This window comes from Sphaerodactylus townsendi, linkage group LG05 (genome assembly GCF_021028975.2).
Source record: "Sphaerodactylus townsendi isolate TG3544 linkage group LG05, MPM_Stown_v2.3, whole genome shotgun sequence".
NCBI lineage: Eukaryota > Metazoa > Chordata > Lepidosauria > Squamata > Sphaerodactylidae > Sphaerodactylus > Sphaerodactylus townsendi.
In genome coordinates, this window is record NC_059429.1 from 32,704,946 (window position 1) to 32,849,124 (window position 144,179).

A 144,179-nucleotide genomic window follows, 5' to 3' on the forward strand; every position below is an offset into this window, starting at 1 on the left:
TGCTCACAAGAAATAAAATATAAACATTGAGGGCATACATGCCGTTGAATCTCAAAGATGGTTATATATCAAAGGGTATTGTAGCACACATCTAACCTCATGTCTTAAAGCATGTCCACAATGTTGGCTGAATTGCAGCTGAGGGGAAAAGGAGGGAATGAAGGGGATGGCAAAATAATAAGACCATGTTATTTTGGTTAAAAAATCTCCACAGCCAATATTAAGTGTAATTGCAGGAGAACTGATGTAGCATCGCGCCAAATTCATAACTGGATGACCTTCCAGAAGACTGATAACACAATTCATCAAGCCATCCTGTCTGCTGGAGGAACATTGCCGGATGCAAGTCCAGGGGTCCCACATAGGCATCTTCCACCACTGTGTGTTTCCCATGCTACCTGAGGGCTGGATCTATGCACCAGCCCCCAAGCTGGACATAAGACAGACAGCTCCACCCACGAGACCCCTTATGGGGATCCCCATACCAAGACAGGCAGGCCCACCATCTCAGTCTCCCCCAATTTGGATCTAGACCAATGCCCCAAACTCCCATAAAGCATGCAACATAACCCACATACCAAAAACACCCACAACTACTAAACAAAGTGAGGGTGAGTAGGAAAAGTGTGGAACAACTTTTCCTCCCACAACCCATCAATCTAAGGAGGGTTACCACAGTATACCACTCTGGCCCCTCCCTTGCAAGGCCAAGTGCCTGATGTGCCATCGGGGCTGTGAGAAAACTGATGGCCCCCCCCCAGTTCTGAATGAGAAATCCTTCCCCTCCTCTTGCTCTTCAGCCCTGCAGCTGCAAAGGCAATCTCAGGAAAATCTGAGGTTGTTGGTTCTCGTTCCCTATGTGTATCAACAAGGGAGTCAGATGTGAACTTTGAGGCAGATGCAGAGGTGGGATCCAACCAGTTCTCATTACTTCTCTAGAAGTGGTTACTAATTTTTTCTGAGTGCCAAGAAGGGGTTACTAAAGCAACCTCCCTGCCCAATAGGAACTGGAGGTGCGTGTGTGCGGCGGCGCCACTGTTTGAATCCTACCACCATCGGAAACTGTTATTAAAATTTTTGGATCCCACCACTGGGCAGATGGTAAACTGATTAGCAAAGTTAAAGCACATCTTTAGTTTTATATGTATTTTTACCCCACTTTTCCCCCCTGGAGGACCCAAAGGTGCATACAAAATACAAATATTCAATTTAAATTAAATGACAGAAAAAGAAAGGAAAACCTTATAGTATAATGTGATTTAAAAACAGGAGCACACAATCCCCAACTTCCTTCCAGCAACTATATACAGCAGCTGCCCGTCATGACCAACCAGTAAGGAATATCTGAGGAAACCCTTTAGTTTGCAGAAAAATCCCAAAATGAAAAAAAGTTCCTGAGGGGACTTCAAAAAATACCCCAAACCCAACCTGTGAGGGAGGAGGGGAGTGTGATATTGTGATGCGACACTGCAAGATCCAGTTGCAATTCTGAGGGTTGCTGCGATTGTCCATAAGTCCATCCGTGTACAATGTTGTCATTTTGAAGTGCTTTGAAGCAGAGAGGAATGGTAGAAGCAGCGGTGATGGTAGAAGCTGCACAGAAGGAGGAGGAACAAGTCATGGAAGGAGACGAAAGGCAACAGGAGAAATGGAGACTAGAGGACAGATTGCACCGACCCTGCAACTACCTCAGGTCTCCACTCGTTAATGTTATAAGATTGGATCCAAATTAAATTGCCAATTTCCATCCCTTCTCACTGCAGGGGATCCAATACATCCCTTCTCATTGCAAACCCTCCATGTCTTTCCTCGTTTATCTGAAAAGCAGCATTTTATGGAGATCAGTCGGGTGTGAGGATGGAGGGAGCAGCGAAGTTCTGTAGCCTGGATACAACCCATAACATAAAATCCCCGAACCTCTAAAACTCTGTATAAATATTAAATACTGTTAATACACTTACCCAAGCCACCTGAGGATTGCAGAAATCACCCATTCAAGATTCATTGATTTATTTTAGCTGCCTCTTTGATTTCTTTTTACCTCTTCATAGGAGCATCCAAATTTCCTGAAACTTAAGACAAGTATATATGAACTCGAAGAAGACTTTAGATGATCATGCAGACAAATCCCCATAAGCTCCTTTCTGAACCCATTCCTCTTCCCAAGCTCAGCTCTAGAAACAAGACATACACTTTCTAAACTATCTGATATCACCATATGCCAGATATTCCAAACTGTGCCAAAGCCATAATTCTGTCCACTTTGACTTCTACATGATGACCCTGTAATCCTCTATTTGACTGCACAACTTGAATATGTGCTTAGGGACATATGTTATCTTTCTGATTTTCACTGTTTATTCCCAGATAAACATCCTCTATTTTACAAGATCAAATACTGCAAAAATGATGGTAATATATTTGGAAATAGCTTGCTCTCTGTACAGTGTTTGCAAAGTTTAGTTAGTTAAAATATTTATGTTCTATCATATCTCACTAATTCAAGGTGACCACAGAACAGCAGAGGCTGAAGGACACAAACATTATAAGCATCCAGAACTTAAAATCAGTACACAAATAAAACACACAATTAAATGTATTATCTGAGTAAGACTTCAATCAACTTGTCCGTTTTTATTTTGGCTCTTCTTTCTCAAGATATTTGCATTAGCTAGGGATTGTACCTTGAAATTAACGTTTAAATTCTGAGTGAATGACATTGGATCAGTCGGAGGAAAAAGTGATGCAGTGCAAGGGAACTGGTAGAAAAAGTGTTGCCATGTTCAGTGTTGCCAAGTAAGGTGGCAGATGGGCCCCAGGGCAGACAAGAGGCTGTTTACAAGAGCCAGGAACAGCAAATGGGATAAGCAGGCAGCTCCCAAGGCACAGATTTTTTGAGAAAGAGTAGCAAAGCTGTAAACTCATGTACTGAAGGAGGACTGCTCCAAACTTGGCTACATGCACTGTATTTTTAGATGGATACTTAATATATTTTAAGTATGAAAGCAACAAATAATGTTAGAAATCTTTCCAGGAAGATGCAATAACTTCTGTAGACACATCTTGGAGTCCATCCTATTACTATACACTCAGCAACAAATCCTGCTGTGTTCAGTGTGGCTTACTTTGAAGTAAATAGGAGTGCTTGTGTAGTGGCCAGCCTGGATTCACTGCTGCATAGTCTGTGGAATGGCTTTCAGATTACCTATATCTTTAACCATTTAAATTACTGAGAATAATATGATACTCTCAGCAAATCCAGGCTTTGTCTGGTATTGTTTAAGTATAGCTTGTCTTTCTTTGTCAAGCCTTCTAGTACACTATATTAGATGCCTGCTCAACAACCCCCAAACTTGCAGGAATAGTGAGAAGACAAACGGATGCAGGAATAGAAAATACAGACATTTGGATGAAGAAAGGATATGATCATGCAGCAGAGCAACTTGGCTTTAAGCAATTGCCATAAGCCTCCTTCTATATCTTTTGCTTGTATGAAGACAAATAAGATTTTTTTACTAACCTAGTAAGACTCAGTGCTTTTGGAGTCATATATGGTTTGTTATAACATTTTAAGGCCATCTTTCCACTCATGTTAAGGTCCCCAAGGCAGCAAACAATAAAAATGTTAAAACAAGATTTTAAAATATATGTAAATATATTTTAAAAATGAACAAATATGTTAATGAACAAATGAACAAACACACACAACAACTGGTGGAAGGCCAATGAGAATCAGTGAGGGAATACCAGGCAAAACAAAAAAGCCCTCATGCACTTGGGAAGACAGTATCTTTTGGGGTCTGGTGTTTAGTTACCTACCCAGATAGCACACAGGAGATTCTGGCAATTTATTGCTTCTGACAGAGAAGGCACTTACACATACATGGAACTACATCCTGCAGACACAAGGAATTAGAACTAAGTGAAGCCCCTCCCATACAGACTTAGAGGTAGAAACAAAATAGTTTGTGTGTATATGACTCCGAAACACTGAGTCTCACTAGCTTAGTAAAAAATGTTCATATGTACATCACATTCCCCATCTTCAAGCTAACGCTGTCATCTTATCAATTAACAGTCAACATAATCAACCACGTCAGAACTCAGAGTCAGAGATCAGTAGTACTTAACTCGCTGTTGGAGATTAGTCTTTACCACTATCCCATAACATAATCCTTGAAATTTGAAGGCAACCTCACACTGATGTGATGATCTTTAGGCAAGCAGATCTGTGTCTGTTGCAGTAAAATCCTTATTAATCATGTGATCGTTGAATTGTGCTGTGCAGGCCATAAATCACCTGTTCCTCCATCAAGGGTTTCACATCAGGAGTGCTATCTATGGTGGCCTTTGAAATGTCAGCACCTCTTTGTTTTTTTTTGTATGAAATCTGAATGTCATACTTCTGCAGATGTAATAACATTCTCTGTGGTCTTGCTGGGGCTCCTCGTGGTTTATGATCAAATTGGACTTTCATTTGAGCACCGAATACATACTAGTGGAACCTGGACACTGCAAAAACAATTGCCGGAGCTTTTTTCTCCTATTTATGAGTACCAGTAGTTCTGTTCTGCCTTGGACAGGGACTGGGATGCATATACTATTGGTCTCCTTTTCTGGAATGGACATGTCTCCATTTTTGAATTCATTAGCCTCGATCTCTAGTTCTGCAGAATCAAGATATTGTAAAACTGGAATTTTTGTAATGGCCTTCTTCAATTTGCCAAGAGCTGTTTGGTTTCAGGCCCTTATTGCCAAATGATGTTATTGTGCAAGAGTCCTGCCTGAGCACAAAAATTGAGTAAGTGGAAGCAATGTGAAAGTAAAAGAGATCTGCTTCTGTTGTATTTTCACTATTGTAAGGCTAAGCATTTAATATGGAGAGAAATATATTTCTCTGTAATATCAGCATAGTGTACTGGTGTGCAGCCATTGGCCTTATGAGTAGAGCGTTCATATCTCTAGCAAGTTGAAAGGACATGTTATGCATTACCCATTTTTCAAAATGATTCTTCCCTGCACACTCATAGCAAGTTTCTCCAAAAGCTGGGCATTGCTATGTCCTGTGGACATGCCCACATCTCTTGCAAGGAGTGCTCTTTGCAGTTGAAAAGACTTCTGCTCGAAAGGATTGCAACAGTGGTTTGGTTTCATTGATGAAATATTTTGATCTTTTCTGTGTTGAACTACTTGAATGCAGGGTTTCACGGTCATTTCAGATGCCTGAGCCCTGATAGGGTCTTTGCTCTGAAAATATTAACTGCTTGAGCCAAAGTTAAATTGAGAACCATTCCTATCTTGAAACAACCACAGTCAGAGAGACTAGAAGATGGGTAAACTGCAGGGCTGGTGCCATGGATGCAAGGGCCCATATTTTCCATTCAGCTACCCACTACTTCTTCTTCATAGCCTTTGCACTCTCACCCAAGGACCAGGCCCGCAAGCAGTCCACACAGAGCAGAAAGTAAAACCTGTAGGGCAGCTGACAAGAGCAAATCCACTACAGGTAAAGTGGTGGCGGTGGTGGTGGTGGAAGGCGCATTCTTTTACTCCCATTTCTTCACAGCCCACGTCTGATCCTTCTCCAGGTAACTATGGCAATCTCAAGTGATAACAGAGGGATGTCTCCTCTCTGGTCTCCTAGATGTGGGCGAAAGAGCATTGGGTTGAAGTTCAACAGTGGCAGAAAGAGACAACTCTACATGCCCCTAATCCTGGTGTAATTAAAATAGGCCGTATGGTTTGCAGTGCCGCCAGTATTATTGTTTGAGCTCAGTGCATGCTTAGTTTCGCCCATTGGTTAATAGCAGAAACAGACAAGGCATACAGTCAGTACTCATGTTGATCTTGTGGTTGATGGTAATTTCAAATGTGACTCCCTACAAACCACAGAGTAAGGCGACCATTCAGACTACCAGGCCCTCTTCCAGCATTACCCAAAGAAATAATTTCAAAACCACTTCTCGCCAACTGTTTAAAACGCGCGATTTCGTGCCATTCTGGCACAGCTTCAAAGAGCCACTTGGAAAAGCAGTTTTGAAAGTGCATTTATTCTTGCACGCAGAAATGGAGCTCAAGTAATGTCTGTAAAACAAGCAATAGTTTTTGTTTTTTCTCTCTCTTAAATGATTCTTTTTTGTTTTTCAGGTAACCCACAGTTCAATTATCCAAGCAGAGGTTGGTTCTGCATGGGCCAAAAACAGCGGTGTGAAAACGGTATAAACCCCTTTACACTGTTTTAAACCCTTTTACACCATTTTCACACTGTTTTCACAGTGCTGTTTTTGGCCCATGTGGAACCAGCCAGAGTATTCCAGCGCAACAGATTTGTGCATTGAATTTTTTTCTTCAGTCATTGCCATTGTTTGGTCAAGCATGCACTGTAAATATGTTTAGTCAACCAGTTAATAGGCTAGGACTGAAGCCTTCACTTTTACAGCTGAAAAACATGCTTTAGCTCTGTAGAGAGAATAAAAAATCAGAAGAGATATTGATTGCATTTCCTTGGAATAACTTATAGAAATTACCTCAGGAAGTTAAATGTTTTCATTCTATATTCTGGAGAAATACGTTTTCTGTTTGCATTGTGAAGAAATACTAATCTGGAAAAGAAATGGAGGGTCTCTACACAGAGGCAGGAAGTGGCAAACCCCTTATGAATGAATATTTCTTGCGTTGAAAACCTTATGTGGCTGTGACTTGATAGCGCTTTCTACCACCAATGATTTTGGCACATTCAACCTACTAAACAATTTTGCAAATACATGGAGACTTAATAGTACTTCCTGAAAGTCAAGCAATCATTGATGAAAATGTTTACTGTTTATAAAATAACATCCTTTATTTTGCAGTCAGGTTAAGATCAATATATACAAAAAATGAAAACTGTTTTATTTAGATGCTTACACAAAATTCCATTCCATCCTATTACCAAACAGGGTAGATTAAAACCAATGATTAAAAAAAAATAAAAGAATTGGCTTTTTAAAATTTAAATTGGATTTTTTAAAATTAAATTCTTTTAAAGGAAAAGGTAGTTTCTTCTTGGTTTTTAAGATGTTACATCATATAGTTGCAAAGATCATCCTGGAAATAAGGATTAAGTTTTTGGAATTTCATGCCCAACAATGAGTTAGCCCAGTACCCATTCATGCAATAAGTTTCTGATTTTTTTGGTAAATAAATTCCATTAATGCATTCATAATGTCATGCTCTTCCAGAGGTTGCTATAAGGTTATTTTTGGCAATTTTTCTATCTAGAACATATCACAGATGCTTGGTGTGAGGATGGAGAATGTGCCTAAAATTGTATTTGATATTAAAGAATGAGGGATTTATATAGTCAGAGATTCAGAAGGGTTTTCTCTCTAGGTCAGCTGGTTATGCAGGCAAACAAAAGATTATATCACTAAGAAAGATGTTATCACTAAGGGCTAAGACATGACAAAAGAACATATCTTATAGACCTGTTTGGCATAGCTAGCTATATAAGATGGCCTATGTGAAATAAACAAAGGACTGAAGAGATCAAAGGTTAGAATAGAGAGGAATCTGATCAGATGATTGAAAATGTGTTTTTCTATATCTTAATGAACACTGAAATGATAATGAGATATCTATATAATATGTATTCTACTAGAATCACATATTATATTTGTTAAACTCATTTTTAACCTTTTAAAGTGAATAAGTTGTACATGAAATCATTGCACCTTAAAGATGTATTTCTCTGTGGGAAAACTCACCCTTAGGAATGTTGGAAACTGGTTATCTTGATTGAAAACCAGAAAGACAGAATTCAGTTTATTGCTACCCCTTGCATATGGGCAGAGAGAAGGAAAATTTCAGCTTGTGTGTAAGAAGGATCAGACAAGCCAATTTTATTTTAATGCAAAGGAAGAAAGCACATGTGGGAGAAATATAATTATATGGGTTATGTATGCAGGTATGATCATGAATTATGACATATGTATTCCTTGTATTTATAAAAAGAGGAAGTTTTTGGCTGGTTGTGGGTGACTCTTTTAGATAGGCACCCTGTGTTCTGCACAGTAAGAACAAATCTTTCTGTTTAAAGCCTGATTCTTTGGTATTCTTTCCTTACCAGTCTTTATAAACGTAAATGCGCAGGACCAGACATGAGGTCTGGCCTGACATTGGTTTTGCAGTTCTCAAAGCTGTGAATTTGTGTCTACAGAGATAATACACCTCTTATTCATAACAAAAATGTTATAAAATAAATATACAGAGTTGAGAAAAATACTTTAATCCCATTGTTCCTTTGCAAACCTAGGTACAGAGAATCAATCCCTTATATCTTAAGTGCTAAGTTTCAAGAAGTTCAATGAACAGAAGATTGTTTGGAGTGGAATAGATCTGCACAATCTAAGGCCCTTTCCGCACGGGCCATAAACGGCGCCCTGGGGACGGCAAAAACGCAGTCCCCAGGGAGCCGTTCGCACAGGCGGCGCTGCAAAAACGCATCAGCGCCAACCTGGCTCCCCTCCCCCTCCCCCAGGGTGGCATCAGGCCACCTCCAAAAACTTCCCTCCTGGAGGGAGGTTTTTGGAACAACAGCGCATTCCTGGCGGCGCGGTACAAACGGCATAGCCGGGAATGCACTGTTTTCCCCATTCCTCTCCCACTCACCTTGTCGCCTCCGTCGCCCTGCTGGCCTCCGTAGACCTTCCCTCGCTGTCCTCCAACCCCTGGAGGTCAGAGGGCAGCGTGGGCGGGTCTACGGAGGCCAGCAGGGCGACGGAGGCGACGAGGTGAGTGGGAGAGGGAAAGGGCCTAAGTGTGAGGAGATGAGGCCCCTTCTGCACATGCAGAATAATGCTGGATTTTATTGTGCGGAATAACCTAGCTGTGAGGATGGAGGGACAAGCAGTAAAAATGAGAGTGAAACTTTTTGAGCAGAATACCCCACAAGTTTTGTGTGAATTGATAAAAGTTTTATCGGAAGTGAAAGACTCCTGCCTCAGTGATGGGGGGTGGCACTTACCACTAATTCAGATAGCTGGGGGGGGGGTCAAGACATTGGGCACCTTTTCTTTAGTACTTTGACACTATTCCCTTGATATGTAGATTGCTACTCTCAGGGAACTTCCTTCCTTCCTGCTTCTCTTCCGCCCTTCACCATTCTTGCACACACCCTCCATCTTGCACAATGTGTGCAAAGAGATGCAGGCAGAATCCTCACCATCCAGCTAGATAGATTAGAATATCACTCCACTTTTCTATCCAGAATGAAGTTCAATAATAAAGACTCCTCTTATTAGTTGGAAACAATGAATTGGCTCTCTTTTGTTGTCTGTAGACACGCATGCCTGAATAAGTTCTGCTGTGTTTTTTCTCTGTGCAGTCTGCTGTAATGAAAAAGGTATCTCTTACCAGAGAGAATTACCAACAGATTCTGGGCCCAGCAAGGTTATGGGCCACAACAGTTAATTGGCCACATTAGTTGAGCTCCAGTGCTGTGAACTGCATGTGCTTTTTTTTTTTAAGTTTTGGCAATTCTGGAATTAAGTTTGTTCCTGGGGATCCAGAGAGATCAGCCGAGGGCAATTTGAATTGCTGATCTACAGTTGAGAGCTGCAGCAACAAAGACCCATCTTCTTCTACCTTCTTCTACCTACAGGTAGGGCAGGCAAGTGTTCAAAACGCAAACACTGCAACAAAGAAATGCAAGGCCTAGTGACCCAGATGAAACTGGAGATAGTTCACCTTGCAATAATTTCATAATTAACTATATATTTCTAAAAGTATACCAAAATCAATAATTTTTGATATAACTGTAAAACTAATCTGAAATGTGAAACCCTCATCTGATTGTAAATATTAAGGTTATTCCCACAAGAATGAATCGTTATTTAGAAAACCATTATTTAAATTTAGTCTTACTGAATGTACAGGTTACAATAATAATGAAGCTCTTTTTAAAAAATCTGGTAGGTTTCAGAACTAGAGTGTGGATTCAGCAGAAACTGGATATATGGCAGGATGGGGAAGCAGTATTTATTTACTGTTAAAGTGCATATGAACGCTTTAGCAATTTACTGGACAGTATGTGTATTGATATGGGATTACGTTTCATATGCTACTGGGGGAAACAAGGCAATTTACATTCTCCTCTCCTGCAGTTGTCCTCACAACCATGAAGTAGGTCCAGCTGAGAGTATATGATTGGTCCAAGGTTCCCACCACGTGTTCATGGCAGAGTGAAAATCTGAACCCAGGACTCCCAGATAATAGTTCAACAATCTATTCATTACCCCACACTTTTGTATATTTGTTTTACGGATTTTATGTTATGCTGTTGAGTATTATGAACTTCAAAAGAGATTAGAGTATCAAGGCCATTGACTTGGTAGGTTTACAGGTGCTTAACTCTGTGATGGACTGTGGCCTGCATGCGTAACTTGAGAGTACAACCTAACAAATCCAGATATTTAGAATTTCGATAGAAAAAGTATTGTTTTCAACACACACACTCCAACACACACCAGCTGGGCGACCTTGGGCTAGTCACAGTTCTTCGGAACTCTCTCAGCCCCACCTACCTCACAGGGTGTTTGTTGTGAGGGGGGAAGGGAAAGGAGTTTGTAAGCCCCTTTGAGTCTCCTACAAGAGAGAAAGGGGTGGGGGTATAAATCCAACTCTTCTTTGTCTCTTCTATGAATTATTCACATATATAAGGAGAATGGCCAGAGAATACTTTTGAAATATGCTGTCTCCTCTCAGGATGTCATTTTCAAATGAAACTACAGTTAATAAACTAATGATGATCCTTCTTTGTTAAATATTTTGGGATTCTTTTTAACTACTTTCATTTGACTATAGGTCCCAATATTCTGATGCTTCTACAAGCGAGTGGTCTCTCTAGAGCAGGGGTGGCCAACCTATGGTGCTGCAGATGTTCATGGACTACAATTCATGCCACCCATCTCTCCATCCCCTCCCCTTGCATGCCACCCCTCTCCCTTCCCCCTCCCTCTGCTAGGGTGGGCCATATCCAGATGCCGGGGCCTCTCCCTTTCATGCCACCCCTCCCTCCCCTCCCCCACTCCCTTCCCCTGCATGCTACCCCTCCCTCCCCTGGCAGGGGCTGATGGGAATTGTAGTCCATTGTAGTCCATGAATTGTAGTCCATGAACATCTGCATGGCCAATTGGGTTAGGGATGTCATGCAAGGGATAGTATGCAAGGGAGGGGAAGGGGGCCTGCATCTGGACATGGCCCACTCAGTAAGATCCTGGCACAGGCCTGTTTTCCTTTATACTGACATATATAATTCAAAATACTTCTAGAAATGTATAATTTTGCTGAAGCAGAACATTTTAAAACATTATAGTGGGACCTCCACTGCTATTGCCAGAATTGCAATCCTTTCCAACACATTCAAGGCTGTTTCTTTAGCTGACTGTACGCAATTACGTAAATGCTATATTAAACAGAATGTTTGCTAAATTATTGATGATTCCTGTAACTCTGGAGAAAGGAGACTGACTAATTTCCTTAGGGCCTTAGTTAGAGATATCATTGCTTATATGGCATAGATAGCTGCTCTCAAAACGAAAGAGGTTGCTGTGAGGACCAGAAGATATTTTTATAACAAGAAATTAAGGAAATACATTTCTCCAAAATACTGAGATATCAATTCATACATCTTAGAACAAATATAAAATAAAATGACAATCATGCTTTTCAGAGTTGCAGAATATTTTATTTTTCTCTCCACAGTAAATGCAAGTGAAAACAGCAGAAGCAGATGTCTTTCGCTTTCAGTTCTCTCCCACTTATCTATTATTTCATGTTCTTAAATATAGGGGAGAAATTTGGATTTTGAATTATGTTACTTCTGATTTATTGGCAATTCTATGAATTACTGACCTCCCAAATGTCCTATCATTAACAACCTTATTCAGGTCTTGGTAACTGAGGGTCTTGGTAACTGAGGGCTTTCTTTATTGAGTCAATCCATCTCATGTAGCGTTTTCCTCTTTTCCTGTTGACTTCAACTTAGCATTACTGTCTTTTCCAGTCCTTTAGTCATTTTAGCTTCTAGGAAGAGTTTCAGTTTGATTTGTCTTTTCACAGTACATGGTATCCGTTAAACTCTCCTGCAATATCACTTTTTAGCTTTCTTCATTGTCCAACTTTCCCACCCATATATAGAGCAACAGAGAATACTGTGGACTAAATTAATTTTGGATTTGGAATTAATTTTGGATGCCAGTGACACATCCTTACCTTTAAGAATCTTTTCTAGATCCTTCATGATTGTTCATCCTGGTCTCAATCTCCTTCTGATTTCTTGTCTCCATTTTGGTTGGTGATGGAGTCAAGGAATAGAAAATCTTGAACAATTTCAGTTGCTTCATTGTCAGCTTTAAAGCTGTATAATTTCCCAGTAGTCATTATATTTGTCTTCTCGATGTTCAGCTGTAGTCCTGCTTTGACATTTTCTGCTTTAACCTTCAGCAGTTTTTTCAAGTCTTCAATATTTTCTGCAAGGAGAAAGGTATCATCTGCATGTCTCAGACTGTTAATGTTCCTTCCACCAATTTTCACTCCACCTTCATCTAAATTTAACCCAGCTTCCTAGAAAGTCCTTCATAGTTCTAAATTGAGTTATGCCACCTTTTGGGATGGTGTAAGTCCATGGCCCTGGCCACCACATTCCTGGCCCTAAAGCCTGGGTGGAAGCTGACTAATGTCCCATGCACTGGAATGTGAGTGGATGACTGGATGCCAGAATAGTTCTGCAGTGGCGACCGTTTCCAGAGTTTGCCACTGCAGAACTGAGAGGCAGCTGGATGCCAGTGTCCTTGTCCTCTCCATGAGCAGGAGTGTCTATTATGCCAGCAGAGGTGGCAAAGATGCTGGTGTGAGGTCATGTCACATCTGAACTGCAATTTGCTTCCCCTTTTCGATGGGCCTGACAAGCTGATTTTCTTCTGAATTTCTCTTGTATGCTCCAGCAACCAATATAAATTTGCAATAAGTTCTCTAGTGCATCTTCCTTTTTTGCATCCTGCATGATCATCAAGCATTTCTTGTTCCATACATGGTAACAGTCTTTGTTGTAAAGTTTTGAGCATCACTTTACTTGCATGAGAAACTAATGCCATGGTCCTATAGTTGCTGTAGTCTTTAATGTCTCCTTTTTTGGAATTAGAATGCACATTGCAAACAGACCAATTTAATTCTGTGGCTCACTCTTTCACAAGTAGTTTAAGACAAACTTCCCCCACAGGATTGGCCTCTAATGCAAAGAAGTGGTTGAAACCGTTATGGAAGAACTTTTGTGGTTTAACATATGTTTTTTTATTTAATGAACAGTTTGAATCCAAGGATGTCTTTACCTGACAAATGACATATTTTGTGAATAAGAAGTGCAGGCACACCATATATACCACATCCTGCCCCCAGTTTCATGTCAGCTTGTGCATTTTAGGGGATGTAGCTCAGTGGTGCACATCTTTCTTCTCCCGTACCCCTAGGGTCAGGTATATGTGTCTAATATCCTGTGGTTGGTTGGTTTCCCCATCCATCACAACTGCATTGTTGCTCCTGTGACATCTTGTGGGGGACACCACCACAACTGCTGTCTGTGGGCCTTGTAGTGGGAACACCTGCCCACTCACCACCCAAGCTGCCCTTCTTAAATAGACCAGTGGCACTACTATGGCATCAGCAGCTGGTTGCTCCATCTTTGTAGCCCTCAGGATTGCACTGCTAATATGTAACTACAAAGTCACTATATTTGTCTATTCCGCTGACAACACAGTGGCTTCAACTCTGCCATATATATACAGACAGTAAAATGTATATTTATGCCAACTATGATAGCACAAGTACATTATAGGTACATGGTTGTATAAATTCAAAAACGTGAGAGGAATGTACAAGATTGCTCCCTGGAAGGAAAAGTGTATTTAACAGAACAGGATGCATATTCATTTATGAATCTGTACATCCTTGAATCTTCCTAGCATTAGTATTATTTTCATTCATGTCATAAAACCACATACAGTGAAACCTTGGTTTTGGTTGATGTTGGTTATCGTCGGTTTCGGTTTTCCTCGATTTTTGGCGTGAAAATGTTGTCTCAGTTTTCGTTGGTTGTCTCGGATTTCGTCGGATTTCACTGCTTTCAACGCCGTGCCACGTGACCTCGCTGCTAATTTCCTATGTATGGAAATCATTGCCTCGGTTTTCATCGTTTTTGGATTTTGCCGATTGTTTTCTGACGGATTATTGACAAAAATCGAGGTTTCACTGTATACACCTTTTGGATCAAGAATATTTTTTTCTACCCCATCACATTTGTTTGTTATACATGATGCCATTGGTGCACTACCTGTCAAAGTCTGGCATAGTGAAAACAAGTATTTGTTTCAGATGCAAAAGTATAATACAGTTCATGTAGCTTGGCAGTTTTGATCTGTTCACATGGATCATATTGATCTGAAACAGAAAAAAAAACTTTGAATCCAGTGGCACCTTTAAGACCAATAAAATGTACATTAGCAAGTTTGTTGGTCTTAAAGGTGCCACTGGACTATGTTTTGATTCACAACAGCTCCAGTTCTATACAAAGTTCCAATTCTATGTAAAACTACAGGTTTCCATTGAATTAGTTACCATTCTCTTCTAAGACTGGGATGAAAATGTGGGCGCAGAAACACTTCATTACTACCCCCCCCCCCCAAAATTTAACACACCTTGGAACACAAAGGTTCAGAGTTCACAAATGCATGTCAGTGTTTAGAGACTTGGATGTGTTGTATACTTTTTGAATACTGCCAAGAGATTACTACTAAAGTTGATATAGATGGCAACTATTTCTGGCCATTTCCCCCTTGCCTTTTGTTGCGCCCTACTAGCTCCAAGTAACGCGGGGTCCGCCGGCACTCCCCACTACCAGAGCGGCAATGACGCAGCCGCCCCCGATTCTGCCACCCTCACGACCCCTCAGCACACGTCATTTCTGCCTGTTCAGAATGGCGTCTTTTGCAAAACCCCGCGCAGAACGCTGGCAATGGAGAGCATGACTGCGTGCTCAGAAACACCCAGTTAACGAAGCCTGGTAAGCCTCGCTTTTCTTTTCAAAGTGGGGAAACGGCCTCTGTTGCATTAAGTCTGAAACCATCCTGAGAAGAATGTGTAAAATTGCTCAGGGGGGGGGGGGGAATCTACCAGGCCAATGTCCCATGTCAAAACAAGACCTGGTGCTGAAATTTTGTGTTTATATGCATGAAAGATAACAGTGGCTTGTCAAGTAGAAAACCACAAGATCGGTTTCATATCTGACATCACTACTTGAGACATTACAGAGCTGAGACTGCGAATGGGCAAGGGCCATACTGAAAGAGGAAAACCAATATGGGAACTGACACGAAGGAAGAAAGACGGACATTATATAACAACTGAGCCATCTCCATCTTATCAACTCCAACTCTACGGCCGAGATTCCTGCACATTGCACGTGTTGCATTAAGTCTGAAACCAAGTCAACGCTTCCCGCTTCTCAACTCCAGACTGCCTTTCGGTTCGTTTTACCTTCTCCACTGCTGACAGGACGCCTAAATAAAGTCATAGCTTAAGTCGAAGGGGCCCCCGGGAGGGACGGAGGCAGGGAAGGCGGTTAGGCGTTGCGGGAGGGTTTCCTCTCAGCCCCGCCTCCTGGTCCGCGGGGATGCCGGGATGTTTACAGCCTTGACAGCGGCGGCACCAGAAGGAAAAAGAGGCCGGCTAGTTTTGTCGCCTCCTACGGAGCTCCTTTGCTCCTCGGCTGCGTCACCTGAAGAGGAAAACCGAAGTTAAGAGGGCGCGCGAACTCAAACTGAGGTAAACTGAAATGTTTGATAGGGGCGGGGGGAGGTACAGGAGTTCTGAGCGCGACCCTAGCCTCGCGTGAGAGGAGAAGGGCAGGGCGGAGGGAGGCTGACAGAAATAAAGTCTCAGCGTGAGGAAACCGTTATGGCTGAGGAGAAAACGACGGAGTGGAAAAGCCGAGAAATTCCTTCTTCCTCCCAGTCCGCCCGACCTTAGCTACTTCACCCGGGAGGGACGCGCAGTCCCACCTCCAACCCTTACTCATTGGCTAATGCGGGCAGCGTCTCTGGTCTGATTGGTGCCCATGAATGCCACTCTATTCTAGCTAATAAGGCAGGCCCGCGAGGAAAGAAACGCGCGTGCGCGGGCTGTCTCGTATCTTAGCGAAGGAAACTTTTTCTGTCTTGTGAGGAAGTGAGGGCTTGGGTGGCTGCTGCTGCTGCTGCTGCTGCTTAGTTGGTCGAGCACGCTTTCTTCCCCAGAATCCTTTGGGGGTCGACTGCCGCCCATTCTTGTACAGGGGTGCCCTTTCTTTTTTTGGGAGTTTAAACTGGCAGCTTTATGGAGATAAAAGGTCAATATGGAATTTAACTAGGGAAAAGAGGGATGTACTAAAATAGAAGATAGGACTACCCATAAAGAACAGTGGGAGAGGTTTGAACACGGGTTGGATAGAATGCGAGGCAGGAATGCCAATTGACTTATATGAATTCCATTGATCTGCATTGCATCACAAAAAAGTTGCAATAAAAATGCAGAATGGGTTTTGGGTGAATGTGTCTGGGCCCAAAGAGACTGTTCTGGGAGTAGAGTAACAGCCCTGAGAGAGGAATGATTGCACTTGGCAATAGTGTAACTGTTCATACATTAGAAAGAGGGCCAACAGAGTGGAATGACTGCCTGGGGGGGGGGGGGGGGACAGAAGTGGGGTTTGAAGAGCCCCCGCCACCCATGGAATGATGCATCCTGGGGGTAACATGGGTATTCTGCGTTTGGAATGACAGGCACCAGAGTGGAATGGTGGTCCCTATCAATAGGAACAGCTAAACCGATGCTCCCCCCAGTGGAATAACAGTTTCTAGGAATAGAATCTGTGCTGCGGGAATGGAATATCATCCCCCAAAGTGGAATGACAATCCATGGGAGTAGTACAATTGTTCATGCCAGTCCCAAAACACTGAAGCTTCCACTCTGGTGCCTGTTCCATTCCCAGAAATTCATATTACTCCCAGGGGCTATTATTCCAGTCACAGTCCCTTTGAGGCTGTCAGGGGCTGTCATTCCAGTCAGAGAATGATTTTGCTGCTCCCAAGGGCCATCATTCCATGTGGGGGACTGTAATTCCAGGCCCAGAGTGGTGTACCTCAGACTATAAAAATCTTCATTCAAACCCATTCTGCATTTTTATTGCAACTTCTGTGTGCTATGATATATTTCAATGGTCCAACACAAGTCAATTGGCATTCCTATCTCCCATTACATCCACAGGGCATTCCAATATTTCCAGCAGTCTGTGCTGTCATCCATTTTAGTACATGCAGGAAAAGAAAATAATAAAACATTAATTGAAAGTTTAGCTAAGAATTATATAGTTACCTCACCACTTTTTTTCTTAAAACATTTTTGTTGACACTGTTATTCCCTGTAATTGGAGTTGCTTGAATGTTGTTTCCCTTGTGTTTGTATCACCTCACTGTGAAAACTCACAGTCCTTGGAAGCAATATGCAAAGTGGTTATATGCAAGGCATATGCCTGCCCTGTCTCCCACATCTTTTGCTCTTTATGATCATTATATCCTAGGAGTAAGGGTGGGTAAAGCCAAGATTAAAGAATGGCATCTGCCCATCGTTCTTGCATGATGGTAGGTATGTAGTCTCTTTTTCCATCCGACTTTTCCCCCAATCACTTAAGCTGGGGGGGTAACTGGACATAGTTCATGGCAGTTCTGTTGGCACAGTGTTTTTGTGAGAGTTCCATATAACCTCTGCAGGTATGCTACAGTGACTTAAAACCACTGTAATATGGATGTCAAACAATGTATGAAAGCCACTCTGAGCGTGTTCGCTGAATTACTTGAGTTTTGTATCTTCGGTAAACTGCAGTCATTATTATGTGTGTGCACACAGTCACAAAGGAATGAATTCCTATTTGTGTGTGCACATAGTCACAAAGGAATGAATTTCTATTTTTTCTGGGGAAGAAGCATGTCTCATTTTCCTGTTGTTTTCATCTTCAGTCTTTGTATCTTGTGGGGTCCCCAACCTTTGTGAGCTTGCAGGCACCTTTAAAATTCTGAAACTTATTTGCAAAGTACAACGCCAAGGTTCTGCTTTGCCACTTATAAACTGAGTTTTAACATTACAAAGTCTTTAGGAACTAAATTTATGTGACATACTGAGATTTATACAGATGTGTGGTATTTAAGCATGGATGTACATGTTTTCTAGAAAATGATAAAATGTACCTTTAGTATTAATCGCTGCAATAATGAGGACAACAAATAAACAATTCTTGTCTTCCTAGACAGCAGCTTTCAGTTAGTGTCAGCCAACAATCCATCTATCATCTTTATCTTCTGTCATCTGCCATAAAAGTTGGTTTGCTTGTTGAAGCTGCTGAGAGCTTCAACCATAGAAATTAAGTGTACACTTTTTATTTGTTTTATCTTCTCCTTCCATAGAGGAGCTCAGGAGATATGTACATGGTTTCCTCTTCCTCATTTTATCCTTGCAACCCTTTAGATTTAGAGAGAGATAGCTTAGGTTTAGAGAGAGTCACGCAGCAAACATAATAGCAATATAGGAATTTGAATTCAGGCCTCCCTAGTCTTAGAAAAATATTCAAGCAAGTATACCTCACTTGCTCATCTTCTACATGGACTGTTGCCCTAAGTACAAGATTCATTGTTTCCACATCTGTCCCGGTCCTGGGAGTTTCCAAAAATAAGCTTGATTTCCAGCTATGTTGGAAGACAGCATGGTGTAGTGGTTAGAGTGTTAGACAATGATTTGGGAAATCCAGCTTTGAATCCCTAGTCCAGTGATGGCGAACCTATGGCATAGGTGCCATAGGTGGCACTCAGAGCCCTCTCTGTGGGGACTCATGCACAGAACATAAGAACATAAGAACAAGCCAGCTGGATCAGACCAAAGTCCATCTAGTCCAGCTCTCTGCTACTCGCAGTGGCCCACCAGCTCTCTGCTACTCGCAGTGGCCCACGCAGAGTTCATCATGTGGGAGGGGGGTGGAAAATCACCCCCCACACACATATCTTGCCTGGCCTGGGCATGATCCTTTACCTGGGAGTAAGCTCGGTTGCTGGCAATGGGGCTTGCTTCTGAGTATACCCTCCTAGGATCGTCATTCACCCATTTGAAGCGTTGCACGGTTGCTTCACTAAGCTTACTCCCGAGTAACGCGTGCCTCGGTTCCAACCGTTTTTTCCTAAACTAAAACCTCAGTCTTCAGGTTAAATTGCCCTGTTGGCACTTTGCGATAAATAAGTGGGTTTTGGGTTGCAATTTGGGCACTCGGTCTCGAAAAGGTTCGCCATCACTGCCCTAGTCTGCCATGGAAGCTAGGTGGGTGGCCTTGGCACAGTCACACATTCTCAGCCTGACCTACCTCACCTAGTTATGAGGGTAAAACAGAAAGAGTGTAAGCTGCTTTGGGTGCCCATTGCGGGAAAGGCAAATAAAATGAAGTAAATAAATAACTGATTTTTAGGGCCTTGGGAGAGAGTGCTTAAGCCTCCCTGCTGTGTCTTCATCCTAAACTGAAAGAGCCCTGAGAGGGACACTTTATGCCCCCTTGGGGCTATAAGTAAGTTTCCTTAGAGCCACTTTGGGTGGGGAGAATCCTTAAGGTCCTTGTCTCAACAATGCAGGCCCCTGCATACCTGCATGTAGAATTTAATCCAGGAACTCTTTTCATGTCTGGTTTTTGCTGGGTGTCGTATCAACCTGAGAAATCGTTGAGTAGTTAAGCCTTCAGGACGTGGTTCTTTGTGGTCATAAGGCTGTCAGCCATCTCTTCATTGTGTAAATTGTGTTCCATTAAGCCAAAAACATCCCACTAGCTATTTAGTTCAAGGAGGTTGATTGAATGCTGGTGGGGTATCATATGTAGCTAACTAGCTGCTTTCTAAATATTTGGGGAAGGGTGTTGTGGTTGTTGAAAATATCTATGATGGAGTTGCTATAGAATCTGGATTTTTTTACATTATAGGAATGACTATTGTCTGTTAAAATCACTATGAGAAGGATAAAAGGTGAAATTTCTTGCACCTCTTTTCTCACTATTCCATTTATACTACTTTTAAAGGCAAAATACTTTAAAATACATTTGGTTCTTGTTTTCGTTATTTCTTTGGATTCTTTTCTTGGTGAATGGATGTTCCAGTGACAGCACATATCTCATTTGTTGGTGAGAGATGAGCCTTCCAGAAGTTCCCATTTAGCTGAAAAAAAGCAGAGAGGAAAACCAGAAATGTCAACAAAGAGTTATGATGTAAGTGTGGGAAGGCTGGAGCTAAAAAAGGACTAAGGTTTTGTAACTGTTGAATTGACTTAGACTGCAAACTTACTAATCCTTAGTAGGAAATGTTTCACTAAACTCAGTCAGTCAAAGTGTTGCAGGAAAAGGAATTCTGAGAGCTGGCGTGGCATAGTGGTTAGTGTTGGACTAAGAGCTAGTGGGACTGGGTTACAATCTGCAATCTGCAGTAGAAGCTCATTGGGTATCCCAGGGCCTGTCATAAGCCATTTATGCATGCGTTACTTACCCTGTGGGTAAGGAGTTGATTGTCTAACTTTGCTTTACAATGGGGTTTTCCTATTTACACCATTCTTTTTTCCCCATTCTTTTTGCTTCCCAATCTGCCATTTTCCCCACCAGCCTCCTTTGTTGTACCACTTTGGGGTGTTGCCTGCCACTGTTTTGGGGGGGACATATTTTGTCTATTGATAGTTTGCAGAAAATCCAAGGAAATGCAATGCATATGGATCTCCTTTGTGTTCCCTACAAATGGGGAAAAGTTGCATTTACAGAGCTTTCAGAAACCGCAGGAATTCACAGATCTGAGAACAGGGTGAGTGCTGGAGCGGGGAAAATGTGTCCATAAATGAGAATTAAATCAAAGGGTATGTGTGCTCAAAGCAAAGGAAACCACATGGGTGTAAATGACCACAATCAGCATAATCTATGTCTCAGAATTGTTATTGCATAACCTATGTCTCAGAATTGTTATTGTGAGGATAGAATGGAAGAGGGGAGAATGATGTGAAAAGGTACTTTGGATCCCAATCAGGGAGAAAAGCAGGATATAAATAACTAGCGGGGCCCGGCCACGTGTTGCTGTGGCAAATGTCTTTCTCATCACAGTCCGCAATCCACACAGATGTCCATGCAGGTCCAATGATTCCCAGCATAGCCTTTTGGGGGGGTCAAATGGAATCCCTCTTTCCCTTTTGAATTCACATTGTTATATGGTGGTGTCGTGTTTTTTTAGTATAAGATAACCCTTTCCATTCCACAATGGAACTGTCCAGAGTGCGAATCCTGATGTCCATGAGGCTGGTTGACACACACAGTCCTGGCTTGGGTAAGGCAGAACTGCGACAAGGAGGCTATCCCAGTCAGGCAGCAGAGGCAGGGTGGTGAGGCGTTCAGATCGAGGCCAGCTCCCTGGGTTCTTAAAGGGCCATGTGCAAAAGAAGCAGAGCCAGTAGTGTTGGTTTGCCCTCACCCCGTGGATTTTCTTAGAAGAAAAAGGCAAACTCCAGCTCTCTTTTAGTAAAAGAGAGCTGTGGCGAATATGGGTGAGGAAGTGGGTAAGTGGTGGTTGGATGTGAGGGAGGACAGAGTGAGGTGTGTGAGGATGCGCTGGATGTGTATGAGAGTATGTGTGTTGTGTGGTAGCAGTGGGTGAGGCACAGAGAGTGAAAGTTACCTGTGTGTGTGTGTGTGGGGGGGGAAACCCCACCTGACGTCTCACATGGCAAAGTGTGTATATGTTTCACTTCCACTTGTATTACTTAACAGTATTACCTGTTTACTGTTTTCAATGCTCAACTCTGGCCATCTGCGCGAACATTTTAAAGGCATACCAACCCCTCAGGCCACAGACATGCTGCACGAACATTCTAAGGGTGACAGTTAAACACAGCCAGCTTCATGGCCTGGTGCGCCAGGAAAAAGACGTTTTACCTGGCTCAGGTATGGACTTTTTGCGATTTGAAGGTCTGATTACCTGCCCGCAACAGGGAGGGATGTCATGTGAAAATTTGGGGGCGATCTGTCCAGCCGTTTTGGCGTTAGGGCATGACTAACAAAGTCACTGTTAGCTTTTTATATATATAGACTAAGGGAATAGGTACGGCTTCCTGGATCCCAAGGGTTCAGAGACCCTGCCCTGTTTGTAACTTTATTACTGTAATATGATCTATTGTGTCAATTCAGAAAATAAACACATATCCTTTTATAACTTATGAGATGGTATGTGAGCATCCATGCTATGGTTTGGCATCAAGCCTAGCGAAATTGTGCTTAGACCCTGATCTCAGTGGTTGCTTCTGAGTACAATTGGACTGTTAACTGACTATGGTTAACCACTGAAAGGTAATGAGAATTAGCTCAATTTACAATATACAGTTGGCAATGGACCCCCCCCCTCAAAAAACAACAACAAAACCACACACACACAAAACTTATCTTCTTCAGGCAAGGAACTACTCACTGACTTGTCCTGTCGGTTTTTCCCACCTTTTCTCCTTCAGGGACTGAGGTGCTTCAGAAAATGGTAGCGTTTGGTTGAAAGCACTTCCCTTCAACCCTGTAACATGCCCAGAAGGTGAAGGATGCCCGTTGACTTTATTCCTTCCCGGCACACCCCTCACTAAGGCACTCTAAAATAAATACTGGAGGCGGATTAAAATGTAAAGAGATTAAATATTTATTAACAGATAAGAGCAGTTGGTAAAGGGAGGAATAATAACTTGGAAAAGGATTTTGATGAGGCAAATAAGGCAGGAAGGTGGGACACACACACACACACATATACATGCACACTGTACATAAAAGGTTGGCGTAGAGGTTCTGAGTTTTTTTCTCCGCACAGCACTTAACAAGATTGCTCAGTTTCAGTTCAGCTTAGATGTTATAGTTTCTTAGATATTTCACAGGTTGTACAGTTCCTTTAACTTTACAGGTAGTACTGGCTATTGGCTTCTTCACGTACAGGGTCCTAACACTGGCTTGGTACTTATACACGGTACCCTCACACAACCCACACAGTTAGAAAAATCCTAAAAATTAAATGTAAACTCTCTGCTGAGGTAAACCCAGACCCTTTGGTATACAGGAATCCTTCTCTCACTCAAAGATATTTCTATCCTGGTTTATTATGGTGCTACTTCTTGGCCCTCTGATAAATCCTTCCACCAGTGTACTTTCCCTGTGTATGTATTTGCTTTCACCCAGCACTCGGGCTGATAACAGTAGAAGTCCTACACTTTGACTGACTATTTCCCTCAAAGATGTTTAGTTTTTCACACACAATTAAGGCAGACAGCACTTAACAGCAGAAACACTCAAGACCAAAAAGCCTCAAAGATTCTTCTGATGGGGAGTTAACCTCCCACCTCCCTGCATCATACAGTTACTTGGCCAAGTAGAGTGCAGGATGTCACAGCCAATCAGGTGGCACCTTTCTGCCTCACTCTGACTGTAAACAGTAATTTGTTTTAGACAAAACTGCTCTCTTAAAAAATAAGATTTCCTGGCAGTCTGTCACACAGCCCCATCCACAGCCCCAGTTGACTCCAGACTGTGCTTTTGCCAGGCCGCCCTGCTGCCTCCAGAGGGCTTTCCAGTGGCGCGGGGAAGCAGAAAATTAATAAAGATTTCTCCACTGCTGGAAAGCCCTCTATAGGATAACATGGACGTACACCACCCAAAGTGTTGCATAAGCGCCAGGCTGCAGCAGAGTTTCCTGCTAAGCTGGAGTGGAAGCTAACTAACATCCACTCTACTCCTGGGAACACCTCCACTGTGCTGATGGGACTGGCGGTTGTGCAGGAGTACTGGTGCAGTGGCCAGGTGTTCTGGAGGGCCGCCGGCATCTTCACCTTTCTGCTGGGGTAAGTGCCCCAGGGAGACCAAATCTGCTGTGCAGTCCCACACCATTCCCCCAAGCTGTTTCCCTCCCCTTTGGATGGGGCTGTTTGATTATATTCAGAAAAATATTAGATTCCTCTGTTTTTAGTATAAATGCTGTAACGAAACTAAACAATTATTTTTATAGGTCATTTTTAATAACAGCAGAAGTTGTGTTGAATTTCTCCTAGTCTATGTGTAGTATGGTCTGATCCTGTGAAGAGATAGGCCTGCTTATTCGTTTTATGTTCACCTTCCGAAGGATTGCATTCTTTAATTTTGCCATTTTTCAAAAAGAATTATCAAATGTATGTTTTCACAAATATCTTCAGTCATATCTTTATTTAAATGTATAGATGAAAGCTAGAAGAACCCTTCAAAACCAGAGACTGATGAGATGCTGAAAATTACAGTGCAGTCCTAGGGTTGTTCTAATATCCTTAAAATGCTGAATTCCTTATAATGATTTATGTGTTGCCAGTTTTCTTTGTATGACAGTGCAAGAGTTATTTTTCATCCACTTATAACATTTTTATAATACAGAAATTTGTTTTGACATGATAAATATTTCTTTGTGTCTTTATAAAAAGAGGATACTAAGAAAAAATTTGAAGCACGAGGCCATTAATCAGCTTTAATCAGCCCATCATTTGTTGCCTCTTCTGAAATAGGAAGTATTTACCTTCCTGTGGTGGTTTTATTATCTTGATGTGTTAGTTATCTCATAAGATACTAATGAGGAAACAAAGAATAGATATGCAGATTGTATTTAGTTTACTTAGCAATGAGACTGTGTTCCATATGCATTGGTGCTAATTCTTCAAGAAATAGGAGTTATACACTTGCAGGATTTTATCACAAATCTTTACATTAAAGGATTCTTCCTGGTAGTCTAAGGATACTCCAAATTGATTGTCATTTAGGAACTGAATATCTATATTCTTTTCCAGGAGTCTTTTGAGTTAACTGCATGTTCCAGTTGGATGCTTCAGAAAGTTTTAATGCATGGAGGAATACAGTTCTTTTAGTTCCTCTAATGAATTTCCTGCCCACAGTGTGTTTTTCCCTACCTCAAGGTCACTTATTTCCTGCAATATCAACTCTCCGTAAGTGAAGAAATGAAGAGATTCTATTTGCTTGTGTTTGTATATATGGAGACAAAAGTTGGAGGACACTAATGTCATCTGTGTTATTAACATACAGGTGAAAGTATTCATAAAATATTCTTTTAAACAGATGAAGAGGTTAAACAAGGCTTACATAACTTATCACCTGCTAAGCCAAAATGCAACCTATCTCTTTTGTATTGTGGCCTGCCAGATGCTTGACAACCTCCTATTCTGTAGTCCCAACCAGCCAGCAGAAGGTTTATCATGGGGTTTATCAAGCCCCATGGCATATGGCTGGTGGGTTGCATTTAGCTTTGTAGTCATCAGTTATATGGGTCTGAATTAAACTGTCATAGACTGCAGACCTTCAAATAAGCTAAATCAAACCAAACCAAATGCTAGGTGATTAGAAGGTATCTAAAGCACCTGTTAATTTAAAATACAACAGTTCAAAAATTGCAGTGAATTAATTTTATGACTTTGCTAATGCTAATATCTTAGCAGTTAACAGGTTATGGCAGTTTTGGAACGTCTAAATTTCTTTTATGTACAGATTCTATTTTCCCCCAGCTGCTTTCTTCCTTTTGTGTTTGTGTGTGCGCAAACTACCATCAAGTTGCCTCAAACTTTCGGGGACCTATGAATCTATGACCTTCAAAACATCCTACCATTAACAGCTTTGCTCAGGTCTCCCAAACTGAGAGCCATGGCTTTCTTGTTTGAGACAGTCCATCTCATGCTGTGCCTTCCTTTTTTCCTAGCATTATTGTTTTTCCATTGAGTCTTGTCTTGTGACCAAAGCACCCAATAACCCAATTTTGGTCATTTCAGCTTATAGGAAGAGTTCAGATTTGATTTAATTTAGTGCCCACTTATTTCTCTTGGAGATCCACAATATCTGTAAAAGTCTTCTCCAATACCACATTTCAAAAAGTAAAACAAACCACACCTACTTTCTTCCTGTCAGTTTTCTTCACTGACCAACTTTCACATACATAGTAATAGGGAATGCTATGGTGTGAATTAACTTAACCTTGGTCTCCAGCAGCCTATCTTTACACTTAAGAATCTTTTCTAGCTCCATCATGACTGTTCTTCCCAGAGTTAGTCTCCTTCTGATTTCTTGGTTGTTGTCTCCATTTTGGTTGGTCATGGAGCCAAGGAATAGAAAGTCTTGAACAATTTCTGTTTCCTCGTCAACTTTAAAGTTGATTAATTTCCCAGTAATCTTTAATCTGTGACCCCATCCAAAGGGGAGAGTCCAAATCCACCTGTGCCAGCAGATTTGTTCTGCCTGGGGCACTTTCCCCAGCAGAGGAGCAAATGTGCTTGTGTGTAGCCGCCATGGCTGTCCCCAGTGCTGGGACACCAGCGTTCCAGTACCCCTGTGCTGCTGGTGTTGATATAGCAGGGGCATGGCCAGAGGAGGAGCCAACATTAGTCAGCTTCCTCACGATCATTCACCACCTTATGCTGGTGGCCAGGTCCTCAGACTTAAGCTGCCAAAATCTATTGAGCCCTATAGAGATTTCTTGGCAGAAGGAGGCTTTTTCACATTGCAAGTCTCCCCGAAAAGCCTCTATGGGAGGGGCACTGTGGTCGTTCACCTGATCGTTTGGACAAGACTGGCCATCTTCTTGATGTTCAGCTTTAGTCCTATTTTAGCACTCTCTGATTTAACCTTTCGCAGTAGTCATGGTGTCATCTGCATATCTCAATTTTCACTCCATCTTCATCTAATCCAGCTTACTTTATATATTCTGCATATATGTTCTGTGGGGGTTGGAGCCAAAAAAACTATTCAGTCCAAAGTGCAAGGAACTTGGGAAAAGCTTCAAGCCGCATGGAGCTTTGATGTTTACCATTGCACAGACCAGTGGCAGTGGCCTGAGAAGTTGTCGATATGAAGGTCTGCGAGTTGAGCTGAGAACCAGATCCTAAAATCTTTAAGGATTGTTGCTATCTGCTCTCCCAGTTGGAATAACTTACCCTGCATTTCAAGGCTATTTACAATTAAACTGATGGAGAAGGTATCTGAGGTGGCTTGCTGCCAAGAGATTCAACTCTTTAGCCACACTGTTTCTATCATCACAGGAAGGACGGGTGAGGGTGCTGCAGGCCCTCCAACAGTGAAAAGAAGAACTGGAGAAGCTACAATAGGACAGCAACAGTGTTCTATTGTGCTGAGCAGTGCAGTGGGAGAGCTGGGTGAACTGGGAGGCCATAAAGATGACTGGTTGAAGTCTGCTGTCCCACCTGAAGATCCCAGTAGCTCCCTGTGTTCCTTTCTGCTGGTGTGGCTGTTTTTTTTCTGTCAGATGCCCACCAGGACTAATCCAGGAACACTACTCATACCAACTTAGAGGCTCACATACTCCTCTGGAAAACATCGAACTACACCAAAGACTCTCCTATCTGCCTGGGGAACTTTACTATCTGGCTCCTGCATCTGCCTAGGAGATATCTGGCTTAATTGTAGACATCTGCATTTGTCTTCAGAATGCTATCATCTGACCCCACTGGGCATCTTTGACAGGCTAGGTAGCTGACCCCTACTTATCCCACCCTGACTAGCCACAGTGATCCACGTAACGGTCACCCCCAGGATGGACTATTGTAATTTGCCCTATGCTGGCCTGCCCTTGACACTGACTTGGAAGCTAACACTGGTACAGAATGCAGTGACCAGAGTCTTCACAGGTACATCTGTGAGAGAGCAAATAACACCTTTGCTTTGGCATCTGCACTGGTTGCCAGTGAAATTCCTTACAAGTAAATCCATTTGTTATGGACTAGCTTGTCTCTGCTGAATGGACCTGAGAACTGTGTGAGTACTCCAGCCCAGTGTCTTGTGTAAACAGAAAACCATGGGAAAACCCCAATATGAAGCAAACAGCCTCAAGGCAAGCAGTAAGTGCACAAAAAGCCAAAGTTTCAGTGTGTGGGGTCGGTGGCGGGGAATTAGCAAGGGATGAGTTCTGGTACTAAATTAAACTTTACAGCCCGATCCCAGTATAGCTTAAGAATGTATTTATTTCTATTTTACTTTTCTCCACACATGGGACTAAAGCTGCTTACAAGTAAACACAAAAATATAATTTGGACAAAAAATGCAGCACAGCTTCTGAGTTGGTGCTGGTTGTCCACTGGCTCAGTTCACAGGCTGCAAGCCAAGAGTTAAGTTCCATTTAGCTTTTGCTTTTTGCCAAACCTCGCTAAATACTCAAAGCAGAGGAGGAATAGGAGTTTAGTTCATATTTCATTCAACTAGCAAAGAGATGTTCCTAACCTTTTACATCAGAAAAGAAAGTTATCAGCCCAACTCCTGTTATAACATTACATCAGTGTTTCCCAACCTTTTCAACGTCATGGTACCCTTGACCTCACTCTTCATATCTCACGGTACCCCTGTTATCCTCCCTCCCCCCCCAGTACCCCTGCTTGCCACCCGCCCACCTTCCCCTCCCAGGGTGAAGGAAAGCACAGGGGTGGTGGTGGTGGCAGGAAGTGGCTGCTGACCTTGCAGCAAGCCCTGCCCTCTGGCCCAGCTCTATGTCCTTGCTGGTGCCAGTGGGAGACACTGCAAAAGTGAGGGGGGGGGGCGTTAGCGTTGCTGTGGTACCCCTGAGTCATGCTCACGGCACCCCAGGGTACCACGGATCCCTGGTGGGGAATTGCTGCATTACATACTAGTTCTACCCAATTTCAACCTTTAATGGCATACAAAACTGCAAATACTACTAGCTCTACCCATTACATGTGGTAATGCATTGCCTCCCCATTCTCACCCTAACCACCACAAGACCAAACCATAGAAAACATTACAGACAGAGAGTAAATATATTATTCTATAATTTAAAGATTTGGTGTTATATGAATTCAAGACACAGGAGAAGAAAAGGTAAGAAGAAAGCAAGAACTGTAGTTCCTTCTCTCACACCATAGGGACTGGAAGTGAGGAAAGCTCTGAGTTTCCCCGTTTGTAGTTCTTCCCTGAGACAAGTCTGAACTCCCTACATCTCCTACTCCAGATAATCTGTTAAACTCTGATTCCCTACTCCCCTAAAAAACTGAACCATACCAAAAATTATTATAGTGATTTGGAAGAGAGAAAACTTTATACTAGCACTTTAGCTATGCTATTAATGTGTATGAATGGGTGTGATTATGTTTGCATGCATAGAGAATAGGAAAGATCTGATCTATAGTAACTGCTGTCGATCTTTCCTCCTGACATGTTTATAGTGAAAAGGTTTAAAGCCTACGCATGAAAGTGACCTTCTGCTTTTCCTTTGACAAAATTTAGTCTTAGGTTGCATATGTGAAAGGTACAATGGCTACTAACCAGCATGCATAAAAATCTCATGTATTGAGGGAAGAGTCATTAAAACCAAGATGTTCTTGCTTCTATTTGACGTCAGCAACTGAATGAAATCTCAGGGTTGCTCACGTGGGCCAAGCCATGGCTGTTAGCCTGAGGCTCTGAAGACATGCTTTGAGTGAGGGAGGGGAGAAGAGTGTTAGTGCCTTGTATGCTGGCAGAGAAGAGCTGACAGCCTCACTAGAGATCCCCAAGTATTATGCAAAGCAGTGAGCCTCCTTGACTGTTTTGGTTTCATGTAATAGAGCAGGGAGAGAGGAACTGGACTCTGGAACAAAGCCTGCAGCATATGCCTCAGTGCATAGTCCTATTCAAAAACAAATGCAGTATTTTCTAGTGGGAGTCACTTGGAAAACGAGATGGAGCAAAAGAGGAGAGCCACTTTAGTCTTTTTGAAAAGCTGAGATGGTTTGTGATTGTATTTTCTACATTCACAAAGAAGATCACAGACTTAACAGGCTACATCCACTGGCATTTGCTAAATTGAAAGAACAAGTTGTAACTTTCTGGTTTTTGTTAATTACATGTGTTTATTAGCTATGGGGATCTGGTTTTATATGCATATTAGCTGTCTGGATCTCCCTTTACAGTATTGTTTTTGTCATTTGATAACACACAAAAATGCCCAACATTCTGTAAACAAACTTGGAACCAATAGAAAAAGCAATTCCCTTCAGTACATTTTATCCAAGGAGACTACAAAAATTCTCTGTGTTGAGGAGCTACCTCATAAATAGATCACGAGCCAGCAAAAGTTGGCTGTGACTAGTTTGCATATTTTAGTTGCATATCATCTAGTTTACAAAGCAGACTAAAGCTGACTATCAAAAAGAGATTGTATGATCTCGAGTATAGTCACCTGATGCAGCAGGCTAATAAACGCTGCTCTCCCTTGCACTTGGGTATACCATTAAAACCCTATACCATGGCCAAGTATTTCCATTTGGTCTTAGAACCCAAATTGCGACGAGCCCTGACCCTTGCCAGGTGCAATATTCTCCCTTCAGCTACCACTCAGGGCAGAATACAGAAAGTGCCTTTTAATGAAAGCATTTTGTCCCTGCAGTTCAGCCATTTAAGAATCAATCCAACACGTGATATTACACTGCCCAAGCACAGTTTAACCAGGAATAAATATCTAAACCTGTGGTTAAAACCCCCCATTGATAATATTAATCTATCAATTGTGGTAACGATGTTGGATTGTGGTTCTGCAAGTGTATTGGAAGCGCTGGCTAACTTTTTGTGCTCTGTCATCAGCAAACGGTTATAACTGTACTGGAGATTGTATCATTACACTGAGGTCGCCATTTTTCTGGTATATTGCTGCTGTTTTAATTATGCCATTAAAGGTTTATTTATATATATACAAAGCAGACTTCATGTACATGTGAACTGTATCTAGCAGGCAAGATGTGCTTTATTTTACTACATACAGGCCCTTAAATAACCTTATTATCTGGCTAGAGAGTTTAAGAGATGAACAAGTCAGAGAACCTAATCCTGTTGTACTATTTGCCACCATGCTTTCAAGTATTTATTTAGTTTTGCCATTATAGTTTTCAAACTTATCTCTGTGTTCTTGAAGTCTGAAGGTGTAACTCAACACCCAGTTGCATTCTTAAGCAAACATTCTGTGCTGGGTTTTCAGACTACAATTCATATTCCATTGTGATTAGATTGTCATTGATTCTCATGGATTTTGATTGAGTCACTGATTTGTTTTCTGAATAAAAGGAGTTTGTTAAAATTATAGGTACAGTCCAGAGGAAAGTACACCATCTAGACATGTCCAAGATGACCCAGACAAGCTGTTTGGGGTTTGTGTGAGAACTGCTAAAGAGGACCTTCAAACTTTTTTTAGTTGCTGTTTTGTGGGAAAATCTCAGAAAAATTCAAGGGATTGTGCAGAGGTTCTACAGGCAGACAGCTTTGGAACTTGATTCTCGTGTAAAACAATGGCCGTTTTCCTCGCGACGTTTCTTTTATGGCTTCCGGGGATCGGCAAAAAACGTTGCTCTCAGGGAGCCATTTCCGCACAGGCGGGCGCTGCTGCAACGCAGTAATTCCGTAATTGGCTTCGCTTCCTCTGTCCCCAGGGCTGCTATCATCAGGGTCAGCCTCTAAAAAACAACCCTTTAAAGGTGTTTTTGCTCTGAACAGTGTAAAGTTCCCGGCGGCGCGGTGCTTAATGGCACCGCTGAATGATAAAGCAGCTTCTCTTTCTTTTTTCACCTTGTCCCCGCCAAACAGCCTGTTTGCCTCCGAAGCTTCCCTCCTCACTGTCCCTCCTCGACCCCTGGAGGTCGGAGGGCAGCGCGGGTGGAGCTTCGGAGGCCAGCAGGCCGACCAACGGGGACAAGGTGAGTGGGAAGCTGGCAGAGGCGCTCCACGCAGGAGTCGCTTCGTCATCCGGCCAAGCCTCTCCTGAGGCCGCTTCGCGACGCTATGCGGCGAACGGCCTCCGCCCCCACGCCGGCAGAATTCTTGCCGGCGTGGGGGTGCCTGGGGGGCCGTGCGGAAACGGTTTTGGGGGGCCGTGCGGAAACGGCAGTGCACTGCCTGTGTGTGCAGCATGGGCAGCGGCAACACTGTGCCACCTCCAGAGGACTTTCCAGTGGTGCAGAAGGACAGAAAAACCCAAAGCAAAGGAGAACAAAAACCTTGCCACCAGAAAGCCCTCCATAGAGCTAAATGTCTTCCCTGCTGCCAGTATTCCCAGGGCCACAACCCCGCGGGAGCAGAGTAACATCAGCTCCATCGCTGAGAACACCCCCAGAAGTGTCCCCCGCCACATTAGGCTAGCACAGCTGTGGAAATGGCTGCTAGAAGTGGGTTAGGAGCTGCAGAGCCTCTCTGTTTGCCCTCCCGACTGGCATAAGTTCCACTTAACACTGGCTAGGAGGGCAAATGCATTGTGTGAGTCTGTGTCAACTTCAGTGGGCATTCGCCCCCCAACTCTGAATTGGGCTGATGGTCTGTGGTTTCCATCACCGGAAAAGTCATTTTGCCTGAATCTAAATACATGGTAGGCATATCTGGTGGAGATCTGGGCGCACCCCTTCTTCCTCTGGAGAAGGACAAGATAAACTGCTGAAGAGACATGCCACTGTCCCGTGGTGGTGAACCTTTGGCACTCCAGATGTTATGGACTTCAATTCCCATCAGCCCCTTCCAGCATGGCCAATTGGTTGAAACCACTGGTTGAAACCAAATAGGAATTTGTCTTTTCAGCTGCCAGAACTACTATAGCAAAAACTTTCCCCTGTGTGTGTCTAGGCCTTTGAATTTGAACTATTATGTGGAGGAGAAATGTACTTCAATCATGTTAGATCATCTGCTGCATGTCCTTTACAAGATAGGTCACATGTATTATATATGAAGACTTTGTATATAAATAAAACTGGTATAATGATGTTTTGCTATTGGCTTTGTTTCATTGGCAAAGAGAAAAAGTCATTAGTATTTGTACAGTCTTTTAATAACCATGATTTTCTGTTCTCAGAAAAGACCATGCTTCTCAAAATGTGTACTTCATAGTTTTGACACTTATGAGCGACATATAATCATTATTTGTTTGGTTTTTTTGTAAACGAAAGGATTGTGTTTTTTAAAGATGTACCTGAGAGGAAAGGGCAGAATAAGAGACTCAGGCAGGGGAAATAATTGGCTCTTGAAATTAAATCAAATGCCGTTTGACTGTTGTCTTTCAAAATTGTATTTTGAGAAGGGAAGTTATTCTCTGCTTATATTAACTTTGTTTTATTGAAATGAATGGAACTTCATCAATATAAAGTACAATCCTAGATTGGAAGGCCGTGTGAGATGCTCTGGATAAGTTGTCTTACCAGGAATAAAGATCTTCTTAGAAAACAGAATCTCTGCACTTCTATGTAATAAAAATAAGAAAAATATTTCCACTTCCTGATGTTGAGAATCTAGTTGACTTTCAGTTCTGCCAGTCAAATTCTCTGTCAGTTTTTCAGCATGTGTTGTAGTCATCTATGGTGTAAGAGCCAGTGCTTTTCCTATTTAATAAAAAAGGGAATGGGGGAAAAAATCTGAAATCCATAGTTGGAGAAAAGTTTGTCTGTTGTATTTTAGATGTTTTTAAAGTAAATTATTGGTCCTTATTGTACTGTGAACTGCCTAGAGCCCTTTGGGGATGAGGCGGTCTACGAAATCCAATAGAATAGAATGATAGATAGATAGATGGATGGATAGATAGATAGATAGATAGATAGATAGATGGATAGATAAATAGATAGATAGAATAGGATAGAATAGGATAGATAGATAGATAGATAGATAGATAGATAGATAGATAGATAGATAGATAGATAGATAGATAGATAGATAGATAGATAGATAGATAGATAGATAGATAGATAGATAGATAGATAGGGATGGGTAGATCTATCATATTGTTGCTCTGGGGGGACACACGTATGTGGTCAATCCCACATGCATTTCCAACTTTGGGCCCTTTGGGACCTGAGCCTTGGTATACACTGATTTTAGACTGATGTGGTATTTTCCTGTAAAATAGTAATACCCTTGTTTTACGAAGGTTCACTTAATAACAATGAATGGATAGATTGAAGGCAAGTAGAAAGGAAATATAAAAGGTAGTTGACAATCAAAACATTGGTCAATCAGAATATATGGTAATATTGCCGATACCTATTTTGGCTAATCCTAATCAAATGATTACTAAAGTCTTTGATAATTAAGACACTAATTATGCCTCACATGGCTAATCCATGAGTTGTGTGGATGTCTTCATGTCTGAGAAGGAAGACTAGATGAAAGAGAGAAAGGGAATGTCACTCACCAGAGGCGTTCCTCCCATTGGGCAAAGTGGGCAATTGCCCAGGGCACAGGTGGGCGCCAAAAATGCAGGTTCATTTGTGAGATATTTTTGTATTAGTGTTTTTTCTGTTTTTGGCCTGCAGGGGGCGCATTTTTAGGATAGCAGCCCCAAAATCTCAGGGATGTTTCGGGAGACTCTCCTGATGCTATCACCCAGGTTTGGTGAGGTTTGGTTCACAGAGTCCAAAGTTATGGACTTCCAAAGGGGGTGCCCCATCCCCCATTGTTTCCAATGGGAGCTAATAGGATATGGGGGCTACACTTTTGAGTGTCCATAACTTTGGATCCCCTGAATCAAACTTCACCAAACCTGGGTGATATCATCAGGAGCATCTCCTAAAGATACCCTGAAAGTTTGGTGCTGCTAGCTTAACAATTGCATCCCTGACAGCAAATTTTCTCAGATTTTCCTTTTAAATCCCCCTCTCCTTTGGCATGGCTTTAAAGGGGGAATCTGAGGTCCCCAGTTTAAACATTGAAAGTGATGCTGTTTCAGGGTGGGGGAGAATCAACCCCAAAATAGCATCACTTTCAATGTTGTTTAAACTGGGGACCCCAGATTCTCCTTTTAAGGTGAATTTAAAAGGAGAATCTGGGCTCCCCAGTTTAAACACAATTGAAAATGATGCTGTTTGGGGGTGGATTCCAGCATCACTTGTTTAAACTAGGGAGCCCAGATTCTCCTTTTAAATCCTCCTTAAAGGGAGAATCTGGGGTCCCCAGTTTAAATAACATTGAAAGTGATGGTGTTTCCCTCAGTTGGGGGGACTGGATACAACACCATAAAATGTTTTCATAGCAGTAATAAAACATTTTGAAAGCATTTTGAAAATGTATTCAAAAATATTTCTGCTGTGTGGCATGGCCCATTGCTGTGTTCAGATTTGTGAGTTGGAGCATGTTCTATAATGTGGTGGTGACTTTGAAACAACCTGGTGGAAAAAAATCATTGTTTGGTCATGGTGGGAGAGGGTGGCTGCCCATGGGGAGGGCATCAAACTCAGGTTTTGCCCAGGGCTCCAGTTTGCCTAGGTACGCCACTGTCACTCACTCAAGAGGAAGTGGAGAATTTGGATAAGGAAGACATTACTGGGATGGAAAAGTCTGTGGAAGGAGCAGAAGAGTAGTGGTGAAAGAGGAGCCCTTGTCTGGCATGAGCCTCAGATTCACCATGCTCATGGGACTTCTGCTGTGATGGAGAAAAAGAACTTTTTTCCAGACTGATACGAAGGGAAACTTTTCCAGACCATTCCAGTGCTTTGAGTTGGAGCCAGAGACTTATTCTGTCCCCCGTCCCTGCAACGTTGGGTCTGTTCATTCTGTTTTACTATTCCTCTATTTTGTTGAAAGTTCTTATTCCTTTCTTGCCTTTAAATAAAATTAAATATCTGCTCTTGAACAAAAACTATTTGTTTAAGTGTAGTTCAGGCTGTTAAAAGTGGTGGGTGGGATGCACAACACTGTTACTACTTACCCGACCCTTTTAAAGCTATACGGGTTACATAAGCAACCCGGTCTTTTAAAAGTCTGAGGTACATGTTTTCTCTGATGTTATAGTTGAGTACTGCTTAATATTGCAAACGGTAATGGTCCATGGCTGCTATCCAATGGAACTATCCAAAGAGGTTCTTGTCTGTATGTGATTTGCAGACTTGTTATTTCAGTTCATGTTTGTCTGCCTTTGGCTCTTTGAGCTGATAGGGCAGTTTAAAAAAACATGGACTTTATTCAGATTTGATTATTTTTAATTCTGAATTTAATTTTAAAATTTGTGAGCTGTGTTGGACACTTTGAAAATGTTTTGAATATGTGTGGGAACAGGACAACAGGACTTGGTAGTTCAGTTGGTGTTGTAACAGTTTCTGCTGCCAAACTATTCTTGGATTCATAAAAGAAGTGTCCCCTTTGGCAGTAGGAATTATTAGTCTGCCCAAATCATGCAAACCTCTAGCCATGAATTTAATTTTGCTCCATAAGTGCACATTATCTTTGGGCAAGATTCTGTGTTTTTGTGTAAATTTCTCTTTGGGTAGCAACTTCCCATGTTTTCCTTTGCTCACTAGAGTCCTGAGGATATTTCAAGCTTAACATGAAACCTCTTTCCTAATTAAATAACATAAAGTTATTTTTACCTTCATAGCATGCTGAAGATATCAAATATGCACACTTTTCTAGAAAAAGAAATGTAGTTTTATTAAGTTTTAAAGAACCTGTTTAGTAGAATTATAAGGAAAAATTGGTTGTTGTGAGTTTTCTGGGCTGTGTGGCCGTGGTGTGGTAGATCTTGTTCCTAATGTTTTGCCTGCATCTGTGGCTGGCATCTTCAGAGATGCCTCACACAGTGTGTAACAGACTTCCCTCTGTGATACACCTCTGAAGATGCCAGCCACAGATGCAGGCGAAACGTTAGGAACAGGATCTACCAGACCACGGCCACGCAGCCTGGAAAACCTACAACCAGTAGAATCCAGCTGTGAAAATGTGAAAAATGTTTACTGAAAAATAGGATGAGGTTATGTTCATCCAAGTATAATATTTAAGGACAGCAGATTATAGCTGCAAGATATAATTGATTTAATCTGTTGATTAATCAGTTCAAATTTAGCTTGATTGGTGATGGTAAATTTTAAACAGTAGGTACTGGGACTAAAGGGCACCCATGTTTATTTGGCAGGGGTATTTTTGTGTGTGTGTAGGGGACTGTAAAATGAAATAAAGAAAACGAATGTTAAGTTTATAAAAGATACATTCATTTACAGTGATTAATTTATTTAAAAAGCAGATGTTGTAATCAGCTGACAGACATAGGAAGTGAGTTTTCTCATACCATATTTATTTAATAACGATCAGCCAAATCAACTGAAAAAAGATATTTTTTACTATGAGGTTTTGTTTTTTTATTGTGCCTGACACATTGCATACATTAATAAATGAACACAGTAAGTGTTTATTTTTTATAAAGAACAAAGGAAGTATACCAATAAATAGTTGAGACCAGGCCAACATAGGAGTGTTATACAACCACCTTCCTGCTCCATAAAAATGCTGACCATATTTTTCTGACCGGGTTTCCTTTCAGTGGGTTCTCTAACTTGGCCTTGAGCAACTGGTCCAGGTCAAACCAATTCATAGTTATTGAAGCGATAGACTAACAAGAATTGTTTGCCAAATAAAACAATTTGATTAACCTTTGGAACTGGATAAGGCTTTTCAGTAAAGGGGAAATGACGTCTGGTTGGTGAATTGCTAAAAAATTCCTTTGGGGAATGTGTGAGATCTATACTATTTGTTTCTAGGATTTTGTGTGTGAAAATGAAATACATCATTCACAAATCTTTGTGTAATATTGGAGAGTAATGATCTCTTAGAACAGGAATGTACCTTGAGCTCTGTATTCACCAGCACACATTTCTCCCTCTTCACCCCACCCTCAGATCAGAAAATCCCTGGGATTTCCAAAAGCTCTGAAAGTGTGACTTTCCCTCTTCCTGGGAGATTGGCATGCGTAAAGCTTTCTTCGGGGTTTTTTTCAAATCTTCCCTGCCTTTTCCTCTCAACACCGAAACAGTTCCTCTCACTCTTTAAGCCACCAATTCAGGATGATCTCTCTTTAGACCACCATTTCAGGATGAGCAGAAGGGCTTCTTCTTCTCCTCTGTCCCTCCCCCCCTTTCCCACTGGTAAAGGTCTATTGCTGGAGCAGTGAGCATAGTGAAATTGACAAAGCTGGTTTCTTTGTGCTGTAGACTCTTTGATGTTGCTTCTCTCTCAAGCTCATTTGAGGTTGCAAGGCTGCCCCCTCCCCCCATTTTGGATAAGTGGTGTCTGTGTCTGAAGTCTGGACAAATTGGGAGAAGGGAAACAGGAAAGCAAACTGGTATTGTCAGGCAACTGAGCTTTTTCTTTTCTCTGCTGCTTTGTGGTGTTATTCTCTGAAGTAAGGGGGGTTTATATGGCACATGAGAAGCAGTTTGGAATTCTGGAGGAGGCATATGAAAGTGGGGCAAGCTTTGCTGCTCAATATTTCCATACTGCCTGGGCTTCCAGGCTTATTCATGCACTACTTATCTATCTATCAATCTGAACCCCCCCCCCCCCATTCCTCACCTGCTGTGAAATCTGCAGGAAACATATTCTGCAACGCTAGGCCAAAGATGGCAAAAAAAAAAAAGTGGCAGGTAACCTCCCCAAATGGAGGTTGCACAGAAACAACAAGGAAGCAGTGGGCAGACAAAATGATGGATCGGCTAGGGATTTTTCCGAGGAGGGTAATCTGTCTGTGTAAACAAAAAACCATGAGCAAACCCCACTGCAAAGCAAACAGCCACAAGATAAGTAGTATATGAATGAATGGCCTGTGTTGCCTGGTATTTTGTCCAGCTCTGCTGCTGATGGGAAGTGGATTCCCCCCCGCCCCCGTTTCCTCACAGCACTTTGGGGCAATCATGCAATGTCCAGCTTCCCTGAACTTCCTTGTGGTCTTTCCTAAATCTGCTTCATTTTTATCTTTTAGGAAAGATGTAGCAGAGCTGGGGAGAGGGGTTATCATGTGGAGCTTATTCATGAGCTCCTCTCAAGCAGCAGCCCTGAGAGATCATGACTGACCAAAATCAAACCAGTAAGGTTCATGGCAAAAAATGAATTTGAGGCTGAGTTTTTCAGGTATGAGGTCAATATACCAGCTCTCAACTATGCACTTGTGAATTCATATCAGAGTGCTCTGTGTAAACTGGAAGTAACTAGTGGGTTTCACCCAAGGGTACCTTGTTGGTGAGGTCCATCAGTTTAGCTGAGTTGTCATTTGCTTCAGAAGGGTCGAAAGAGGTAGAAGCAGTTCCCTCCTCTGCCATGGCTGAAACATTCCCTGTCATTAAGGAGACGTCTAGCCACTTCCTCCCTAGCCTCTGTCTCTGGCTCATTTTATGGGGGTTGTCCTTCCCTTCATTGGTCCCCTTGGTTACCTGAGCTGGGAACTTGCTTTTCCTGGAACCCTGATATTGGGTCCTCCTCCTGTCTGTCTTTGCTTTGCCTCCCTTCCTGTCCCTTCTCCCAGCCCCAGGTGCTTCTTTCCCTGAAACACTGTCCCAAATTCACCTTTCCCAAATCCCCCTTTCACCTTTTTACCAGCTGCCGGTAATCTGTCTGACAGGTCTGCTGATGATAGTGTAGTCTGGCTCTGCTCTGCTTGGGCTTTTGCTCCACCCTCAATTTCCCACCCTGGCTTCTGCTGAGGCTGAGAGAAGCCCTCTCCTCTGGTTTCTCCTGGTCTGCCACCTCTCTCCACCTTTAGTCAGCCGCCATCACTCAGCCCTTCGGCATCCTGACAGACTCTGTCTGTATCATATAGTTTTGTAGCATAATGTTCAGGAAGTCCTGAGTTGGAATTTCTCATCAGTCATGTATTCATTAGGCAGCCTTCCACTTGCAGCAAGGGAAAATATTACTGGTCTATCATATAGATTGTTGGTAAAGTTTACAAGAAGATATTATATGATACTCACTTTCAAGAGTTATAAACACTCTTTTTCATATTAAGCATACTGACTATGATCCATCCGAAGTTAAGTATTTTGAATCCTACTGAATTCAGTGAGATAGCTAAATGCACAATACTGAACTTTGGCAGGACTCTGCTCTCTTTTTGTTGTAACACAGAAGTATCTCTCTAATAAACAATGCAAGTTACTATTCATCATGATAATGTTAAGCTTATTTGGTTTTACAATAACATTGAGAAGTAACCATAATCTCTTAGTTCTTCATACAGTATTCATTTAATATTCATTTGTAAGAAACACCAAGGGGTGACTTCCCTTTGTTGTGGCAGTATTAAAATTTTTGCCATCTGTGTTTAACTTTGTAGTGTTCTGTTTGAATAATGAAGGCCATTTAAAGTTGGGGGATGATAGTAGAAAGTTGCTTAAGTTGTCTAGAATATTAATTCAAGAATGGATGTGTATCTGTATTGCTAGTCTATATTCTAGTGTTTTGGCTGAATTCCTGTCTCTCTATCAAACTGCACAGACAGGTGGGTCTCTTTTCTAGTTCAACATCAGAAGCTCTCAAAATGCTTCCAGATGTATAGTGATATGTGGCTGATTGGTGTTTTGAATCGGAATCTGCTTACCAATCCATACAAAAACTCTGAACAGTTATGTGGATTTTCCAGAAAAATATTGGAGAATTTTCTGCAAAAAAACAACAACACCACCCTCCTGCAACATTTCCAATGCCCTAAATAGTGTGGTTTGATTTCACATATTTGTTGTAGTACAGGCCGTATTTGGTGCCAATTTTTTTAAAGTACTACATATTTTAATTTTATGTACTTTCCTCATACTGTTTAAATGTAAGGAGAAAAAGAAAGGCATTGCTGACATGCTAATTTTAGTGTATCCAAAGAACTATGCATCATATGTCGAGGACATGACTGTCCACCTGCTTATTTCAACAAAATAGAACTCTTTTCCACAGATGTCATTGGAGCACTTATGTCTCAACATCCCTCCATAGCATCATATTATTTAGTTCCATGTCAGATTGGTGATTATAACATCCCTTCCACCATATGAGAGGCGATATGTAAATAACTATCTTGGTTTTGACTTGACCGGCACAGCAGATTCCTAACTTGATTTTTAATTTTGGTTATTTTATTTACTTCTGCTTTTATCCTCTCCACATTTGCAAAATAACCAAAATATGTGTGTGTCAGGGTCCCCCTCCAGAGTACCGCGGGGGAGCCCTGATGCCTTCCCTCCAAACCCTACCTCCAGCCTTTCTGTTCCCGGCCTCACCCCCCTGTTCCCAGGGAGGCGGGAGGGTCAAACAGTGGGGCCTAAACCCCCCCAGGGGTCAGCCTGGCCTCTCCAATACAGTTCCCTGGGAGAGCCTTCGTTCCTTCCACAGGACTCCCCTTTAGGTGCCTCCCCCTCGAGGGAGCTTCTGTTTGCTCCACAAGTCTCCCTGTCCCAGAACTGGGGCCTGTTCTCTCCACAGGCCTTCCACTTTCCCTCCTGTCCCTCAGCTGGCTATTCTTCCTTAACCTCCGCCTTCCAGCCCCCCTCTCTGCACACCCTTCCTTCTGCCTCCTGTCCCACGCACACTCCCAGCTGCTGCTGTTCTTCCCCTTTTATCCCCTCGCCGCCTCTACACTCTTAAAAGGGGCTCCTCTCTTGCCGGGTTTGCTCTTCCTTTCCAGACTCCTCCGCTCACGCCTTCTGTCATGCCGGACGGCAGTCTGGAGGGCCGTGACGCCGGGCGCCAAGCCGGTGGTGGTCGAAAGCCGAAGTCCCGCTTCCTCCCTGGGAGGCGGCCCGGCCAGCAGTTCGGCGCAGCGCCGGAAGCGCCGCTTGAGAAGGCGCCGTTCCCTTCGTCGCCCGGAGGCGAAGCCGCGTCCGCCGCCCTCGTCGCTGCGCACCCCCCCTCCGAGCCAGGATTGGCCGCGATGGAGTATCGCAGTAATGCTGGCGGCCGGAGCCCGCCGGGCGTCCAGCGCCCAGCGCCGCCCGGAGGGTTTCCACGCCCTGAGCGGTTCGTCACGCCTGCCCCTCGGCCGCCTAATCCAGCCGCTGGGATTAGGCGTCGGTGGCGTATGCGGCGAGGCGGCCATCGAACCGCGTGGGCCAGCTGGCGGCGGTAAGTCCGAGTAAATGCACGCCCCGGACAATGTGTGTTTTCTCTTACAAATTCTAGGGATTATCAAATAAAAAACAAACAACTTGGAAACTACAAAGGTTGCCTAGAATGGCAGTGGCAATAGCATTCATTATTTTAATGTATTGTCGAAGGCTTTCACGGCCGGAATCACTTGGGTGCTGTGTGGTTTCCGGGCTGTATGGCCGTGTTCTAGCAGCATTCTCTCCTGACGTTTCGCCTGCGTCTGTGGCTGGCATCTTCAGAGGAACAGAAGTAGAACTTGGCAGTCAGCACAATTCCCAGGTTTCTTCATTGTTATTTTTTTTAAAAAATTCTACTTCTGTTGTAATCTGAAGATGCCAGCCACAGACGCAGGCGAAACGTCAGGAGAGAATGCTGCTAGAACACGGCCATACACCCCGGAAACCACACAGCACCCAAATTCATTATTTTTATTTTATGAAAGAGTGACTCTTCAGAAATGGAGAATTGTGCACAGAGAAGCACTATGAAGTTTCCTCCTAACTTCTCTGGTTCAAAATACTTACAATTCCTTTACTTTTCTTAGGTTCTTCCTGTTACAATACTAGATTTATGGCTAACGCTGCTATTGAGAATGACCCGGAGTTACAACCTCAGGTTGGAGCCTGGAGACTTTGGAGAGCAGTTCCCCTGGAGGAAATGACAGAATTGGAGGCTGGACTTTTCTGAATCACATTCCTAAATCCTTCCCTCTCTCCATTCTCCATCCTCCCCAGGCACTTCTCCCCAAATCTCCAGGAATTACCCAAACCAGAGTTGGAAATCTAGTAACATTTTTGGAGGAAACCAGGCAGGAAGAATCTAGAAGTTTCTCCTAGTGGAAGTAGTTCAAAGTAATGTGTTTGATTTGGGTGCTGTGTGGTTTCCGGGCTGTATGGCCGTGTTCTAGCAGCATTCTCTCCTGACGTTTTGCCTGCATCTGTGGCTGGCATCTTCAGAGGATCTGATGTTGGGAAAGCAAGTGGAGTATATATCTGTTGGAGTGTCCAGGGTGGGTGGGGAAACCTTGACTGTGAGTAACAAAGGCGGCAACCAGGTCAATAGTTGAGGGCATCTGAATAGAAGTATGAGTAACAATTATAGCCTGGGAGTAACCCTGTAGATAGCAAGGTCACTGGTGGGAGCATCTGAATAGTCTACATAGTTTGGTGGTTCTACATAGTCTACATAGGAACCACCAAACGCAGTGCACAGACACGTATCAAAGAACACCTGGTAAAGGCACGCTGCAGACTATTTCAAAGCCAAGAAAAAATCAGCAATAGCAGAACACGCATGATAAACCAACCTGGACATAGAATATTATTTTTCTGAAAAAAACAGAAATTCACAACGGACCACTACTCTACAGAAAGCCATCACTCACGATCTAGACTACTACACAGAGAAGCAATTGAAATCCATAAGCACATGGACAATTTTAACAGGAAGGAAGAAACTATGAAAATGAACAGAACTTGGCTGCCAGTGTTGAAAAATACTAGGGTCAAGACTGTGTCAAACCAGCTCCACACAAACACAGGATGACCATAGACAAAAGAAACAAAGGCCAAGATACTTATATTCAGATGAGAATGCTGCTAGAACACGGCCATACAGCCCGGAAACCACACAGCACCCAAGTGATTCCGGCCGTGAAAGCCTTCGACAATACAATGTGTTTGATTGACTCTCTGGAACCAGAGAAAGAAAAAATAATCTTTAATTGATACTAATGGACAACTGAGTATGGTCAAATGGTCAAAGCAAGGCAGGAGGTAACTTGGCAGTCAGCACAATTCCCAGGTTTCTTCATTGTTATTTTTTTAAAAATTCTACTTCTGTTGTAATTTTCCTGGAATAAGATTGAGCTGTGCTAATTGATTCAAATTTCCTTGGTCTTAGTTGGAGAAACTTCAGAAATTGGGAGTACCTTATGCTTTGTAGCTGAGCATCATTCTTGAACTCCATGCTGTTATATTTATACAGGGAAGAACCAGAACAGTGTGTAGCTATTGCTTAACATTTTCTGTTGTGCTAATGCCTTCAGGCCATTCATGTTCTCCTTGTGGTTAGAGCTGTTCAGATTTAAAGAAAGTGACTCCCCCTGCTCCAGGAATTTTTAATATAATTAAAAAAAACTCCAAAAGATTAGAATTAGTAGTAATATCTTTAATGGGATTGGAACCAATTTTAAAACTGTGATGCCCTTTGAAAACCTCAGTGTTAAAAATGGTTCCTGGACTCCCCATATGACTTCCTCCATTATAATATCATTATTTATTTATTTTGGTATTTATGTCTCACATTTCTCCCCACTGAAGACCCAGTGGCTTCCAACTTCGCCCTTCTTTCCTCCATTTTATCCTCACTGAATAAAATAGAAGTTGGAAAGAACCTAGAGACCTTCCAGTCTAGTCACCCACATCGTGCAGGATGACATCCCTAATGAATAATCATCCGATTTTTGCTGAAACACTTTCGAGGAGGAAGAATCTTGTGAAATAGATTAGGCTGAGAGAATAACTGGCCCAAGGTCACCCAGGGAATTTCCATGACAGGCTGGGGATTTGATCAGTTGCTGAAATGTGCAGCTGCAGATGAATATTGGATATACGGTAGATTGTTCTGCACCCTTGACCTGAAAGGTAATGTGACTGTGAACCAGTGCTTCATCTGGACTGTGTACATTCTCCCTAGAACAAAAATCCCCAATATTTTTGAGCCTGTGGCCACATTTGGAATTCTAACATGGCATGGTGAGCACAACAACAAAATGACTGCTGAGAAATGGCTCTTGTGAGAGCAGAGACAACCCCAAAAGTATTGCCACTTCAGCAGCATAGAGTAGGTTCTTGTTGGCAGCTGCTGCAGCTGCTGCAGATGGTTTGTGAAATTGGCAGCTGCTGCAGATGCATTGTAAAAAAAATTGCACAATCCATCACATTTCCATAGTCAGTAAGAAGGTTTGCTGAGCAAAAGCCCTATGTGGCCCCAACCACTGCCTAGAAATATTTGGTGGGCACCAGAAGAGGTGTCAGTGGGTGCCTCTGCCTTAGAACATGCCGCAGAGTTCTCTATTCCAGATTCTTCAGTGGACCAGCCAATATAGAAAGGACTGTCTAAATGTGAAAAGTCTGAAAATCAATAGGTTATATAAACAAATAACTACTCACTGTGATGAAACATGTTGTTACTATGCTCACACCTGCTAAAAGGATGAAGAAATTAACAGTGTGCAGCTCCTACTTACTGTATTAATTCTGCTAAAATGTGGCAGTCTGCAACACCATGGGGACATAGCTGCCTTGCACAGGTGTGACTTTAATATGCAAAATAAAGAGGAGGATATGGGAGGTAATAGGTACAGTTCTAATTCAAATATTAGTCTTTTTCTTCAAAACATACTAAAACAAAAAGCAATCCCGTCTGCTAAAATGCAAAACATACAGCTAACTGGAGAGCTTTTCTTTCTTGACTAATACATTTGAGTTTTCTATTTTTCTTTTCTGTTCAGTCTGTATCACGTATTTCAAAGGTGAAATGAGCTTTGTCTATACATAAGATTTCATTAATTGCTTTAGTAGTGCCAAAACACACACATCTGCAGCTCTGATACTGGTGGCAAAAATATTACATTGAGCTATTTCTTTGTCAAAGTCCCCCCTTTTTCGTTGAAGTTGACATGGGATGTTCTTGGAGTCATCCCATGCTTGTATGGTGTTTCACTTTCTTGTCTTAATAATCTTGTGATGTAGGTCAGTCTGAGAGAGCAACTTGCCCAAAGACTCCCAGTGAGTTTCATGGCTAAGTGGGGATTTAGGCTCAGTTTCTGCAAGCTTAGCACTCTTTCCATTACACTGGCTTCATTCCTTTCTGGTTACTGTACTTTAAAAAGAAAGATGCAGTAATAAACTCCTCAGTTACCTTCCTATATAAGCTAGAGGTATCAGATCTAATTAGTGAGTCTAAGTTTGTAAGGCTGTTCATGGCCTTAAGTTCGTTTGCAGACCTGCTTAATATTGAAATTATGCCTTTTCAGACTTGCCTAGACAGAGATTTAATTTTTCCATGGAAGTGTTGACCGCATGGGGACATTATATATATTTTTTCAGCATTAGATGAGAAACTATGTTGGGATCTTGCAAGGAATTGCCAGCATTGACCTCATCACACATCCTAAATAACCCGATGGGTTTGCCAAGTGTTGTGAGAAAATACAGTAACTGCCAGCAATACTCCAGCCTTATCACCCATTTGTTGCTGTATTTCGTGTACTCTATGAAATTCAGTGTCCTCATCTTTTAGAAGCTAAGGGATACAGTGTCAAAGACAACTTTATTGGTACATATTCCTACCTGAGGATTGTGTGCCCCCTTGGGAGCTTTTTTAATGTGTGGGTTCAAATGATCGTGCTCCTATGGTAGCCTCAGCTGGTTTTCAGTGAAGCCTGTACCTAGGATACACCATTTCAAATAGCTGGGACACAGGATACTTCCATATGGAATTTTTCCTGCATGGAAAGCGGGAAGCCCCACATTAAAGATAAACATCCACACTACTCTGTGGTCATTCTGAACATGTGTTTTGTAATTCCCAGCACTTTCCTCTTTAAGCCAAAGAAAAAAATAAACCTGTTTTTCCCTGGCTTACGGAGGAATTTCTGGAGCAACTCTTGCAACTGCTGGGAGTGAGTTTGCTTTCAAAATGCCACTCAGCAGGCAAAATGCTACCCCTCCCCTCCCTCCCTCTCCCTCCCTCCCCTTCCCTTGCATGCCACCCCTCCCCTCCTCCTCCCTCCCCCAGGGTGGGTGGGCCATGTCCAGGTATTGCCCCCCTCCTTCCCTTGCATGCCACCCCTCACTCCCTCCCCTCCCTCACTCCCCTTTACTGTTCTTATCCCCCCATCCTGAAAAGGGTGTTCTCCCTTTCTTCTGCCAAGATGTGATGTAGCTACAGCATGGCTTGGTAGTAGGGTTGCCAGTCCCATAGTGGGAAAGGGGGATGCTACTACCCTCCTTATTATTTTTCTAATGACCATGAGATCACTTCTGGTGAAAACCTGGAAGTGATGACACACCTCTCTAGGAATTGCTGGAAACTCTGTGATAGAATATCATGCCGTTGCCAACAGCTTCCCCCTCAGGTCCTCCCCAATCCAGATGTCATGCAGTTTTCCAGTCTGTACCTGGCAATACTGCTGGACAGGGAAAAGTTAAGTGAGGGAAAAGGAGGTTTTTTTGGGCCATGGGACTGTGATTTCATCTCATGCATCCTCATGATTGAATACTCCTCAGTACAGTGTTATCTTTATCATTTGTATGCCTCTGCTTAGTGTGGATAGTCAGCCTTCTTTCTTGGTTACATATTAGCCACTAAAGGGGTCAGGATGTACTTTGCAAGGCAATAGATTTGGTCTCTGGCACACAAATTGACTCTTTTTATATGTCAATCTTCTTTCAATTAACAATATTTTTGGCCTGGCTCGTCTACGTTTTGATGGCAGGACAGCTTCAGTTTCAGTATCCCCCCCCCCCAAATGTTTTATAGAACAGCACCCAACTTTTGTGAAACGCCTGCAATTGTAAATTATTCTGGGCACATTCTGGAGAGTGTTCTCTTACAGCACGTGGATCTCCAGACAGACTTGTTTGGCCTCGCCATTATCGGAAATGACTGCGAGATTTCACTGTGTGCTCTGGAGCGCCCCTGCAAGTGCTTATTACATGGGAAGATTTGGCAGACCGTAAGAGTTTGATCTTCTCATTGAAGGACCCTTTATAACTTTCCAAAGAGCCCTGGGGTTCCTCAGCACACAGTCTGAAAACTTCTGGTCTGAGCTAATCACAACACAACAAATTTCAGTGAGGAGCAGAAACATTTAAACTGGAGCTTTTTAAACTGAATAGCAAATAGTCAGCTCAGTGAGGGCAATGCTTCGTCGCTTTGGGGTGTTTTTTTAAAAAAAGGTATATAAAGAAGCTGGACTGCATGAACGTTTAACTCATTTTGTGTCGAAGCTATATTCACTTTGACATTTGATTCCCAGCCTCAGTGCTCATTGTTTTGAGATGCAAGTGGGAGGTAGTATCTGCGATGGAGTAGTTTTATTACTACTATTCAAGGAAAGTGCAAAAGCCTGTTCTAGAGAGAAGTTCTGGAGAAAAGCTTTGCTTCTGGTTTAAGAGTTATGAGGTGAAAATGTCAATGTTCCCTTTACTTCTGAAGGATTGCAGCGACTTAAAAACTCCTGGAAAGATGGAAAGCATCAAACTGGCATTTGAAGAAGTAAGATGATCTACATCACCTCCAAAACTTTAGTTTAGGAAGAGAGTTCAATTTTTTTTTAGGGTGGGGTGGGGGGAACACCACCAGACAGAAGTACTTTCTTTTGATAGTATTTCCCAGTTGGGAAGTCTTCTTCGATATTTCAGTAAATGTATTTGCATTTCTAGTATGGTTTTAATAAGGATCTGTAGAAAGGCCTTTTGTTCTTTGTGACTAGTTTTATATATTGATCAGAATGCTTTCATGTTTGATTAAATTTCAATCTACATGAACCCAAGCAGCCAAAAATGCTGGGAGGAAAATTACAGCAGCAAAAGTGAATCAATCATTTGTAGCTTTTACATGGTTGCTGATCTTCTTGTATGTTGCACTTTTGTGTCTGACAAGTGCCAATTTGGCCAAAAATAGATTTTAAAAACTTTTCTTATAAGTTAAGAAAAGCAATTTGTTTGACTTCATCACTATATGAAAACATTTATAGTGCACTATCAAATATAACAACTTTCTAAGCCCATTGACTTTTAAATTATGAAGGGTGCGACTGTATTTGGAATTCACTATTAGTTTCTTATGTTGCAGTCTTAAGCACTCTTACTGTGGGATAAGTACCAGTATGATCAATGGATCACTTCTGTGTCACACCAGATAATGTCTGGCTGCACAGAACCATTACTTCTAATTTTATTCACAAACTTCATGTGGCAGTGACCATGCAATGGATTTAGCTAAAGGTTCTAATTCTATGCATGTTTATTTGGGAGTAGCCCAAGTGAATACATGGGATTTACACCTAAATAAATGCATGTAATATTGGACTGTTAGACAGAAATCCTGTTCACATTTATACTGAGTCCATTTAATTAATTGGAACGGGTTTCCATTAAAACACTGAATTAGAATTCTATTAGTTATTAGCATTATCCAGAAACCACTGTTCACACAATCCTTATCAGTTCCATCTAGAATTACTAGCTTTGACTGAATTGGTTATGAGTTGTATTTATACCACAATTACCATAATACAGACACTGAAATTCTTAGGTGTTGGAATAAGAGCAAATGTTGTGCAAGACATTTGCACAATTCTGTGTTATTTCTGACACTAGTTAAGAAAAAACTTTTATTTTCATCCTTTCCTATAGCCCTTGCTTTGGTTCTTTATTCCTGAATCTTGTGTCACTCTTTTGCTTGTGTTACTTTGTAAAGTCTGTGTATATGGTATATAATAATAGTGATGTGTGTGTGTGTATATATATATATATATATGGTTACACACAATAGCAAGATTTAATTGCATGGAATTTTTATGCAGGTCATTGAAAAGTGTGATTGGAAGCAATGGATGAGCAATCCCAAGGAATGACGGGTCCTCCTGTTCCTCAATTTCAGTCACAGGTAAAATATTTTAAGAACTGTCTGTGAAGGACAGGTAGTAAAGAGATGCATTAAGAAAGTATTTTAAAATCAAAAACTGCGTTTGAAAAGATTCATCTATTTTTCATTTCTGTTTCACACACCCTAATAATGCAGTATGAATTTCAGGCCTTCCAGTTTTATCTTCAGTTTTAGAACTAGACTTTCATGCAGTTTTGTCCTAATCCTCTACATGATTTACTTTTTTCTAAGAGTAGGATGGACTACAAAATATAATGGAGTGCAGAGAGTTAGGCTGGGTAGAGTAAGAAGGTATTGGGGGAGGGGGGAATAGCTTCAATGCCGATGAAAATAATCCTGAAAGTGGTATTTCTTTTGCAGTCTGAATAACTTTGAAAGACATTACGTTTTATACTTTCAAGCACTACAAAATTGTGTTTTAAAGGTTAATGTAATAGTGCATTTAAAGTTTTTTGTCTTAAAATGTAATCCAGAACATTTTATTCTGTCTTCTTTTTGCGAGTGGGGGACCACTACCCCTCCCCTCACATGCATGTTCAAAAGCATTGACAAACTGGGCATTTTAAAGCCTATTATTATTATTATTATTATTATTATTATTATTATTATTATTATTATTATTATTATTATTATTATTATTATTATTATTATTATTATTATTGTTGTTGTTGTTGTTGTTGTTGTTGTTGTTGTTGTTGTTGTTGTTGTTAGTTATACAAATGTCCTGCCTTTTTTCAATCATTAAATTCACCTGGGTTTACAGGCTGTTCCCTAGAGTCTCCTATCCAGGTACTGATGAGACCCAAACCTGCTTAACTTCATCAGGCTTGCTGCCTCATGTGCCTTCAAACCTTATCCCAGGTGTCCTGAACCTTGCTATAGAACAAAGGGTAGATCTGTCTTCACTCTCTGACCTGTCATGGAACTTTCAGGTGTTGGAACCTGGCTGATGAGGGTGACATCACTTGTTTGATTAATCCCTGTTACCACAGTTGGAAAATAGAAGTTGGAATCTGGAGCACACAGAACCAGCAATAAAATCTTGCGGTGGGAAAGAAGCCAGGTTCCAGCGCAAGGTTATTTTTGGCTTATGTCATTCTAATGCTGTTCAAATCTTTGGAACATGTAAATTTTTAAGTAATTGCATGAGAATGCTACTAAGTTACCATACTTTTCCTGTTGACAAGAGTTGCACTGAGGGATGATTTGTTCTGTTGATTTTCACAACTAAGTCTTTGCAGAATGGTGGAGCTATGAATAAGCAAAAGAGATAGTAGCACAGGAAGTAGCTCTTGGACTTCAGCAGTCATAACTCTTATGTCTGTGTAATTTTCATGGTGCAAAAATAGAAGGGTACACTGTTGGGAATGGGGGGGGGGTTGGTCTAACAGACACCTCCCATGTACTTCATCCCATTCTATTACTAAGGCTCCCCTAACTCTCAGGAGTGACTTTCTGAGTTGGAAGGCAGAAGTGTCCTGCCAGCAGAGCTTCATTTATGGCTCTTTGGATCCAATCCTTATGTAAAAATCTCAATCATCAGTTAAACCACATAAGAAGAATACTTATTTTCCCCCATTCGGATATTTCAATTTTAGATATTTATGCGAGTCAAAAAATTAACATCATTGTAATTCTTTTCAACAAGGCAAATATAGTCAATGGGATCTGAATCCACCTGTCTCTCATTTTTTATCTCACTCTTCCTCCAAAGATTTCTGGGTGGGGAACACAGTTCTTCTGTCCTTTGGTTTATTCTTAAGATAACCCTATGAAACAGGTCAGACTGAGAGAGAAAGGAGCCAGCTGTTGGTCACACAGTAAACTTCATGACTGAGTGAAGGTTTCAACTTAGGTCTCCCAAATCCTTGTCCTGTACTCTAATCACTGTACCATACTAGTTCCCATTAATCAGATTAGAGAATGAGAAATTTTTCAGAAGATCCATGCCACTCTGAATAATAGCAAGAAAGAGAGTGCAGAGATCAGTGTACATGGGTCTGAATACAGAAGTTGTATTTGGAAGTGATTGACATGTCATGCAGCAGTCATGCTTTGCTGTTTGTGTAACTATAGCCCTTACATGTGAAGGGAAGGATCATGCAGTAGGCAGGGCTGTTTAGCTAGATATGACTCCCTGGTTGGTGTCCACAGCATGTTCTGAAGAGCAAAAATGAACATAATACTTAACAGGCACGGGTGGCAAAATATTGGTGTTTGCAAGCTCACTTCAAAGTCAAGCTAGCATTAACTGTGGTTATCATTGGTACAGATTTAATCATAAGCCACGGTTGAGGATGACATGGGAGGGAAGGCAGGAATTCACACTAGAGCAGGAAGGGAGACGGGCAGCATGTGACTGACTTCATATCTCCAAACTGTAGTTGGAAGGAGGCAGTGATATCTTTGCTCTGAATGTGAGAAAGTATTGATGATCTAGATAAACATCTATAGATGACAGTTTATAGAAATCAGCCTAGTTGACATGTAGAAATCCTTGCTGATTTTTTTTAAATGTGATAGTTAAAATGCAATCTGACAATGACTAAAATGTACTGTAATATGTTCTCTGACCTACCAATGCCCCAATTATGGGCAAGCCTGTTCCTTTTCCAAATTGCATTGTGGCTGGGAGGAAGACCTGGGTGATAGTTGGAGATGTGCAGCTATGTTGCTTCTCATGTCAGGTCTCCATGTCGAAATTGTATGACAGGACAAGGGAGCGGATGAGACAAGCTGTCAGTCAGCCACACTGCCCTTTGAAGAAAGGCCATTGGGGGTGGGGGGGAAGGTGCTGCAAATGGGCTGTGAAGTTTACATACACTGCCCACTGTTAAACAGATTACCTCTAATGAAGTGTCTAATGCTCAGGCCATATCAGCCTAATCCTCAGTGGCAGTTCATCCCTCAACTGCCAAAAAACACCGCCCTCTGGCCCTCTCTCGCCACTCTGGCCGCCAAACACAGGGAGGTGCCTGGTCTTAATAAAGCCAGACAGTGTGTGATCTGACATGCAAATGTAGGTCATTGCATATGTAAATGTGTTATTACAAACCTGCATGCCAAAACACATTAGTGAGACTTTGCTCTCAGCATGCGGTTGTCACACTGCCTTAGTAGTTCACGCTAATGTTTGTCAAGTTACTGCGCAGACAGAGGATGCAATTCCCAATTCAAATTTTGAAATATATGCTGGCTTAAAAAAAAAAATTCGCAACCTCCCCCAGCTTAATGTAGCCACATTCTTCATCTCTGTACCATGAGCATTTGAATAATGAGAGAACTCCCCAAGTTTCTGTATTTTCACTACAAACACTACAGATCACCTCATTAAGCCTGCATCAGTTCCTTTTGAATTTACATCATTGAATCTGTGCAGTGCCATCTCTATCAAAGCAGTTACGTATTCAGACGCCAATGGTTCTATTGAATATTCATTTATTTTTGGTTATGTGACGGACAGCTTCAGAGAGCCAAAAGCCTAGACATATTTTCAGTATCCATTACATTTCAAAGAGGACTAGTTGCATACTTCAAGGGTCCTTGAATCACTGCTGTTTGTGCTTTTAAATTCTAATACAAAGCCTAGACGTGACAAAATTGTTGCCGTTTTGCAGATCCTTTATAGAAAGAGATGTTACTTGTACTATGGTTTATAAAATGGTTAGGGTATAAAACAGAAAGCAATTTAAGTGTCAGTGACTTTCAGTTTACCCCTTCCAATACTTCCCCTTCTTCTGGACAAATTGTTCTAGTTTTATATTCTAGGGGACTTTTGTGAAATATAAATATTTAAGAATATTAGCTGGCTGGGCTTCCTCAAACCACCCGGGAGGCAGAGGGAGCTCCTTATTTGGGAAATGACTCCCCCTGATGTCACTGCCCAAATAAGGAGCTACCTCTGCCTGCCTGCTGGTTGGGCTTCCTCAAACCCAGCCGGGAGGCAGAGGGAGCTCCTTATTTGGGCAGTGACTCCCCCTGATGTCACTGCCCAAATAAGGAGCTCCCTCTGCCTCCCAGCTGGGGTTTGAGGAAGCCCAGCCAGCGGGGTGCCTCAGGGTTCCCCCTTCACCCTCCCAGGAGGGTAGCAACAAGCTGCTTGTGCAGCCACAGGGAGGTCGTCCCTGGCCACACCCCCAGCCTCAGCAGAGGCCTGAAGTGCCCGGGTTTCCCTTCGCCCTCTGGGTAGGACAGCAACAAGCGGCTTGTGATTGCTGGTAAGCGGTGACTCGTGTATAAGCAGAGATGGCATTTTTCAGCCTTAAAACAGGGCTGAAAAACTCGGCTTATACGCGAGTATATACGGTAACTTAAACTGGAATAGTTTAGATTATATAAACAGTATAGATGATCACATAATAAAATTTGTACTTGAGAATTCATCTACAGGGAGTCACTAGCAACGGATGAGGTGTTCAGGTAATTGTTGGTAGGAGTACTTGAGTAAAGAGGCTAGGAAGAAGTACTTTGAAGATTGTTTTATTTTTCCACATATATATGTTGAAGCTTGCTAATTTGGGAGTTTAGAAGAAAGATAATCCTTGTCACCTCCCCTCAAATCCTACAGGGGGCTACCTGCTACTGATTTCTCTGGATTGCTCAGTAGAATGCATGTTATTATTGGATTTCATGCTCTGATGTGAGACTAAGAGAAGATCCTGCTTGAAGACACAGTTTTGAAAAAATGTAAATGTGACTCACATTCCTCTCTGTTAACCTCAGAGGCTGCTACTCCAGCCATGAGGCATCCAGGCTTCTCACTTCATGCAACAAGGGAGTTTTACCCCATCATTGGTCCCCTTGTCCTTCAACTCTCAATGGTTGGTGCCCAGCTGTCCATTTCCCTCTGTCTTACTTCACTCAGGGGATCTGTCTTGATGATGATGACCGGGGGTTGCAGGTCTCTCAAAAGTGCCTTTACTATTTCTGTACTCTCCTCCCCCTACCACAGTCTTTTCTACTTTGAGGTATTTGTTTTAAATACTGTGACTGGGCACTGGGCCATATGAGCCTAGAACCGTAAAAGAAGGTTCTCCCTGTTACTCAACACACACATGCTGAACTCTGTATGTGTAGGTTTCTCAAGTTCATGTTATTAAAGTAAATAGAATGAAAAACTGAGTGGGGAGGGTGAAAGATAATTGTACAGACTCCACTATACAAAAGCAAATGTTGTTTACCATAAAATTAAGTTCTTGAATCTTTGACTGCAGAAAGCCTTGCAACCTGACATGGGCTACAATACTTTAGCCAACTTCCGAATAGAGAAGAAGATTGGCCGTGGACAATTCAGTGAAGTTTACAGAGCCTCATGCTTGTTGGACGGAGTGCCAGTAGCCTTAAAAAAGGTGCAGGTAAGAATCTGTCAATTGTTACGCATGAAGAATTCAGCTACTGATTTTATTCCATTGAGGAAATACACTTTTACATAAGTAAGGGGGCTAGGATAGTGAAGAGAAGAACTATAGAGAAACCTGCTGTAATTTAGATTATTTACATATGCACTACTTACTCCACGGTTGAGAAGCAGCCAGTTTGCTTCACAGTAGGTTTTTGCAGTTTGAACTATCCTTTTCTTCCCTCCGTTTCTTTGTTTCCGTTGTTTGTTTCCATTGTTGTGGTTACCCTCCCCCAAGTACTGAACAGTCCACCATTTTCTTGCTTTGCCTTTCAGCTTTTTTTTTTTTTGGGGGGGGGGGGGGGGGGTCTGGTTTATCTATAGCCTGCTGACTGCAGAAGTCAAGCTTTGCATTTTATTATTACTAGCCCGATCTTGTCATGTCTCAGAAACTGAAGTTGTATCATCATGTGTGGTGATGGTAGGGCACTAACGACAGCAGTGCAATCACCCTTGTATGTCACATAAAACATTCCTCCTTAGCCTTGTAAATTTCACTAGGTTCACTGCACCATTAATAGACAGCACTGAAATAGCAAAAAAAAGGAATCCAAACTTCTGATCATCCCAAAATGGAGGAGGCACGGGAGGGAGATGGTGGAGCAGGGCAATCTGCTGTGCTGTGGGCAGGGAAAGGTGGGGAGGTGAGAAAACCCAAGGAAATTTTAATTCGTAGGAATCTCCTTTGCTTTCCCTGCAAAGGGACCAAAAAAGTCGCATTCATAGAGCATTTGGAAAATGTGGGGATTCTCTGATCTGAGAGCAAGGTGAGTGCTGAAGAGGGGAAAATGTGTGCGTAAACAAAAATCAAGGCCAAAGGGAATGAGACCACATAGTGACATATCTCTTTTGGTTTTACTTCTGTTGGGTTCTAATGTGTTCGCAGATATTTTTCAATTTTGAATTGAAATTGGTGGGGCCTTGGTGCATCTTCTGGGGTTGAGATTGTTTTTTTTAATTGCTGAAGAATTCTGTTTTGTGTTAATTTTACTGCCTTGGAGCCTAAGCAATGTGACCTGTTGTGTTAGAGGAAGATGGTTTCTCACCTTCCTCTTCCCACTGCAGCCTATTGCACTCCCTGAAATCATGCTTCTGCTGGCTGCTGGCCCTAAAGGAACAGTGTGGAGATCAAACTGTGAGTCTGCCTCTGAGCAACATAATCAGCAAATGGCTCATTCCTTGTTGACACATGGAAAAACTGTTCTGTTGAAGGTGCTGCTGCATTTATTTATTAAATTTCTTTACCTCCCTTTTTGGGCTTGGGGTGGTTCACAACAGTACACAACAAGATAACACTGCACAATAACTCAATTTAAAACAATTTACAATTAATCCAGATGGCAGACAATTATCAAAGAGCTCACAGTTCCACAAGGAGAGGATAGAAAAATTCCACCTATCAGAGGAGTGGCAGGACAGATGGTGAATGGTGAGGGGAGAAGCCAGAGTAGACAACCAATGCTGTCTCAACCATATGCTCTGGCAGCTCTGGGCAGCCAGATTTCCTTTGGGCAAGGAACCACTAGTAAATTGTTGCTTGAAAAATGGAGTGTCCATTGGGGGACATAACAGGAGAGACTGTCTCAAAGGTATGTTGGTCCCAGATTATTTAGGGCTTTGCACGTAAGTATTAACACCTTACCTTGATCTGGTACTCCACCTGGAGCCAGTGCAGCTGGTGGAGCACAGACTGAATATGTGTCCAACACGAGGTTTCAGTTAGAACTCTTGCTGCTGCATTCAGGACCAGCTGGAGTTTCCGGAGCAAGCTCAAGGATAGCCCTGCATAAAGCAAGTGGCAATAATCCATCCTGGAGGTGACCGTTGCATGGATTACAGTAGCTAAGTCAGCCTGATACAGGTAGGGTGTCAGCTGTCTCGCTTGCCGGAGATGGTAAAATACCATGCGAGTAGCATTAGTCACCTGGACTTCCATAGATAAGGATGTGTCCAGGTGAGCACCTAAACTCTTGACAAATGATGCAGTGACAAACTGCACATTGTCAAGGGATGGCAATTGACAACCCCCACGTGCCCCTACTCAGCCACAAGACCTCTGTCTTTGCTGGATTTAATTTCAGCTGGCTCCCTTTCATCAACTACATCACAGCCTCCAGACAGTTGCCCAGAATGGCTGAAGTTGTATCAGATATAAATGAGTTCATCAGCCCAAGCAGTCAAAACCTCCAGCTAGAGGGCACATATAGATGTTAAATAATAATGGTGAGAGAATTGCCTCTTGTGGGACTCGCCACACCAATTCATGATGCATGAACATTCTCTCACCAATTCCAACCCTCTGACCTCAGTCATGAAGAAATGAGCACAGCCACTATAAGGCTGTCCTGATATCGCCACACTGATAAGGCAGATGGTCAGAATGTCGTGATCGACTAAATAGAGCAGTAAGACCCAATAATACCAGCAGCACTGGTCCAAGTGTCGGCCGAGGTCATCTGTGAGGGCAATCAGAGCTGTCTGTACCCCATAACCTGCTTGGAAGCCAAATTGGAATAGATTCTTCAGATAATTCTGGAGCTGCTGTGTGATCTCTCTCTCAATTACCTTGCAGTAAGTTGGACACTGGGCAGTGATTGGCTAAAGTAACTAGAGCTGGTTTTTTAAAGAGTGGTCTCAGTACGGTATCTTTTAAGCCTCTGGGAAATTTCCCAGTGTTGATGGAAAGATTGATAATTTCCCTCACTCACTTTGCACCTCATCCATGCTGGTTTTAATTAGCCAGAGTGGGTACGGGTTTTGAAGGCATGTAGCAGGTTTTGCAGGTCACGGAACTGTCCACATTGTCCTGGGAGAGCAAGCTGAATTGGTCCAAAGAAGGACCCAAAGACTGCCAAGGGGCCTCCAGTTCATTCACTGCATCAAACCTGGCAGGAAGGTTTTGACAGAGACAAAACTTTATCTGTAAAGTAGCTGACGAACTCAACACAGCCCAAAGCAAATTCTCTATTCATTTGAGGACTGTCTCTTAAAATTGTTAATTGCTGAATTACCCTAAATAACTGTGCTGGATGTAAGCTTGTGGACGTGATGTTGGCTGCAAAGTAATCCTTCATATCTTTCACCACCATCTCATAAACCTTCATAAAAATTCTATAAGATGTTCTTGCCTCTTTGTCATGAGATTTCCTCTAGACTTGCTCTAGCTGTCTGAGTTCCTGTTTTGTTCTTCTAAGCTTTAAAGTACATCATGGGGCTGATCAGGTACAGGAGCGTAAGGGGCACCAGGGAGCGATCTCATCAATGGCAGTATTGCTGGCCATTCCAGTCATCTACCAGTCCATCCAATGAGTCACCGGGAGGCATCAGGTCCCACAGAGCATTCCGGAAGCCATTTGGTTCCATTAGTCTCCACAGGCCAGCATAAATCAGCTTGCTGCCTGCACAGGGTTGGCACTTTAGGGATAGAATGGCATTTTAGGATCAGAGCCATTGTTTTAAACATGATGACTATTTGAAGCTTTTTGTTGTACTCTTTTTTTTTAAGTAGAAGGATGGGGTAAATTTTTATAACTAAATGCTATGTAGCAGATTAAAAGCAAAAAGACATACAATTTTATAATTCATGTGAAAGCTGAAAAACTCCAGCTGTCCTGCTATGAGGGAACAGAAAAGCTTAATGAAATCTTCACCCTTCACTTGAGTCGGAAGAGATGTCCCTAAGTGCGTGTTCCACAGTGCAGGCAAACCCTTCCCTGCCCCACGCATGTCATATCTCTTAGGAGAACGGCAACAAAGGAACCTTCACAAGGTTTTGTCATGTTGTAAGCTCTTTTCCTTTTTTCTTCTTTGTTAGATTTGATTTCTTTTCCTACTGTTTTCTAAATGCATAGTGGCATAACTTCATTTTCTTTCCTCTGGATTATTTCCCTGTCTCCACTCAATATGCTTTTAGTGCATCAAATGATTTTTCAAGAAGAGCAGAATGTCCCTGCATAGTTTTGTTTCGGTCATCTCATCCTTTTCTCATGTTGGCATTGATGCATCCTGTTATTTAGCAAGACATTCAGGACTAGCTTGTGGCAGTTAATGCTCAGTACAGCTTATTATGGTAGTATTCCAGTAGAGGGGGTCTTAGACCCCATTCCATCCAAAGCGGTTTTTGGCTAGCACCTTGTAGGATCAGTTGTGCTCAGTTAAGCAAAACTATAGGATTAGACCCTTTCATTTATTTTTGCAAAGGTTGTTCAAATCAAATTATTTATCCATTAGCAAACTTTCTGCCTGGAAATCTACGAATCGTTACAATGTTGCTTAAACTTTCTTCAACTTGCTTGCATGTTGCAAAGTATCTTTTTTTTTTAAAAAAAAGCTTTCAGGTAGAAGCTCTTTTGTTGTGTTGTAAGTGGGGTAGAGTATCATTAAATCACAACGTAAAATGTCAAAAGGGCATAGGTAAAGAACGCTTACTGTTCTTTCCTGAACTTTAAAATAACCCTTAAGAATGCAAAAACATAATTGCCCAGCAACAGTAAGTTTTTGTTTTTGCTATTAAACTCAATGTAATTTTTAGCCAGCCTCATCTGCTCAGGAATTAGAAAGGCTGAAACTCTTCACCAGAATTCTCTCCCCTAAACCCATTGCATTTTATGCTATACGTAGTTCCATGTTTTGTCTTTTTCATTTCAACTCTTAATACCTAGATAAAAGGAATCCTTTGATCTATCACAGGAATTAATTATTCATTGTTCGTTGTCAGTGAATTGCCTTTGGAGGATTAAATTAGAACTAATTAATCTTAAGGAAGGATTTCTACTTTTATACTATTGAAAACTGTTTCTAGGTATTTTGTTAGGCTGGTTGGTATTTTTCTATTGCGTACATCCTGATAGGTATTTTCCTACCCATATCAGGATTCAGAAGCATCCAGAACCTAGAATAGCCATTCAAAATTCTCATATCCATAACTCAAAACCCATGTTCTTTAGAATCTCACCATGGACACGCACTCTTTACCAAAATGTATATATTTACCTTGGTGCAAATACCCCGCATTCCATCCACCTCTTTGTCTTTCACCTCAAAATATTTTCCCACTGACTTTAAGCCCTCCTTCAGTATAAACCTTCCCTTCTCCCCAAGGGAAACATTGTCCATTCTCATACCTGCCACCATCATCTCATTAACTCAGCCTTTCCCTCCAGAAAATAAGTGAAATGTCCTAGATGAAAATGTCCCAAATAATATGTATGTGCATATGAAAGAGTTCTGACCCTCCCCCCTGCCTTAAAATCTTCTAGAACACTTCTGGAGCTATGGGTTCAGACAAGGGAGATGATTTCTAGCTGCTTTTCCAAGCGTGCATTAGTAAAATTTATAATGTACATGAATGTAGTGACATGCACAAAAGTATGCAGGCTGCCTTAATTTGTTGAATTTTATGTTCAAAATGCTTGGTAATTAATTGGGCAGTATATTGTCTTGAGCTTTTTCAGTTCACCTTTGCAGACTTCCTTGAATGTTCAGGACTTTCCAAGTATAAAAGTGGTTGTATTTGTATTCAGCTGCAATGTGCAGGTAGCGAAACAAACATTTGCAACGCATCCAACATTAGTGCCCTATAGATCCTGTTATCAAATACCCTGTTTCCCCGAATATAAGACATCCTCTGAAAATAAGACATAGTAGAGGTTTTGCTGAAGTGCAAAATATAAGGCATCCCCCCAAAGTAAGACGTAGCAAAGTTTTTGTTTGGAACCATGCCCAACAAACAGAACACAGAAAAATAAGACATCCCCTGAAAATTAGACATAGCGCATCTTTGGGAGCAAAAATTAATATAAGACACTGTCTTATTTTCGGGGAAACACGGTAGACTTAAGAAATTTTAAAAGATCTTCTTGATGCCCTTATTAGTACATGACTGATTTTTTCAAAAGACCTAGGTGCTGATACTAAGTTTATATTAAGAGCTCTCAAGTGTATGAAACCCCTTGTGAAAAATAACAGGTAATAAGACACAGCTTTAGGCTAGCAAATGACACGTCCACATATTATTGGACTTTTTGTGAGAAAAGTGAAGTTTGCATAAAACATTTGAGAATTGTAGATAACCAAATCAGCAACTCAGAGCATTGTATCCCTTTAGTGTTTGAGACTCCTTTGGTGAGTGACATTAGCCAAAGAGAACTGATGAATTTGTCATAAAATTGCTAGGCTGCAATAGTTAGGGTTTGCTCATGGAAATGGTAACAGAACCTTATTAATGGTGTGTTAATGTGTTCCTCTGTAGTAAACCACAAACAAAGAGCAACTTCTCTTAAATAATAATCAGGCCTTTTGGAATTCTTCTCAGGCAGTCAATTTAATCGGTACCAGGTGAGCGTTGCTTGGACACACTTAAAAGGATGTCCATAAGCATTTAAAAGAAAAAAGAAGCATAGTTGGCTGGTCTCTGTGAGTATAATTTTAATACTGAGATTTTTTTACCGGTAAAATCTTCATCTACAAATTGAAGAAAGCTTTAGTATAGGGAAAGTTCACCTGTAAACTTGAACATGACCAGACACAGAGGCTGCATTTAGACATCTTGATAGGTAGTTTGATGAAATTCTGGTTAGTTCTTACATCTGAATTCAGATAATCTAATAAACTGGACTTTGCTGGTTGGACTTTAAAGAAGTGTTTGTAGCTGGTTTGTTGACTAGAGTTTATACAGTATGATTAGTGCCATCCCTTGTAGTTGCCTGGCCCAGAAATGGTAGATATCTTCCTGTTGGGAGGCAGGGGAGAAGAAACAAAACAGCAAACACTTATATGTACCAGATGGGAATTGTTAAATATGTTTGATAGATTAACCAGGGTTTGTTGCATAAACTGCAGTATCTAAAGGCAGTCACATTTGAGTCCAGTACCCCCTTAGAGACCAACAGAATTGTCAGGGTATAAACTTTTGAGAGTCAAAGATCCCTTGGTTAGACACAGGCAAAAGAAACTTTCATTGCAGGTCTGAGAGGAGATAAGTAGGCAGGAAGGAAAACTCACCCATCTTTGGTCACAGCTTGGTGTAAAGGATTCGATGGTGTTGATGGTGAAGTAACCTTGAGTGCATTCCACAGCCCGGGCGATGGGCCAGATGCATCGGCGGAGACTTTATCTTTGCGCGGGAGATGAAGCCTCTGTTCCCATGGGAAGCAGGCAGGGGGGATGGGGTGCCTGGTATTATAACCTGTGCTTCTGGCGGGAAGTGTCATTCCTGCCACTGCGTGTACTTGAGCTTTCTAAGATGTCTTAATAAATGGACTTTTACCCCAAAAGCCTTTTATTTCTGCTTCTATGGAATTCCTTACATTGTGGCAGGAAACCTAATTCATCTATATTCCTGTGCAGTGGACCTCTTGTCTTGCGATGGAGAGGTTGAATTTTACTGCGGAGGGTGCGGTAGCCCCCAAAGAGGGCTCCGACCTTTCCCTTCTGGATCTGGCGGGACCAGCAGGAGAACGGAGCCTCGCAGGTGGCTCTTTCCCGTCCTCGTATCAGCACGAGTCTTCCTTTACTCCGTTGGAACGAGGGACGTGACGACGACCATGGGGACTTCCATGACCCGTTTGCGGCGCTGTCCATGGATCGAGCGCCTGTGGACCGGATCTCTACCCGTTTTCGTGTGGATTACAAACCTCAGATGCAACCTGTCATGGAGGAGACGGGCTTGACCACCTTTCACGCGGCAACCCAGGAGTCCATTGAACGATTCCTGGACTCGTATTTTGGTGATGCTCCCAAAGAACCACCGTGGCACAGCACTGGGGCCCAAAGGACACCGGGACTAAACCTGGAATTGGGAGGGGTATCCTGCATCGCTTCCCAATCGGACCCCCCTAATCCCGGGCCAGCAACCGCACTGGAGGTGCCTCGGGAGCCACCGGTGGCTACGGCGGCTACGGTGCCTCCGATGCCTCGCTTCCAGACGACCGAAGAGTCCGAGGAAAGCTTGCCTTCCCAACGGACGAGTTTCCGCTCTCCCATCGAGAGAGGACTGGGATGAGGAAGTGGACGACTGCGAGATGCCAAAGCTGCATGGAACCGTGAACGCCAGCTATGGGAGGAGGAACGGGCACAGTTGCAGCAAGAGCGCGAAAACCTGCAGAGGGACCGGGAACAGCAACGCAAAGAAGTCCAGCTCGAGTTGGACCGTGCCAAAGACGTGCTCCAACGACAATATGCCCAGAATCGGTCAGTCCATGATAAAGTCCTGGAACATTCCAGACTGGATTTACAACGGCAACGAAGCGTTCAGGCTCTTGGCGCGACGCAAAGTGAGCTCACTGAAGCCCTTAAACGGGACGAACTGGCTAAATTGGAACGAAAAAGCTGCTTTGCATGCGCACCAGGATGCATTGGCTCGCAAGGAGAGGGATCTGGCTGCGCTGGAGAGGGAACTAAGGAGGCAGTAGACCGGGAGGTCCCAAGTTGGAGTCTATGCTGTTACTGATCATGCCGGTGCCGGGGCCGCACCTGGGTCCCGCCTGCGCTTTCACCCAAACGCCAGCGGCACCGCCAGCTCCTATTCGCCTGCATAACAGCTGCCTGCCCAACCTGCTCAACCCGCGAACCACCTCCCCAGCAGGCTTAAGAGCTACTATCGGCCTCCTCGATACCAGCCCGCTTTTGATGGGACCGCTTCCAAACTTCCCTACTTCATCTTGCAACTCAATGCCCACTCTGGAAGACTATGATGATCTATACCGGTCTGAACGCCAAAATATATCGGGACATCGGCTCAGTCCTGGATGGGGCAGCAGCCCACTGGTTCGTGACTGTTTTGGATTTGCAGGATGAGTGGACTCTCGCATACAGTGCCCGCGTGATTCCTCCAAGCTTTAAGAGCTTTCAAGATCCAGGCGCTGAGAATGAAGCCATCCGGCACTCATCAAAACTATCCAGCAGGGCAACCGCCCGCTTGCAGAATTTGTCCGTGAATTTGCGGGCGGCTGCTCGACTTCCTCCTGAGCGGCCTGAGCGCATGAAATGCGAATACTTCTCGGATGCTGTGGACAGCAAACCACCGTGAAACGGTGCTTTTAATTCGTCTCGTACTCATTGCAGATTGGATCCAGTTGGCCGCTATGCGTCGCGCCCTTCGCTTGAATACGCCACAAGGAGGCCGCCTAATGCCTAAAACCACTACTGTGTCCACCAAATCCGCTTCTCCAGCCGCTTCCTACCAAAACCACCGAACGCCAGTCCGCCGACTTTGGGTTGTGCCTTTACCGCGGAGGGCCAGGGTCATCTAGCCGCCAACCGTCCCAAGAAGCAAAAAACCAACCGCTTCCAGTTTCACGCACTCGGCCGCCAAACCACCACGCAGGTCAGGGGTCAGCCTCCCACTGGCTCGCCTAAAGCGGTGACCGGCGGCTACCCAGAGAGGGGAAGCAGCTGTTTGTCTTTCTTCAGCCCCCATGGACATGGCCCCGACTCTGACGTGAGTGAAGGTACCCCATTACTGTTCAAGCATTTCTGGCCAACCCCGCTAAACACACTCGCATTATAGCCTCGGCCCTTGTGGATTCCGGCTGCTCCCACTGTTTAATGGCCCCAGGTGGCAGAGGGAGCTCGGTTTAGACCAATTCCCTGGCTAAGCTTCCATACCATTCACCCAAATGGATTCTGGCAGCCCTCGAAACTTAAGGTCCGCCCAGGTACAAACACAGCCGGTTCTCCTCCGCTATACCACCATTGGGAGTTCGGCCAGCCCACTTTTGGGCATGCCTTGGTTGTTGAACCAAAATTCATTTTGGAAGGAGAGGATCCCGGAATTCACCGATCCTCCCTGTGGTGAACAGCTACGAACTGGGAAGAAAACCCAACGCCTCCTGACACACACCCTCTGGCTTCCTGATTCTATTGGCATCCCACCTGCATATCAGGATCTAGCCAGAGTTTTTCAGGAGCAGGAATGCTGCATCAGTTGCCGCCCCACAGAGACACTGACTGTAAAATTGTCATACAACCAGGGGCACAACTACCCAAGGGTAGAATCTACCGTGATGAGTCCTGTATAATGAGGAGAAGGAACTTCGTGCCTTCTTAGATAAGAACCTTGCTCGCGGTTTCATACGGCGGGCTACCAAACACACACACGCCAAGTTCTGCTTTGTTTGTCAAAAGAAAGATGGGTCTTTACTGCTTTGCACAGATTATCGAGGTCTCAATGCGGTCTCCCTGTCCAATAAATATCCTTTGCCTTTGATCAAGGACCTTTTAGATGCACTCGGCAAAGGACGCATTTTTACTAAATTGGACTTGAGAGAAGCTTACTACAGAGTCAGAATTGCTGAAGGATATGAACACCTAACTGCGTTTAACACAAAGTTTGGACAGTTTGAATATTTAATAATGCCATTCGGGTTATGGCCCCGGAGCTTTCATGGCCCTTATCAACGAAGTTCTCCATGATTTACCTGTACAAGGGAGTGGTTGTATACTTAGATGACGTTTTAATTTACTCGCAAACTATAGAAGAGCATGAAATATTGGTTCGTGAGGTATTGAAACGCTTGCTTGACAACTCTCTCTTTGCCAAACTCTCCAAATGTTGCTTTCATCAGACCTCCATTGACTATTTGGGTTACCGGATCTCGCCCGAGGGCTTAACAATGGATCCTGCTAAAATTGAAGCAGTCCTCCAATGGCCTGCCCCCACCAACCGCAAAGAACCCCAGTCGTTTTAATTTCTATCGTGATTTTATACCCCAATTTGCTGAACTGACTCTCCCTCTCACAGACCCTCTGCACTAAGGGTAAAGATCCACTGTCCACCAAGCCCGGGGCCCCTTTTGGTCTGAGAAATGTCAAACAGCCTTTCAACTATTAAAATTCATGCGTTTACCACCGAACCGATCCTAAAGCACCCTGACCCGGATCTCCCGTTTGTGGTTCACGTGGACGCCTCGGACAAAGCACTTGGGGCAGCCCTGTTGCAGAAAAAATAAAGATGGTAGACTGGTTCCGTGTGCTTATTTGTCAAAAAAATTCTCTGGTGCCGAACTCAACTGACTAGGAGACAAGGAGATCGGCGGCCATCAAAGCAGCACTCTCCACTATGGCCACTGGCTGGAGGGGCTAAGCACCCCTTCCAAGTTTGGTCGGATCATAAAAACCTGGCAGCTCTTTCCACCCCCCTCAAGATGTCCGCAAAACAACTTCGTTGGGCCGATTTCTTTTCTCGTTTCTCTTTTACAGTCCATTTTTTCCCTGGGAAAACTAACAAACTGGCTGATCAGCCTTCACCCGGGGGGTGGAGCTGCCTTACGAGACATTCCACGCACTGTTCTTACCCCCTCCCAGTTGGGGTTGGCTGTCACCCGCTCTCAAACGTCCACTTCTCCTCCACCCCCCCCCGTTCCCAGTCTCGTCTCTCCTTTCCTGCGGGAATTGGAGGAGGCGGGGCATGCGTGAGCCTCCAGCAGCCGAGGGAGACTCCCAATTCGCGTTTGGAGAATGGAGTTTGGCGGAGGGGAATGTTGGTATGTGCCTCCGCAAGCAAGTTCTTGAAGCTTGCCACGATGCCCGCTCAGCTGGACATTTTGGCTTTTTGAAAACTCTGCACTTAGCCCGGTTCTGGTGGCGCGCCAATGCAGCACATTGAGGCATACATTAAAGGCTGCTCGGTTTGTGCAGAAGCCAAAACCATCCCGGGAAAGCCCCATGGACTGTTGAAGCCTCTCCCGGTAGCTTCCCGCCCTTGGGAAGTCATCTCCATGGATTTCATTACAGATTTGCCCGAAAGTCATGGCAACACGGTTTTATGGGTGGTGGTAGACTTATTCTCTAAGCAAGCCCATTTTATTCCATGTGCTTCCATCCCCTCCGCTCCTAAGTTGGCACGGCTGTTTATTCAACATGTTTACCGTCTCCATTCCGCAGGTGGTCTCCACCGCTGCCCCCAATTCATCTCAAAGTTCTGGAAGGCTTTTTTAGGGTTGTTGGGGGCCGCCCGGCCGTCTTACCACGCTCTCAAAGTGACGGCGAGACGGAGAGAACTAACAGAACCCTAGAGCAGTATTTACGTTGTTACACCAACTACCACCAAGACAATTGGTGCGAGCTTATTCCGTTTACGGAGTACGCCTATAACAATGCGGTTCATAGTAGTACAAAGAAAACCCCCTTTGAAATTGTGTCTGGTCGCTCCTTCCGGCCGTTGCCACAACTGCCCGCAGCTGCTTTGGACCCCCCAGAATTTCAACAATGGATTTCATCTCTAGCCGAGGCATGGAAGTCGGTCCAGACCGCCTTACAACAAGCAAAGGACTCCCAAAAACTGCAAGCGGATAAACACCGCCGGATTTCCCTCTGCGTGTGGGCTCCTGGGTGTATTTATCTACAAAAAATCTCAGAGACGTGCATAGATATTCCAAACTTGGCAAGAGATTTGTGGGACCTTTTCAGATTACTAAAGTGATTAATGATGTCACTGCCCGCTTAGATTTGCCTAACTCTCTTAGTAACATCCATCCTGTCTTCCATTCCAGCTATCTCAAGGAGGCTCCTGCTTCCCGATGCTTGGCACGACCTGCCATGGAGAGGCCCCCACCGACTATTATTGATGGCCACAAACACTACGAAATTGACGCTATCCTGGACTCTCGCTTTAATCGCAAACGCTTGCAATATTTAGTTTCTTGGGTGGGATATTCCTCTGGGTATAATCAATGGGTTTATTCCGAAAACATTGAAGCCCCCCACCCTTATTGCTGCTTTCCACCGCGCCTTTCCGCACAAACCTGGGGGGAAGGGGTTTTCTTTAGGGGAGGCAGAGTGTAAAGGATTCAATGGTGTTGATGGTGAAGTAACCTTGAGTGCATTCCACAGCCCGGGCGATGGGCCAGATGCATCGGCGGAGACTTTATCTTTGCGCGGGAGATGAAGCCTCTGTTCCCATGGGAAGCAGGCAGGGGGGATGGGGTGCCTGGTATTATAACCTGTGCTTCTGGCGGGAAGTGTCATTCCTGCCACTGCGTGTACTTGAGCTTTCTAAGATGTCTTAATAAATGGACTTTTACCCCAAAAGCCTTTTATTTCTGCTTCTATGGAATTCCTTACACTTGGTTAGTAAATCCAGGTAAAGCAGCAGGTCCAGAGCATGGGAATGGATGATGGCATAGGGTGCCCCACCTGCTGACCAATGAAACACCCTCCCCAGCCCACCTGGGAGTACTGGAATGGTCAGCAACTGAGAGCCAGGGGCACTGGCCTCTACATGATCCCCTCTCCATCTAAAGGTGAGCCAGCCAACTTCCCCACCTGGACATGTGGCTGAGTGGCTCTACACCCCAAGATCCTTTATGGGATCCCCCAAAAATGAGGAGGCAGGCACACAGGTACAACTCCTCCCCCCCCAAAAAAGATCCATTCCATTGTCCACCTGCCAAACAGCAAAGATCACCCAGGCCCCACTCCTGCCACTGCTCCTAAGCCTATAACCAATCACATAAAGCATGCTGAATTTCAAGCAACCAGATCTCAGTGCTCCACTCAGAAAGGTGCATGCCAAACTCCCATGCACCTGAAAGAAATGTCAGAGTGCAAAATTACACCCTCCCTAAGAGTCCTCATGGATTGCTCAACCGCTTTGCAGGCTTTACTTCTGGCCAAGTCTACCTAGTGCAGAGTGAGAACTCCCTTCCATTTGCAACACTTCCTTCCATTTGCAACACTCCAACAAGCAGAACCAAAACAATGAGGATTCTGGAAATCTTTGATGCAGTCTTGAGGTCATGGATCATACGATGAGATAAAACCATGGCTTTCTGCACTGGAAGATCATTCTCCCCTGGCTGAATGATGTTAGCCTGTTGTGGGCCCTAGTGATAAACTTTGCCCACCATAGCAGGAAGAAGGGCATCCCACTTCATCCCTCGCTGTTCTGACCATGTTTTTTTTTTTGCTAAGACCCACATTGGGATCCCATCCAGACAAAGCTGCATAGTTGCTTGGCCAAAACATGATATTGTGCCTGACTATCAAAAACTATCCACTAAGTCTCTAGAGGAACTAACCAGTTAGTATGACAAGCAAGGATTAATGTATAGCTTGTACGTGGATGCATGCTACCAGCCTATGGCCATTATCCAATTGGAGGAGAAATCCTGTTCGACCGTCACCATGTCTGCCCCAATCTGGAATGAATGCACCCTAAAATCCCCAGAGGGATTAGAAAGACACACCTGCAAAAAACTGAAAAACTGAAAATGAGAAAGGCAGGAGCCATCAGCATGCACCAGGAAAATGCCAGCAACCTTAGGGTAAACTGCCAGGTATTCCAATGCGTAGTGTATCAGACATAGTTGCCCCTTGCAGGCAGAACGATGCAGAATCTGCAGCTCCAGTCCACTGACTAATATATTCTAAAGGGCCAGAGCGTTGTTATGTGATGAGGACAGCAATTTACTGCTGCAGAAGACCCTGGTCATGGATCTAGCCAGCTGGTGCAGAAGGCCCACCTGAGAAGACCACCCTTCCAGTGAAATTGACATGATTCAGTATCAGTTGGATTTTTCTAAGGGTGCACTTTTTCCTTTTAATGACCCTAGTCAGCAAATGTTGTAGCGTATCCAGTTTATCTACCAGGAGGGTAGACGTGCCCTTTACTGAATCCAGAGAAATCCCTAAGTACACTAAATTAGTGGCAGGGCCTTTGGTTTTTTTATGTACCAGTGGTATTCCTAATTTGCATGCAAGGACCTGAAAATAGGCAAGGTGATGAGCACATGCCGATGTTTCTGTGGCATCCACCCCACCCCCCAAAAAGTCAAGCTAGTGCATCACATAAGAGGATCCAGTGTTCTCTTTTGTTGCCCATTCAAACATGCTAAAGGCCTCAAACATGGCACAAGCATCAGAGCAATCCACAGACATGGCTTTATTTCCCGTTGGATTTAAAATCTAGCAGGCAGAAGTCATCAGGTTGGATAGGCAGCAAACAAAAGGTGGACTGATTATCACATTTTGTCAAAAGCACCCACGGGTTGCGTGACCATATAATGCTAACTGCTTGATCTAAAGAGGAATACCACATGGAGCAAAGCTTTGGGGTGATGGCATCATTCATGGAGGATCCTTTTAGGCAAGACACATGTGATGAATGTCCAAATTTGCCCAGCTCATTTTATAAAAATTTTCCCACACTCCATCCTTTCGAATACCTCTACTGTAATATTCCAGTCTAGGGTATCAAAGGCTTTTTCTATGTCAAAAAAGATTATATCCAGTTTTGATAATATTCTATCACATCCATCAGTACTGTCAAGTACTCTTTTATTTGCTTGCCTGGAAGGAAGCCTGCTTGCCTCTCATGAATCAAATTTGCACCATTAATAATAAATGGAGAAATGATGTCCAGATACAAAGTAAATAGAGGTACAAAAAGAGGTACCCCATTTCCCCATTATTCTTTATTATGGTTCTGGAAATATTAATTAATGATATAAGGGGAAAGAATTTGATTAGAGTTATAGGATTAGAAAAGAAGATGATAAAATTAAAGCATATTCTGACAATCTCTTGATAATCTTGGCACATTGAGAGGAAAGCATACAAATACTCAGTGATAAATTAGATGAATTTGTTAATATTTCAGGACTAAAAGTTAACAAAGATAAATAAAAATGTTGTTAAAATATATATTTCCAGAAGCTCAGAAAACATTGGAAGGAAAATCCAGTTTTTAAATTTTTAAAATTATTAAATATTTAGGGATTAACATAAATTCCAATCTGATATTTTGTCAGAATAAGAAAAAACCTGAAAGAAAATAAATGAAGAAGAGATGGAAGAATTTAAATTTATCTTTATTAGGACAAATCTCAGTTATTCAAATGAACATTTTACAGAGAATTTGATTCCTTTTCCAAAATATACCTATTATAAATTATAACAAACTAAATTGTTGCTAAATATATAACAAAAAGAGCTGGCCAGATTTATATAGCAAGGACTGGAAGCCAAAATAAAACTGAAAACACTTTGTGATGGTAAAGAAAGGGGTGGCTTACAAATACCTATTTAAGAATTTATTTTGAAGCCTCTGCATTGATCTGGTTAAAAGACTGAGTCATATTACAAAATTGGAGACTTTTAAATTTGGAGAGAGATGGAATGACTTATGAATGGGATGGTTATATTTGGTATGGGTAAGAAAAGACAAATAAACATGTGACTCAGGCGAATGTCGCCTGGGGAGAATCACCCCTCCTGCTCCTCCACAATACACCTCTGCTTCTCTCCCCCCTCCCCCGTTATTAGTCAGATGTTATTTTTTATTCTCAACATTCCATCCATGTTACTTATCTTGCTTTTGTTCTGTTCTGCCCTTAGCTTCATGAATCATAAATCTCAACCTAGTGTGTTTGCTTTCAGTTATTGTAGCATAGCAGGGAGTAGCATAGAGAGAATTATAGGGTATGTTCCTGTTAAAAGTTCCTCTTTCCACTTTTGTTGACTGACTGGTTAAAATTGTACTCTACAAGTATCTCTCCATTGAGAAGGTTTTCTTTCGCTATGAGGACTCAAAACCCTTTTATACAACCATTGGCAAAGCTGCTTGCTTTTCTTTCCCCTCGTTGCCAGTACACGTGTATTTAGGTAATCGCAGATAGTGAGGAAGGAGTCTGTTTTGAAGAGCAATAATGGGGAGAGTGCTTAGCAAAGTTTGATGCTCCCTGCACTACTACACTCTATCCTGACTTAAATCATTATGTTGATTATAACCATGCTAATCACTGGAACCATTTTCTAAATGCATTGCAAATGAACACTATATTTTATTTTATACAAGAGGGTTGAAGCACACTCATTTTCTGAAATTCATGGGATGCTTCAGTCTTAAAGATTTTTTTTAAGATTTACTATCCCTTAGTGGAGCTGACCTACATGTTTCTATATGAGTCATTGATCTGGGCATGCTTCCTGACATTAGAGGCATGCCTGCAGCAGTGACTCATGAAAGTCATGTAATTCCACTGTGCCTGCATTGGAGTGATCAAATAATACAATTGTATCCATTGCAGACACATAGCAATTATGCACTTCCAGTTGAGGCTGCCTTGCAAGAAGGCAAAGTTAGAGCTGTGAATTACGTAAAGAAGCAACATAAGAATATAAGAACAAGCCTGCTGGATCAGACCAGAGTCCATCTTGTCCAGCACTCTGCTACTCACAGTGGCCCATCAGATACCTTTGGAGCTCACATGCAGGATGTGAAAACAATGGCCTTCTGTTGCTGCTGCTGCTCCCGAGCACGTGGTCTGCTAAGGCATTTACAATCTCATATCAAGGAGGATCAACATTGGTAGCCATAGATCAACTTCTCCTTCATAAATCTGTCCAAGCCCCTTTTAAAGCTATCCAGGTTAGTGGCCATCACCACCTCCTGTGGCAACATATTGCAAACACCAATCACGCGTTGCATGAATAAATGTTTCCTTTTATTAGTCCTAATTCATCCCCCCAGCATTTTCAATATATGCCCCATGATTTTAGTATTGTGAGAAAGAGAGAAAAATTTCTCTCTGTCAACATTTTCTATCCCATGCATAATTTTATAGACTTCAATCATCTACCCCCCTCAGACGTCTTCTCTCCAAACTGAAGAGTCCCAAGCACTGCAGCCTCTCTTAATAAGGAAGGTGCTCCAATCCCTCAATCATCCTCATTGCCCTTCTCTGCACTTTTTCTATCTCTTTGATATCCTTTTTGAGATGTGGCGGCCAGAACTGAACACTGCTTTATATAAGGGCATGACAATCTTTGCAGTTTTATTCTCAATTCCTTTCCTAATTATCCCCAGCATAGAGTTTGCCTTTTTCACAGCTGCCATGCATTGAGTTGACATTCCCATGGAACTATCAACTAAGACGCCCAAATCCCTTTCCTGGTCTGTGACTGATAGCACTGACCCCTGTAGTGTGTATGTGAAGTTTGGATTTTTTGCCCCTATCTGCATCATTTTGCATTTTGCTACATTGAACTGCATTTGCCATTTCTTAGCCCACTCACCTAATTTATCAAGGTCCACTTGGAGCTCTTCGCAATACTTTGTGGTTCTCACCACACTACATAATTTGGTATCATCCGCAAACTTGGCCACCACGCTACCTACCCCTACTTCCAGATCATTTATGAATAGGTTAAAGAGTATCGGTCCCAAAACAGATCCTTGGGGGACACCACTCCCTACATCTCTCCATTGTCAGAACTTCCCATTTACACCCACCCTTTGCTTCCTGTTTCTCAACCAGTTTTTAATCCATAGGAGGACTTCCCCTCTTATTCCTTGATTGCTGAGTTTTCTCAATAGTCTCTGGTGAGGAACTTTGTCAAAAGCCTTTTGGAAATCCAAGTAGACAATGTCCACTGGTTCCCCCTTATCCACATGCCTGTTTACACCCTCAAAGAACTCTAGTAAGTCTGTAAGGCAGGACTTGCCTCTGCAAAAACCATGCCGACTCTTCCTCAGCAGGTCTTGCTTTTCTACATGTTTTATAATTTTATCTTTACTATTAGATTCTACTAATTTACCAGAAACAGATGTCGAATTGACTGGTCTGTAATTTCCTGGGTCCCCCCTAGATCCTTTCTTAAAGATTCGTGTGACATTGGCCATCTTCCAGTCTTCAGGGATGGAGGTTGATTTCAGAGATAAGTTGCATATTAAAGTGAGAAGATCAGCAATTTCATGCTTGAGCTCTTTAAGAACTCTTGGGTGAATGCAATCTGGGCCAGGGGATTTGGTAGCATTTAGTTTAGTTTCTTTCTTGTCTACCACTATCTTCGCTAGTTCCTCGGATTCACCTCCTAAGAAGCATGGTTCAGGCACAGGTGGCTTCCTCCGGATGGATGTATTTGATCCACAGAAGCATTTAATTTAATTGTTGGGGAGAGGGCACAGCTCTCTTGTGGTATTTTAGTGAGCAGTTACACCATGGATTGCATACTTGTTGGTTACATTAAATATATACTTTCTACTAATTTTTAAAAAGTTAGTAAAAACTATTTTTTCTTCTTTTCTTTTAAAAGATATTTGATTTAATGGATGCCAAGGCCCGTGCTGACTGCATCAAAGAAATAGATCTTCTGAAGGTAAATCTTTGGTTAAAGGTAATGTGCATTGAAGTGCAATTCACCATTTTCCTGTGGACAGTGGAAACAGTTGAGGAATTACTGGTATCCAATAACAAAACCTTTCCACAGAGGTTACAATATAAATGGCTACCAATCAGTCTGGATTTATTAAACTTTGGAATAATATTGATTTCTTAAGTAATGTTTCATACACCTGCAAAGCATTATAGGACAAATTGGCAGAAAGAGAAGACTGCTTAAGAAAATCCCATAGCTGAGCTGCTGTGAAGTATGCTTTCTTTCATAGGTGGAGAGATATACCTTGAATCAACATTCCTTTTTAGTTTTGCCTTGTGATCAGTGTTAAAATTCTGAAGAGATTTAAAAGCAGAGTCGCAGGCTTGCTTAAAACTAGACTTTTCCAAGTCATTTTGGGAAGGTTTTTAAAAAATCTTGTGCAAGCTACCTAGACTCTTCTCATTCACAAAATGCTTGGTTATATGTCTGCCTGAGACATACACTGCCCTTATTTAAACTCTAAAGTGACTCTAGACTAGAGATCCCTAATCTTTTTGAACCCACGGGTGTCTGTGGCATTCTGAATAGGGTGGTGGGCTCCACCACAAATTGGCTGCCACAGAAGGCAAGAGCCAACCACGAAATGTCAAGAAGTGAGGTTATGCATAACTCTTCCTCCATTTTGCTCTGGGAACAAGCTGAGACACAGTTTTTCATCTCCCTTTGCCTTTCCTTGCGGGGCCTTGGCTCATCCTTCCCAATCTTACCCTGCTGTTCTGTCTCTCACCTTACTGACCCTACTGAATTGGTCCCTGCCTTACCAGACCAGGATTTCCCTGACCAGAAACTAGTCACCATCTCTGCCAGGGCAGAGATCATCAGGAAGTTCTCAGCACAAAGAGAAACATGAAAGTGTTGGCAAGAAGTTTTACACTGAAGTGTGAAGCCATGAAAGGTTCAAGTGTAGACAGACAGATCAAGGCAGCATAAACAGAGCCTTACTTCTGCAGGATGCAAGTCTGCAGTATTGATGTATAACTTGTTTTTTTAGTTTATTTGCTTTTGATTACCTGAGGTTTAATTCACATTTGGACCATTTCATAGAAAAAGGAGTTGTGAACCTATCAGTCTTTTAAGCCACAGAATGAATTTAATCAGATATGCTGAAGTGAATTTGATACCAAAAGCTGGATATATGTATTTTTGAGATAGCATATGATTTAATCAGCAAAATTTACTACCTCTCTGTTTTAGAAAGAAAGTTGTGTTAATTTGCTGCTTTATTAATTTGATTTTTATCTGATTCTCCTTCATTATAGCAGGCTCAGAACAGCTTCCAACATGAAAGAAAATTTATAACATATGTAATAAAAGGCACAAATCCTATGTCACTTAACCAAACAAGGGTAGAGCAATTTCAAAAGAGTCCCCCAGCCCCATAACGAAAACATATAACCCCAATCATACCAATAAGATGTATTGGCTGGTGCATTAGTTGGAAGGTACACCATCCAGGTAGCTAAACTCTCCTTGGTGTCCCACATAAGGCCAACAAACCCAATTCCTAAGCTCCTTAGTTTAAGGAGTGTTCTGAAAGACTCCCGGATGAGTAGCACCACCCCCTGACCCTTTGTACGTGACTTATGGAAGGCTGAAAAACCTGGAGAGGCCAGCTCTTTCAAGGCGACCATCTCGTCCTCCTTCACCGAGATCTCAGTTAGGCATACTAGGTCCACTTTATGCTCTGCAAGGTAACTCTGCAGAGTAGTAGTCTTGTGGCTAATGGACCTGGTATTGAACAGTTTCACTAACAGTCTACCTTTCTTGTTGAGACTCAGCTCAGATTCCTTATTGCAGCTGCTGCTGCTGTTGCCGCTGCTGCAGTAGTGTTACAGTACAGTAATATTAACACATAGAGCAGTGATGGCAAACCTTTTCGAGACCAAGTGCCCAAATTGCAACTTAAAAACCTATTGCAAGTGCCAACACTGCAATTTAACCTGAATACTGAGGTTTTAGTCCTGCATGCACCCGCCGCTCTGCCCTGCACTGGTCCAGTGCCTCCACCCCACCCACTCGAGCAGGGGCCAGCTTGCTCTAACCTCCAGCAAGTCCTGCGCGCACTGCTCTGCGCCCCTCTAGCATCTACGCTTCCTAATCCTCTGCCTCCCCTCGGGCAGCAGCCATCCAGAGCACAGGCACCAGGCCCGCCAGTCGAGTCCTTCCTGCTCTCTGTGGGGCGTCGTGCCCAATGGCCCAAGCCAGCCTAGATGTGTGTGGTGGGTGATTTTCTGCCCCCACCCTGCATTATGAACCCTGTGCGTGAGTGCCCACAGAGAGGGCTCTGAGTGCCACCTCTGGCACTCGTGCCATAGGTTCACCATCACTGACATAGAGTGTCCATCCAAGGTGAACCTTATACATCTGATGAAGTTAACTTTGACTCTCAAAAGTTTATGCTGAAATAATTTGATTTGATCTTTGATCTTGGATTTGATCTTTGGGGTGGGGCTGGATAAGGGACATATCTCTGTAAATAGAGGACCATAGTTGGACCATTATGCCCTGAAAGCCTGTTTGAGCATACCAGCCCCTCCATGTATAGGTGTTGGGCTGATTTATGCTTTCCCACAGAGACTTATGGGTCCTATTGATTTCCCAAATACTCTGTGGAATCCATTGTCTCCTGGCGACTCGTTAGGTGAGCTGGAGGAGGACTGGAATGGCTGACTCTTGGAAGACATCAATAAGATTGCTCCCTGACATCCTCTTTGATTTGCCCCCAAACTAATTTCTTGCTATACCGTGGAGTTAAGGAGAAAAAGGAAAGAGCTTAGACGGCTGGAATGAATTGGGTGGAGAACTTGCAACAAAGTGACAGGAACATCTTATAGGATGCTTATGAAAGCCTATGAGATAGCGTTGAAGGCCACAAAAAAGAATATTCTGTGGCCTGCATTGCATTTGCTAGATCTCATCTTGCTCAGTTGTTTAGGGTGATTTGGTTTTTGATAGCCCTGACAGAGAGCCCTCAAATTACTAAGATTTCGAAGGCATATGCAAGCTTTTTTGAAGATACCTTATTGCTTTGTCAGGACTTCCCTGTCAACTTGGAACTGGAGACCCCTTGGAAGTCTTCAGATCCTGCAATGAATCCCATGCCTCTCCCACAATGATATTGGCTGGTACCTGGAAGCTGTGAAACCTACCACTTGTCTCATAGATCTTTGCCCGGCTGGTGAAAACCAGTGGAGACGTGGTACAAACCCCCCAGGGGAATATTATCAATCTGTCCACAGTATTATCAATCTGTCACACATGTGGCTCAGCTGGCATTTTACCATTTTCACCAGGCTAGGCTGCTGGCATCTTATCTGTCTCCATCCAATGCTGTTTTAGTGATCCATGTAACAGAGACCTCCAGATTAGACTACTACAACTCGCTCTTTGCAGGACTGCCCTTGAGACTGCTTCAAAAACTCCAGTTGATTCAAAACACATCTTTTTGAGTCCTTGCTGGGACCCGTGACAGGCACACATCCAGCCAGTGCTCACAAACTCCATTAGCTCCGAGTAGAGTACCAAATCAGATTCAAGGTCTTGGTATTAACCTTTAAAGTCCTAAGCGGTCTGGGGCCTTTGTATCTGCAGGACCACCTCTCCTAATATGTTCCCCAAAGAGTTTTACTTTCAGCAAATAACAACTTCTCATAGTCCTTGACCTGAAAGCTGCATGGTTATCCTCAACCAGGATCAGGGCTTTTTCAGCTCTGGCCTGGTAGAACCCTGTGTCCAGTAAGACCCTGGGAGATTTAGTATAATTTTGCAGGGCCTATCAGACAAAGCTGTTCTACCAAGTTTATGGCTGAGAACAGCAATAGTATCCAACCAGCTGGTGTCTCCTTCCTTCCTTCCTTCCTTCCTTCCTTCCTTCCTTCCTTCCTTCCTTCCTTCCTCCCTCCCTCCCTCCCTCCCTCCCTCCCTCTTTCCTTTTCTAAATTTTGATTGTTTATCCCCTTAGTGGAGGTTAAGGGTGCTGAGATATTAACGAGAATGTTTTATTGATTCTACTGTTATTAATTGATGTTGTAAGCTGCCCTGAACCAGCATGAGAAAGGGTGACCTATAAACTGAAATAAATAAATAAATTGAACTTCTGTTTTATTTATTTTATTGTGTAAATTATAAATAGTATATTGTTGCTATTTGTGTAGTGTACTGCAGAAGTATATTCCTTTTGTTGTTGTTGTGAGGTTCTAGTCTTAAATGAGGGAGGATACTTAAGAGTTGTCATCAAATTAAAGTAATTCCTTATGTGATTATTCAACTATAAATTGAAATACCTGTTTGTTTTTCTAGCAATTGAATCATCCAAATGTAATTAAATACTATGCCTCATTTATTGAAGACAATGAATTAAATATCGTGCTGGAATTAGCAGATGCTGGTGATCTTTCTAGAATGATCAAGGTAGGATTTTTTTACAAAAACCTTAAGAGTTTATTAGTTCTTTATTTGGAATATGTGTAATGTTTTTTAGTATTTAACTTTTTTGCTTTTCATAACTTGGAGTTTAATTCATATTTGGATTACTGCATAGAATGAATTAGAAAAAGGAGTTATGATGCTATTCCCAGTTACAAATGTGTAAATTCCATCCAGACGGTTAAGGCCGGCACATGTGTAACTGACTGCCAAAGTTTGCACCTTATTTACACATGCAGTATGTGAGTGCAAGAAAAGGCAGAAAGGGAGAAGAGATTAATGACTGCACTCCGAATCTGGCATTGGGCCGCCATGGTATATTTTGTCAGTATTTCCATTCTAAATTTTCCCTTTTAAGAATTTTATTGTTATAATTCAGGTGTTATAATTTTAATGTTATAAACTAGCTGCAGGTTAAAATTTTGGCAACAGTAGTTTGAACTCAAAAATACATTTGCTGCAAACCTAGGTACACTGAATCATCACTGCAACCAGTGCTGTCCAACCAACCGATTCCATGCCTTTTTCTTTTGTTATCTGTTGTTTTTATTTTCTTGTATTTTTATACAAACTAGATTTCTGTTTTGTCAGTTCTATGGTGTGTACCGATAGTCTGTAAACCTAAATTAGAAAACAACTTTAGCATCTTGGCCTGGAAAAGAAGTTTGGAGGAATGACATTTTATATTCTATATCACTTCATGGCTCAGTCTAGACAATTGTGATTTGAAGAATAAGACGTAAACTGTGGACTTGTATGTGTCCTCCTCCCAATTCCTGTGGCTTCAACATCAGTTTGTAGGTTTGCACAAACATATTTTGCCAGCGATGTTCAAACCAATGTTACCACTTTGCCCCCACAAGTTATATTTGTTTTGTTCTTAGATGTGATGGCAAACTATGGTTAGCACTGAATACAATTGAAAGTGGAGTCATGCATAAGAGGGAAGGAGGATGTGTCCAAGCCCATTACTTGTTTCTAGTCCTACAAATCATGGTTTCTTCCTCTCCCTTTTTGTAATGTTCTGTGTAATAAAGGAAGTTAGCTCTGACCCACAAGAACTCATTCTGGAATAAATGTTGTTATACTTCAAGTTGCCACAATGCTTTTGTTTCACTGCAACACAATATCCTGGCTATAGCGCAGGAACTGTTTGAACTGAGCCTTAGTGAAGACTTTTAAATAAAATCATTCATAATTTTAGCACACTAAAGTGTGATAATGTTTGGTAAAAACTGCCAATGTAGTCCAGATATTATGGAATATTTCAATAGCCATTAAAGATGTGATGAGAGCTAAAAAAACATCATTCAAGAAGTTCACCATTGGGTGAACTGTATGAAAGTATAATTAGGCAAAATGTGCAGTTTTTAAAAAACTGTCCTATAAGTTAATCAAAAGCAGAAAACAGTATTGTTTTTCTTCAGCTAAATGCAGTAGGTTACTCCAAGAGCTGACATGCATATTTAAGATACTATAACTAAATCAAAATAACTCCAAGGCAATGTAATATTTTAATATATATTGCCTTCTATTGTAAGACCTTTGACCTCCACACCTGCTTATTTTTATTTCTTGTTTGTGTGTGTGATGTATATATAACAAATGTATACTTTTTATTTAGTCCCTACCCTGTGATATAAAAATACTATTTAATAGCAAAGTAGCAGGAATTTTATAGCAAAATAGTAGAAAATTATCTTTGAGCTTTGAAGAATATTCTTTTTTGATTTAACCTAAGACAGTAAAAAATGTGATGGTGTACAGAGTAGCAATGGCCTGGTAGCATTTATAACCAAACTGTATGTATTTTAACTCTGTATGCTTACATTTGCTACACTGATACATCTGTTTTCTCTTTTGAAAATTCCTATTTGACATAGCACTTATTAATATGAGGTGTCTCTCTGGCAGGTTTCATTATGACCTATTGATGCCTTAATTTTACCTGGGGCTGTCAAATCATTAACTTGTAGCCAGTCTCTCTGCCTCGCTTTCAAAATAAGCATCCTGGTATTTTAATATAAATGATATTTTTAAAGATTTGCATTTTTTATAATTTTGAAAATGCACAATCCACCCAGATTCATACAGAGACAAAGGGTACTTTACAGCAATGTCATCACCACTTGGAGACCCATGCAAAGATTAGGTCTGACTATAATTAGATTCTAAAACAAATCCTCCACCTTAATGAGTGCTTAATGAATTCATCAATTAATCTACTGGTGAATCGGAGGAGTACTTTTAATTCTGATTTACCCCAGAGATACCGAATGTCATCCTTTGCAAGTTTTGGTTCCGTTATGCTTCATGGGTATTTCTTACCCATCCCTTTCGTGAGGGTAATTTATGATGTCCTCTTAACACAGGCATCTTGTTTAATATTGTGAACTCAGATTGCTTTTTGAAGTTAATGACAGCCTATCAGGCTATGATTAAATATGTATAAGGTGTCATGATGTATTCATGTTTTCATAGTTCTTGTAGTAAGATCGGCATGAGTTTGTTTTAGGTGTATATGTGGTGGGGAGGAGGGAGGGAGGTGTGAGGAATTCTGCCCCCTTTCTCCTTTTTATATGATCGTTTTAAGAGAAAGGACCTATAACACAATGCAAAGGCCTCACTCTGCTTGCGTTGTTTTTCACATGAGCAGGGTGAAATATGATAATTACATTTAAGAAGCGTGGACTGTATCTTGGAGTCCAGCCAGTATGGATGATAGCAGGTGCCTCTTTGTTAAAGAGCATGAGTGAGTCTTCACCATGGTGTAGTACAATGGAATGCTATGTCCTAATGAGCAAGACAGAATCTGATGTGTAAAAAAATGAATAGGTGAACTTGCAACAATAGGATTAACATTATTAGTGCTTTTAAGAAATTAGCACTTCAAGGAACCTTTTTAACATGTTGCATAGGATTAAGAGCGTGTGTTTGAGCGTAAATCTTCATATCTGAGGTCTGTTTGGCCTAATCTGTTAGAGAAGCCTGTGTACTGTTAAGAAATGTAATCCATTTTAGTATATTTCCATTTCAGTCTGGTTACCAGCCTGGTTTTGTGTTTTAATTGCCTTGGACTTTCAAGTAGAATGATATGAAATGGCTAATAATCAGGGTATATTACTGTTTAATATCCCGGACCTCTCAGCAGCTTTCATTATTGTCAACCATGGTATTTTTCTGGATCATATTGAGAGTTTCAGAGTTAGTGAAATGGTACTCCTGTAATTTCTCTGCCACGTATCACAGCAGTTCTAGAAAGAGGTACTACAGTACTGTATTGCTATGCCTGTGATCCCATGTTTTTTAACATTATATGGAACTTTTGGGTGAGGTCATCCAGATTTTTCCTGTAAGGCAGTGGTTCCCAATCTTTTTTCACTCACATACCCCTTGGCAACCCATTTCCCTAAAATTGTACCCCTATATTAGCAAACCCATTAAGTAATTATTTTGTGTACCCCAACATTTTCTAGTGTGTACCCCTGGGGGCACACATACCCCGGGTTGGGAACCACAGAAGTAAAGCATCATCAATATTTAGATGACATCCAGCTCTATTTGTCTTTTTATCTAGTCCAAGTTGAGTCAGTAGAAATTCTGAATCAGTGCCTGGTGTTTTTATAAGCCATATGGAAGCTGATACATTTAAACTCAGTCCAGAAAAGGTATTGTTGATGGGCATCAAGACTGATAGCAGTACTTTTGTCAACCTTCAATGTCCCAGCAGTTAAGACATTTTCTGTGGGAAACCATCCCTCAAGACTGCCTCGATAGCATTGATTCCAGTATCACAACTTTCTTGGTTCCCTCATCCTCTGTGGCACTGAGAAGTTCATCTGAGCCACCTGCTAAAAAGGCAGAATCAAGGATGAAGCCTAGAGAAAATACTCACTTGGAACTGAAGAAACCAGAGCCTACATAGTTGTTAACCATTAATCAATACTAGAATAAGATGAGATAATCCTCTCTGCCCTGAGCCCAGCTTCGGTTGGGAAGGGTGGGATATAAATTTAATAAAATAAAATAATAATAATTAACACTTTCAGGACATTTCTACTCTCTCTTATGCACCAGATCAGGTTCTAACCGGGAATGGCTGTCTACCTTGACACTATCGCACAGTTCCGATTCCTCAGACATTCACCCCAAAAGTCCCAGAAAACTCAGGAATCTTTGCTGAATCCAAGGAGAATTTCTGTGATTAAGATGAATGTTTTACCCAGAATGTTATTTTTTGTTTCAGACAATCCCTTCAGGTCCAAGTGAGTCTTTTCCTTAGGATTCGTCCTTGATTCTGCCTTCTTAGCAGGTTGTTCAGATGAAATTCTCAGAGCCACAGAGGATGGGAGGGGGGGACGACCAAGATTAATGTCAAGAATGTTAGCAAATGATAATTCCATTTAAGCAATGGCAAGGCAAAAAACAAACAAACTTGGATTAAATATAAAATCTTACAAGATGCCAAGGAAAGAGGAGGATTAAGTTTACCTGATTTGAAATCATATTTTGCTGCCTGTTGCTTGGTTTCATTGAAATAACGGATTCTGTTGAGAAATAGAAGATTACTGGAATTAGAGGGACATGATATGATATTTGAATGGCATCCTATTTATAGTATGTCAAAGTCAATAAGGATTTTAAAAATCATTATATTAGACTTTGCCATTCTGAGAATATGGAACAAATATAAACCCAAGTTGTGTCAAAAACACTGTTATACCTTTCATCACAAGGCGGGAAATGATATTTGAAAATAGATGGTTAACATTTTTGCTTAAGACCAAAAAAATGAAATGATGACTAGGAAAATAAGAAAATGGATATAATATGGAAAAGAGAGAATCCTACTTAATTAGTAATAATAATTAAGAATGACATGAACTATACTTTCATAATTGTAACTAGGGAGCAAGTGGTAAATCTTTAATTGTGCCTATATTTGGCGCAAAGGAAATCCCTTTCCATCCCTTTCCCCCTGTTAGTCTGATTGTCTTTTTTGTTTGTTTGTCTTTTTAAAAGTTTTAATAAAAATTATATGACAAAAAGGAACACTTTTTCAGTGGTTGGATGAGTCTAATATTTGGAGGGATGGATACAACTTTTGGAATCTCACGACTAAAGATTTCTTTGACTGCTGATGCGTCTTTGCCAGGATGGAGCAGTCATTGTCTTATGTCTTTATGTCTTTTACAGCTATATTGCACAGCAGAATAATGCTGTTTCTTTCTGAAATGAATCCTAGGAGTTGGTAAAGATGCTATGCTAACAGCTCCCCCTCCCCCCCAAGTCAACACCCCCTGCTGAATGGTAGATCTCAAGGAGAGAGAGAATTACTATAGAAATAATTATATATGTGCCATCCGACTCTGTCAACAAGATTGTTGTTGATGTTGTTGTTGTGAATTGTAGGATATATAAGTTCTCACTGGAAAAAAACAGTCATTGACAGTTATGCATATTTGCCATGGAATTTGCTTGGATGATCTTGGACAGTATAATCTTGGCCTGACCTGCCTCCCAGAGCTGTTGTGGGGATAGCATGGAGGAAAGAACGATATAAGCTGCTTTGTGTTCCCAGTGGGGAAGAGGTGGAGTAAATAGAATACTAATTGGTATAAATTAGTTCCTTTTTGTGGCCTCTGGCAACAGTAGCACTGGAAATTCACAACCCTGAGCCGGATCATGAATTTACCTACACTTGTATATTTCAAAAGGACACACCCAGCTCTAATAATATCACATATTGCAGTCTCTTCAATTTTTGCCTTTAGTCCCACTGAGTAAGGCCATGAGACTTTAAATACAGCCTACAGCCACCAGCTCACCTTATGAATGTGATGAATAGAGATGCCAGATAATCTAGTTTTGAACCAGGCAATCAAATACTGTGCTGTTCAGAATTTTGTTTTTTTGAGAAAATAACAGACATGTAAGTGTTCAGCATATTGTAGTTAAGGCCCAAGGAAAGTGGCTTTCTGACAAATTCTGCCCTGCTGTGAGCAAGGCTTCAAGGCCTCCTTTGGCTAGCAAATGGGGAGAGGGCATAGTAGAAGCAGGGATGGTTGTCGTCATTTCTCCATCTTGGACTGGTGCAGAGCAACATGCAAAGGAGGAACGTGGACAGCTTATTAAAAAGTATGAGGGAGAATGTTGGCCTTTGAATTATGGATTCAGATTCTTGTATGGGCTACAGAATTGTTGCCATTTTCTCAAACCATAACTTGGCAGGGTGACTTCCCCCACAATTTATGGATCTGAAAAAGCAGCCAATTTGAAACAATTTCTCAATTATAAGAGAAATCGATCCTGTCAGAGTGTGTGGGTGAACGAACAAGAGGCATATAATTATGCCCCTTTGGCTTTATAATGAACAGGGCAGTTGGCTATTTTTTGTGTTTTAGGCCCTGGTGTGTTCAAATGTATTGCATTTCCCCCCATATGCCAAGTTTCTCCTTTGGACTGGTTCACATCTAGGGTGTTTCTCTAATAATTTTTAGCTTCTGTGGCCCTCATGATTTTAGGATTAAGGCTGAAGAATTGAGTGGCCTGAAGCCTCAAGAAAGCCTGAGGCCTTTGTGTAAATTTATCAAAGGCCTAAAGTTTCGAGGCATGCTCCAACCCATCTGACTGGGATGGGAGAAAAGAAAGAAAAGCAGAAGCGAGTCGCTTCTGAGCTTGGACAGAAAACTATATGGCCCTGCACAGGGAGGAAGGGTGTTCAGTTAGGGTTGCCAGTTTTCCAGCTTGGAAAATTCCTGGATATTTGGGGGGCAGATCCTGGGAAGAGGAGGAACTTCATAAGTTATAATGACATCGAATTCGCCCTCCAAAGTAGTCATTTTCTCCTGGAGAAGTGATCTCTGTAATCTGGAGATCAGTTGTCATTCTGGGAGATCTCCAGATGCTACCTGGAAAATGGCAACCCTCTGTTCAGTCCCTGAAGCTGAGCATTAGTGAGGCTATTTTTAAAGGGAGTTGATGCCTTGTTCTTCTTCACGAAGTGCTTTTTGAAAGCTGCTTTCAGTGCGTACAGATGGAAGGACCCAGGCAATCAAATATTCCAGCGGGGGCATCAAAACAAAGAGAGATGGGTTCCACCCTGTGTGCATATGTCTTAATGTATGATATGAAGTATGATTCTTGCCTTGTGACAAAATTGGTCCTTTATCATTAGGAAAGGAAGGAGATACAAGATCTTATCTCACAGTCACTGTATTCTCCAAGTCAGCCCACAAATTGGACAGGATGACTACAGCCTTGCAGATAATATTATGCCCCTTTGGTTTTATAATGAACACTGGTGGGCAGTTAGCTCTTCTGTGTGCTTTAGGGCCACAGTCTCCAGACTCTGCCATAGATGGCTATCATTGAAACCCTAAACATATTTATACCCTTTAAAACCCTTTGACTTTAATGGACTAAGTCTTAGAGGGATGTAGAATTTCAGTGAATGTTTTCCACAATTTTCAGTGTATTCTATGGGGTTTGTTTAATCAGTGTTTTGTTGGTGTATTGAAGTCATCGCAATATGATTTTACTTGTGAGGAAAAGATTGCTTTTTGTATACACCCTGATATTGTACCATCCCACAGCAAATCTGGACATCAGAAGTGCATTCTATATGTTCCAGAGCATCTTGGGATAGGTAAACTGTGAAAAATCTAAATATAGGAAGCCCCATAAGAGATGGGAGGTTTTTTTTGATAGCAGGAGAAGTTTGTTTAAAAGTACATCATTAAAATCTTTTCAGGATTCATTTTTAAAACAAGGAAGTGTATGTTTTATATGCATATACTTGAAGTTGTGTATTTGTTTTTAAATGAAAAGAAACCTGGTCTCTATCTTCTTGTTGACATCAAACGATCCTCTGATATGCAAATCTCAGCTACAGGGAGAACAGATACACAGAGTTTGTTTGGATTCAATCCAGGTCTGACTGAAGGCAGCATTTAAGGAACTGGCACTCAAGTACTGCCTCATTTGAGCTTTAAAAATACTGTGAGAAGTAAACACACACACACACACACACACACACACACGTATCTTTTACTTTGTCTTGTGCATCATATCATATTGGGGGCAGTGCAGTTGTAATATTATTCTCTCCCAACTTCAGTTCATGAGTCTACAGGATTCTATGGTCTCCCTCCCTCCTGTATCTTTTCTAGTGCAAGTCTCCTTACCCATCTGGATACCCTTAATTGCAGTGGGCAGTGAACTCCTAAGAGCCATCTGTGGGGACGCTCCCAGCCATGAGCAAAAGGACCAGGGAAAGATGTTCAAAAACCAGGTCCCTGCTTACCTGTCAGTATGTCATTGCACGTTTGGATAGAGCCTCTGACCTTATTGTGCTGATGGGCAGCCACTGTGGAGCTGTGCTGGCACTCAAGAGTGGTAGAATGGCACTGGAGGCCTGGCTGTGGTGACTGGTGCTTATTCTAATGTATCTCTGAGATATATTGGTGTGGTAAGTCAGCTACCTGCGCTGATTCCCCGCCCCTCGGCCCCGGATTTCACTCTAAATGTTAACCTAATGCTAATATTAACCACAGTGAAAATGTACTTCTTATAAACAGGTTTCAAACTTGATTTCACATCAGAGACCTTTGTTAACATTTACCACTGTTAAAGTAGCGTAGTGGTTAAGTGCTTGCACTGCCACTCACACAGTCAGGAGTTCGAGCCCCTGTGGGTCAGATATCCTGGTAGCTGACTCATGGTCAACTCAGCCATCCATCCATTCTTGGTCGGTAAATGAGTACCTAGCTTATAGCTAGGGGGTAAACAATAGCCGGGGAAAGAAATGGCAAACTACCCCACAAAAGTGGCCTGCCTATAAAATCACTGCTCGCAGTGGTACCCCAGGGTCGGATATGACCTTTTTTTACCACTATTGAGGATGTGGGAAAGGAGCAGCAAAGAGGAGAGGAATGATTTGGCGTGCATGGAAAAAGCAATTCTTTAATTGACCTTTGATTTCTTCATTACACAGAAAGGATGTAGCACCATTACCTGAGTAACTGCCATTACAGCAGAAAGCTAGCATGTTAGAACTTGGATAGGTCTGAGGTTGCCAACAAGTCTGACGAAATGGGTTCTGTCCCTTGAACAGAGGTTTAACATGTGGAAATGGACAGCTGATGCTTTCCTTGGCATGTAGGTAAATAAAATCCTATTGAGCCTCTTTGAAAGGAATGGGACCTATTTTTCAAGACCAAGCAACCATGGCTAGATCTTTGATTCTTGGTCTGCTGCCTTTCTGCCTGCAAGGTGTTTTCAGATAAAGAAATTCTATTCCCTGTGACTTGTAAAAGGACTGTGCCATGTGCTTTTTCTGATTGTTTGAATCTGATCCTAGTTCCACAGAAACCAATATTGCATCCAAATACATATATTTAGGTTCAGAGTGTGTTTAATGGCACTGAGTAGGAATATTGGGAGGATGATGGGCCAGGCTGTGTTGCTTTAAGGACATATGTTGCCAGTGGAATTTACAAGACGCTTGTTTCAAATATTGGTTGCCTCAATTAATGCACAGCTGTTAATTTCCTCTTCCACATCCTGCTGAACCTTGTTCTGTCAAGCAGAGGAAAGCATCACCTAAAGAGGATAGATTGGTGGCAGATGGATGGACAGCAGTTTTCTTCTCAGTTTGAACATCTCTGACAGCCGCCTCACACCTGCCAAGTTTGCAAGATTGTTGAGTTGGCAGCCTTACAGGTTCTTAGCCTACAGTAAAAGAGAAACTGCAGTTGTTTTGCTATCCTGGAATTACAATATGTGAAATAAATTTTTTATAGATGTATATGTCTATATCTGGCAAGATAGATGTAGCTTACTATTAAATATTACATGAGAGTCAGTGCACTGTAGTAGATATTGTTTCGGCTTTGGACTGGGGAGGTCCAGGTTCAAATCTTTGCCCAACTATAAAGCTCATTATGGCTCAGTGCAGACATTGTACAAGACCATAATTTTAATTGAACTGGCTATGATTAATATGAAAGCAGGCTATTCCACTAACTGTAATTTGCTAAGGTCTGTCAAACCTGTATCTGAAGGTAGGGGATCAGCTCAGACATAACACAAAACTGTGACCTATTTTACCTGTGGTTAATTAGCAGGACCAGGATTGGGTCTGCAGTTGATCAGTGAGTCCTGGCTTGGCTTGGCAAATCCTGGCTTCAGTGCTGCTGCTTTCCCCCTCCCCCAACTCCTGCAAAAGATCGGGAAATTATCCACACCTGTCTCACATCACCCAACCAATGATAGTGCCTCATTGTATCACCACCTTGCTTCCCACTGACTGTCAGTACTAGCCATGTGAGGACTCAGACACTTCTCTTGGAACAGCAATGAGCTTCCAGACCATTCCCCACCCCACTTGGGGGCTAGCTAAGGAAAGCTGTGAATTCAGTTTGGTTTCAAAATGTTTAACTGTAGTTGTGTGTGATTAATAAATGCAGACATCCTGACTTAATCCTTGTTAATTTTGTTGTTTAAATAAAATGTTCCTTGGTCTTCTAGGAAGGCAATGAAACCAGTATTTGTTGAGGTAACCTGAGATCTGAGCAATCATTTGTAAGATGAATCATGGTTTAACAATCTAACCATAGTAAAACTAAACCATATTTTAAAAATAAGCCTCATATAATGTGTCAGAGATGTGGACCCAGTAGATGTTTCTCAGGCAAACTTAATTCATAGGGTCGATATGAAGAGGGAGTAGACCAAGGCCCATTATGCATGGAATGCTTACTTCAGGGCTCTTCACTGCACAGTGAGGTTGTAGTGGGGTCTCCTTGTGTTTCTCTGTTTACAGGTGAGGAGGCAATCACTGCACAGCTTGTTTATTGAACTCTCCGGTCTGCTTTTACTGGTTCTCTTAACTCTACCCATTAGCTCACTCTTAAAGGCACAGATCTCATCACACCTGGTTGTCGCAAAATTGCTGTCTCTGTAAAACCCATTAAGTTACTGTTATATCAATATTGCTGTTATTGTAGTTATAGGAATGTTATAGCCCTTTAAAAAAACACCATGAAAGAGGCAAAGCAATTCCTTTGCCCACATGCTGTTGAAGAAGGGGCCCATGTCCTAGAGCTGATATTCTCTCCTTCTACCCTACACAAACACACATACACACCCACAAACACACACTTCCTGCTGCTGCTGCCGCAGGAGAGAGAGGCTTGTTGTTTTCATATTCCCGTATTAGATTTATCATTATTTTGATAGATCAAATATGGTACAAATGCTTGAAGTTGAAATTCAGTTTTTAAAACCCTCCCCATCATTGGGGAGAGCAGAAGTAGAGCGGGAGAGATGGGGTGAAGCCAAAAAGACTCCCTTCTTGTACTACCCATAGAAATGCCAACTTGTCCCTGGAATGCAAGTGAGCACCAAACAACCCCTACATCTGCTCTCTGCCACCCCTGCAGTGCGTGTGTGGAAGAATTCATACTGTCCCTGGAAAAGGGGGGGGGGCTGAGTACATAGAAGCACTTGGTGTGTAACGGGACCATTCTCTGTTATTATTATATTGAGATACTGATATGTCGATATGAGAATTTTAAGGTCTGCCTGTTTTGCTTAAGCCTGTGTGGTTGAGTGTTTTCTTTGACTTCCACTTGCTGGATATCAAAATATGCTGGCAGGATGAGTAGGAAGCATGAAGGAGCCAGCAACAGGGAAGAGGGGTTAGGGGGCAGTGTGGATGGCAGTGCAAGGAACTTGGAAGGGTGAAGCTAGGTAGGCTGACTGAGGGTGGATGGAAAATGCCTGTGGCAAATCTGCTCTTCTCTGGTGTCAAAGCAAATTAAAGTTGTGCTAAAAGTGGGATCACTTGCTGCAGAGAGAATGGAAAGTAAAAGTAGGGCTCAAGTAAATACATCCGTACAAGAAATCTTGCCTCAATGGACATTCGCTCCTGCAGTTCAGCAGACATCTGGTGCATATATAGTACTATGTGCTCTTTGAAAGAAGGGCAAATAATTTCTTTTAAAATTGTCTGCAGTTTATTTGTGAGGGGAATGGATTTCCATTCTATGTGGCTGAAACTGGTGCCTTCAATGAAGATAGTTTCAGCTGTGTTGCTCTGCAGTGGAACTGCTGGATTCAGGTCCAGTGGTGCCTTAGAGACCACCATGATTTTTGGGGTGTAAGCTTTCAAGAGTCAAAGTTCAATTTATCAGCTAAAGCTTGAATCTAGCTGTTCTACTGCAGACTAGTATTGTTACCCTCTGAAACTATCTGCATATTATGTTATAGTTCAGAAGCTCCAAAGGGAAAGCAAGGTATTGATGGCGATGCAACTTAAAGTAGGTTACAAAATATGAGGGACAGAACTTTGATGACTATTACTATTCTCAGAGCCACTGTGGTGTAATATAATGAGAATATTGAACAAGACCTGGGGTTCAGATCAGTGTGAAAGTCACTGTGGAACCTTTGGCCAGTCGTTATCTCTTAGCCAAACCTACCTAACAGGGCTGTTGTGATGAAATAGGATCACAAATGCTTCCCTGAACTCCTGGGTAAAAGGGCAGGATTAAAATATACCAACTAAATCGTAGGCTTTCTATGTATTATTAGAAAGTCAGCCCTTGGTCTTCCCTTTAGGACTGAGTTGGCCTTTTCAGACACAGGTGTTTCTCTCTCTCTCAAATAAGGTAAAAAGGTTCTGGAGGAACTTCCTTTTTCCCAATGAAACACAAATTTCCCTCTTGATTACTTTAACCATTTTTGTTTCAATTGATAATAATTTTCAGCTTGTAATATTTAAGCATGTCATTGTTTTTCCATGTTAGTATACTCACCAACCCAGATTTCAAATTTCTTCTTTTCATTTTTAAAGCATTTTAAGAAACAGAAGCGACTGATTCCTGAAAGGACCGTTTGGAAATATTTTGTTCAGCTGTGCAGCGCCTTAGAGCATATGCATTCGCGGCGTGTCATGCATCGAGGTAACTTACTTGTGTTAAACTAACATAGCATAAGGATGGTAACTGGGGGGAGGGGGAGGAAGGCACTGTAACCATGTGCAGAAATCTATTTTACTGTAGGAATCAGTGACCAATATTTTATGGCTGAGTAGAACAGTAATGGGTAGATGCCAGAAATCAAACCTGTAATCTTCTTCATGCAAAGCTGATATTCTGCCACTGAACCTGCTTTATCCCTTTGCCTTCCTCCTCTGCAGAAAACTGTTTTTCTGTTTTCCTTTGGGAAGATTAGAAAATACAGTTAAAATGAACAATCTACATTTCAATTATATACTATTTTGTATGCTGGTAATTCTCAATAGGTTTACTACTTATTTGTAAACATGTATTTGTTTGTGAGATATAACAGGTATTACCAATCTTGGAAGGGTTCTTTTTTTAACTTTAAGTCTCCCCAATAATTAAAAAAAATTGCCTGCAGTACAAACTCAAGAGAAGGAAACCTGGGTTTCCTCCATAACTGACAGGGGAGAAGAGCTTTTACCCCACTCTCCACCCCCACCCCCGCATGAGTCTGCACTCACAGGAGGGACTTGAGAAGCAAGGGAGGTATTTGATAGGCTCTCAGATGTTGCACAGTGCTTAGTGTTAAAATCTTGTTGAATACAAAACAACAGGCCCTGGCTGGGTGTGAAAAGTATCTGAAATGTCATTTTTGGACTATCGGAAATAAGTCTAATATGATCAGCCAGCTACATTTTACTTATGGAAATCAAATTATTGACCAGATAATACTATTTCATCTTTCCAATGTGACACACCCCAAAATGCATTTCATTGTCCGTTGGATTGAAAAATAAATTATGTACAAAATAAGCAGAGTACACCTGCCTTTCATGAATTTTGAAAAATTCAAACTTTTCAGGAGTATGTTCCCTGTTCAAGATCCACTGAGCACAATCACCAAGTGTAAACTTTGATTCTTTAAACGATTTTTAATCACCACATCTAAGAACGTTGAATTTTAAACTGGCCATGCTTAGTGAACAATATCTGGGTGATTATAAGGGAAGGAAGTACAAGCAGTATTGTTGCTGGAGTCTTCTACAGACAGCCTGACTAGGGTGAGGAGGAATGCTGGAGGAAGCTTCAGGGCTTAGGGTGGAGACCTTAGGGAGAAGTGACCAAATCCTCCTTGAATTCCTTTTACTGTGCGTGGCCAAGGAAATTCATAGCCAGACATGTGTGTGAGATTTTAGTAGGATGAACTTTAATGAACTTAGAGGCATGATGATGTAATTCCGTGGGCAAGAATGCTGGAAGGGAAAGGAGCAAGTGAAGGATGGGCTCTCCATTCATTCCATTCAATAGCCTTTATTGGCATCACTGTTTTAGAACTCTTAGGGCTCTTGCAATCTCACACCATCACTAATCAGCAAGATGAAAATGGGATAGAGGATCCAAGAATCCAATGTAGATGAGCAGAAAACTCCATGATGAGCTAAGGAAAAAAAGGGAAATGTTCAAGAAACGGAGAAAAGGATATACCTCTAAAGAAGAGTATCTGGGGGTTGCTAGGTACTGTAGATCAGCCATCAGAGAGGCCAAAGCTCACAGTGAGCTGAGGCTGGCCAGGGAGGCTCGCTACAGCAAGAAAAGCTTCTTTAGATATGTGAGGAGCAAACACAAAGTAAAAGAGGTAATATGTACACTGTTGGGTGAAAACTCTGACAAAGGACAGAGAGAAAGCAGAAAGGCTCAGTGTGTATTTTGTCTCCGTTTTTTCCCCTGGAGAAAAGAACAGGCTAGATGACAGTAGTCCAGACATGGTGTCTGGGCTGCTGGTTGACATGGACAGAGAGGTCTGTGATTATCGGAAGGACTTGATAATCTGGGGAAATCAGCATGGATTTGTCCCCAACAGGTCCTGCACAGCCAACCTCGTTTCCTTCCTTGATTGAGTGATGGACTTATTGGATCATGGGAAAACCATTGAGATGATTTCCTGGATTTCAGTAAAACTTTTGACTAGTTTCCCCATCTGATGGGTAAACCAGAGGACTTCAGACTGTAGGATAATTAAGTGGAAAAGGAACCAGTTGGAGAACTAACTGGAGGGAGGTGCCCAGTGGAGTGCCACTGGGCTCGGTTCAGGGCCCGGTACTTTTCAATATTTTTTAAAATTATATAGATGGGGGAGGGACTACTTGCTAGATACAAATGACACCAAATTGGAAGGTGTAGCAAACACCCCAGAAGATAGAGATAAAATTCAGTGAGATCAGAATACACCGGAAAAGTGAGCAGGTTATGAACAGGATGCAGTTCTCAAGGATATCTGGAGCTCTACATTTGGGTAGCAACAGCACACATATTGGATGGGAGTTACACTTCTGTGTAGCAGTGTATGTGAACAAGATCTTGGGGTGTGGGTGGACTGTAAGTGAAATATGAGCAGTCATTGTGCTGCAAAAAAGGCCAATTTAGTCTTGGAGTGTATCAACAGAGGCATAATATCCAAATCACAAGATGACATAGTCCAGTCATAGACCACACTGGTCAGTCCACACCTGGAGAATTGTGTGCAGTTCTGGAGACCTCACTTCAAAAAGGATGTGGACAGAATAGTGCAAGTGCAGAAGAGAGCAATAAGGCTCATCGGGAATGGAGACCAAGCCCTATAAGGAAAGGCTGAGGGAATTGGGACTATTTAGTCTGGTGAAGATGAGCTTGAGGAGTGACATGATTTCTCTCTTTAAGTATTTGAAAGGCTGTCACTTAGAGGAGGGCAGGGAGCTGTTCCTGTTGGCAGCAGAGGATAGGACTCGCAATAATGGGTATAAATTACAAACGGAAAGGTAATGGTTGGACATTTTTACAGTAGTAGTTCAGCAGCAGAACTTGCTTCCTAGGGAGGCAGTGAGATCCTACTATCTGGCAGTCTTCAAGTGGTGGCTGGACAAATTCTTGTCAGGGATGCTCTAGGCCAGTGGTGGCAAACCATGCTGGCAAGGGCTGATGGGAATTGTAGTCCATGAACATCTGGAATGCCATAGGTTCGCCACCACGGCTCTAGGCTGATCTTGCATTGAGTGGGAGGTTGGGCTAGATGGGCTGAATAGCCCCTTGCAACTCTGTTATTATTCAGATCCTGAGATGGCACCCAGGAGAGTGGGGGTGTACATTCCCCATAAGGAAAGGTATGATCACCTCTTTCAGGACAGTTAGAGTTTTCCCCTCCTCAGTGGAAATGTTTATCTTCAGTTTGGTCAGCGTGGCCAACTTTGCTTGACTAGTCAATACCAACCAGATAAGTCAGTGATTGAGCACACATGTCGAATGTCACATCTTTCCAAATGCTCTGCCTGCACCAATCAAAACTGATACAAACAAACCAGATGACTAGAGATCCTGAACACCCGCTTACTGTCTAACTCAGAGTGGATGCCAGCAATTTTTTATTTGCTCAATGCTTAACAACAAACAAGTCACAAAATTAGATTACTGATCATACATTATTTATAATGTTGCAGTTGGTGGATTTTCCTCTGTCATGTATTTTTTTTAAAAAAAAATTCTCTCTTTACAGACATTAAGCCTGCAAATGTGTTCATTACAGCTACAGGAGTAGTAAAACTTGGAGACCTTGGACTGGGAAGATTTTTTAGCTCCAAAACCACAGCTGCGCATTCTTTAGGTCAGAGAGAGTTTCATGACTTTCATAACGATGTGTGGAAATTAATTTCATAAATGAAAAGTGGAAGTAATTAAATGTATTTTAAAAAACCCACAGAATTGCCAGCGTTCAAGATGAATTTTAGCAAATATTCATGGTATGGACTGAAAAGAATATGCTTCATCATTAAAATGCCTTTGAGATGTTTCACTGAAAATGCCTATTCATACTGAAATCGTTCTTAGTGTAATCCAAGCTTGTGGGCAACACTTAAAGACTTTTGGGGAATATTATTAAAAATTTGGGTGTTGCTGTAGAAGGCAGTCTCCTTTTTCTCTTGGGTTTTTGAGGTCCCTTTGTTACCCAGGATGGAGACACAGTCTCTCGATAATGTGGGGAAAATGAGCTCAGAGCAGACTGCTTATTAATATTGCAAGAGGCTGGGTAGGGAGTCTTTAATATCAATGTATACGAAGATCAGCTCTTGGAAGAAAATTCACAGAGAGGACTATAATGCAAATTTGACAATCTTTATTGTAGGGATAAGAGGTTCACAAGCACTTGATTCAATGCAGTAAACACACACAGAGAGTTCCTAAGATAAAAATAGGTTGGAAAATAGGATTGGAATAGAAAGGGGTATGGGATGTGTGTGTGTGTGTGTGTGTGTGTGTGTGTGTGTGTGTGTGTGTGTGTGTGTTATATGACCTGATCGTGATGTGAAGAAGATCTGGGGTTTAGAACCATTCCATGTTCCACTGTGCTTTGGGCACAGTGACGAAGACGGAAAGGTGTCAATGGCCCTGGGCAACTGGCCCTTTGGAGGGTAGGATATTTATATGGTGAGGCACCACCCTTGGGGAGTATTAGGACAACCTTTGGGGGGTATTAGGACAACATCTGGGAGGTGTCTGGATGGATTGTTTGAGAAACAATAGAGAAGTTAGTTATAGAAGGGAGTATCTGGGTTAAGATAATCAGGGGAGGCAATGTTGTCAGAGGAAATGAGTATCCATTCAGCAGGTCTTCTGTGTCATGTTGAGAACACATTCTTCTTTGGCTATGGGGCTGAAAGTGGCAAGCAAGCTGAGAATATGAGAACAGAAAGAAAAAAAATCTTGGAAATTCCTTGTGGGTAGACCTGACTATTGCCAGAGAATGGGCTCTCCATCTCTGCAACGCCAGCATCACCCTTTAGACTGGCAAGCAGGCAGGGATACCTGTGAATAAGCACTCCCCACACCATGCCAGGGCAGTATAGTAACATCTTTATCAGCACTAAATGATTGCCTTGATAAATCAGCACTTTATTAGAACTAAACGAGTCTCTTGATAATCATACTGCCGAGTTCTACTTTAATGTGGGATTTGGTCTGATCTAAAATGGGTCATGATGGGCCCCTTTGAGGCTCCAAGACCCTGGAATGCAACATCAGCAGCAGCAACAACATTGTTGCCACACAGCATGCAGGAGACCATAGTCTCCAGTAGTAATGATGGAAGGCACCACATGAAGAGATCCTCTTGGACCTGCTGGAGAAGCAAGGTTCTGCCAGGCAAATTTGGAGCCATGTAAGATAGAAGTGGTTTCCAGCTAATGTTCACCCCCATCACAGTGTACATGCAAATGGTGTCTATGTGTGAGCACCTCAAGGCCACAGCTTCCCAAAGCATTTGAATAAACACTGTCGGTTAATATTACCCTACCCTAACAAAGCAAGGACATCTTTCTGATACTTTTTTTTGCTGTTAAGTCACATTTGACTTATAATCACCCCCTAGTGGGGTTTTCAAGGCAAGAGATGTTCAGAGGTGGTTTGCCGTTGCCTGCCTCAGTGTATTCCTTGGAGGTCTCCCATCCAAAACTCGCCAGGGTCGACCCTGCTTAGCTTCTAAGATATGACAAGATCAGGCTAGCCTGGACTATTCTTTACATTATATAATAGCAATCAGTGTTTTGGAAATGCCTGTGAAGAATGCTAGGCTATTTGTAACCTTTATATTATACTACTTTTGTTTCATGCATTGTTTGTTAACAGTTTACAGTGCACTTATGGACAGTGGTTTTCTTCCCCACACAATTTTAGAAAGTCAGTTATCCCTACAGCCAGAGAGTTTTTGGCATGGCAAAAACTGAATTCCTTTAGGTCATAAAGCAACTTGCCCCTCAAGTTAGCACTAGTTTATTGGAAAAATCTGACTGATACTCAGATGAAGTATTTCCAAAATTCAAGGGCCATCTAGTCCACCATTTGTTTTGCAGTGGACCTCTTGATGTTATTAGGAAGGTCATAAGCAGCACAATATAACAAACCCCCTTTTCTGTTACTTGTTACCCATATCTAGCAGTCAGAGGTATCGCTTTGATTCAGACATTGCCTGAAATTGTGGTTAGATTCATCTGTAGTTAGTCCAAATCTGTCTGGTCGCTGTCTTTTTTTGTGTGTGTGATTAGATTTTGTTTTTGCATAATTGCATTTTACCCAGTACTTCCGGCATTTCTTGGCCCTTTGGCCTTGCTATTCGTTGTTGATTTTTTTTCATGCTTCCTAATGACAGCTTACTGAGGATGCGGTCACTGCATCTAAAAAAGTAGGGCATAGTCAACAAAGGCTTACACTGGAAGAAGATATCATTCATGCTTTAAGGTATCTCCTGTTTATTGTTAAACTGATCTTGGTGTAATATAGCAGTTTGGATGTTTTGTTCATGTGAAGTCAAAAAGTAGTTATTGAAAGCTTGTGTTTGTATTATAGTTCAGGTGTTATGCCTGGCTAAACTCAGCAAAATGCAAGCGTTGGCTCTTCTTTCCCCCCCACCATCAATCTTTTACACTCATCTCACTCCCCTGGTGTAACAGCAGGTTTCTGAGAACTTCTGGTTTAGCGGTATCTGTGTTTTTGTTAAATTATAAACTTTCAAACCTTGAATCTTTTCAGGTTCAGTTCCAATTCCGCAAAGTCTTTCCCCATCAGTTCCTCTTTCTTGTTAAACTCCCAAATACTAAAGATCTCTATATAAACTCTCCATATGTACAGATTTGTTTTTCTGAAGAAAATTCTGTCATCAGGGTTTTTTATCAGTGCACTATAAAGTCCTTGTGGTTTAAGAACTGAGATCTTTGGGTGGTCTTTTCCATTCGCAACTTTTTAACTGAAAGATAATTTTAGAGGGAAAAACAGCAGATTATTGTGTTAAACAGTAGCATATTTAAATTTTTGAGCTTCTTTTGTTAGCATTATTTTTTGCAATTCAGTACCATGGAAGGTTACTTAGGGCCTGTCACGCTTTGGCTTGGCTTCACCACCAGGGTGTGACTTTCTCACCTTCTTCCTTCCATCACAGACATAAATTCACACCTCCAGGGTGCTCATATGAGTTCCTCATCCTTTAGAAGCAGCATTTGGAACTGCAGCGTTACCCTGTAAGGAGGAGAAGAGAGTCATGTTCAGTTGATAGAAACAGATCCCAGAAACAGTATGGTAGATCCAGGCCAATATATAGGTTGCTTAAAATGTTTCATATCATAGCTTTTCTCACCTAGTGAATCATTTGGCTTACTACGTGGGGCAAGATATTTTCATTATGCCAGGGTAAACTTTTCATGTTGCACATTTGTAGTTGGATAGAGCCATCAGGCTGAATGAAGAGCTGCTGTATATGAATAGTTTTCCATCTGGAGTAATTTGGACACCTTGACACGTGAAGTAACTGCAGTTGCCACTGTAATTTAAGACAAGTTTAGGTGATGTATAAATCAACTAAAGATTTTTTTTTAAAAAAATGTTATATAGAACTTGGACCTAAACCTTCACTTTCTGTTCAAAAACATTATTTTCCATTATTTTTTTTACAGTAGTTTATATCCTACTACTCAGCTGAGCTTCATTTAGCATCTTCTTCCAGTACAAGAAGTCTTTTGCTAGAAGAATGCTCCTTGGCAAACAAGAAGGCTCCAAATGTAGCTGAACAGAATGATAAGATGCAGTCTTTCATTTGGAAGTGAGCTGCATCAATTCCAATTTATTTTATTTTTTGTAATGTCCCTTTTGTATAAGTTGCTTTTCCTACTCAGAGATAGTGGCTTCTTGGGAAAACAATGTTTTTCCCATCTCAGATACAACAGAAGTATTTCTTTTGCTATCAGTACATGAACCAAATATCCAAAATAAATGTCCTTTCTGAAATGATAGTGTATTTACTATAGGACAATTGTCACTAATGAAACATCCATATTGGCCTTAATAAGGGTGAACCTTAAAAAAATACCTTAAAAACATTCAATTATTCTAATGTAAACTTTTGAAATGTGACACCTCACTTGAAAGATGAAGAGGAGACATTTAAAAGATACTTCAGTTTGGAAAGGTGGGGGGGGGGACACCATAATTCATACAAATAATGTTTTATTTATTCAAAACATTTCTAGACCTGCTTTCCTTCCCTAAAACGGGGACCCAAGTAAACCTAGTATAGCATATGACTGTTAAAATAGACAATAATAAACTTCCAAACTATATCTATTTAAATAGCCAGCAACAAAATATTCCAAGCCAGGGTGTTCAAAATGCTCATCCAGACAAACCAAAACCCTTCTATAAAGTTCAGTCCTGCATCTCATCCCAGACAGCAAAAAGAATGATGGTCTTCTAAAGTTGTCTGGAAGACTGCACCATAGCATTGGAGCAGCTACTAAAAAAGCACGCAAAGGACGCTCTTTCATAATTTTGCGTAAATTGGAACTATTAGAATGCACGTCTGCATCAAATGGAACTACCAGAGGTTTAAACTAAAAAGGAGTGATATTATTAAAAAATCTTTCCTTAAATCAGTAATTGTTCCTATAGCATTTTGTGCTCTTTGTGAACGTTCTGAGATTTGAAAACAAGACAATACATGAACACCAGAATCTAACAACTGTAAAAACCAAGCTTTTTAAAACTGATAGTCCTTATTAGATACTGGGTCCTAGTCTAGTTTAATGAAGAATATAGATGATTTCCCTTGAGTTTCACCACCACTGAGGAATTTATTTGTAATAAAGAGTGTACAAATGAGGAAATATGCTACTTAATGTCCATACTATAAAATATACCATGAGTTTATAAACTGCAACTGAATGATATGGAATATATGTTGCTAAATCATTGACTATGGGATCTGCTGATAATTTTGTACTTATTCTTTGAAAATATAAATCATACAAAAACTTTAATAATAAAAGTTGACTATAAAAGCATGGTTAAATTACTTCAATTGCATTTGCGATTACATAAGCTCTGTTCATTTACATCAGCCATCTGCATGGCCTCATTTATGTTGCTACTATTTGTTTTAATTAGCTAACATCAAGTAATAGTTTATTTCCACCCAAATTCTTGAAATGTTTGTTTATTAAAAGCGTGACAATATTTTAAGTATTTGCTTTTTAATTAAACTATATTTCTCTATTTGCCACAGTGGGAACACCTTATTACATGTCTCCAGAGAGAATCCATGAAAATGGATACAACTTCAAATCTGACATCTGGTCTCTAGGATGTCTTTTGTACGAGGTAATATTGACAGTTTTAATAAGGCCTAATCTGTTGATGTTCGTTGCTTTTGAAAGTATTTCTCAGCCTCTTTTTAAGATCTCCCCTGCATTTTTGCTTTTATATTCCTTTTGTGATGAATTAGTATGAAACAAAGCTGGGGAAGCAACTTCTTTTTATGCCAACAATGACAAAAATTAAACAGTGATCCCATTCCTCTCATCTGTAAATACAACCCAGTTGCACCAAGATCAGTGAGCCGCTGTCATTATTTATTTCAATGTGTAATGGATCCTCCTCTTACAAGTAAATGAAGTTGGCATTCAGATGTCACAAGAAGCTGTAATTAAACTGAGACTTGCTGGAGACCACATTTTGTCATGCCCACGTGCTCCCTTTCCTCCCGTCCCCCCCCCCCCTTCTGCACGCAGAGTACTACCAGACCATGGCACCACAGCCTGGGAAATCACACCAGCCAGTTAATTCTAACCTTTGACAAAACTTCATTTTGCTTAGGCTCTTATGTTTGGACATCATGGGGAACAGGAGGCTTCTCAAATTGGGGAGTCTTCTCATGTGAGCGGAGGAGGAAAGAGGGCAAAACAGACAAATTGTATCATGCCCATCATGACAACTCTCAGTTTAATAACAGCTTGCCATGAGGTTTGAATGCAGAAATTGTGCTTGTTGCGCATTCTCCTTAGTAGCACACATTCAGCACCAAGGTTAGCTGTGTCAAGATGATAGGTCTAAATGGAAACATTTCGCACACATCTAATGAACGTGCCACGTTTGTAGTATGACTGGCAAGGGTTATTTGACCTTTTATTGATTTTTAAAAAAACTGTGCTTCAAATGGAACCCTAGAAATATTGCAGTTTCAAATTTGCAGTGCATTCCTGATTAAAATGGTTGGATCTGCTATGGGGCAACAGCTTCTGTGCCTTTTAAGAGCTGCATAGAATATAGCTGTCAAAATCTTTACAACTACCCAGCTGTTAAAAGGAACAACATTATAGTTTGAGTAATTGATACATAGCAACCATACATCCCAAAGATTGGCAACAAAATAATACAGTGAGTTGGTATTGCTCGTGCTTTTTTACATGCTAATTGCAGTGCCAACCATTCCTGTAGCTTCACTTTAATTATACAGAAATCAACAAGATAGCCAAGTTCAACTAAATCCTTCAGGACATGCACAGCTGCTCCTATGATTTCTCCCACTGGGCTGTACAACTACAACCCAAAAGCTCTCCAGAGGGGCCTTCCGAGCTCAAAAGCATCCAGGTGAGGTAACGAACCACCTGCCTCTATGAGTCAGCAGAACTCACTCAAGTTCTTAATCAGGATAAACACCTGCTATCACAAAGTTTGTATTTGGGATTTATCAGTTTTACTTTACATTGTGCTACACACATTTTTTACTTTTTAAAAAAAGTCAAAATAAGTTTCTACATGTGGTCATAAACAGAGAATCTCTGATTTCATGGCCCATTACAGCCCTCAAAGAATTGTGCTGTCTTCTAATTTTTACTATTGCATTGTTCGTATGAGGACTTTTTTTTCCTGGGGGGGCGAGGATGGGGATTGTTAGGCCTGTATGTATCAGGATTCATTTAATACTGATTCTGTCAACTATTGCATGAGTCGACCAGGTGTTCCCACTTATTCTTGAGGATCACCCTTGTATATTTGATGTCATGAGTGATATGATTCTATTGCTTTTTGAAGACCATAGTAAAAAAGAAGAGTTTGGGTCCTGAGATATTTAATTTATTTATATCTAAATTTATCAAATAAATATCAATAGTATTTAGAATTTATGAGTTTTTATTTAATCAAGACATGTGTAAAATTGGACCTACATCTCCTCTTAGGAAGATCTTATAGAACTTAGGAATGATCTAGAGAGACTACCTGCACACCTGCAAGAATGTATGTGTGCCCAGTGGTCTTCCCCCATTACAGCAGATTCCTCTGTGTAGTAGACCACTTTTGGGTTTACTCTGCTGTGGGTGGGGATTCTCTATCAAAGATGGAGAAAATCCTGCTTCATAGACAGATCATCTCATGTTACTTTTCTTATATAGATTTTAAAAGATAATTTGATGAATTCCTTGAATCAAATAAATGGACCTATGAATATTTTCTTTGCACTTTTATAAGATCCACCGTGGGCTCTCTGTGAAGCAGAATTTTCTTTGATCCAGCCACTCATAACATTTTTTACTAAAATGCTTTCTTTTTATTTTAATTATCACTGTAATGCACTACAGGACTTTTGCATAAAATTGGAATTGATTAAGATGCCATGTAATCATGTATTTAAATTTCCCCCTTCTTTTGTATTAAAGTGGAATAGTTTCATATTTTATAGGCTTTGCAAATATGGCCTTAGATGGTTTAAGAGCTACATCCTTTTCCTCTCCTTAAAATTAGCAAACATGTCCATTTCATTTGACTGTCAGCAGACTTCAACTTGAAATTCATTCAGCCATAGTACTGCAGATTGGTATTATAGGGGCCCTGATAATTTTTTATAACAAATTAGTGATGGGAAAAAGTAAATCTAAACCTCTCCACACATCAGTTCAGCCAGAGCAGCTGGATTTTAGCTACTTAATTCAGTTTAACAAAGAATATAAATAATCTGAAATACAGATTGGAGTGGATTTTTAATCTTCTCACTTGTTCTTCATGTGACTTGTAAGGTACACTTTAAGTTGTTTTCATTAATTTTTTTCTTTTTTTGTATTTAGAACTTCTATTTGTTCACAGTCCCTTCATATTAACCCAAGGAAAACTTGGAGCTTGTTCATAAGATCTCCATGAAGTCCCAAATGACCTTTCCATGAAAACATTCTTCAGCAATGTTTTAATTCAGTCAGTGTTTTAATTCAACAGAGTTAATGCCTAATTTATTACACTTTAATTAGATTTTTCAGCTAAATTTGTTACTTTCCATCCCTTGCTATTATGGTGTACAGCTTACAATTTAACAATAATTCCAGCATTACCTTATATCTAAGATTTTTTAAAGGTTCATTTCAAACTCAGAGAATTAGCCTTTCAAATATTCCTGAGACATATAAAAAATCCTCTAATCACTGTGGTTTTAATTGATATGCAACAAAGTAGACTTTACTAATTAAAATCAAGATGCCATGCTTTCGCTACATGGACCTTTACATGGAAAAGTAGGTTTTACACATTTCCTTTATTGTTCAGCGCAGCAATTGCATCCTTACAGGGTCGTAGGTTGGTGGCTTACAGTTCCCAAAAAAGAGAGAGAGAGAGAGCGCTGCCACCAGCCCTGAAGACAGACAGTGGGCTTTCGTCCCTCAGACACCCCCAGAATACTAATCAGGAAAGTCAGACCCTGGAGGTCAGGGAGCAAGTCAATCATTCTAGCGATCGTCTCAGTGTGGAGGATCAAATTAGCCTGAAAAATTCAGCTGCTGGGAGGAGAGGGCGAGCAGCTGTCAGGGGCAGCAGCGAGATGCACTAATGAACCAGATGAATAGTGCAAAAGCTTGAAAATAAAAACAGGACAGTTGACATTTTTCATCTGTCAAAGCAGGAGATGCATGAAAATATAGTATTCCTGTATTAACTCCTTAGGGGACGTTCAGCCTCTCCCTCTTTCTTTCTCTGTTTTAACACTCTGCAGCATTCAAACAAAAGTACTTTTTAATGAACACCTAGTGTACCAGCAGTGACTGTCTCTGCATTTATTTTGAATTTCTGCATATGAGCAGGTTCTGTTCGCATTTCTTGCTTTGATTTTTGTCATTACTCTTAAAAATATGGCACAAGTTATATTTGTTTCACAATTTAATATTATGGGATGAATGCAGTTGGAAAATGGGCTTTTCCTCAGAAACCCACATCCCTTGCTATTGTGAGATTTTAAAATTGAGCAGAATGTTTATGATTCCTAATTAGCATACATAGCTGTAATGTGGGGTTTTTTTAAGTGTTCTTGTTGTGTTCTTGTTTTGTATTTCTCTAGGAATTTTTCCATACCAGAGTGTCCTTTTATTAGTGTACCCTTGCAAAGACAGTAGCGTTTGGCCATGAAGGAGTTAAAGTTCTATCTGGAAGACCACAAGACAGATGAGAGCCATTTTCAGCTTGTCCTGTCCCTGCTGAAGCTCACTGAGTAGCACAGCATGGACTAGCGTGTTTCACACACACTCTGCCTGTCTGGGGAATGTACACATTGTCCTTCCAAAATCAAACTTATTAGCACATGTAGAAAAGGGTGACTGACTTTGGGGCAGCGCTGCACTCAAAGCAGTGCTCATGCTGCTTTGGTTCAGAGATTTAAAGGGTTTAGAAGCCAATGCGAACGTGTGGGTTTTTTTCCCCTACAAATCCTTTTAAAGTTGGAAAATCTCATCACGGTATTTGTTTGCCTTTGAAATGTCAGGTTCTAACATGGTTGTGAAATAAGTGTTAGATGTATTAATGACATTTTAAAGTTGCTCTTTTTTTCTCCTTAAAAAAATTCTTACAAAGTATAGGTACATTTTTCCCCTAGATGGAATATGTTGTTCTGTATGCAGCTGTACAATATATGTGTTTGATTTCTGTGGGATGTAATATGTACGACTCGCTGAAGATTTTCAGACAGTATTCTTTATGTATAACATAATTCTTTTAAAACAGAAAATGCATCCCTACCCTACATTTAGATGTTATCTTTTTCATATTATATTAATCAAGTTAGTGAAATTGCATTAAACAGGATCTCAGAGCTAAAAAAACCACCAAAGACACAAAGTAGCTAGGAATATAAATAACAGAGGTGAAATTTTTGAAACCAAGGCATACAGAGTTCCAAAATGTATCCTTTGATCCAGGAAGGAATGAAGATTGATAGAGTATCCATCTTCCTGTTGGTTCCAGAAAATCCACTGGTGCTGACACCAGCATAGATGTTTGGGGAGGTGATCTTTTCGTACTTAAAATTGCCCTAACAGCTAGAAACTTTATAGGGTAGAAATTCAATATATTTGTTTTGTTTTGTGTATTTTAGATTAAAGAGATTAATTTAGCCACATTTTGGTATATTGTTTGAAACATAACTACGTATTTAAGACAAAATATGGCCAGGATTTAGAAAACTACTTTAGGCACACCTAAGGCCTTACAAACATCTTGTGAGATTTTTTAAACTCTTTTCTTAGAACCCCAGCATATCATAATACATCATAAAGCATTTCTTAAAGTCCCCTCAACTCTAGAAGGTTGTTGTCTAGAGTAGGGGATCATTTTTGAGAAACCAAGGAATCCATTTCAAGGTTGTGTGGAACCTGGCCAAAATTTCCACTGATAGGTGTCTGTAAAACAGAATTTTAATACTTGCCTTGTTTGTTTGTTTACGAAGTCAATATTAGTCTGTAACAACCTGGTTTCAGAAACTAATTTCAATTAATCTGTAATATGCAACCAGTTTATAACACTGCTGAATGTTATATTTAGCATAAATAATTTGAAAAACAAATGACTATAATAAAAGTTGTTCTAGAATAATCACATTTGTGCTAATGGCAGAGCAGAAAAGATGATGTAGTAGATTGTTCAGTTGCAATGTGCATTGGACTTATCTAAACAAAAGTTAAGGTTGAAAACGTTTTCAGTGAACTAAATATGTTTGGTTTGTATTTGTGGATTTTTTTTCTTTTGGAAACAGATGGCTGCATTGCAAAGTCCATTCTATGGTGACAAAATGAACTTGTACTCTTTATGTAAAAAGATAGAACAATGTGACTATCCACCCCTTCCGTCAGATCACTATTCGGAAGAAGTGAGTAATTCCTTATTTTTGTGGGTTTTGGAGGAGCACAAGAAGAGAAGAATAGTTGGTTTTATACCCTGCTTTTCTCTACGTTTAAGGAGTCCCAAAGTGGCTTACAATCAAAGCCTTCCTTTCCCCTCTCCATAAAGAAAACCTTGTGGGGCATGTAGGGCTGAGAGAGTTTGGAGTGACTAGCCCAAAGGCACCCAGCAGGCATCATGTGGAGGAGTAGGAAAACAAATCAGGTTCGAATCTGTCACTCATGTGGAGGAGTGAGGAATCAAATCCAGTGATTCAGATTAGAGTCCGCCACTCTTAACCACTACACCATGCCGTTGTATGTTCTGAAATTACCACTGTCATGGAACATTTGTTCCTCAAGCAGGTATAGCACCTACAGTGCAGAGGGCTCCCCACAGGATATTACAGATGCCTTTCTGTCCATCCCCTTCACAACTTAGGAGTGCCTGGATGGGCTCATACCAAGCCATCAAAGCAGATGGAAGCTTTGAACTCATATTTCTTGATCAAGCAGAGCAGGAGTATTGGCCAGATATATGGGAACAAGTCTCCCATTCTCTTAGTGATATAATGAAGCATTTGTGTACACAACATGGGAAAGGAACTAGTGCTCTGCTATATACCCTGTAAGAACCTTGTCATATGGAAACACTGTACTATGAAGGGAAGGACTTTGTGTTTCCACAGTAAGGGGTATGTTTATAATATGATAACCAGTGGGAAAACTTATTTTTCCATGCATCCTGTAGTGGTTTAGAAGGACTTATAACAGTCCAGATTTTTTTGCCAGGTTATCTTTTGCCAGTACATGACCACTGTTCGACCAGATCAGCTTTGACATATATATATATATAAAAGATGAACAGATGGAAATCATTATAAATTAATGGAAGGTTATTTGGAGATTATAGACAGCTACAGGATAATTATCTTAGAAGAATCTCAATATCACAGGATCATGATAATGTGTTCATAAAGAACTTCTTACTACACCATAGCAAGCCAAAGCTAAGATTCCTTGGGATAACAGCATCCACTTTAAGTGACTTCTCCCTCCCAGTGTTCCTTAAATATTAACCTCTTGCACAGGATCCGAATCACAAAAGCGAGAGAGGTAAGTTATTATCTGTTATGTTAAAGCTGTCTTTGCCAGCACTTGCTCCACACTGGAAATGTGCCTCAAACCTGCAACCAAATTGACAGTATGCCACTTTCTCCAGTAATTAAGTTCAGGAATCAAAACAGGTTCCTATCGGTAAACCTTTGTGTAAATGGACAAGTTTTCCTGCACATCCCCCGTTGAAATGAATAAAAACTGCGCACCAGACAGTGGTTGTGCCCAAGATTCAAGGGCAATCAGAAACTTGCAAAAAAGTATTCACCTTGGAGCAGCCTAGTGTAGTGGTTAAGAGTGGTGGATTCCAATCTGGAGAACTGGGTTTGTTTTCCCCATTTGTCTGTTGTGAGAGGGAGAGGGAAGGCAATTGTTAGTCACTTCGAGACTCCTTAATGGTGGAGAAAAGTGGGGTATAAAAAACCAACTCTTTTTCTTCTGTGTCAAAACTTGTGCTAACGACCTTTCTCTTTGCTTTAAATGTTGAAAGTATTAAAAAGTGGGAACAGTTTAAATATCTTATTGAGTGTTGAACAGTTTAAATATCTTATTGTTCGTTTATGCAAATGGGCATAACCTCTATGTATCTCTTTCTCTAGTATATGAGAGAATGTATATGTGTGCGTGGGTATCTTGAAACAGTCTGTTCAAGTGTAGACTAGGTAAAATAATAGCAGCTTCTAGTAGCCGCAAACCAACAAAGAGGCTGTAGCACATTCTTCTAGTTACATGAATTAAAGATTTTGCTGAAATGCACATAAACGTCCTCTCTGAAATATGTTTTGTAACTATTAAAGTCTTGCACTGCTTAGGTTTCAGCATGAAAAGTAACTTGTAATTCTAGTCCAAGATTCTCTCACTTCTCAGCATTCTGATAATTAATAAAATATTGCAGACTAGAACTTGTTGGTCTTTTTAAAAAATCCATTGTCATATACAGTGTGACAATTCTTATATTTCTATTATAGTTTGAATAGAGTCTTTTTAAAAAAAAAAAAAGCAAGGAAGATGGTTACAAGGTGAGATAATCCTATCCATTAGGCAGTGCATTCAACATGTTCTTGATGTAGTTTTCCCAATTAGCTGTTTTTCAGTGGCCGTTTTTAATTATTATGTTTTTGCGGAATATAAATATGGCACTTCATATAGGCACCTTCAGAACCGGAGGCCTAGAAATACAGTAGGGTGTGAACAATAATGCAAAATGATAGCAAGAATGTCAGGGGCCGTTCTTTGTTGTGTCATTCATGCTGTCTTCCTTTTTCCACGAAGCGCATGAATATTTCACGTATCTGCATCCTCATCCTCTATTCTTCTTGACTAATTTTCAGACTGTCTGAATTTGCATTTCACATGGTAGCTGATTAGGAGATGCCGAGTGCAGCAGTGAAGCCTCAGCAGGCGGTTGCCATGGTGACCTTCAGCAGGATTTTAATGATGATACCACTAGTGGTTCGTTGAAGTCGGCCTGCCTGCAGGGCTACTTCACTGCAGCTAAGTGTGAAGTTGGATATATGGATTCTCAGCCAAGGGGCAAATATCAAAGTCCAGCCCCAATAGAAGGTCTCAGTACTGGGAAAGGGAAATAGATTCCACCTTTGGTTTTAGGGGCTTTAAAAAAAAACTTAGTCTGCATAGTTTCCAGGAGGGGAGAGAGAGCCACAGAAACTGTTCCTTCAGTCAGAAACTGAGGGGTTTACTTTTTAACATCCCTTGTTTTTAATATAATTTTGCTGTGTAACAGCCTGAGAGAAAGATGAATATGTTTTCTGCCATAAGTAGGAACATAATTCCTTAACAAAATAAGTGAAGGACATAAGTACCATTGGGTAGAGTACTTATTGCTTTAATTAGTTTGTCACCTGAAAATATACAGGATATAACACTTTTAAAAAAATGGAAATGTATGTAAAGATTTCTCTCTCTGTCTCTCATAATATAGTTTTAATATTGAAAGTTTTAGAACAGATTTGGAACTGCTGAAGAGATAAAGGCTAAAGTGTATCAGTCAGAGTGCCACAGTATCCTAAAGACTTCTTGAAAATTTAGACTTCAAACTGTTATCCAAGCTGAAAAGTGCACTTAGTTGAGCACCGGAGTTCAGGGATCACTGAACAACAAAATCCACTGGAATTTTTTAAGTCAATAAATTTGATGAAGGAATAAAATTACTTTGCATGGGTTTTGTCTTCTTTTGCATAAGAATATTTTAAAACAAATGACAAAACAGCAACCTGTGATCTGTCTTATTATATCTTCTCTGTATTTATTTTTTGTTTCACTATAAATGTCTCCTATTATCAGCATTTTACCTAACTTCTAAGGATTGATTATGGATCAGATCTTGACTCTGGTTCTGCTATTGACTAGAAAGCACTGAATTTATCAATTGTGACATAGTGAATAAGTGCTTTAAATGGAGAAGTAGACATACAGGCTTTTGGGGGGAGGGTTGTGATATTCCTTGCAATATCAAGTTACCCTTTTCACATATCACTTTCCCTTGCAAGTCATTATCACACACAGTGGCTTTCTATTGTGATAATCCCCTATCTTCCTTTCCTTCAGCAGTTCCATTTGTTCCTCAGTCCTAGTGTGCCAGCAGCTTTTCCCTTTTCTTTCCCCCCCAAAACTCCTGAGCAGTTACAATCCTATACTGAGCAGTTCATTTCTATACTTTCCGAAGCAGCACAGCCACTGAACTGAAGGACAGGACATTTAAATATACTTTCAGTATGCTGAAGCCCATAATAACTACAGATATTTCAAAGACTGTGGCCTGCATTCACTGCAGGTTATTTTTTTCTCTTTTGTTAAATGTTTTTGATTTGAGGGCAAACTGACAAGCCAGTGTTCTTCTTCAAAACTGCCTGTTTGGTGTATTTCTGTTGTATTTTAATGGCCTTTCTACACAACTGCAGTGAGTGCTTTAACATTATGTGAAACTGACTTTGACTTTGCATGTAGATAAATCCATATTATATGGAAAAATAGATATTCTACAAAACTAGTACAGTAGAAGCTTTGTTATCAGGCACTTTATTATCCAGAGCACTGCATAACTGGCATCATTCTGAGACAAGCTGCTTCTTCTCAGCCACTATAGTTTTGCTTCTCCTGCCATTTTTCATGTCCTCTCCAACTGGTCAGCTCTGGCTGTTATTGGGCTTCTAACAGGCAGCGGTGCCACCTGACATCATCCCTGGGCCCCTTCTTCCACGTCAGCCTGCCTTGAGCTTCAAGGATTCATCTATGTTTGAGGGTTCCTGGCTGCTGAGTAGGATGATTGGGATGGGAAGAATGAGAGCAGTTTTCATGGCCTTCCCAGCAGTATAGGGTTTTGCCACTCCAGATTCTGCTGGGTCAGGCAAAGCAATAAGCTTGAACACCTGGCACATAGGATTAACCCTTCCCCATGAGTGCTGGATAGCAGTGCTTTTACTGTAGGTGAATATATGCTGGCTCTGGCAAGATGATATTCCACCAGATGAGGTCTGCCAAGGGATGCCTTGGTCCCCCCATTTTTGTTTAATTTCTATAGCAGTGATGTTGTGGAAGAATTTGTTAGTAATGAGTTTGTACCCTCCACCAAAAGTTTAAATTTTCTTAAATGCTGATTAGGTCACTCCAGTCTTGATGAAGATAAGCTCATCTGAGTTGTTATAAAGTGTTTTTTTTTTAATCCTGCAGGCCACAGTTCTTAGAAAAATAAAGATGAGTTCGCAGGTACATGTTCATTTAGTGGCAGCAATGATTTGCATACGTTAGTAAGTTATAACAGTCTAATTACCACACATAGCTTTTAGATCACTCCAAACCTGCCCACTGCCTTCTTGTGTTCCAACACATACCGTTCCCAGTTTTTGCAGAAAGTTCTCAAGTGTTGTGTAATCAAATGATGGATGAAAGTTACATTGTTTTGTTAGTTATTTAGATAGTTCATTTTGTTCCCCAATGGCAACCCAAAGGCACTAACCTCCTTCTGTCCTCCACTTTATCCTTACAACAACCCTGTGAGGTATGTTAGACTGAATTTATGTGACTGGTCCATGGTCTCACAACAAGCATATTTTGTGCGTGCGTGTATGAACCAGCCAGGAAACGAGCTGAATTTTATATTTAAGTTTGTGTTTAAAGTGAACAAGACATGATACAGAATAGGTCAGATCTTTCCTTCACCTCTGCTTGGATATATACAGACCACCTGGATTCTCTGTGCAGATATCTCACTGTGGTGAAACCTGATACATGCACACACGTTCCCTTTCAATCAGAAGTACCTTGAACACCAGGCATCAGTTGATTGGATGCTGACTTGAAGCATCCGGTTCACCAAGGAAAGTATCTGAATAGTGGAGGATTTGTTGATGAGCACACCTCATCACCACTCAAGAATGCTGCCGGCCTTAGTCAATGTGTGATCCAAGGATCATTCTTTAAACAAAACCTTTATTATTGTTGTTATGCTGTATGGAAGCAGAGCTCCATGCTGGGATGACTTTCTTGTCCCTTATCCAGACCAAGTTTTCAGAGCCCTTTAACAACATCTCCTGTCCTAGATGTGAACCCAAGTAGATGAAGTACCCTTATCCTTTAAGATCTAGCAGTGCTCCGTTTTTATACTGGTGGGTACTTCAGTATATGGTTTCTACTAGTTACTTGTCAAATGTTCCTTAGAACCGCAGAATGATGGTGATTTCCTCAGGAATTTTATTTATTTATTTATTCATTCATTCATTCATTCATTCATTCATTCATTCATTCATTCATTCATTCATTCATTCATTCCTTCAATTTTTATACCGCCCGATCCCCAAAGGGCTCCGGGCGGTGAACAACACAGTTCAATGTCAAGCAGGAGCAGGTCATACATAAAATATAAATACATAGGCTCCATCCCATAATCATCAATAAAATAACTTAAAAACTCATATAAAACAGCGAAAACAGTTAATACATAAATAGACAGGAGGCGTCCAAAACCCCAATTTAAAACCTACCCCAGAAGGGGGGACGGCGGGCCCCTTAATATGAGGGGACCCTGATGTAACAGCCCCAAGGCAAGGAGCAGTAAGCAGTAATGTGGAGATGCTGATCAGGTCAATTTGTTGTTTGCAGAGTAGAGATCCGATGCCCTTTTTTCTATGAAGAGTAATTGTCATAAAATGGCACTACACTGGGCATCCAAATAGGACCTAATAGACTTTTTTCTTCTTACTCCATGGCTAATTGGCTGAGCCTATCCATGTGCACTGGTGTTCTCGTGCATTCACACACAATGGATCTCTGGTGCCTTGTATGCAAATGCATGTAGTAACCCCTGCAAAACCTGGTTGTCGGTGATGGAAGGGTCCACTGAGTATCAGGCATGGAAATGCAGGATTTGCCTCCATTGCAACAATATCTCCAGTGTTTTTCTTCTTGCCACCAATTTATTTATACAGGAAAAAACTTGGGGAAAACATTGAAGTTGCAGTTCAATCTGCCCTTAGCACTGGTGGCCCTAATGCCTGAAGATAGGCTTTATTCCACACTAACAATGTGTGGGATTTGAGACTGTGCACTCTGGCCCACTTGGTTCTCTCTTAAATTCCAGCCTGTTCCTTCCAGTATAGCATCTGTGTTGATTGGGACAGTGATGGTGAATGCCCGTGCACCGAATAAGCGACATTTTAATGCTTTAAGTCTAGGTTCTTTGCTATCACAGGAGTTTCTAAACAGTGTCTTACCTGTGTCAGGGTTGTGGTATAGGGGTTTTTTTTTTGTCCCACTTTATGACTTGAGGGACACTATTTTTCCCCCTCACTTGGAGACTACAAACCTGTTAAAGTGCAAAGAAATGCATCCCGCTGTTCCCTACTACCGGGCTAAGCTCCAGGCAAAATACTGTCATTGTTCTAAGTTCACAGAGGAGGTTAAGGAGAATAAGCAGAGCTGAAGGAGGATGCTGTTCAGGGATGCAACAGGAGCCTTTCCACCCCACCCCCCCAGCTTAGTTACTGTCCCAGTCTGCCTTCAACAGAGCACGCTGGTCATCTCATACCTGACAAGAATATATTGCTGTCCTAGCAGCTCAGCTCAGCCTAATTCACATTAGTATCCCCTGGGTTTGGCAAATACTACTGATGCGACGAGCTCATGTTAATAGGATAGCTTCCCAGTTTCAAGGAGCAGCCAAAACAATTATAGTCATGTATCAGGCTCTTCCATAAGAGATTGTCAGCTTTCTGCACATCTTTCCAAAGACAATGTTGCTTGTTTTGTGATTTTAGAATATATGCTTTACGAACATCACATATGTTTGGGACTGGAGTAAATGTTGGATCTTCAGCATGTGCTTCAGATGTGCTTAAAAAGATATTTAAAAAGCAATATGTATTTCTGCTGACCTCCATATTGGTGGAAGTTCATGACATCTTCCCAGTGTCTCAGTTCCTGGCATCTACAGCCTTAAAAGATTAGCTGTGAGCCTTTTTTTTGGTTTCTTCTTAACAGAAAGCAATTTATTAACTTCATACAACTGATATACGCAACCATTGTAAAATCACTATGCCATGGTGAGGTTGAGATAGAAGGGAATTTGAAGCATTCAGCCAACATTCTGCAGTGCCTCATCTTGCTTGTGATAGCCTTTCACTGCAGAACCTTGCACGAGCCGTTCCCAGGTGGATGTAGGGCTTTGTTTACTCAGATGGACTGCCTATGTGACCTATTCAGAGTGGAAGTCTGATGGTATATTTCGTATTTATATATGAACCTTATTAGAAGAATCAAAAAGAAAACTTATGAAGTAGAAAACTTGCTTTTATATAAGTACACACACAATCCAGCATAGATTTGTATAGATATTTAAACCTGGTGGAAAGAATGACCATAACCTCACTTAATCTTGCTTTGGATTGAAGCTAGTATGTGAATTCTGCATTCAGTTATCATCAAGTATTTGCCTCCAATCTCTATAAATAGAGTCCAATTTAACTTGTCTTATGCTTAAAGGTAACTATGCAAATTAACAGGACTGCAGCTGAAGATGGATAGCATTGTTGTGTTGGGAATTTGGTTGAAAAATACTGATAACTGTCTGGAAGAATATTATGTTTATAGGATATGCACCTTTAGTGGAATCCATTATTGCCTCATCATTGCAGTTCCCAGTGTTACTAATTAAAGAACCAAGATGGGATGGTGAGGGGAGGCTGAGGGACACCAGCACTTCGTGACCCATTATTATTTTTGTTTCTTTACATATTACTTATCTTTTCTTCCAGTTGCGACAATTAGTTAACATGTGCATTAACCCCGATCCAGAAAAGCGACCAGATGTAACCTACGTTTATGATGTAGCAAAACGTATGCATGCACTCACTGCAAGCAGCTAGAAGATTCATCGAGCTCCAAAGAGGATAAACTAACCTTGAAATTTCTACGTATTATTGCAGAAACTGTCTTCCACCTTGAGTTCCATCTGTTGCCTAAACTTTAGTTTTTTGCAATTAGCGCATTTAAGTTTTGTTACAGAGGCGTTACTTTAAAACATTTCTGTTTTTTTTAAAAAAGGGGATGTTTTTATAGTATAAAAAAAGTTCTAAACTGAGCTTTCTGTTTTTTTTAAAAAGGGGATGTTTGTACAGTATGAAAAAGTTCTAAACTGACAAGCAGAAAACTGGCAATCTCTAACTACTTGGGAAATTTCACAAACATTTTTCCATGAATTGCAAAAATTGTATAACTTCTTGCTGTTCATTTCCACTTATCTGAGTTGCCGTTTTGCTTGTTTACTATAAGGTTAACTCTCGAATCAGTGCCTCTGTTTTTAATAATTTATAGACATGATGAATCAGCACAATGAGTAAATTTATTGTTCATTAGTGGATTTATTGTTGCCTTTTCTCCTTTCCCCTGGAGGCAATTAATTAATAGGAATTTTTAATGAGTTATGTAGTTTACAGTTTTGTTTGTCAAGATAAATGTAGACAGAAACTGTTTTATTGGCTGTTGAACTTTAACACGGCTGCTGAATGTGAAAGGATGCTTTTTTGGAAAAATTGTCCAACACTGAAAAACAATCCTGTTGAGTTGTTGTTTCTTTATCTTTGCACAGCATCCTAATCTTCACCTTTAAAAAAATTCAGATATTTGTATTATGCAGTGCCATGTTGGAGGATAATGATGCGAGTATATAGGATTTAGGGCTCTCTGGATCATTCCCAGAATCCCTAGTTTTCAGGGTTGAGTTCCAAAGTATTAAACACTTCCAAATTCTTCTTCTTCTTCTTCCTCCTCCTCCTCCTCAGAAGAAGGGGGGACAGAGAGACTAAGCTCACTCTAAATTGTTGCACTGAAATAAATGGGCCCTAAAAGCATTTAACTTAACTCAATTACGCTAACCTATTGCTACACTCCCAGTGCATTCCTAAACAGTGTTATTCCCTTCTAAAATTTAACTCTGCATAGGATTGTACTTGTATATATGGATTATTTGCATCAGTCCTTATGGCTCTGATTGAGCACATCTAATTGAGATTTGAGCCTTAAATTTGTTTCCAAAGGTTTTTCTTGCCTTCTTCCTATATCTCTTTAAAAAAGAAATATCTTGGAAGAATTTGAATGCTACATTGACAGTTTTAAAAGCTAGTTCACACTTAGAGGCTAATTGAGATTGCACACACATGACAACTGTTCCATGTGGAAAATTATTTATGTGTCAGGGCACCTCATGTATGTCAGTGACCCAAAGATGACTTTCTTACAAGAATGTATTGCAGATACATTGGGCTGAAATTTGTAGTAATAGGAAATCTATATAGTTACCAAACCTTTATATGAATAATCTTTTAGAATGAAGACATCTCCTTTCAAAATCACCTATGTATATTTATGTTCTATGGACGTAACTTAGAAAACATTATTTTGTTTCCTGAAAAGAGTTAGCTTAAGTTTCAGGTTTAAAAATAGGGATCTATTTTATATAGTAACCATAAACATTAGAACTAGAGTCAGACTAATACTTTGCCTATATTCCAATTTGAAATTCATAGGTGTCATTCATGATTGATTTTTAAAAAGAAAAATTAGTAAAGTCATTATTTTGAAATTACAACATTCAGTTCATCTATAGCTCTAGTCTCACAACATTTTGGGAGTACCTTGAAGTTTCAAAGTGAGCATGATAACTGCACCATTTGCAAAGAGCAGCAGCAATGTTTCTTTGTAAATAATAATCACGGATCTTTTAGTAAGTCACCATGCAATCAATATTGTTATTTCTTTCTTTGGTTGCACTCATCATAAAAGCATATGTAAAATATATAGAAACGCTCCTCCCAATGCAACTGCTGATGTTACCGGTTAAAATTCACTTTCTGTGGCTGTGCACTTTATCGATTTTGGCAGTGGAGATAGCCTCCGTAGTACTGCTTTTTTTTTAAAAAATGTAGCACTACTTTAAAAAAAATTAAGGCAGTGTTGCAGTGGCTACACATGCATCTTGCTTGTCCTCTTTGATGTAAGAACTGGTAAGTAAACATTTAGAAGGGAGTATGAGACATATGCTTAGTATCCATATCATAAAAACTGTACTTGCAGTTGATTCTGTCCTCTGTGATCAGAACTGTGGCTCCCCTAGATGATAAAATCAGAGTAGTATTGTGCTATGTTCACAAGTGTCCATTCCCAGTCTAGCTAGGACATGTTTAGCTAGCTAGAGACCATGAGTTGGAACCAAGGCTTGTATTCCATTGTTGGAAGGCCACTTGCTTTAGCAACCAGGCGTGTTAGTGTTCCTAGAGGTCCCTGAACCAGGCAACAGTGTTGGGATTGGGGTTGGGGTTGGGATTGCAGCTAGATGAGAAGGTGTAAGAGTGCCATAATATAAGCAGAGGAAACTAAGTGTTTTGGATCCTGTCCAGTAAGTTATGGTTGACCAATTAAGTCCCTGTTGTATTACTTGACAACAGAAATGACTAAACAGAAGCTTTTTCATAACTAACGGATTACCCAGGAGCTATTCAACTGTTTCTGTGGTTTGAATTTCAGTGATGTCCAAGATGCTCCATTCCTGTGCGGCAGCTTAGTTTACTGCCAGCAACCAGAGCCAATTGACTCAGCTTTTGACGTATCAAATAAAACACAGCCCCATAGCATGGAGGTAAGCTACAAGGTGCTTGACAATTGCCCCCCCCCCCCTGCTTTTTCAGACCCATTCGGGAAGCAAAATTAAGTTTACTGACTCCCTAGTAACCTGCCCCACATGGTTTATGGGATGTATTTGCTTGATCATCACAAAAGTTGCTACTTGAACCAGAGCCTTTTTATTGTTGGGTTTGTTTATGCTCATGCATCTTTTATAGCCAGGTGTGGGCAGTCTTGCACTACTGTTGTTCTGCATCAGGGTTATAGTTCTAGAAAAAGAATTCATTCATATGAGATTAGTATACTAACTGTAATGGTGCCTTCTCCCAAGCACAATTGTACCTTTAACGTCAACATTCAGAATTTGAGAGCAATATGATAGTTTGCATTTAAATATTAATTGTATTCCATAATAAACTGGGGGGGGGAGGGGGGGTTGTATGAGTAGGGCCAAAGTTTTATTTGCTGAAACACAGAAAAGGATAGTAATTGCATTACCCTCATTAGCAGGTATTACTATGCAAAGCTATTCCAGGAAATTTTCAATATCTATTTTAGTTCCTTTTTATAGCATTTTCTAGGTTTTGGGGACAAGCTACTGAAACACAGTTTCAGCATGCAATATTCTTAAAGTCCCAACTCCATGCATGGTTTATTTATCAGTAAGTAGTACTGAGTTCTTTGGGGCTTGGTCCCAAGTAAGTGTACATAGGATTGCAGGTTTAATTAATTATAGTCCAGATGTGCACGTTGCTAAAACTGCATGCTTTTAAACATCCACTTAAAACTTTTTTTTAAAAAAAAATCCTTTGCAAAGGAATGGAAATAATTATGGCATGCATTCAGCTAACTCACCTGAAAAGCATGACCGTTTTTATAAAAAGAATTTCTCCAGTGTTGATAATTTAGTTATATTGAATGACAATTAATGTGACTTTACCATCTAGCAAACAGAACAGTACAGATATTTCAGACCAATGTCACTGATATCAGAAAGGTGCACTTGTGTTAGACATAGAGGGTCAATCCAGTCTTAAACATTGGTTAGCTGCCAAGAGGTCAGTTGAGCATGTTGTTCCCCACACAGTCCAGTCTTTTTTTTTTTTCAAATTATAGGAAAAGATGGTCAAGCAAGGGTCTAATTAGAAAGTTAGAAGCAATAGTATGGAAACTATAGAATAGCCACTCCCAACCCCCTCTAGTATTGTTTGAAAGACATAATTACATATTCAAGGCTGTCAACATGGTGAATTCCACTGCTAGTATTACTACCCCTTGGGGAGGAATTCTGTTAAACATTACTGGAGCAGAGCCTTTTAATGAATTGGAAAACAAAGTAATTCTCAGTGCTGTTTCCCTTGTATCGGGGCAATATTTGATCTGCATTTATGCATAGCCCTTCATAGAGTTCTTACTCTGTCAAGTTGGAAGGAGATGGTGTTATGTTACCTTGCATTTAGAAAGTCTGATGATAGCCATGTGGATCGAGTGATGTACAGGCTTTATGGAGCAGGACCAGCCTTCTTCCTCCTGCTGCTGCAGTCCCTAAGCCCCCCAAGATTGGGATCTGGGGACAGGGGATCGGCAGACCCTCATGAGCAGCACAGGGGCCATATGGGAGGTCACTAGAGGGAGGAGGAATTAATGGAAATTGCTACCCCTCGGGTGGTTGGGCACATACTAGTTCAGCGTATGATACATACCTTTCCCAATGAATTCTTTTATGAAATGAAGTGAGAGTGTTATTGTTCAGTTGGCCATATGATCGTGCTGCATGCTACCTAGCAAGTAACAAGAAAGAGAGAGGCTGAAAAAAGGAACCTATAGGATAAATCTTAGGAAATATATAGTTTGGTCTGCAGTGATGATAGAGTAGACATAGTGTCAAGAATTCATTCTTGTTCCACATTTGGGACAAACAAAGGCCAGGCAATGCAACTATTATGTTTCTTGTTGACAGAGCTGCATACTTAACTGTTGGGTCATTTAACGGTAAGATTTCCAACAGTGTACAATTATATAGAAATAATACAGTTTAATGATGCCTTTTTTTGGTACTAGCAGGAATATTATTCTAGACTCAACAGATCTGTGTATGTCTCTGTTAAAATTTATGCTATTTATTTAACCAAACCTGGTTCAATTAAGAATGCTTATTCTTTCAAATGAATGTATTACTTTAATAAGCAAAACATGTACACTTTCCCTTGGCCTCATGTTCAGTAGTACTGTAATAGTTCTGACGATGAAATACTTCATTTTGTTGTGTTTTGTCACAAGGATTTTGTCTTTTGTTTTGAAAACTATGTTGTACAATATCTTAATAAAGGAAACAACAGTTAAGTACAGTGTACATTAAGATAACCTCAGTGTCTTTTTGCCCCCCTCAAGAATAAATATTAACTGAAAATGGAGTAATGCATTTGAAGTTCTTAGGAAATGGATCTGCTTAGTTTACAATAGAAGGTGAAGAAGGGAAATCCTCAAAGCAGATGTATTGTAGTATTTTAATAATCAGGTCTGGTAGTCCCCATAAAATGGCTGCTACTAGTATCCATAGAAAAATAGCCATATTCCACTGCTTTGCCACCTTATGTGGTGATCTCACTTTACTTATCAGTTTGCTTATAAATGGGTTCTCTTTTCTGCTGCCACTGATCCACTGCAGCAGATTCTTATCTGGTGAACCAGGTTTGTCTCCTACACATGAAACTTGCGGTGTGACCTTGGGCTAATCAGGGTTCTCTCAGATTTCTCTCAGGCCCACCTACTTCACAAGGTGTGAAAAGAGGAGGGGAAGGAGTTTATAAACCACTCAGATTCCTCAAGGTTGAGAAAGGCAGCATATACATCCAAACTCCTCAACCTCAGTACACAGAATCAACTTTGCTTGACCTTATTTTGAAGACCAAGATAAAAAGCAAATAACTTTTTATGCAGTTTCACATGTTGTGTTAATTGGTACAGGGGTTTAACAAGATTTTAATCCCTTTCTGTAAAAATAAAACTTGTATTGCTTTTAGCAACATGAGCAAATTGATTAATAAGTGCTTTGCTGTGTGATCAGTTCAACACACATAAAAGGTGAGCAGATACAAGTGTGTTGGCTCTGTCCCACCATTTATTTATTTATTTATTTATTTATTTATTTATTTATTTATTTATTTATTTATTTATTTATTTATTTATTTATTTATTTCATTTTTAAACCGCCCTCCCCCGAAGGGCTCAGGGTGGTGTACATCAACATAATAATACAAATATAAAACAATCCATATAAATAAACTTTTTTAAATTAATAGAATTTAAACAGTTTAAAATTTACAATTTACAGATGGCGACTTATCCCAACCCCATTCCCGCCCACGGGAGACCAAGATGGTATGGGGTCAGATGGTCATCCCGCTGGCCAAATAAAAAGCCTGGCGGAACAGGGTCCTGCTTTACAGGCCCTCTGGCGGAAACTCCTGAAGGTCCTCCAAGCAGGGCCCTGGTCTCCTTTTAGGGGAGCCTGTTCCACCAGGTCCAGGGGCCAGGGGCAGGTAAAAGCCCCTGGCCCTTGTTGGGAGGCCAGTTTCCGGATCTTTTTTTGGGCCACAGGGATTTCTCTTAGGCAACCGCCTCCTCCCAGAGCTTGAGTGGGCCCCAGTAGTAGGGTTAAAAGTACGGGGAGATGCGATCCCTCAGATATGTAAACTATGTGAAATAGTGAAAACTATTTTAGCAACATGTGTCTAGGTTAAGAAATTCATTTAAATTCAGTACACATGACCTTCCCCCCATGCATGTTAATGCACATAGAAGGCCTTGATCCCCACTTGGTGAACACAGTGCCCATACACGGAGCAACTATACACACATATAAGCTCCCTCATCATGACTGGAACATTTGAAAAGCGCCGTACTTGATTAGGGAAGATGGTACCTCTAGTCATATACTTTTCACAACCTCCCCCCTCCCTATGCACTTTGATTGAACATGTGATCATAATATATCTACAGGGCTACACCTACTACTTTGTATATATTTCTCTCCCATTTTGATTAACTGTTGTCTCTAGATATTATATACCTGAAACTATTAATTGCAATTGTATCTGCCTGGTAATGTCTTTTAACAGTTAAAACCTTCCTCTGATTTCCTGGGCTTCATAACAATTTCCCCCACAGGCCTACCTAGTACATTTATATCTTTGTCCTATGCCCAGCAGTCTTTCCTCAACTGTCATTCTTTAACTGGCCTTTAACTGTTTTTCTACTTCCTTCTTCCCCAAGCTTATAAATGGGATCTCTCTTCTTCTTTTGCAGAGCTGCTTATTTAACCTGTCCTATAACAATTCCGTCCTAATCCATTGATTCCTGTGTAACAGTTTCAGAAAACATTCTTTATTTGCTTTATTTATAGCCCATCTTCCTACAGAGACTCGAGACGGATCAATGTGAAGTAATGTAATCGGACAGTATAAGACATCCAATAAACAAGACAATGATCCTTTCTACACAGACACTTTAAAACATTTTGGGGCAGGAAATGAAACATTTCCTCCAAGGAGTTCTGCATTGTGTTTTCCCAAAAATGTTTTATTTGCAGCCTTAAAGCATTTTAAATGCATCCTCTTTTCTAGTGATTCTTTTGGCTGAGACATTTTTTAAAAGGCTTCATTTGCCTGTGCTGCCCCATTAGGACGTTACCCAGCCTTTCTGCCTTCCCTGCACTGCCTCATCGAGGTCATTTTGTGAGTTCATTCCTTGGCTGCCTTCTCCTGTTTTTGGAGCATTTCAGAGCATTGTTTGAGATTATTGGTGGTTTAATCTTCACAGAAGACTCAAGGAATTGCAGCGGCATAAAAACACCAATTTGTCCACTCACTGGGGGGGAAAATGGAAAAACAGAAAATGGCAGCCAGGAATTGTTTCAAGTGTGAACAAAAATTGTGTTGTTTGGGGAGATCTAAAACTTTTAAAAACATTTCAGGTGACTTGTGTGGGACCAGCCATTAGGACAAAAGTTAGAAAAAGCAACACAAAAAGAAGGTAGTATTTATCAGACATGATAAATGCAGAAAATGGAATTAACAGAAGACAATACAGTAAGAGCAGGGTAATACAATAAACGTTGGAATAGCCTACAGTCCTGTTCCTTTTATTACAAAGGAACGCCTGCACCATTTCAATGAAACTACAGACATATTCCCTTTATAAAAATGTTCTTCTAAATACACATGTTCTCTCTCTGTGTGTGTATGAAATCTTTTGTTTATTCACCTTGTAGAAGGATTCACATTCTACACTAGTTTTGAAAGCCAAACCAGATGACATCGTGGGTCTTCCCCTTGTCATGTTGTCATTCCTACACAACTTACCCATTATTACATTTTTTATACCAGCACAGATAACAATCTTGTGGGATCAGCAGCTATTCCCTCCTGCAACATAATGTATCCTTCCGTTTTTGTAATTATGGATATGCACTCATTCTCCCTTGTTATAGATACAATTATTTAACTTTATTCCTTGCCCACAATGCATTAGGTGCCACTTAGAAGAATCATAACTATAGCAAAGAAGACTTACAATATTCACTGGGTGAATAACACAGAGAATGGAGGGGTTTGGGGATTTAGAGCTGTATTAGACAAACAGCAAAGGGTAAAATGCCCAACTTTTCAAGCAGTTTATATCAATTGAAACTTAACCAGATACTAGTCTATGCACAATGAAAGGACAATGGCTGATTTCACTTTTTCCTCTGTCCTTACTGATAGAAAAACACATTCCATGTGCTTCCTCACACATATTTCTTCTGGACTTTGTCCCCTGGCTCTGCATTGCTTTCCACCCTTTTTTCCAGGACTATGTTGAAACAGCATGTTTCCTTTCCCTCAAGTCCTTACCACAGGCAGTAGTCATTGTCCAATTGAAAATTAATCAGACTCCAACATCTCTTCTTTGACTCAACACCATCTTCTGTTTCCTGCTTTTCACTGAACTATTCTCCATCCTCCTCCCGACCTTTTAATACTATCAACTATCTCATTTCTGAATATCTTTTAGCCAACTGCTCTCTTTTCGGATCTGTGCCTGTTTTTTTTTAAAAAAAACCTTACATTCAGTCATGTGATCTGCATCATGTAACCCATACGGACTTCCCCCCCCCCCATTCATTTATTACCAGAGGCATAGCTAAGGAAAATGGAGCCCGGTGCAAAATCTGATTTTTGCCCCCCCCCCCCCATGGGCAGCCACTGGGCACCACTTTCAATGGTGTTAAGCTAGGGAGCCCAGATTCTCCTTTTAAATCCACCTTAAACTGGGGACCTCAGATTCTCCCTTTAAATCCATGCCGAAGGGGATGGATTTAAATGGAGAATCTGGGGAAATTTGGAGGGTGCCTGCTGTCAGGCATGCAATTGTTAAGCTAGCAGCACCAAAAATTTCAGAGTATCTTTAGGAGACTCTCCTGATGATATCACCCAGGTTTGGTGATGTTTGGTTCAAGGGGTCCAAAGTTATGGACCTTCAAAGGTGTAGCCCCCATCTCCTATTAGCTCATATTGGAAACAATGGGGGATGGGCACCCCCTTTGGGAATCCATAACTTTGGACTCCCTGAACCAAAACTCACCTAACTTGGGTGGTATCATTAGGAGAGTCTCCTGAAAAATCTCTGAAATTTTGGTGCTGCTAGCCTAAAAACTGCGTCCCCTGCAGCCCAAAAACTGAAAAAAAAAACGCTAAAAAATACCAAAGAAACACAAATGAACCTGCAATTTTTGCACCCCACAAGGGGGCGCCCGGTGCAACGGACACACCCTGTCCCCTGGTAGCATTGCCTCTGTTTATTACATATAGGTGACTAAGTGGAATTCTTTTTTATATTAATTTTTATTATGTATTTTCCAAGTAACTTAACATCAGTAAGGTAACACACAACAATTACAATAAGACAACACAAACCCATACTGACTTCTTAATGACTCTCAGTTACATCCTCTTTCCTATACACAAATTATGTTCTCTTATATTCTTTCCACTTGAGAATTTTCATCTGCTGCTTATATGCTTCCTAAACATTACCTCCCTTTATGTCCCACAGTTATCACAGGGTTCTTGGGAGGAAAAACAGCTCTCCCCAGAGGCCCACACATACTCCCCCAAAAGTGCAGTGTTGCTAAAAAAAATTCCTACCATTGTAAGAATGGTCAGAAAATTTGTCTCAGCTAAATTCTCTGGTCTAAAACTGCTTGATTGGAGTCAAGCAATTTTAGACCAGAGAATGGAGTTGAGACAAATTTTCCCACCATTTCCGCAATGGTAGGACATTATTTTTTAGCAACATTGTACCCTTTGGGGCTCTTGGGAGCTTTTTTTCTGTAGAGGCATCACATTTTTGGTATAGCTGCAGATGCTTCTTATAAGAGCTCCTGAGTTTTGTCCAATTTTTCTCCATTTGGGGGCCCCTGGCAGTTGGGACCCACAGGCAACTCTTATAAGGAGAAGCACCTGTAACTTTGCTGAAAAATGTGTGCTTCCACCTTGAAAATAAGCTCCTTCCAAAGCCTGAAAAGATTTACTATAGTGTAACATGAATCTGTTCCCCGTAAATGCAAAGAGAATAGCTCCTATGTTAATTAATGGGGAAACTTAATGGGGAAACTTTATGGTCATCTACGGGGTTATTTTTTGAGGTAAAGGCACAACTGCTGGCACCTCTCCTAACAAGAACCCCTAGGTTTAGTGAAGATTGGGTCAGGGGATTCAATTTTATGGGCTCCTAATGCACCAAACTTGGGGGTCTTGTAAGGAAAGTCATCTATAGCTATGCTGCAAGTTTGGTCATTCTGCCTCAAAAAATTGCCCCCCTCCTAATGTTCCACAAAAATTATGCATCTGAAAAAGCCGGAAAAAAAATTCAGCTTTTTCCAGTTAGCACTGGGGCCCATGAAAACTCCTTTGGCTCCTTCAAAACATAACTGTAGGAGTGTACTGGGTATATTGTGGATCACACTCACTGTTCAAGTGATACGGCCATGAGATCTGGGTAATCCCCCAGCACACATCTTATTTACAGTCTCTAACACATTCTGGTTTCTAGCAGAAATTGCTTGGCAGGTATGTCAAGATGTAAAAAGTTCTCCACAGGTTGAAAGCTTGAGAATCCTTTCCTTAGCCTTAGTTTCATGTCTATAAGGTGGAAATAATGATGTTAGCCCATAGGTCTGTGGCAACTACAAATTAATTAGACTGGTTATGCACTGTGAAAATTATGGCCATGACCTAGTGGTTACAATATCCACCAGAGTGGTCATTGCAGCTTCTTGTTATCTTTAGGAGGGACTCCTTTGGGTGTAGAAAAGGGGATCTCTATTGCCAATACAGAGCATTTTCCCTCGCAGAAGCCAAAGCAAGGCCTCTTGGATGTGGGACTTTGGACTGTGTTCTGGAAATGTTGTATAAATATGAATAGTTAAGATTTTTTTAATGGTGATCTATGTGGTGTGAACAAAAAAGTTACCAATCCATTAACATCCAAGCTATTGTTTTGGTGCTGTATTTCATGTTCTCCTTATGACACAAGAGTCCCCCCCCCCCAAACTTCCAAGAGTTTGACAGCTGCTCTTCTTATGCACATGCTATGATCTGCTCATAAATCTCTTCTGTGGGGGAAAAATATGAAGCAATTATTTGGACTCGCAGGCCATTTCTATTGGTATCGGTGTTAACTTGCAGCTGTTAGCAGGCCTGTGACACCAGTTCGGGCTTCATTAAATAGAGCCCTGCTGATAGAGGCTATTGATCCAACAGCTAGCACAGGTGTACTTCGCCACAATATGTTCTCCCCCCTACCCTTTACTTCTCCCTTGGGATAACCAATCGGAAGAACTGACCCACTTGCCTGGAGTGTTGAGAAACTGGCATGCAGTTTGATTTCAATTGTCAGTCTGACCGCTAACCCTGTAAATCAAATCCCAGCCATGAAAGGATGGCAGCCTTTCCAGTTCTTTGTTATATATTCTTAACACTGCAACTAAAATCCTTCATGGCACCAGATTTATTTGAGTTAAATTGGCCCTTTGATACTTCCCCTGCTTTCTTGCACCCTGCTTCAGCAGGATTAGGAAACATTACTGTTTCTTCTGGGTCTAAAGTAATCAATTGCACGTATTTTTATTTTGTTTATTTTGAACTTTGTTTTGAACTTTTAAAAACGCTGAAATTTTTGTATGAAAACATTATAACACGTCTTTATCTGCAATCTCATCCTAAGCACCCCATCCAGTTACTTAGATGGATTTAGAAGGGTGTAATTCTGCTTCAGATTGGACTGTTAAACACAAACAAGCTTAACATTTCCTCAACGCAGCCTTGCTGGAATCGTTTAAAAGTCATTAAATCACCATCATTCTTTTTCCAGAAACAGCCAGTCCATGGCTCTGTAGAGTTGTTCTTGAATACATTACCTGAGTTCTTTATCTATCTGTATGTCTGCCTGTTTATTATTTATTTTAAAAGAATCAATTCAGGTGGTCCAAAATCTTCTGCTTGAAGGAAATAACATTTGATCTGGTGTGTAATGGGTCTTGGTTCCTGGCAGCAATTTGTATGGGTGGGCCATGTTTGCCTGCTATGCTAGGCAGAGGCTGCCAGGAAGTGTCATCCACAGACAATGGAAGAGGCATTACACTAGTGGGCATTACAACATCATTGGTGCAAAATCCCATGCATTAATAATACATGTTTGTGCAGTGGTAACACCCTTATTAGCTCAGCTACAGAAAGGCCAGTGTGTACCCTGAATTAAAATAAATAAAATTCTATACACAGACAATCCAAGCTCTGTGCCAAGAAACCACCTAAATTCTATGGCCTGGTATCAACACTTCCTCTAAGCATCGCCCAGAACTGTGCTACAGTCTGAAAATGCTGCGTGGAACTGAGCTGCCCAGGAAAGCTCCCCCTGCTGGGCAGCCTCTAATCTGCATGGTACTAATATGGTGGCTGCAACTTACATGGAACATTGCCTGTTATACATTATCCAAATTGATAACAAATGCATAATTTCCTATTGTTGTGTATTTTACTGGTGTATATACAATTTTGCCTGATTTATTCTGGGTTGCTAAGCATCAACATGGAAAGGAGCTATGCAGGGCATAGTAGCTCTGCCCTCTGCCTTCTGAACTTTTCCTTTGCAGCTCCCAAATATGTTCCTGTATTACTTTCACAATTGTAAGGCCTAAAAACTTGCATTTTTATTTTAAATGAAAGTTGAGGTTTCCTGTAAAGTAAATTCTGCCTCTATCATGCACTGTTTTTTGATACCCCCAAGTTACGGAATGCTCAGCCTTCCTGCAATTAAATTTCTCTCAAAGGGCAGAATAACTTTCATACCTAGAAATGTTTTTATAAAGACATTCACCACTACGCAGTACTACTAACCCCATGCCCACAAGTGAATGTCTGTTACTGATGATAGAATAGTTTTACGGATCAAATATTTCCATGCACATGCCTTTTAACATTCTTCATGCAGCCCAGGCCATTTAATCTCCAGTACTGCCTCTAGTTGCCTTAGTATTAAAGAACAAATATTGTTTACTACAATAAAGACCTAGTCACACATAATAGTTGCTTCCATACAGAAATGCCTTTTCAAAAGCAGGCTCCTTGTATTACACCATTCAGTCCTATGCTCAGCTTTTATTTTTAGACAGGTTTCTATTCCTCATCATTAGCGTGTGATTTTTTAAAGGAACTTGAAGACTGCGGTCTGAAAGATCAAGAATGAGAAAACAAGGTGTGCTGAACTGGTGAGATCTGTCCTATATATGCAGAGCTGTTTTCCTGTCATGTATGCAGAAAAGGAAAATTGCTTCATGAGTTCATTTTCCTTCTGAATCCTACAGTCACAACGACAGGACAGAATGAGATGAATCCTGGTCGTGTGTGTGTGTGTGTGTGTGTGTGTGTGTGTGTGTGTGTGTCCTAAATCGCAATTAATCTGTGCATCCCAATTTGATTTTCTTCTGGGTTTGCAACACAACGAAGTTTTGTGCAATTGTCTTATAAATACTGTGCACAAACTTGTTTAAAGTAAAAACTGTCTAATTGAATTACCTCATAAATACATGTGACATGCAACCACATTGTTAATTTAAAATAAGTAGTTTATATTTTTATTGGAATTTCTTGTGTCCTATAGAAATCTATTGGTTATAAATGAACAGGCTTCCAAAGACAGCAGCAAAATTAATTGCATTTTTCAGGGATCACAATTATTGTCTTTTATATTCACTATTATTTAATGTCCTACCAAAGTCAAAATACAATATTTCATTCTCGACACTTAATCCATGAAGGAGTCTTTGGAGATTTATTAGTCCTTTGAAACAATTTATGTGCACAGTCTGATGACTGTCCCCTGCAAGGAGGCATATCGGAAACATTTCTGCTCTACTTCGGGATATAAAAAGGAATTCATGCTTGTGCCTCACTTTAAAATGTCCTTAAAATAATTGTCCTTAGAAGAAGAATATTCAGACTAAATGGCTGAAATCTACAACTGCGCACACCTAATCATTTTGTTGCACACATAGGGTCTAGGTTGATTTCTCTTTCCACTTGCAGTCCCTTATGCTGTATTGGACTGAATAACAGGAGGCTTCCTTGATCTTCAAGAGCAGCTTTTTAGGGCTGGGAAGAGAACATCATGTTCCCTTTGGGTTTTAGCCACACATCAATATCTCCAATTCTAAATGTGGCCCTAGCTGTAGATACTTAAATCCAGAGACTGGAGCCACGGACAGACAAGACATATCATTCTACAAACCTCATAAAGTCTCTGGTTTTACAGACAAATATGAAATCTTTAAAAACCGCTAAATACATTGGAGTCATTAAAAAACCCCTATGATGCCTTGAGCGGTCTGGAGCCCTTATACCTGCAAACCTCATTTCCCCATATTTCCCACAGAGGTGTCTTCATTCCCCTGACAGCAATCCCTTGGTGATCCCTGGCCCCAAAGACATTTGGTCGGCCTCAACCAGGCCCAGGGCCTTTTTGGCTCTGGCTCCAGCCTGGTGGAACTCTGTGTCGGCTGATACCATGGCATTGTAGGACCATAACCAGTTCCACAAGGTCTGCAAGGTAGAGACGTTCCACTGGGGTTTGGGTTGAGGCCACCCACAGTCCAATTGCTCATCTGGCCAGCTTCCCAAACTTCTAGCAAATTTCTAATAGGTACTTTTTACAATGTGTGCCTGCTCCCAGATTCGCCATCTGGAGGTGTTGTTGTATTTGATCATTTTAGTGTATTTTACTATATTATTTATACTCAATATATTTTATCTTTGTATGTAAGCCACCATGAGCCTGGCTTTGGTTGGGAAGGATGGGGTAGAAATTTAATTAAAAAATAATAATAAAATTATAAAATTATAGAAGCAGCACTTGTAGCTTTAAGGTACAAAAGGCCTCAGTGGTCATTGCTAAGCAACCACAACTGCATTTATAGCTTTCAAGCCTTACAGGAGAATAATGTAAGATTCTTCTGGTCCCCTTTGTGAGAAGAGCAGTACATACATAAATCAAATAAATAATAAATATAGCTGAAAATGGTGGAAAAATAATTGGTTCATGGGTGAGTGAAAAGCAAGGAAAGGTGAGGATATGGAGGCTGCTAGCTAGGAAAAGGGAAAGAGGAAATAGTATGGGGAAGGAGACAGAAAGAAAAGTGAGATGTTCCCTGTTAGTTCTTCAGGTTCCCTACTGTGCAACTAGGCCTGACCCTGTGGCCAACACCATGTTGAGTTTTCCCAAGGAGAGGCTGTCAAGAGAGGGAAGAACAGAAAGCTGAAGATGGGGAGTAAAGGGAGGCTGGCGAGGAGATGGGAAGAAAAGAAGGAAACAGGGAAAGGAAAGAGGCTGTAGGGCTTTCAAGGAAGTAAAAGAGGAACTTGTGGAGAGTAAAGAATGAGACGCCCTATAAATTCCTGCAGCTACCTTGTTTGTACCTTTCAATTTGCCTCGGGATGCATCATACCATGTCCTGCAAGTTCAAGGCATGTAATAATAGGTAGGATCCTATGAACCCATTTTGCTAGTGCTTTCTACTGGTAGAATGAGGCTTTCTCTGACCCCAGGTATATCCTGTCAGAGGACCTCTACAAGCAAAATGGATTCATAAGATGCAGCCCAATGTATTGTACAATACAGTTTCAAATTGATTTATTGACATTTTGTGATGCTGAAGAGCTGTGGAGTTTTGTAAATACTAGGCATGTACCACAATATCCTCTTCAAGAAGTGCTGACTTGATCTCCTTCAACCAAGCATGTGTTGCAGCCCAGAGAAATGCTTGCTTTTTAGGGAAAGAAATTGGGAAACCTACCACCCCTGGAAAGCTTCTCTCTCTAATCTCTTAAACCCATGTCACTAGATAATTTAGTTGTGAGAGAAAAGCGTTCTCTGAGGCTCTGTCTCTATTTCATATGGTCCAGTTACAGGCATTGAGCATTGACACTGAACATAGATGCCAATTAAGCCTTAGTAGCAATTGGCGAGGGCCCAAGTGGGACTGATAATCTCAGTTATGAACTTGCCTTTAGGCATGGCACTTTTTCTAAGCCATGTCTGCACTTCTGGGTGTAAAACTGCTGACTTCCCTTACTGGATCCTTCAAAGATAGTTTGTTTGTTTGTTTGTTTGTTTAAAATATTTATCTCCAGCATCCCGTACTGATATTTCCTGAGATGGCTGACAAAACAAAATAAAAAATAAATTCAATAAAACATCAAAAAAAGGAAACACTAATAGTTTCAATATGTCTATACCATTAATATGCACCAGGAAGTAAGAGTAGAGCCAGGAGTCCATAATGAAAATAATTCAGTAAGCTGCAGAGGCAATAAAGGTGCTAACAAGCTGCAGGAGTAGAAGATGGTGAAATGTAAAGATGTTAAAATGCTAGGATGACACAAGGTAATACTAACGTATGACAGATGGGCCAACCAAAAGGCACATCAGCAAGAAACTTGAATGAAACAAAAAAAATTGAGCTGATGCCAAAAGCCTGAAAGGCTCGGGGCCAAGTGATTAGGAATGGGGAAGGAATTCCAGAAACACATCATGGTAGAAAATGCCCTGTCTAATCTTGCTACAGAAGGTGAAACACACATACAGTAGAGTTGCCAAGTATGATATCAAGTGGATGAGCCACTGTGGTGTACTAGACAGAGTGACTGGAGATAAAATCATATCCCACTCAGCTATAAAAAGCTTGGTTAGTCATATACACAGCCTAGCCTACCTCACAGAGGTGTGAGGATGAAATGAAGCTGCCCTGAATTCCTTGGTGAAAGGTAAGGTCTCCCTAAAAGGAACCCAAAGCAGCTTACATCATTCTTACATTTATTCTCACAACAATCTTGTGAGGAAGGTTAGGCTAAGAGATTGTCAGCTCAATTCATAACGATGGGGGCCAAAAGTGGTCAGGAGGTGGCATGACCTAGTGCTGGTGTAAAGGGCAATTGCACTGGCATTTATGACAGTGCCAGAGCACTGATGCTGGTGTTGGGGAGTGTTATGGCAACGTCCTGCATGGGCACTGGGGCAGTGGCCACACATTCTGGTGTACCTCCAGCACAGGGGCTCCTGGGCAAAATGTAGGCGAAGTCCTTGCAGCTACATAAAGATGTTCAATAGGGGTTGGGGGAGCATCTTTGTCAGGTTGCTTGCCACAGCTCAGCAAGCTGCTTAGGGGCAGGTTTGTTCGTACCGTGGCTGTGCTGTCACAGGCCGTGGTGTAGCTAGCTGCCCTCCCCCCCCCCCGACTTGTGCTACCTAACTGGCCAAAGATCAACAGTGAACTTTCATGGCACAAGTAGGGATTTTTATCTAGCACACAAAACTAGGCAGAAATGATGGGTGTGTTCACTTTGGATAAGGGAGTATGAGAAGCGTTCAACAGGCTACATGAAGGTGGATAGAGCTTTTAAATTGCAACCAACTTGTGGTGAGCCTGTATAGTTCTCAAAGGTGGTTTGCTGTTGTCTCACATTCAAATACTAAGGCCCTTTCCGACAGGCCTCCGGGCGCCCTCACACCGGCAAGAATTCTGCCGGCAAGCTGCAAGGAAGCCGCTTTCCAGTAGTTGCCCTTCTTCTTACTTTCATCTTCGTCGCCTTCAGTTCAGTCTTCAGAAGCACGGCCGCCACACTGCCCTCCGACCTCCAGGGGTCGGAGTGACAGCGCAAGCGGGGCTTAGGGAAGACAAAGCAGGGCATGACGGGCGCAATTTGCAGGTAAGTAAGAGAGGGATGGGGGAAACAGCGTGTCCTCGGCGGTGCTGTTCGCACCGCACCGCCGGGAACACGCTGCTTTCTCAAAAACAACCCTTTAAACGGGTGTTTTTGAGGACGGCTTGACACCGCCCTGAGGGAGGGGAAGGAGAGCCAGGTCGGCGCTGCTGCGTTTCAGCAACGCCGCCTGTGTGAACGGCGGCCTGGGGGCGGCGTTTTTGCCGTCCCCAGGCCGCCGTTTTTGGCCCCTTGCGGAAAGGGCCTAACACTATATAGCTGCCAAAGTCTGACAAAATCAGGCTACCCTGGACCTACCAGGTCAGGAGAACAAGCTTCACAAATGCCAGATACTATCAAATATCCATCCTTTGGGCCCTGGAAAAAGCTCCACTTGTCAGCCATTTTTTAAAAATATGGCAGCAATTGTACCTTGTAGTCTGACTATCCAGCTTCATAGAGAAAAGAGATTTCTGATTATCTATCTTTTCTTTCTTTCAATGTTTATAGTATTGCTGTATTCTGAAGATGTCTGAGTGGGCTCTAGAAAGATCACATCCAAACATTAACACTGTAATGATACTAACTAGCAAGAGCAGAATAACAGCATAAAGTGCATCAAACCAAAAAAATGTAAATTAACAAAATTCTATAAAGTACCATAAAATAGCCCTGGACCAAGGACACACTTTCCTATCAGCAGCATTTCTTAGTTTTACTTGAGAATCCTGTAGCTGCTGTTTCCACAGGCAACTACCAAAAAAAGTCAAATTCTGTTATGTCTGTGAAGTAACAGTTAGACTATCATTTGTGGCAGCATCTCAATAGATATTTCTTGAGGATGATTTACTTACTACAAACTTGAATAAAATGCTGTTGAGTCACAATGGATTCCTGGCAATCCTGCAAAGTTCCCTCTTATGAGATTTTCAAGGCAAGAGATGAGCAGAGGTAGTTTGCCACTGCCTTTCTTTGCATAACAGCTGCATTCTTCCTTTGAGATCTGAATCGAGTACTGGCCCTTCTTATCTTCCCGGCTCTTGTGAGACCAGGCAAATGAGGGCCATTAGAGCTGCTACTCTGCAAACCTACATCAGCTTCATTTAACTGTCATGGCTTTCCACAAAGAATCTCGGGAGATCCAGTGAGGATGTTGTTGGAAATCGCTCAATGCCTCCCTTAATTACAGGTCTCCAAATTCTCTGTGTAGAGGGTCGGATGGTGGAAGGTCATGATGTATTTTCCCCCAAGATTCCTTTACATTTTCATTTGTGGAACACAGTGATCATAAGGTTGGCCTGGATATGTGCAGGCAAAGTTAGCAAGCCAGAGCAACCAGTGTTCAAGCCATAGATCCTCAGCATGCTAGAGCTGTATGCACAGATGCAGGCAACTCCAATTAAATAACATTATATGGGTTGCACAGAATCTGTGCATGTATGTTCAATTTCAACCTGCTTGGATTCATATTTAAACCAGGCTTCAAGCTTACTGAGCTGTAGCACAATAAGGTCAGCCTCTCTACTTTGATTTGTGGTATAACCAATTTGGATCTCTGCGCTGGATACAAGTGGCTCCAATTAATGCTTTTATACACACCACTTTGAATTGATCAATACTGATCTCCCCTCCCCAGCCCCCCATTGGCCATTATACTACCCAACCGTTCATTTGGCTTTTAAGACCCATTTTCCTCTAATTATATCTATCCTAAATAATTATGTCACTTGCAAATTGTTCACCCTCTGTTTCCACATCATTAATGAGTATATTAAACAACACCATCTGTTCAGATGGTCCTTTTCCTAATTATAACTTTAAGTACAGGATTAAGGAATCCCCTATATAGCCAATACTAGTAAAGTCTCCCTCAGCACACATTTCCTGTGGCAGTCAATTCTAGGGTTTGAGTTGCTGTCCCAGACTGAAGTGAACTTCTGATTTCTCAAGTCTTGTTTCTATTTAGAAAAGTCTTTTTTTAAAAAAAGTCAGCCCCTGTAAAACTAAATAGATTACAGATCTAATTGTGCCTGCAGTAGTCCTGAGTCCAGACAGCTTTAAGAGGTGAGAATTCCATAACGAATCTGCAAGATCCAGCTTTGATCTAATGACTCCACTGCTTTAGAACGTATAATGTTTTGTAGTAAAGAAACACAGAATATATAGTTCACTGTCCTGAACAAAAACAGCTGCTCTCCTTCAGCGAAAAGCTATCTCACATCCATTCTTTCTCATTCAAATGACACTTATTTTTCCCTAAACATATTTAATGCCTAAGAGTGTAAATAAATAAGGACTGCCAATGTGTTTTTTTTAAAAAACTGGCCTCTTAGTCCTTTAATGCCTGAAGCTGCCTAAACTTCAGAAGGTCTTTGCAAGTGCTCCTCTGCTGAATTTTTGTTTCTCAGCAGGGAGAGCGAAAATGGGCTGGGGTGTATCCAACCCACCCAGCTCTGCTAAGTGCAGCTTCTGCCTTTGGCATGAGGATAGATAGATAAGAGCTAAAAAGTGGAAACTTTATCCTGACAAAACAGAGGTATAATTGGTGGAGGAAAGCTTGACCCAAGAACTGAGATGCCAACTGTTTTCGATGTGGTTGGACTTCTCCGAAACATAGCAGTTTCATAAGCTGGGAGTACTATTAGATCCAGATCCGCTGTTGCAGAATCAGGCGTCAGCAATAGCCAGGGGTGCTTTTCACCAACTTTGAGTCAGCTGCAGCCCTTCCTGGGCAGGAAAGATTTTGCCACTGTGATGCATTTCCTGGTGACATCTAGATTAGATTGCTGCAGTATGCTCTATATAAGGCAGCCCTTGAGGACTCTTCAGAAGCTACTGTTGGTACTGTATGGTGACTGGAGTATATCATAGAAGTAGAGAAGAAGAGTTTGGATTTATATCCCCCCTTTCCTGCAGGAGACTCAAAGGGGTTTACAATCTCCTTGCCCTTCCCCCCTCACAACAAACACCCTGTGAGGTAGGTGGGGCTGAGAGAGCTCCGAGAAGCTGTGACTAGCCCAAGGTCACCCAGCTGGCGTGTGTGGGAGTGTACAGGCTAATCTGAATTCCTCCGATAAGCCTCCACAGCTCAGGCGGCAGAGCTGGGAATCAAACCCGGTTCCTCCAGATTAGATACATGAGCTCTTAATCTCCTACGCCACTGCTGCTCCTTGTTCCATGTACAGCAGCTCCCAATTTGCTTTTGGCCCAGTGCAAGGTGCTGGTATTCACCTTTAAATCCCTGTATAGTTTGAGGCCAGTATATCTTAACCTGTCTTCTCTGGCAGTGTGCAGGAAAATTGCATCAGGGGACATGCAGAAATTTTTATAGACTAAACTCATCTCTCTGACCCAACTATGGGCCAAATCCCATGAAACCTTTATTAGCCTCTAACCTTTAGATCTTCAGGCAATCAAAAAGCTTTTTTTTTTTTTTTGCAAACCTCATTTACAAGGAGCAAAGAAGAAGTCTCCATTATGTTCTGCTGGACAAAGTGAGAAGTAGTCAGAAGGTTAAGAAAATTCTAAGCACAGAATTATAACAAAGAGATAAAACTTTTCCTACGATGAAGGGAAATTAAAATTTATCATGAGGTAATAATCTGGGGGACCTATGAAAGCCAACATTCAAACATATCCAATACAGCCTTCTACTTTGAAAAGTCTGCTTGTGACTCACCAAGGTGAATAAAGCCCATCAGCCAGGAATGACAACCAGTTACACTGTTAGCTTGACATTGTCCACGACCTTTCTGACCATTAGGGTTGACAATCTCTTGCTTTTCAGTTTTTCAACAGCAGGTGGAGCTATTTCTGGTTGCTGAATGGTCCAGGCTAGCCTAATATCAGATCTTGGTTAGTACTTGGAGGCCAGTTCACCAAGGAAGTCCAGGGTTGGCTGTTGTGGGTTTTCTGGGCTATGTGACCACGGACTGGTAGTTTTTGCTCCTAATGTTTCGCTTCCATGTATGATTGACATCTTTAGAGTCATGTCATGGTAAGATATGTTCACTTTTGGATACACAAAAGGGCTAACTAGGACAAATTCAACATGTATAAAAAGTCCCATTGATTTAAAAGGAACAGAGACAGTATTTATACAGTTTGTTCATTAACAGTATTTATACAGTTTGTTCATTAACTTGTCAATATTTGTCATTCAGTGGACATAAAAAATGAATGTTTTTGATATTCTGACCCCAATCCACCTCTAGTTGTAACCAACATGTTGTACAGTAGTTAATAGCCCTAGGTGGGAAAGCATTATCACATCCCCATCAAAAGGTGCAACCAATTCAATGAAATCCAGATGAATACTACCAGGCAAAGTACTAGAGATCTACTTATGGTTAGGGTAGATGTATTTGTACTGTATTTGTTAATTTATTAACTTTAAATGGTTTTATATTTGTGTTGTTGTTATTGTTGTTATTGTTGTTGTTGTTGTTGTTATTAATTGGTTTTATATACCGCCCTCCCCCCGAAGGGCTCTGGGCAGTGCACAACATAAAAAACAACAATATAACAGATAGTCACATAAACAAAATACAAAATATAAATATATATATAATATAGGCTCCATTAATCTTAAATACTAAAAACCCATTAAGATACAGCGTTTCAATATACAGTAGTTATCGGCATCCAACATCAAAACCCTCACAACGGGGGGGAATGGTGGGTCCCATTGATGTTAAAGGGACCACAAGATTTAAGGAGGAGAACGAAAGGAGGGGGCGCACCAATCATTGGGTTTTATCTTGTTGAATTTTATATGTTGTAAACCGCCCTGAGCCCTTTGGGGGTGGGCGCTAAATGAATGAATGAATGAATGAATGAATGAATGAATAAATAAATAAATAAATGGCTATGGTTGCTGACTTTCAGGTGGCCCCTGGAAATCTCCTGTTACAATTAATCTCTAGACAGCCAACATTAGTTTGCCTGAATTAAAAGGCTGCTTTGAAGGGTGGACTTTATGAATTGTACCCACCTCTCCACCGGCTCCACCCTTAAAATCTCCATATATTTCCCAACCCAGAGCTGGCAACGCTAATTATGACCATTATGGAGTTATTCCGACAGTATGGCTAATATGAATGAACACGAACACACACATACACAATCTCTGATATCACCCAGGTCCTTTCCAATGTCCTTATATACAGGCAGAGCTCTGAACTTTCCCTGTCAACTACAACAAGAAGTGTATGACTTAAGGTTGCCAGCTCCATACTGGGAAATTCCTGAGGATTTGGGACTGAAATCTGGAGACAGCAGAATTTGGGGAAGGAAGGGACCTCAGAGAGGCATAATACTGTAAGATCCACCCTCCAGTGCAGTTATTTCATCCAAAGGCACTGATCTCAGTAGTCTGGAGATCATTTGTAATACTTGGAGATTTCCAGGCCCAATCTGGAGGTTAGCAACCCTAATCATTGCAGAACATAAAACCTGTCTGACTTCCATGCAGTAGATTTGAGAGGTTCTACAGCCTTTCCTTTGGGTACTGGCCTTCTTCTTACCTATCTTTGCATTCCTTGCAAGCCTCTTTCATTTCATCAGCAATGCTATATTAAAAAAATCATGTTTACAACTTGTGCAGACTGTAACATTCCTCCAGGATAGGAATTTGCAAATCATACAACATATGCTGATTAATAAAATGCCTCAAAGTGTTGTAAGGATAATTTTTGTGTGTGGGGAGTGGGGGGGAGGAAATGTCATATTACCAGCATTTAGCTATGGCAAACATGTGCAAGTAGTCAGAGCATAAGGCTCCAATAAAGGGCTTTGACATATTTCAATTCTGTTAATAGCAACCCTTTCCAATTGCCCTTACCAGACAATCTCAGCTTGGTCATTGCTATTACACTTCTGTTATTTTACCCTGACACTTCTTGCAAGCTCTTACATGGCTTGGCTTGCCTCTCCAATAGGAATTCAAAGCACACTGGAGGTCATTTCCTTTCCATGCCTTCCTAATAGGCTCTGGTGCTTTTGCACATGGTAAGAACTTTACATTGTTACTTACTTTGTTAGTAAGACATTGTTAGTAAGTGGTCTAGAGGACGTGACAGAAAATGGAGAGTGAAAAATAGTAGCTGTGATGTACATGTACATGTATCAAGGAAGTGTGGATCAACATTTCATATGCCTTTTCCTCCCCCCTCCCCCCATAAATTGATTGCATCAGATACTTCTGGCAAATGTGCATGCCACATTTTTCATTTGTATCCCAAAAGAATTGTTCCAGAGCTTCACCTTAGATTCCACATAGAATAAGTCTTTGATACTGTAATAGCTTTTGAAGGGAAAAAAAGCTCTCCTTTGATGTCAAAGGCTTTGTGGAACCCATTCTTTTGATTAAGGAACACTTATTCAGTGGTAAAAAGAAGTCTAACAATGGATAAAAAGACAGGAAAATGACTGTCAATTGTGCTTTGCTAGACGAGATTGTGGCAACAGACCCAGCGTGTGCACCTGTATATTTTATTTTCCATTTATCAGACTCATATTAAATAATATCCACTATGTTTACTCCTAAAATTGTCATGTTAGTGCTTTTTGGATTGATCCTAATAAATTAATTGCATGGATTTTGTTTTGGGATTTTACTCTGGATCAACACAGCTACTAGAAGTTAGAACCCTTAATTCTTCTTATATTACTCCTCCCTTCCATATCAATATTTGCTCAAGTGGAGTTAAGAAAATGCATTGCATTGAAAATAAGGGGACTTCAAAGGTGCATCCTAATATAGAGATGCTTGAACTCCTAGTGGTTCCACTAGGTTTATTTAATTAACTCATTTATACCTCACCTGTCTCCACAATGCGGACCCAAACCGGCTTACATCATTAATCTCTTCTCCATTTTATCCTCTGTGAGGTAAGTTAGACTGATAGATTGTGGCTGATATATCGGGCAAGTATCAGTCAACACTACTGCAACACACTGGCTCTTGAAGGTTCTGTTTGATGACAAGCAGGAAGCCAATTTTTCATTGAACAGTTCAACTATATGTGTACAACTCAAGTCTACTTAGTACTTTTTGCGTATGCAAAAATGCAGTAGAATATAAAGGACCACTCCCCAAATCTTGTTCTACATGAACATCATAATATCTGCTGCTGATATTCCTTTTCAGCCTTTGAATACCATAGAACTTAAATAAATTCCAAGCTTCAAAGTGGCTGGAGTTTGCATGTCTGCTTGTAATGATTTGGATCCTGTGATCCCTGAGTGCAAGGACAGAGGGTTGTTCCTTTGTCCCCCCCCACCTCCTTTCTGACTCCAAGAAAAATTTCCACGGTCAAAGGTCATGTGAGGAAAAACAATCATGCGGGTCAGGAGGGTGCAGTGGAGAAGGGGAGGGAGAATTCACCCTCTTCCTTTTCAGTCAGTCAAGCTCCATGAATTTCACCCACTTCTTTCCTACTTCAGTTTACTGACCAATGTGGTTATTACCCTGTGTAGGTCCTGTGACCTCAGTAATTGACTTTTCCAGGGTGATAAAGACTGCCGGAGTGGAGGGGAACAAGGAAGAGATGGCAATTGATTAATTCCTGCTTCTGATGGATCTAAGGGTTCAACCCACAATGTATAAAATGAACATCTTGTACTAGCAAAGAGCCAGAATAGTGTACAAATTAATAAAGCCAACACATTGTAGTGGTTGGATTGCTGGGATACAACTTGGAAGAACCAGCTTCAAGTCACCATTTGACCTTGAGGTTCATTGGAAACTTAAGGCTAGTCATTTTCGTAGTCACCTACCTCACAAAATGGTGCAAAATGGGAGAGGGAAGAATCAAATATGCTATCCTGCATTCCCCAGATAAGCCTCCACAGCTCAGGTGGCAGAGCGGGGAATCAAACCCAGTTCCTCCAGATTAGATACATGAGCTCTTAACCTCTTACGCCACTGCTGCTCCATGCAGCAAATGAAACCAATGACGAGAAGGGCAAATAAGAAAGAACTTGGCACTGAGAAGGAATGAGAGCCAGGAGGGCAAAAAGATACCAACCAGCAGTGGAAACGAAACAAGGGATGGTATTTTTCCCATTTATCTATCTCTTCAGCTACCTCAAAGTGAATGTCACAATTAGAGAGCGTTCAGTACATTCCTACCTCAGGTGCATTAGATGAATACTGAGTATTATTAATGTTTATTCTTTGCCTGTACAGCTTTAGTTAGGAGGACTTTAGTTGACTGCAGTCTGTCGGATATCTATTGTGCTCAAACCTGGCTTGCTGCTGTGTTCGCGCATACCACATTTCTACCTTTCCCAAGCCCGCTTCTCATGCAAAGCATGATGAAAGTATGTTGCTTCCAACAAACTGGTTACCTTTTATGTACACATGCCAGAACCTGGCACATACAAAAGCCGGGATTTTAAGCCTGTTTTCCAATCCACCAGGAGGGGAAAACTCACCTGGGTGCCTACAGTTTATAAATCATGAGTTTGGTTTACACTTGGGCTCCTTTATTGCTCTCTGTGAGAAAGGTGAGGAGGCAGGAACAAGGAGCACATGGATGTTGGTTTAATGTGACATATCAATGCAGCCTAAAGCCAGGCTGGTGCAGTGAATTCCAGAGGGATGGTACGTTTTAACAGCCAGGCTGTTGGGAATGAGGCATTCACCTGTATCTGTCCACTGACATTCATTAGCAAACAGTGCTGGAAACTTAGAACTAATTTTTCCCCTTTGGGAATGGTTGGATGGGAGATGAAAATGTGCTGCCCTTCCACCTGCCCAAACATCTTCTGAACTGATAATCAGGTGCTCCAACCAGCCAGTCTGACAACACGGAGGGGAATAAAACTAGATTGTGGCCCTCGGTGATTAGAGCTACTGAAAGCTGGACTGTGCCCGAAAGTCTATGTAGGGAAAGAGAGTTTCCCTGCAAAAAATTAGCTGGCAAAAAATTAGCAAGTTTAAATTGTGGGTTTGTGCTGATTTAACAGTCAGGCCTTTTGGAAGAGAACAATTTGGAGAGAAACTAAAATAACAGCAATGGATATGCCAGGCCATTAGCAAGCTACATTCCTCACCTTTCTCCTTATAGGCTCTTGACAACAGCATTCTTGCTGCTTCTTTTTTTTAGTTTCGGGTACATCCGAGAGACCTTTTTTGTTCCATTTTCAGCCCTTGCGCTGACGCAGCTCTCTTCTGCCTTCCCTTTCTCCTTTCCACCCGTTGTTTAAGCCTGCTGTAAACTTATTCATTCCCCGAAGGCAAAAACAGCTATCTGAGCAACACTTTGTCAGCATAATACATTTACAGAATGCATATTTATGAACCTTTGAGCTTTTATTGTTCCAAAGGGCAAATAAAAAACATGAAAAGTAGCAATATAGTGTTTCAAAGGTCCCACAAGGAAAACAAAAGTAGCTGGAAATAAATCCAGGTTGTTGGGGGTTTTTTTAAAGGAAAAAAGGTACTTCTCTAGAAAAGACCCCTTGAATTGGAACAGGCAAAACAGTGCTTGGTTTTTTATTCTTGTTAATGCAGCCCCACTGGAACCCCCAAATTCAAGTATTAGGAAACGTTAAACTTTTTAATGATTCTAACATTCAGGAGGGGGGAGGCTTTGAGAAAAGTTAGGCTTCAGCCATAGCAATGAAGGTTTGTGGAATGGGGAGAAAAGACTTGCACCCCTTTTATATTCATTGTGCTTGGAGGTGTAGAATAGGACGACCTTAGTTCAGTTTAGAGTACCAAGACGTTTTTTCAGAAGGTAAGAGTCAATTTGATGTGTTTCATTCTGGTTCAAGGTGGATTTTATTTCAGGAGTGTGAGGTCCTGGAAGAGCTTAGCAGTGAACATGGCACAAAACCTATCTGACCACCATGGTCATCTTTGAAAGCCCTGCTTCGGGTGTAACCCCCCCACCTTCTGAAATTAGGTTGGTGGCTCCAACACTTTGGAACTCTCTCCTCAGAGAGATGTGGCTGTCCCCCAGAGCCGTAGCAAGGGGGAACTGTGCCCGAGGCACGTGTGTGCCTGTGCCCTTGCCACACCCCCAGAATGCCCCCGGAATGCCCCCACTCTGGCGTGTGCCCTGTGCAAGATGCCCCCGGTCCCCGGGCATTATGCCACTGCTGTCCCTATATGTAGTAATTGTCCACCAGTGGGTGAAGTCCTTTTTTTTCTTACTTTGGTGTTCCCTTAGTGATCCATTCTCCTTGCCCAGAGTTTTAATTGTTTTTATTCTTTTGTATCTATTTTTTTTTAGCTCTGGTTTTAATTATTTTGAAAATCTGTTGGAATTTTTGGGCAGAATTGGATGGTTTAAAATGTGATTTTATTATGTATATATTCATTGATTCACAGGGTCACCACAAGTTTGAAGTGATCTGACAGCACTTAAAGCTCACTCATTTAACTCGTCAGCAGACTTGGCAGTCTTTGTGAAGGCCGAAAGGTAGAAGGTAGAAATGCTGTAAAACAAACAAACAAACAAACAAACAAACAAACAAACAAACAAACAAACAAACAAACAAACCAGCTGAAAGGCATTTGCAGCAGAAGATTGGCAGACACAGGTGGAATCAAACCCCTCCTTCTTACATTCATTTCCCCCTGTGGATGGTGCCCCCTTACTGTGCTAGTCATACGGATGTGACACTCATTTACCAAGATATTGTTTGTTTTTGGTTCTCAGACACACATGGTAAGAAGATTCTGCATTAAATATATCACCATTCATTTTAATCAAGCAAAAGGAGCTACCTAGCTCTGAGCGCATGAAGCTTCCCCTCACCAGTGAGAATGCTGGCATTACATTACATCTTTGGTCTATCAGGGTCAGCACTGGCTGGCAGCAGGTCCCCAGCACCTCAGGCAGAAGTCTGTCACATCAACTACTATCTGGTTCTATCTTCTAGTTCAAGAGGTTTGGGATTGAGCCTGGGACCTTCTGCATGCAAACCACTAAGACATGCCCTCCAACCCAGATCCAG

At 41.4% G+C, this 144,179-nt stretch overlaps 1 protein-coding gene across 1 annotated transcript; it reads left to right on the plus strand.

Moving 5' to 3' along the window:
• The first annotated feature begins 15,624 nt into the window (after positions 1-15,624).
• Positions 15,625-119,732, plus strand: NEK7 (NIMA related kinase 7). The gene is made up of 10 exons (XM_048496751.1): positions 15,625-15,855; positions 49,620-49,702; positions 54,916-55,056; positions 74,136-74,198; positions 78,558-78,668; positions 91,543-91,651; positions 95,220-95,327; positions 100,767-100,861; positions 106,542-106,655; positions 115,050-119,732. The coding sequence occupies exons 2-10, from the start codon at positions 49,646-49,648 to the stop codon at positions 115,158-115,160; spliced, it is 909 nt and encodes a 302-aa protein (XP_048352708.1). The 5' UTR covers positions 15,625-15,855; positions 49,620-49,645; the 3' UTR covers positions 115,161-119,732.
• The last annotated feature ends 24,447 nt before the right edge of the window (positions 119,733-144,179 follow it).

What these genes read in the sequence shown, in the direction of transcription:
- NEK7 (XM_048496751.1), top strand. Translation starts at nt 49,646, where the DNA reads ATGGATGAGCAATCCCAAGGAATGACGGGTCCTCCTGTTCCTCAATTT. An exon ending in TTCCTCAATTTCAGTCACAG is followed by an intron (nt 49,703 to 54,915) that starts GTAAAATATTTT and finishes CTTTGACTGCAG; the next exon opens with AAAGCCTTGCAACCTGACAT. An exon ending in ATCTTTCTAGAATGATCAAG is followed by an intron (nt 78,669 to 91,542) that starts GTAGGATTTTTT and finishes TCATTTTTAAAG; the next exon opens with CATTTTAAGAAACAGAAGCG.